The 144,179-nt window shown below is 46.2% G+C and overlaps 1 long non-coding RNA gene across 2 annotated transcripts; it reads left to right on the plus strand.

The window, feature by feature from the left end:
* The first annotated feature begins 4,176 nt into the window (after nucleotides 1-4,176).
* On the plus strand, nucleotides 4,177-115,750 carry LOC147101848 (uncharacterized). 2 transcript variants are annotated; one of them, XR_015073381.1, is made up of 3 exons: nucleotides 4,177-4,259; nucleotides 5,217-5,309; nucleotides 114,381-115,750. It is a non-coding gene; the product is annotated as an uncharacterized LOC147101848 (long non-coding RNA). The 2 variants fall into 2 exon arrangements; XR_015073380.1 differs by lacking the exon at nucleotides 114,381-115,750 and adding an exon at nucleotides 5,386-5,589.
* The last annotated feature ends 28,429 nt before the right edge of the window (nucleotides 115,751-144,179 follow it).

The raw sequence follows: 144,179 nt of genomic DNA on the forward strand, positions 1-144,179 counted from the left end.
TGTTCCATGTGAATTGTCTCGTCATTTATTTCTGGATTAAGCTCTGGAATTCTGGAGCTCTGGAATTCCTTCCCTAAATCTTTGCACCTCTCTCTCCTCCTTTAAGATACTCCTTAAAACCCACCTCGTTCTGTCTTAATATCTCTTTATGTGACTCGGTGTCAAATTTTGTCTGATAACACTCCTGTGAAGCGCCTTGGGACATTTTACTACGTTAAAGGTGCTTTATCAATGCAAGTTGTTGCTGCTGTTATAGCAAGCCAACTAATTTAAAAAACATTTTGGGGGTTAATTTGTGCTCATCAAGTGCCAAATGGTGGGTCTGAAAAAATACAGCACTTTCCATTTTAGACAGCCAGGCCCCAATATTTACGGGGCGAGTGCGGGGGAGGCCAGAAACGGCCGAAGAGCCCAGCAAAGCCGGGAACGTGGAGGTCTTGCCATGTACTGCCCGGCAGCTGACCAAATTGACAACCCTGGTAGTTGCTGGGCAGGAAAACCAACTGCAGGAGACCACAGCCGGGGACACTTGGGAACACTCCTCGTCAATCGGGAAAGGGGAAGGTCAGAGTTCACGGATTGGGGTAGGGCGGCTGAGAGGCCACCACAGGAGAGAGGGATGTTCAGCGATTGGGGCTTGTGGGGCTATTGGATTGGTCGCAGTCGGCTGGATGGAGAGAGAGAGGGGCCACTGGGGCGTGAGGAGGGGGGAGGCAATCACGGCGGGGGGGGGGAGAGAGAGGCAACGATCGGCAGGGGTTGAGGCGGGGGGCTTCCATGAGTTGCTCCTGCTCCTCCTGGCCCATGAGGAGTGTTGGAAAAGGCACTTACATTGTGGAGCCGGCAACTACCGCCTCCCTTTCACTGCCAGGTTTCCCGAGCCCTGAGAAACCGGGACAGCATCTGTAAAATTTAAAGCAGGTTCCCAATTGCACTGTGGGAACCCAATTTAAATATATTAATGAAGTGTCTCGCCTCTCCATGGCAACGAGCTCCTACATGGCAGGTTGGGTTTGCGTTCCCCGTTTTAACCCTCCCCCTACCTGACCCTCTCCCGCCTGTCATGGGGGGCTTTACTATTGAGGCCTCAGTATCAGCATTTCATGATCATATATAATGCAGTTAGATGAAGAGTAAAGCTCGCACTTCTCTGCCCTAACAATATGGTTCAGTGCCCACTACTGGGCCAGAGTAACATTCTTCCATGCACATCCACTAGAAACTGGTTTGAGAATCTGCATCAGTTTGAGCTGGAAGTGAACCCAGGTTCCAGAGATGTAAGTCAGTCTGCTAGATCACTCAGACCCTCCAGCATATCTATATTTTTAATGATAATTGAAAGCTGAATGGGACAGGAAAGTGGGGTTAGGGCTACTCCATATTCCCCAATTAAAAAATGCAACAAAACTGTTGTTTTATTAAAGACTGATTATAATTTATGTGACCTTCTCTCAAATGGCAGATCTGATGAAATAATGAGTGATTATTTTTCTCTTTTTTAAGTTGATTTGCCCTATTAGAATACTGTTGCAACATTGCTGAATTTTCCAAGAGATACATTTGTAAAAGAATATAACAGTTTAGTGCACTGTTCCTCGTCATCGGCCCGAAGCGAAGAAACATTTATCAATGTAATTTTCTTCCTACTGGTTCTTAAATTGTTGCAATAAACTTTAATCGTAGCTGCAGAGTATCTTTTCCAATCGCAGGCACGCAGATAGTTCCCCTGGGTAACATGAAATAGCAAAGGCAAGGCACTTTAATCTGTGTAACACCGTGAATGTTAACATTGCTTTGGACCAGGGTAGACTTTTCTCTAAAGCAGGCAAATTAACACAACACCAGGACCCACAGCGGTACTATTACATTTTGTTGTTTAGCTGTTGGAATCGTAATAAAGTTGCCGTGCCCCGCAGATAAAAGCCAACTAGACAAACATGCCATAATGTCAATGAGCTTCCATCCATTTCTCTTAATTATACACATTTGTTGCCTCAATAACAATGTAACCTAAAAGGAGATTGTGTTGTTCGCTGTACGTGAAACCATTCTGAGCATCACAGTCACAGCTGCCCACGAGTGCACAGAGCACCATGGAATAGAACACAATGGCAAAGGAAGGTCTGAATAGCTCAGATTTTGAATTAAGACCAACATTAAATATGGGCTTTTCCAAGTCTTCAGGCTTTCATCTTATCTTGGCAATTGGCCATGGATGCCTTTAAAAGGCATCCGAGATTGATATCAAGAAAGGGGATTGAGGGTTGGAGAGATATTAATACAACTGCTTGACCTTTTTATCAATGGTGCCAGGAAAATGACTTGCTATTCCTCAGAGTAGGGTAACATGTAGCTGTTGTGGTGGTGACAAGCTGAGGGACGGGGCAGGAGTCTTTGATAGAATAATCATGCATGGGCTGAGTGACCTTTCCTCACTCTGGACTTGCTGCTCTTCCGCGGCAGTACAATCCATAGTACTCTCAAGAACTGGCCTCTGGCAATCCTGCTCACCGTGTTGTCAGAGTTACACAGATACGGGATCTTGCAATGACCTGGAAGTCTAATCAGGTTAGAAAGTCATCAGAAAATGTTGAGATTTCCCAAGTGCAAGAGCTTAATGAGCAGGTTTGGTGTCTAGCAATTAGTAATGGGGGTTATTTATTAAACATAGAAACATAGAAGATAGGAGCAGGAGTAGGCCATTCGGCTCCATCAGCCATTCAATGCGATCATGGCTGATCATCCAAAAAGCTAGTCGTTGTGACACTACACGCATCTGTAGTTAAATCATATTCTTTTTCACTCTGTTTAGGTTTGCTACGTTTTGCCAAATCCAAAACTTAACAGAAAGCAAAATAACTATAAAGCAATGAGTGAGATCCTGGCTTCAGGGCTGATTTTTTTGTTGCTGATGAAAATTCATCGAAGATTTAAAAAACTGAAACCACATTTCCACTTATCCAGAGGGTAGGAAGCAGCACAGTGATTTCTGAAAGGCTGGTGGCTGCATTCCTTTAAGTACATTGGGGGGAAAATTGGGTGGCGCCCATTTTGGGGCGCTAACGTCGCCAGGGCGCTAATTTTAGTGCCCCGAAAAAGTTAGCGCCCCCCTGCCCAACGTAAATTGAGTAGTAGTGCCCTAAGCAGGAGGTGGAGCGCTACTGGAAAGGGTGCCATGAAAACAGCCCGACTGAGCGGTCGTAGCCGGCTACCCACATACAGAAGTGAAAGGGGGCAGGAGCTGGCAGTCAGCCAAAATAAAAATGGCTGCCTGACACTTGCCCTTTAACTTGAGCTGCCGCCGCTGCCAAACCACCCCCCGATCCTGTCGCACATATCGTGCGGCGATAGGTCAGGGGGCGCAAGGGAAGTTTGCGGCTGGGGCACAAGTGGGGCGCTGCATGTGGCGACGATGTCATCGCCGGCGGCGCAGGGTGTTACTGCCGCCGCTAACCTTGTGCTGAATTTTGCAGGAGGTGTTAGCGGTGCCGCGCCAAGGCGCTGAGGGATTTGCACCCCTATAGAGCCCCCGGGGGTGCTACCGAGAGGTGCAAACCAACCCAATTTCTCCCCCATTATCTTTCAACAGCATATACTTGATGAAATACAGTTAAGTTCTGAAGTAGTAACAGCACATATTATTGCTGACACAATAATAGACAAAAGATGGACGAGGCAGTTCAGTGGCAAGACCGTTCATGCTTAAATATTAAAATTAATAACTGGGATGTCAGTAGATCTGGTGACAGCATGATGGACACACAAGTTTGAAATAAACTCGGTGTTCACATCTCCCAAGTTCATTCCTGAGCCACCAGGTGGGACACTTCAACCAGCTGTTGGTAGCCTTTTTACCACAGTAACTTGGTAGTTTAATGGAAGTCCAACTCACCCATTGTATGGGTGTTACTGTATTTAATTAGAAAATCAAGTCCCTGATTGATATGGTGGGAAAATGGAAACCAAACTAATGGTTATATTTTTCCCACTTCAGATTTTACCACTTGATTTCAAAATGGTTGTCATAAAACTCAGAGAAGATATGGGCCCAGAAATTCCGTTCCCTACGGGTGTGTACGCGCTGTGTTCTCACCCGTAGGGCCAACGGAAGTGCCGGCTTTAGGCATGCACTGCGCATGCGCTGGAAACCGGAACTTCCGTTCTGTGAAGAAAGGGCTTCACAGGTCAGACGCCTGCGCCGGGAGAGGCAGCACGTACGGCTGAAACTTCTGTTTTTTTCCACCGTTTCTTCAATCCAAGTAAGTCAGAAACAGCTGCGTCTGGAAAAGCAGCGTACAGCCGGCAGCTCCTCGGTGCAAGGAATGCTTTCACCAGGCTAAGAGTTGAAGAAAGTAAAAAAAATGTTTCCACTGATTTATCATTTTAAAATACTTTAAAGAAAGGTAAGTTTATTTTTAGCCCTGTAAAATCTTTAATTATTTTTTTCAAAAATTTAAATTTTTGTTTAAAATAGTTAACTTATGTAATTTATAGTCATTTTAAAAATGTGATTTTTTAAAAATTTATTTGAAATTTTACTTATGTTTTGGGGCTGATCTCTATTCATAGATTTGACAGGTCTTCCTGTCAAATCTATGAATGAAGATTCCCTGCTCTGATTGGCTCCCCATGGCCCACGTGATCTCAGGGATGCTGCGAACTACCTGCGCCCCGGGGATACGCGGGCCCTGCACACCGGCAGTTTGAGGAGGTACAGCAATGGAATTCTGCGCCTACCGGGAGCCCCCCGGTCCAGGCGGAGATTTTTCCAAATCGCAGCCCTCCGCCCGTGGGAGGGCTGCGAACAGAATTTCTGGGCCATGATCTGAGAATAGCGGGAAATTACCATTTATATGGGGGTGCTGTTCAAATGAAAAATAACTGAATAGGTAGGTCTCTCGTAAACTGTTTCTTGCCTCAACTGAAGTCTATGGTATTCTTTTCATATTGGTATCGAGAACCGCTGAAAACCAAAAGGAGCAGATGTGTGGTCTAGTCAGGGAAGGTGTAGCCTAGTAACAATTCTAGATATACCGAATTCTACCAAGAAGAGCTGTAATGAAGTTACAGCCAGGCTTGTTCACTCAGCGATTCAGAAATCAGGAAATATCCCATTCTTGCTTTGAGTCATTGGTTCAAGCTTTATTGCTTTGCTTCGTGATGGTGCTGTTGAAGTATCTGGTCAGCTATGTTTACTGTTCAATCACCCTTTTCAGATCCTCAGCAGGTGCACCAACTCAAGTCTTTGAGGCATACAATCCAGAAGCTAGAAAGGGCTACCCTGAAGTGACAACTATTGGCACAGACTAGTAGGTACATTATTTCTCTCATTTTTGTGTTGGTAGGTCTCCCTGTACTTAACCAATTCTCTCTCAATCTACCCAGCACTAGATCTGTCAGCGAGGTTAAGCGCCAGTCAGGAAGCGATGGCTTGCATGGATGAGTAAAAATAAGATCGGTGATTGCTGCTCCCAATTCAGCCTGGAGTAGGACGTGTTATGTCTGCGAAAACCTAATACGAACAAGTGGGAGGATTTACTGGGTGACCATCCCTGTTAATATTTTAACCAATTTTTCTGGGATTTTACACTAGCCATATTTTGGGGAAGGGGGAATATTACCATTCCTAGCAATTTTTGTAAATATAAAATGATATTTTTTTCTGGATAGCTATAGCTCAGAAACAATGCAGTTAATCAAAAAGTCCAACAGGAAGGAAAACGTGATATTTCTCACCAAACACAATGCAACTTTTTGCCATCAGAGTGAAACACCAGCCACCCCAATAAATATAGTTGCAAACACTCTTACAAGCGTACTGGTAACGATTCACTTGGATACCAGTTGGTCTTCATCACCTAAAAATGAAGCCCCTTGTTCACAATGATCCAATTTTATGTCTTTACTAGTTAGCACATTAGTTTAATCTTCCCATGGGGGTAGAAATTCGTCTTGGGTGGAGGCGCAGAACGGGCGTTACCGGATCGGCCGCCCGTTATACTCCGCGCCCGATATTCATTCCAGTAACTGCAATGGAACTGAAGACGAGGCGCTGCGTATAACGGGCGGCCGGTCCGGTACCACCCAAGACGAATTTCTACCCCCATATCTTTCTTGAGGCATTTCCACTTGTATGGCTACACAGGAAAATTATCAATTATTAGAACAGGAGTGACAGAGTCTGATCTGTTGATTTTGTTTGAGGACAACTATATTTCCCCTCCCCCCGTTGTTAATCGGATATGGCTCATTTTCCTTGTAAACAACAACAACAACAACAACATATAGTGCCTTTAACATAGTAAAATATCCCAAGGCACTTCACAGGAATATTAAAAGGCAAAAAATTTGACACTGAGCCACATAAGGAGAAATTAGCGCAGGTGATCAAAAGCTTGGTCAAAGAGGTAGGTTTAAAGGAGCGTCTTAAAGGAGGAAAGAGAGGTAGAGAGGCAGAGAGGTTTAGGCAGGGAATTCCAGAGCTTAGGGCCTAGGCAACAGAAGGCACGGCCGCCGATGGTTGAGCGATTATAATCAGGGATGCTCAAGAGGGCAGAATTAGAGGAGCGCAGCTATCTCGGGGGTTTTGTGGGGCTGAAGGAGGTTACAGAGATAGGGAGGGGCGAGGCCATGGAGGGATTTGAAAACAAGGTTGAGAATTTTGAAATCGAGGCGCTGCTTAACCGGGAGCCAATGTAGGTCAGCGAGCACAGGGGTGATGGGCGAACGGAACTTGGTGCGAGTTAGGACACAGGCAGCTGAGTTTTGGATGACCTTAAGTTTATGTAGGGTGGAATGTGAAAGGCCAGCCAGGAGTGCATTGGGGTAGTCAAGCCTAGAGGTAACAAAGGCATGGATGAGGATTTCAGCAGCAGGTGAGCTGAGGCAAGGGTGAAGACGGGCGATGTTATGAAGGTTATAGGCGTTGTTAGTTATGCTGCGGATATGTGATCAGAGGCTCATTTCAGGGTCAAATATGTCACCAAGGTTGCGAACAGTTTGGTTCAGCCTCAGACAGATACAACTACAGTGAGTAGTAATTATTTTATTTTATTTTACCAAATTGGTCCAAACTGGGACTTTGGGTCAATCAGTATGTTGTTTTCAGTAACATACCCGGTTGAACTGGACAAAGAATTCGCAATTCCAAATCCTACCGGACAGAAAATGAAGATTTGAGCTGGAGGAAAGGAAAAGTAAGGCTGAACTGACTGTACAGTAAACTCTTGACAGAAACTCGTAAACGAAATGTGAAGCTTTTCTTACTTAAGGTAATTGAGCTGTTGTGGACTTTCTCATTCCACGTGGTGCTCACTCTTGGTATGCAGAAAAATAAATTTCAGTCCTAAATTTGTCTTGTGCTAGGTATGTACCTGTGTCTCCTTCTTCTACTCTCACAGTTCAAACTGAAGTAGTGTTCTGGATCTACCTTTTCTTTTTAGTCCTCTTACTATCACACACCTCTATGAGGTAGACTCCTTCTGAGACTGAAAAGCCCAAATATCTTCAGCCTTCAGGGGTTGGCTGTGGCTCAGTTGGTAACCCACTCACCTCTAAGTCAGAAGGTTGTGGGTTCAAAGTCCCACTCCAGAGACTTGAGCACATAAAACTAGACTGACACTCCAGTGGAGTGCTGCACTGTCGGAGGTGCCGTCTTTCGGATGAGACATTAAACCAAGGCCTGGTGGATGTAAAAGATCCCATGGCACTATTTTGAAGAAGAGCAGGGGAGTTATCCCTGGTGTCCTGGCCAATATTTATCCCTCAGCCAACAGAACAAAAACAGATTATCTGGTCATTATCACATTGCTGTTTGTGGGAGCTTGCTGTGCACAAATTGGCTGCCGTGTTTCCCACATCACAACAGTGACTACACTTCAAAAGTACTTCATTGGCTGTAAAACGCTTTGGGACATCCAGTGGATGTGAAAGGCGCTATATAAGTGCAAGCCTTCCTTTTTTTTTCCTTCATAACAACCACCTGATGCTTGGGCTCAACCTCACAGTCTTCCATGCAGCCCATCCAAGGCTTGACATGCACCCTTGTGATTTGATGACCAGAACTGGACATACTATTTAAGTGTAGTCTGACCTAAGCCTTGTGCAGTTGAAGAATGAGTTCCTTCAATTTGTACTCTACTCTACTGGTTCTATAATTCAGCATTCTGTTTGCCTTATTGTTTACTACTCTGCAGTGACTGAACATGTTCCATAGGGAGTCAACTTATATCATACCCCTAGATCGTGTTCAACTTTATCCTTGCTATTTCAACACTTCACTTGGAGTACTTATGTAGTCCACTTTTTTCTTCTTCTACATAATAATTTAATTGAAAGAAAGACTTGCATTTCTATAATGCCTTTCATGACCTCAGGGCATCCCAAAGCGCTTTAAAACCAATGAAGCACTTTAGAAATGCAGTAGGAAACGCGGCAGCCAATTTGTGCACAACAAGGTCCCACAAACAGCAATGCAATAATGACCAGATAATTTGTTTTTAGTGATATTGGTTGAGGGATAAACGAGGCCCAGGACACCGGGGAGAGCTCCCCTGCTCTTCTTCGAAATAGTGCCATGGGATCTTTTACATCCAGCTGAGAGGGCAGCCGTTATTTTAATTTGTCCATAGTAAATGCCATCTTCTAAGAAATATTTATATTGCATTATATTTTTTTCTAATCTGCTGATTCTTCTTCTTCATACTGCTGTTTATTTATAACACTCAGGTCTGATAATATGTAATGTTTGAGGAAAAGTTGGTAACATGGTGTGCGATTGTGCAGCGTACTGCAAGTGAGAGAATTCTTAGCCATCTGTTTATGAGTCTACAAGGACTGTTATAGAAAAAGCACAGCTTCCAGGTGCAAGATTCACTCACAGGGATAGCTGAATAGGGACATTTTCTGACTGCGATTATTGGGAGCACTGAGAGTACTCTGGGACTGGGCCAATGAACTGAACAGGTAAGAACAGCTCAGAAGCTTTACACTGAAGGATATGTTGAATTTGGATTCTCACAGCTAATTAGACTGCACCCAAGGAGTTTCTTGAACAGAAACTCTCACGGTGAGGAGAAGACCCATTAGTGTGAATGTCTCAAACACTGTAGTATACTGAAGAAGAATAAAACCCAAGAAAATGCTCATCTATATTGGCATTAACATTAACAGGGTGCCTGGATTTTACAGGGTCAAGATTGTTTTAAAATACAGGCATTAAAAGAGAATGTAACTCAACTGCAAGTGTATTTATTCACGGTTGTGGCATCAGATATCCAGTTATCTTTTTGTGTTCATCTACCTTGGAAAATATTCCAATTTGCTGGCATCATCATAGACTGAAAGAATCAGTCAGTTCGCAAGCAGTGTGAGAACAGACGCCGTGTTAGGAGGCAAACCAACACCAAGTACATTTGCTTCATGAACATCACTGGAGTGCCACTATTGGGCTGCTAAACACGTGTCTATATGGTGAGGAAAGGAGCCTTGTGAATTGGAGTGTTTAACTACTGGATAAAGAACTCTCAGATGGCTATGCATAAATAGCTAAGTATCTAGGCTAAGAGCGTTCACAGTACCTGCCCCTGGGGCTGCCCAATTCATGTTTGCACTCTGAATTAAGAAAAGCTGAACAATTGTGATATTTCTAAGGGCCTACAACAGGGCTATGCAACCCCTTAATGCATTGCTTAAAAAGAGACATGCCAGGTCGGTGTAATCCCATAATGAGATGTTAAACTGAGGTAGTGCCAGGTCAGTGATGGAGTAATCCTTTAATGAAATATCTTTAGACCCTCAATTAGCCCACTGTGGGAGTTTTCATATACGACAAGTTGTCGGCATCCATTGTTTGACGCACTTGATCAAATTACACAGAATTACACACTTAAACCAGAATTATGGGCCTGTGCTGAAAGTTGTACAGAGTTTATTTACTTACATGAAGCATGGACAAAATATACAATGATCCCCTTTTGTTGGTCAGCTTTTGGCATGCTGCACCTGTCATGTGTTCTGACGAAAGGTCATCGACCTGAAACGTTAACACTATTTCGCTCTCCACAGATGCTGCCTCACCTGCTGATTTCCAGCATTTTCTGATTTTTTTGTGATTTGTGCTGCTGTTGGTTAATTTTGTATTTAAAAAAATAAAGATCCTAAGATACTGATTTACGTCTAATTTACAAACTCATTACAGCAATGACGCAGCATCTGTTTGAGAATTCCCGGCTCACAGCACAATATCCAGTTCCATGATGGAAGTGCAGGTTCACGCCCCTTTATTCCTCTCCACTGCGCCTGGAGGTCACGTGTTTCCCAGGTACAGTGCAGAGGACGACACAACTGTAAGGGACGTCCCAGCTCCATGGGCTCAATACCTGGTCTGTTGATCATAGAATCATAGGGCACAGAAGGAGGCCATTTGGCCCATTGCATCTGTGCCAGCTCTTTGAAAGAGCGGCCCAATTACTCCCACTCCCCCTGCAAATTTCTCCTTTTCAAATATATATACATTTCCTTTTCGAAAGTTATTATTGAATCTGCTTCCACCGCCCTTTCAGGCAGTGCATTCCAGCTCATCATAACTCACTGAGTAAAAAAAATTATCCTCATTTCCCCCCTGGACTTTTTGCCAATTATCTTAAATTTATATCCTCTACTTACCCACCCTCCTGCCAGTGGAAACAGTTTCTCCCCCATTTACTCCATCAAAACCACTCATGATGTTTTTTAAAAATTTATTCACAGCATGTGGGCATCGCTGGCAAGGCCAACATTCATTACCCAGCCCTGAATTTTGATGTCCCATAAAGTTGAGTAAAGACCTTGAGGTTTGGAGGAAGCTGCCTTCAGTGTCAGCTGTGGCTCAGTGGGTAGCACACGCGCCTCTGAGTTAAAAGGTTGTGGGTTCAGACTTCAGCACATAAACCTGGGCTGACACTCCAGTGCAGTGCTGAGGGAATGCTGCACTGTCAGAGGTGACGTCTTTCGGATGAGACGTTAAACCGAGGCCCTGTCTTCTCTCTCAGGTGGACGTAAAAGGTCCCCCAGGCACTATTTCGAAGAAGAGTAGGGGAGTTATCCCTGGTATCGTGGACAATATTTATCCCTCAACCAACATAACAAAAACTGATTACCTGGTCGTTATCACATTGCTGTTTGTGGGAGCTTGCTGTGCACAAATTGGCTGCCGCGTGTCCCACATTACAACAACAGTGACTCCACTTCAAAAGTACGTCATTGGCTGTAAAGCGCTTTGCGACGTCCGGTGGTCGTGAAAGGCGCTATAGAAATGCAAGTTTTTCTTTCAGCGCCTTTCTAACATAATTTTTCTTACTCTTTTTGTAAAAGAAATTTGGCGAGTCACTATGTGCTGTAATTTTTTTGGTGGAGTGTGCCTTGGTCAGAAGTCTGACTGCACCTGGATATGTCTGTATCGAACAATTCAGCGTTACCATGTCTTGTAACACAGCAGAAATATTAGAGGAAATAAGATCATATTATTCCACGGAAAAACTAATGAGGACTAAAGTCCAGGTGTAGTTCAGAACATTGCATGCGGCATCATATCGATGCAGACAGCTGTTCAGAGCCACTTCCCACACATTACAGCCTGTGCAGTCAGTGGTCCTCAATGCATTACAACAGCATTTGTTGGAGAATTCCCCAACCACAATACAATATCCAGTCCACTGATGGAAGTACAAGTGCAGTCTGTCCCAATGCTCGGGACTGTACAATCGAACAGTGCATTCAAGCCAATCAAATGTTTCCACCCATCAGGCCTTATGGTAACCCGACTGATGGTCTCTGGAAAAAAAGATTCTGAACTTGGAGTCAGGTCCGCTTCCTTTCCTTTGTATATGAGCTGTACGGTGTACACTGCTGGTCAAGCGGCACCACCTTTCAAGGGTGCTTCTGCCTAAGAGTTGAAATTGGAGCCTCCGGATGCGGCAGGCTGGGTCCTAGGTCCCACGTTCTTGCAAATTCTTCATATTAACGGATCAGAAATTAGTTATGCCACTGCGTTCCGTTGCTGCATTTCGATAAAGGTGGAATTCATTCATTCTCTCCCGGGTCCAAGAAGCATTTCAAAAGCAACAATTGATGCATGTGTTTTTTAAGAAAACTGAGCTTTTATCTGCTGGACGCCCCTTTTATTGACAGTCCACTGGATCTAGGGAACATCCATTTGATGCTTATATTTGCCTACATAAGTCCCGACAAAACAATTCATTATATGGGACGCGCTTTGAGAGGTTTGGGAGACAAGATAAGGCATTACATAGAGACTATGGGCTGGATTACACCAACCTCAGCGGGTAAGTGTGGCCGGGGTCGGTGGTGGGGTGCGTCCCCGCTGTTGGCTCCAGTCCGCTCAGTAAAAATAATTTTACGCTGATTGGACTTGTTAAGCCCACCCAACGCGTTTGCCAAGCAATTGAAGGAAACTGGTCTGATGACGTCACTTGATGACGTGTCATCAGCTGGGTTCCTTAAAGGGACCATGCACAAATTTACTTTGACATTTGTGCTGTCAGTGTTCTACAGCATTGAGGTGCTGCAAACACTGACAAGCACTGCACAGAGGTGCACGGCTGCACCTAGGCTCTCCCATGGCTCCCTCCATCTGCTTACGGAGGGAGTAACACCACGCAGGGAGGCTCTCTTCCATTCCAATGGGCGGAAGAGACCTCCCCAGGAGACCAGCACAGTCTGGTTGCACATTGCACAGGAGGACACAAGCAGGGATGTCGTCAGTGAAACCAGGCTGCAGTGGCGTAAACCTTTCAATGATCTCAGTAGATCACGAAATGTTACTGCAAAACCACACTCAACCTCATCCTGCTGTGCCACTCATCACACCCCCATCACTCTGCCTTCCCTACCCTACTCCTGCACATCCTTACTCACACTAACTTACCTTGCACCTCCACCCATCCCTCTCTATCTACATTATCACATCCCCATCTCACTAGCCACCCCTCACACTCACCATCATCCTACTGCAAGCATACCAACTAACAATACACAAGGGTAGGCACTTTGGTGTTTTATGCAATGTTCATGTAAAATTTCAGTGAATGTGGTGTCAAACATTGAAATCTTTATTTTCAACACTTTGTGTTCTTGAACAGATTTGTGTATACCTTTGTAAGTGGTTTAGTGAGTTACAGTGAATGGTGAGCCATAACGCTACCCCCTGCAATGGTGATGAGTGTGAAATGAACAGCTTGGGCATTGTAGGGATGCTTTATGGTGTTGGTGTGGGGTGGTGCCAACCTGGCGCTTCATGTGGCAGCCAGGGTGTACAGCGTCAAGTGAAGTAAATCTGGCCATGGTGAGGCCATCCCTGGCCTCCCAGGCAGCAATGTGCTCGAGTGCTGATGCCCTCTGTCCTGTCATTGATTGTGGAGAAGGTTGGTGTTATTGTTGGTGATACTTGTGTGCCTGGTGCTGCTGGTGTTGGGGCTGATCGTGGTGGGATTCTGAGGACCAAGGTGAGAGAGTTTCAAGGGCACCAATGCTGATGGAATAGATGGCAGGTGAATTAGAGATGACAGAAGTGATTTGTCAGTGGTGGGAGAGGTAATGAGGTCAGACTGGATGGAGACTTGCGTAAAGACTTGCAGCATCCTGAATCTGTAGTGGAAATGCAGTTTAGAGAAGCTAGTGGCTAAGAGAAGATACCTGAATCAGCTGGGAGCTTGGACTTGACATCTGAAGCTGTCAGCTCATCAGCTGAAACAATGGCAAGTGACCTCCCGCTTCAGCTTCACTGACGAGGTGTAGGCACAGCAGGAAACCAGTGGGCGACCTGTCAAAATCAAAAAGCTGGGAAAAAAGCATTGTTAGGTGGCTGTAAACAAGCCACTAATGATTTCAGTTGCCTCCCTCGTCACTGCCTGTCAAGTCTGCTCAGCGCTGGCAGACCCGACATTTGGCAAAGGCGCGTGACCCATTGTCAAAAAAAAATTTTTCCCACCCGACTCACCACTGATCACGCACGCTGACCCCTCACATAATTCCCCCCATAGCTTAGGATTCAAAACTCACATTTCATATTTTTTATGCAGTATTCGTCATCTTTTTCATGTTAGTACCCTCCTCCCACATAATAAACAAACAATTAAAATGAATAATTTCCAATCACATTAAATGATGTATACAGAGCATTATCTGCGGAATCCATTTGGCATCTTTGTGACAATAATGGCAAATATGGATGGGTTCTTAATTTAATGGCCTCCCTCATCTGTATTTGCAATTATGACACTGAAAAGAGATGAGATGAATCAAGTAGGTGATGCTGAGCTTGGGTTTTAACAGTCGATCACTTGTAGTGGAGGGAAGGATGACTGAAGATGGTACGAAGTTTCACAGTTTTGAGGTCGTTGGAAAGAATGAGTTAGAGTAGAAGATGAAGCAATCGGTGTTAAGTGTGGGCAGCTCCAAGGAACTACTAGACTTCATCTGCCCAAGCTTGTTCCTTTTATCCCATCAATCTGGGCCAGGTTCAACCTAAAGACTCAGAGGTGAAAGGTCAGCATTCCAACATATTGGGCAATTCTTTCTCCCTCTTCTAAACATCAAAAAATACTTGCATCTCCTCGCAGCTGTTCTGAGCAACATTTGCTTAGTCCTCAAAGTAAGTAGGCTGCTCAACCGCTTGGAAGTACACAACCTAATGGGACTGGAGGGAGGAACTTGTCTTTCGAAACAGTATGTTTTTCTTTAAATAATTTACTAATCTTCCTCCTGCCTTTCTATTCCAGTAGTCTCCCCCCATACACCTTCCTCAGCATAAAGGATATGTCAGATGCCTACACCCAGACCTCTGCCAATTCCTCATTATAGTAGGTGTCAAAGAGGGCCTGTGGCGACCAGCCTCTCAATTTTCTCTCCTTCCCATTGTGGGGGCAGCATTCAAAATTGTCTTTCCAGAGCAGCCAACTCGAAAGCCTGGACTCAGAGTGCACAGAATGGTGGGTGTGAAACCATGTCAGATGACTGCACAAAGCGGCACCAACACACTGTGCTGTTGGCCGTGATTTCGCCTACCGAGGCGGGTCCGGGGCGGCCGGGGTCGGTGGCTGGGTGCGACCATGCTGCTGGCTCCATCCTGTTCTGTAAAAAGAATGTTACGCTGGTTGGGCTTGTTAAGCCCATCCAGCACATTTGCCGGCCAATTGAAGGAAGCGGGTCTGATGATGTAATTTGATGACGCTTCATCAGCCAGTTTCCTTAAAGGGACCATGCGCAAATTGATTTTGACAGTTCTGCTGTCCACGTTCTACAGCATTGAGGTGCTGCAACCAATGACAATGACTGCACAGAGGTGCACAGCTGCACCCAGGCTCTCCCATGACTCCCTCCATATGCTTATGGGTGGAGTCACAGCACACAGGGAGGTCCACTTCTCTTCCCAAGGGCGGAAGAGACCTCCCTAGGAGATCAATGCAGCCTGTTTGCAAATTGCACAGGAGGACACAAGCAGGGATGTCATCAGGAGGGCCAGGCTGCAGTGGCACAAACCTTCAAACCTTTCAATGATCTCAGTAGATCACAAAACATTACTGCAAAGCCACACTCAACCTCATCCTGCTGTGCCACTCATCACATCCCAATCACTCTACTCTACTCCTGCACATCCTTACACCAACTTACCTTGCACCTCCACCCATCCCTCTCTATCTACATTATCACTTCCCCACTTACTAGCCACCCCTCACACTCACCCTCATCCTAGTCCAATCATACCAACTAACAACACTTGGGTGTTTTAGCCATTGTTCATGTGAAATTTCTGTTAATGTGCTGTCAAACATTGAAATCTTTATTTTCAACACTTTGTGTTCTTGGACAGATTTGTGTGCACCTTTGGAAGTGGCTTAGTGAGTTGCAGTGAATGGTGAGACATAATGGTACCCCCGCATTGGCAATGAGTGTGGATGGAATGGCTTGGGCATTGTAGGGATGCTTTATGGTGCTGGTATGGGGTGGTGCCAATCTGGTGCATCATGTGGCAGCCAGGGTGTACAGCATCAAGTGAAGTAAATCTGTCTATGGTGAGGCCATCCCTGGCCTCCCGGGCAGCAATGTGGCCGAGTGCTGATGCCCTGTGTCCTGTGCAGCATCAGGTGATTGCGGAGAAGGCTGGTGTTGTTGTTGGTGCTGCTGGTGTGCCTGGTGCTGCTGGTGTTGGGGCTGATCGTGGTGGGATTCTGAGGACCAAGGTGAGAGAGTTTCAACGGCTCTGATGCTGATGGAATAGGTGGCAGGTGAACTTAAGATGACAGAAGCGATCTGTCAATGTGAGAGAGGTTGTTCCAATGAGGTGACACTGGACAGAGAGTTTGCTCCAAACACTTGCAACCTGCATAATGCTCAATGGGGGAGAAACTCGGTATCGCCCTGTTTGGTGCGCTAACTATAAAAAGTTGAAAAAATGAGCGCCGGACTGATCAATTGCTGGCGAAGACAAATGAAGAAAAAAGAGAAAGAGTATTTCAGAATGCTTTTTACTTACCTCGGCCACCTCGCCTTTAAGTATCGCCCCCGAAGCACCCAGCCTCCTAATGAACACCTCCTGCAGCTGCCGGTGTTTTTGTCCAGTGATGCTGCAGGGGGCGGAACCAAAGTTCGGGTCCGGGGCGCTACCGGGGCGATGTGCACGGTGATGACGACATGATCTCCGGGCAAAGGAGATCGGGGTGCAAGGCCATACTGCCGCCGCAAACCTCCCGCCGAATATAGCAGGAGTCAATCTTCCCGCCATGCCTGGTCGGTAAGCACCCTGTTACCACCCCCTGGAGGTAATAACGGGAGGCATTAAGGAGGCCAATGCAGTTAGCAACAGCTTCTAACCTTGGAAAGTGAACACCTATGAAATGGGAGCTTTTTTAGAGCATTTGCAGCTGTCAAGTAAAGGAATCATCCCAGGTTGACACAACTCCCGACCTCCTTACCTGACGTGATCTCCGAGCAGCGGGGAGGCCGTTGGCGAATTCTAAAAATCTAAATGTGAGCTTAAAATACTAGTTAATTGCCTGTTAACAATCTTTCTAATGATCAAAATTGCATCCCCGCCACTTGGTGTCAGGTCTGTTCAGCGATGACAAACCCGACATCTGGGAGACTAGCATGGAGGTGGGTTGACAGGGGCTCCCTACCCGCTGTCAAAAACATTTTTTTCCAGCCAACCCGCCACCAAATGCCTCCGCTAATCCCCCGGAAAAATTCCCCCCATTATGTCCCACCTCAAACCCAAGCAGAATAATATATCACAAAAGCAAAATATTGCGGATGCTGGAAATCTAAAATAAAAACAGAAAATGCTGGAAATACTCAGCAGGTAAGGCAGTATCTGTGGAGAGAGAAACAGAGTTAACGTTTCAGGTCGATGACCTTTTGTCAGAACTAGAAAAAGCTGGAGATGTAACAGGTTTTAAGCAAGTGCAGGGGCAGGGAAAGGGGGGAGGAGAGGAAAGAACAAAAGGGAAGGTCTGTGAGGGAGGGGACCTGAGTAGGACTGGAACAAATAATGTTCCGCATATCCCATGAAAAGGCAGGCATAGCTAGGACCCATGCTGGTTCCCATAGCTATACCTTTAATTTGGAGAAAGTGAGTGGAGTCAAAGAAGAAGTTGTTCAATGTGAGAACAAGTTCAGCCAGGCGGAGAAGGGAGATGGTGGATTGGGACTGATTGGGCCGCCGTTCAAGGAAGAAGTGGAGGGCCCCCAGGCCATCCTGTTGGGGGATGGAGGTGTAGAGGGATTGGACATCCATAGTGAAAAGTAGACGGTTAGGGCCAGGAAACTGGAAACATGTCAAAGTGGCGGAGGGCGTCGGAAGAGTCACATGACAGCTGTTGATGATTCTGCCATTCCCATTTGCACCTCATCTAGACTCATCTTTTGTTTCTTAACTTGTCCCATTACCATCTAGTTTAGCCTTGCACCATCATCCCTTTTGTCTCTTTATCTCTCCTGCCTTCCATCCTATCACAGACCTTCCCTTTTGTTCTTTCCTCCCCTCCCCCCTTTCCCTGCCCCTGCACTTGCTTAAAAACCTGTTCCATCTCCAGCTTTTCCCAGCTCTGATGAAGGGTCATCGACCTGAAACGTTAACTCTGTTTCTCTCTCCACAAATGCTGCCTGATCTGCTGAGTATGTCCAGCATTTTCTGTTTTTATTTCAGAATAATATACGATGCATGTGACACATGGACACCATACATGAAGAATTAGCATCTTAAGAAAGAAATGGCCACAACCAACCAGTACACCACAGCTCCCGTGAGGTCTCGACCTACCAAGCACAGGAACTCTTAGAGTGGTGGGCTCACCACAGCTCTGCCTCAACTTTCCCGCACAAAACTGATGTGAAGTTCACACAGATCGCATTTCGGCAGCTCAACCTGTCTGCTTAATTGCCATCTTCCCTGGACTCCTGCATAGTCAAGGATCAGCCAACACAAGCTGCCCAGAAGTGCTTCAGGCTATGCTCATCCGCCACCCTGCCCCGAAGTTGTAGAAATCTGGCACAATTATTTTTTTTCTCCTTCTTCAGAAAAACTGGTGCAAGGGTTCTGTCATCGTGAACATACAACAGACTGCGTAACAGCAGTGGCACAGAATGTCTCACAGGACCAGCCACATAAGGATCCTGTCACTGAATATGAATGAGTTGTTGCTAATGGTAAAGTAGCTTCCCTAGCAGTGTCTGCCAAATATTCTCATATTGTGGGCCACAGTACCTTTTCTGTTCCAACAGCCAGAGTCATTTGATGTTCTGTTCCTCTAATCTTTACACAGAATTTACAGGACAGAAACAGGCCATTCAGCCCAAATGGTCTGTGTCGGTGTTTACACACGTGCCTCCTCCCACCCTACTTCATCTCACCCTATCAGCATGTCCTTCTATTCCTTTCTCCCTCATGTGCTTATCTAGCTTCCCCTTAAATGCATCAATGCTATTCGCCTCAACTACTCCCTGTGGTAGCTGGTTCTACGTACTCACCACTCTCTGGGTAAAGAAGTTAAAGATGATGGGCTAGATTTTCAGTTGCTTGCGCCAGCAGTTAGCGCCTTAAGAGAAGTGATTTTCGGGCGCTATGCGTGTAGCGCCCGGGCGCAGCGCAGTTTGCGCCCCGCCCCAAATTAAGTTGCCCGTTAGCACCGGCGCAAAGTTTAGCGGCCGCCCGGATGCGCGCGCAGAAAATGACGTCACATCCTCGTGCAACGCCCTTTGGCCGCCCCGAATACAAACTTCAGTCGGACCGCCCCATTGTGCGGCTGGCGTCCAGAGCGTTTGTAAAATGGAACGCAACACACCCTGGGGAGCGCAAATTAAAGGGCACTCCTCCTGCACTATAAAAGGCAGTCTGCATGTGTTGTGTGGAAGGATCCAGTGTGTTGTTGTGAACGGTGTATTTATGTTTCCGGCCACCACCACCACCACCACCACCACCACCTCCTCCTCCTCCTCCTCCTCCTCCTCCTCCTCCTCCTCCTGTCTTCCCCCCCAGACTCTGCCTTTGAAAAAAACACATGCACCCTTCCCCTTTAAGAGCTCACTGGCACCAGAGTGTCTGCCGTGCGCTGCGTCCGAGCTCGGGTGTTGCGCTCTGCACCGCCAGCTTAGCGCCTAAAGATAGTAGTGGAACGCCTCTTTTAGCGCTCCACCAACCTCTTAGGGCGAAGCCACTGAATTTCCGGCAACGGGGCGCTACTTTGGGGCGGGCGCTAACTTCGGGCGGGCGCTAAGGTTAGCGCCCCAAAACTGTCTATACTGAAAATCTAGCCCGATGTGCCTTGTGTGTGTGAATATTTAATACATCAATGTATATTAATCAGGGGCGGGTTTCCCAGCTCGCGTTTTCTTCCACTAACCTAGGAGTGCGAAGTGGCCCCACTGTTGCCATTTTGGTTGAGATCAGCTCAATCAGCACAGGGCAAGAGCTGATCCATTTGCTATTTCGATCACTTCTTTTTTCTGATTCCCTTGTGTAAAGCAGGCATTGTCACTCTTGCACTTCAAACAGCCTACCCACTTCCAGGCCCCTTAGTCAGTGGTTGGTTTCTTTTTTTGGAACAGGCCACTAATGGCCACATGAGAATTCCCAGAACTCACTTCCTCTCCAATCTTCAATACTACGGCCTAGAAATTCAGTGCCCTTAGCGCCGATTTTGCGGCGCTAGAGGGCCTAGCGCTGCAATTGGCGCCGGCGCCTAAATTGCCTGGGGCCCTTCTGCCGCGGTAGACCGGTAGCGCTGCGCCGGCACCGATGACGTCATCGGTGTGCGCAGCGTCCCGGTTGCCGTGGTGACGGGCCCCAGCGCCGAAATTGACTTGCGGCCGCCTCGCCCGTGGCAGCCGCAAGCAACGTTCTGGCAGAGGTGCCTTGCACAAGTTTGCGCCGGCGCATTAAAGGCCCCGCGGCGGCCGGCCGCTTTCCCGCCGCCCGCCTGGCCGCAGCTCCCTCCCCGGACTTCCCCCCACCCCCCCCCCCGGAACAGAAGCAAGCCCGGCACTTGTCCGAGGTGCCGGGCTCATTTTTAATAAGATTATCGCGGGCCGCGGCCGGGTGCAGGCAGCTCCTCCTTAAGGGAAGGAGGAGGCCTGCACTTCCCGAACCTGCCGCACCGCAGCGGGCGCCGCAGCGCCGGAATAGCGCCGAAATTCAGCGCATAGCGCCAGTTTTCAGGCGCTAACAGCTTTCAGCAGCGCCGGCAGCCGTTTGGGCGCAGAACCAGTGAATTTTGGGCCCGACCAGCGCGACTTAGCTCCGGCACTAACTTCCGGCGCTAAAGCCCTGGCAGCGCCAAAACTCAATTTCTAGGCCTACATTTCTACCTTTGGACTGCATCAGTGCTGCCCCTGATGGCCCAACGGAGATCAGGAATTTGGAGCATTCATAGGAACTGTTGGATGAAAACCCTTGCCCGATCAATCCACTGTTCAATGTCTTACTCTGTCAACATAATTCAATACCACGCTGCCATTCTTGGGAATGTTCCTTATTGTTTCTTTACTGTATCTTTTAATTTAAATTAGTTTTAAAATATCCCACTCAGAATGAAAGTTACACATTCATGTAACAGTCAACATAGTGGCTCGATATAGTGGCCCTGCTATGAAGGAAATAACTATATTCCAAGAGATACACCATCCTATGAATGGAATTTTGATATTAATACATGACATACTGGGTTTAAAGGTCTGGAAAGCCTCGACGACACAGGCTGCAAACAAAATACAGGCTTCTGAGATAAAATGAAGTGTTAACACAAAAGTTGTAAACACCACACAAGCTTTTGAAATGGGAATTGATTGTTAATACTGAGACAAAGACTCTATTGAAGAAGCAAAGGCTTGCTTCCGAGATGTCTGCGGTTTGGAACCAACACAATAGCAATGCCCAAGTAAAGTGTTAAAAACTCACACTTCGAACAGGAACACAGAATATTAAAAAAACATGTGCCTTCGTAAAAGTAACATCAAATGAGAAACAGGAAACATGATTATATATGCAACCAATTGAAGTAGCTAAGAAATGCATGGAACACCCTGGTTGAAGTGGTTTTGAGTTACATGTTGTAAATATGATACCTACAGAAGACTTTGTAGATATGACTTCAATAGATGCACCAAGCAATCACATTGTGTTTGTGTTGAACTTGGAACACATAGGAGTCATGACACCTGATAATAACCAGTTAAGCCAATATTTAGAATTGAATGGAAGACCTTCGATAGAATGACATCAATAAATACTACTGTCATATTGTTTTTTTATGATAAGTTTTGAAATACCTAAACAACAGACAGAAGTCTACAAGCTAACAGCTAAATTGACAGTAAGAATAGAAAAGAATTCAATAGAGAATGACTAGAGATAATTAGCTTACATCAGCAGAAAACGTCAAAGGATAAACCACTAAAAAAAGGTATAAAAATAGGGCTTTTCAGATGGAAAGTCAGAAGTCGCTGGAAAGGGCAAGCGATTCTCAACTTCAGAGGCATGCTCTGTAAGTTTTTCATTCTTTGAGTCTCAGGGATAAAAAAGGTACTCTTATTTGATTTTGGTGGATATTCTGGATTAAGAATAATAGAAATGTAAAAATGTACGAAGTTAAGATTTGAGAATAAGGATTAATGAGAATAAGAAATGTAAGCTATTTGTATTTGAACTGTTAAAGTTGCAATTGACTCAACAGCTGCTAACTGTATGTCGGCTCTTAAATAAATCTATATATTTTTAGAATTGTCTCAAGTAGTATTTCTGTATCAAACTCGCAAACTCAATTTCTGTACACTCTTTTGTAAGGAGTTGCAGAATTCTGGGGGGGTTTCAGGACCCTCATAATATCCAGAAGGTTACAGTCTAGTTAAATTTATTAAAACTGCTATCTGGAGGACGGTAACATCTTCAAGTCATTCCATTCCTTTAGGGAGAGATAGTCTGAACCTTTAGACCCAATTAAGTGTCTTATAGAATTCGGCTATCTGTAACTTTAGTTGAAGGTGAACGTCTGGGGAATACGCCTGATCTGAGGTAGCCCGAAAAAGGCTAGGACTAGTAATTATCCCTTCACTGAAATCACCTACTCTGGCAGACAAGAATGGAATGGAGCTCTGTGGGTTGGCACCTACGTAAGTCCTGCAAAGACTATGTTCTGTTGGTTGACTAAGGACTGCTTTCTCTCTCAAGTATTTGTTTTATTCCAAGCTCTGCGAGGGTGTTTTCAAACCTGACTGCTTTGTCAGTTTAACCTTAAATAAACTGGCTGCAGTCTGTTGGAGCATGGGACACAGTGGAGGTCAGTGATGACCAGAGTCATGGGCATGCGGGGCTTAGGGTGGGGAGCAAAGTTTTGGGTGAGTTGGAGCTTGTGTAACATAAGCAGAGGAGCATGGATAAAGATTTCAGAAGTGGCAAGGGGCGAGATAGCGGATATTAAAGAGGTGAAAGTATGGAGCTTTAGTCATGAATAGGATGCAGGGTTTAAATTGCAACTCAGGGTTGAATTGGGTTGTAATGGACAATAACTATCAGGAATAAAAACAGAAAATGCTGGAAATACTCAGCAGGTCAGGCAGCATCTGTGGAGAGAGAACCAGAGTTAACATTTCAGGTCGATGACCCTTCGCCAGAACTGGAAAAAGCTGGAGATGGGACAGGTTTTAAGCAAGTGCAGGGGCAGGGAGAGGGGGGAGGGGAGGAAATAACAAAAGGGAAGGTCTGTGATAGGATGGAAGGCAGAAGAGATTAAGGGACATTACGAAAGATTAAGAGATGGTGCAAGACAAAAGGAGATGGTAATGGGATAAGTTAAGAAACAAAAGATAGCTCTAGATGGAGTGTAAATGGCACTGGCAGAATGAAAGACAGCTGCCATGTGGGAGAGAAGAAAATAAAATAAATGGGAAAAAAGGATAGGGGCCGAGGTTATGGTCTACATAAGCTCAAGGAACAGCACCTCATCTTTCGATTAGGCACTTTATAGCCTTCTGGACTCAACATAGAGTTTAACAATTTTAGACCATATCCTCTGCCCCTATCCTTTTTTATCCATTTGATTTCTCTCTCTCACATGGCAGCTGTCTTTCATTCTGCCAGGGCCATTAACACTTCATCTAGAGCCATCTTTTGTTTCTTTACTTGTCCCATTACCATCTTCTTTTGGAGGGGATGATGGAGTGGAGGAGTCAGGCTAAGGGATCGGAGGTGGTGGCTGGTCACTGAGGCATCTGAAATCATCCTTATCCTAGAGAATGATCCTGGAGTAGAAGGAGAATTAGCCAGGGAGAGGGAAGTGCGGTATTCTATGAGATAGTTATGGTAGTAGATCTGGCATTGAATAACCAGGCATGTCATGTGGTAAGTGTGCTTGAGTTTTTGGCCTTCAAACCTAATGTTGCAGAGGTGAGAACTATGGGGTGGGAAACTGTGAATGACTTGGAGAGAACAAGGCATTAAGTGTAGAGATAAGGAAACGGTTGGGAGGTTGACTGTTGCAGTAGTGTGCTGGTGGTTTGATAGCCAGGGAAGAAGGTGTAGAGTTAAAGTGTACTGGTGAGGGTGGTAATAGGATGTTTTTGTCCAAGACAGAGGTTGAGGGTAGTAAGAATGCAGATAGACAGAGTGGGAGATGAGATAGTGATTGCAAATAGCCTTGACAGTGCTCAAAGTCTTGGAGGTGACAAAACCTCATATGATGGCAAGGCTGAGAAGGCGACTGTGGGTCTGGATGAGGAATTTATATGCAGGATGATGTGGAATGAGGAGAGAGGGCCAGAGAAGTCACAGGAGAGGGCATGTGGAATTTAGATGAAGACTGTACACACCGAGGATGAGAAGTTACTTGGTACAAAGGCTATGGGAGGAGAACGTGGAGAAGATCTTATCAAAGAAATCACCATGAGGTTCGGGAAGGTGGTAGAGAACAAGAACTTTAAAGGTAGTGGAAGAAGGTGATGTATTGAAATGAGAAAAGGTTGTAAAGTAGGAAAGGGGAGAGGTCCAGATGGGACTTGGTGGCGATAATCACATTTTCTTGAGTGGGTGGGGGGCAAGTTGGAATATGTAATCAGTTGGCATGCCTTCAGTAAGAGGGAAAGAATGTCCATGATCCAGGCCAATCGACTCATCCATTACGAGATAGCCTTGTTTGCAACAATCTGAGGACAACGGGGAGCAGGTTGGAGGTTGGGAACCCACTAGGGAAGCCGGAGGCAATAGAGTTTAAACAGATTGAGGTAGTAAAGAGCTTGGCAGGATGTTCACCAGGAAAGGAGTGAAGAAGCAATTGGCATTGCAGCTCTGGGAGAGACAGTGATTAGTGCCATAATGGGCGTAGCAGATGATGCCCATGCTGTAAGAAGCTGTAACCCATGTCCTGAAGGGGCTTGAGTGTGGGGCCAGGGCAAGAGAAGAGATCTTTAGGGAGGTTGAATGAGGTGGAGAACTGGGAGAAGTTTATTGAAGAAGACAAAAAGAGGAAAAAAAGAATGGGATAGTATGAGTGCAGATGCGGGAGGAGATATAAATTGAGGCGAAAAGCAGAGAGGGTCAGTGTTAAATCCGTGAATCTTTAGGTAGTGCTCCTTCAAATAATTGACAGAGACTGCAGAGGAACAATCAACAGGTGTTTACTGGATGAGGGTTGCTCTAAAACTAAGCAGTACAGATCCCTACTCAGGGTTATATACAGGTGTGGTCACTGCTGGTACTACAGTATACAGGAGCTGTAAAAAGTAGTTCTCCCCTTAAAGGTACATACACTACAATTCCTCCCCTTTTAGATTAAAAGTACCATAACATTCATTTAACAATTTACACTTTTAACATGCAACATTAACTGAAAATAGTCCATTTATAAATTCAGTCTTTGGGGTGGCTTCCTGATCCTTTATGGATAGCGCCTTTCCTGAGTGTCTTGCTCTTGGTGCAGAGGCGATTCTGGCCCCCTGTCGTTGGTTGGTTCATCAGCTTCCGATACTACTGTTTCTGGGGTAGATGCTACCTGTATGTCGGGTTCATTACCAGGTACGCGAGACATAGAAACATAGAAGATAGGAGCAGGAGTAGGCCATTCGGCCCTTTGAGCCTGCGCCGCCATTCAACGAGATCATGGCTGATCATCCAAACCCTAGCACCCAGTCCCTACACCGACAACCATCCCACCTAAGCCCTATCCCCGTAACCCCGCATATTTAATCCCCCCTAACACTAAGGGACAATTTTTATCATGGCCAATCAACCTAACCCGCACATCTTTGGACTGGGGTAGACTCGTTCCTGTGAAGCTAGGATCTGGTCGACATGGCATCTCACAATGTTCTCCCCAACATCCACTGTGTACATTGGTGGCCCCTGCCGTGTGCATATCATTCCTGGTTGCCATTTCTCTGTTCAGTAGTCGCGGGCCAAGACTGGTTGCCCTACATTGAAGCTCCTTGTCGGCTTCTCATTGATGTGCTGGAATTGCTTATTCTCAACATTTCTTCGTACATTTGGTCTGAGCAAATCCAGACGAGATCTCAACCTTCGGTTAAAGAACATCATGGCCGGGGTCTGGTTGGTAACTGCATGTGTCGCATTTCTGTAGGCTAACAGGAAATTGTCCACCTTATGCTGCAGTGGAATGTCGTCATCGCACATGGCCTTTACTGTCTTTTTAAAGGTTTGTACGAACCTCTCAGCCAATCCATTTGTGGCTGGATGATACGGGGCGGATGTGTAATGCCTTACCCCATTCCTTTTCATAAATTTCCGAAACTCTTCGGACACAAACTGTGGTCTGTTATCAGAGCAAATCTGCTCTGGCAAGCCGTTCCTGGCAAATATGGTCCATAGGACTGCAATCGTTTTCTCCGTGGTGGTGGAGGACATTTTGATCACCTCAGGCCATTTCGAGTGCGCATCCACGGCTATTAAAAACATTGAGTCCATGAATGGACCAGCAAAATCAATATGCACCCGTTGCCATGGAGAGGAAGGCCACTCCCATGGGTGTAGAGGGGCATGTGGTGGTGTATTTTGGACCTTCTGGCATCCTGAGCAGCTCTTTGTTAGGTCCTCGATTTGCTGATTGATCCCCGGCCACCACACATAAGCCCTAGCAAGGCTTTTCATTTTCACCCCTCCCAGATGGCCTTCGTGAAGCTCATTGAGCACTCTCTCCTTTAACTTGGGTGGAATTATCACTCGGGATCCACACATCAAGGTCCCCTGGCATACTGACAGCTGTTCTCTTCTGGATGAGAATGCTGGCAACAGTGAGTCGCCATGTGTTGGCCATCCCTTCACCGTCAAGTCATATACGCGAGACAGTGTCGGGTCATTTCGGGTCTCCTTCTCTATATCCGCGTTAGTTACTGGCAAGCGTTCAATTATAGTCGAATAAAATATTTCGACAGGGTCCACTGCTGGTGCTTCCTCCGCAGTAGGCAGTGGCAGGCGTGATAGCCCATCAGCGTTTCCATGCTGTTTCGTGCCCTTATATTCTATTTCATATTGGTTCGCCCCTAGAAAAAGGGACCATCTTTGTAGCCGTTGCGCAGTCTTCACCGGAACGCCCTTCTTTGAATTAAAGATGGAGACAAGTGGTTGGTGGTCAGTCGGCAAGGTGAACTTCTGCCCGTGCAGATAGTGGTTGAACTTTTTCACTCCCCACACTAGGCTGAGGGCCTCCCTGCCAATCTGGGCGTAGTTACGCTCGGCTGAGTTTAGTGACCGAGACGCAAAGGCTACTGCTTCTCCGAGCCGTCCGGGAATTTGTGCGACAGCACCGCTCCAATACCATAGGGTGATGCATCACACGCCAACCGAATTGGTAGTGCTGGGTTGAAATGAGCCAACAGCTCTTTTGATGTGATCAATTCTTTGCACTTCTGGAAAGCTCGTTTACATTCGTCATTCCACTTCCATGGTACCCCTGTTTGCAGTAGGATGTTCAGTGGGTGTAGTACTGTCGACAAATTCGACAAGAACTTATGGTAGTAGTTCACCAGCCCGAGGAACGACCTCAGTTGTGACACATTTTCTGGTGCTGGAGCCTTGACTACTGCCTCAATCTTCTCTGGGGACTTATGTAGCCCCTCTTCATCAATAACATGGCCACAATACAAGATCTGCTTCTGGAAAAACTCGCATTTGTGGGGATTAGCTCGGAGCCCATATTCCTTCAATCTAGTGAGCACCTGCTCCAGGTTGGCGAGGTGATTACTGTCATTTTCGCCCGTGACCAGGATGTCGTCCAAATAACACTGGGTCCCTGGAATCCCTTGCAGGACTTGATCCATTGCCTTTTGCCAAATAGCCGGAGCTGATGCTACCCCGAACACCAGCCGGTTGTATTGGTAGAGACCTTTATGAGTGTTGATCGTGAGGTACTGTTTCGAGGCTTCTTCTACCTCCATTTGCAGGTACGCCTGGGCCAGATCAATCTTAGTGAAGCGTTTTCCTCCAGATAGCGAGGCGAAAATAACTTCAATCCTCGGAAGTGGATATTGTACCGTGTAAAGGACTGGGTTCACTGTCACCTTAAAGTCCCCACAGATGCGAATCTTCTTTGGTTCCCCAGGCGTATTACTCAACGACCTCTTCATTACAGGAACGATGGGTGTAGCCCACTCGCTCCAGTCTACTTTGGACAGTACTCCAGAACGTTCCAAACCTTCCAGCTCTGCTTCGACGGCTGGGCGGATCGCATAAGGCACCGGTCTGGCCTTAAAAACTTTGGGCTTGCATTTTCCTCTATTTTGATCGTCGCTGTTAAGCCTTTTAGTGTTGCGAGTCCCTCCTGGAACACTTCTTGTGCGTCAGTTAGCATTTTTGACAGTCGTCCAGGTGTGACGTCGTCATCCTTTTTGGCATCTACTGTCAGTGCTTGTATGGCATGCCAATCTAACTGTATCTTCCAGATCCATTCACGTCCTAGTAGTGGTGGTCCTCCATCTGGCAATACATATAAGTCCATTTTTGGTGTTTCCTTGCCGTTGTATATCACGTTCACCCTTATTTTTCCTTTGGGGTAGACTTTTTGCCCCTTGTACATCTTCAAGACAATCTCTGTATCTCTCAAGGGTATATGTGAGAATAGCCGCTTGTAGTCCCTTCGGTTTATGACTGCTAGGGCTGATCCTGTGTCCAATTCCATTTTCACTTGGACTCCATCTATCTTGAGCGTGACCCAGATAGTTTGGTGATCCTCCATTTTGGTTACATTATGTAGTTTCAGACAACCCAGCTCCTTGCTTCCGGAGTCTGTTTCACTTTTCTGTTCATCTGAACTACTCTCCGTCACCTTATGTCCCTTTTTGTACTTCTCCTGTGGAGGTTTCTTGCTGCTGGTTTTCTTTCCCAACATGCAGACTCTTATTATGTGTCCTACTTTTCCACACTGTCTGCACACTTGGTCCTTGAACCAACAATCCTTATGATCGTGTGTTGTTCTGCCGCAGCGATAACACTTCACTGCTCCATATGACATTTCATTTGTGCCATATTCTTGCGGTCTCCATTGTACCTCTGCAGCGCCCCATGCGGCTGCTTCGTGTGATACTGCCATCTTGAAAGCCTTGTCCAGCGTAAGATCCTTTTCTGATAGAAGCCGTTTCTGGGTTCCTTCACTTTGAAGCCCACACACAAACTTGTCCCTTAAAGTATCTGCTAGTCCCGTTCCAAACTGGCAGTGTTTCGATAGCTTGCGCAGTTCCGTTAAATACTCAGCATTACTTTCGTCTTTATGCTGGTTCCTTTTGTGAAATTTAAAGCTTTCTGCTATCAGCAGCGGTGTGGGGTTTAAGTGGTCATGTAGGATTGCCACTATGGTTTCAAAATCCTTTTCCACTGGCTTCTCTGGGGTGACTAGGTTTCGCAGTATGCCGTACGTTTTTGCACCCATGGAATTCAACAATACCAGTGCTTTCCTGGCATCTGGCACTTCATTCGCCTTGCAGTACACTTCTTTGCGTTCTACATATGTCGCCCAATCTTCGACTTCATTGTCGAACACTGTGACCCTGCCACTCTTCTGCATCCCTGGGTGTGGTTAGACTGGCTAAAAATGGTGTCTCCCGCGCTCTCCCTTCTTCTCTGCTGGCTCAAAATGGTGCCTCCTGCGCTTCCCTTTCTTCTCCACTGCGGCCCAAATGGCGTCTCCCGCGCTTTCTTTTCTTCCCCCGCAGACGCTGCTCAGCCCTTGAAACTGGCCGCGCTCTGCGCGTTTTCCTGCGCGCTTCTCTCGTTGACGCCGCTCGGTCTTCAACCCCGGCTGTGCCCTGTGCGCTTTACCCTCTCTCTTACTCGTCGACGCTGCTCGGCCTTTTTCTGTGCCGTCGGTCGGCTCCCGCCGCCGCTGTCCGGGAAGGGTCTGCGCCGTACCTGCTGCCAGCCTGCTGTGCTGGATCGTCGCGACTGGAGAACCAAGCCCAGCTCTCTACAGCCTCCTCTGCGATGCTCAAGTCCTCCCTGGATGGTCGACGCCCGCACTGGTGGAATCGGCCTCCTTCTTTAGAGTTGCAGGTAGGTTCGAAACGACTCGTCGCCAATGTTAAATCCGTGAATCTTTAGGTAGTGGTCCTTCAAATAATCGACAGAGACTGCAGAGGAACAATCAACAGGTGTTTACTGGATGAGGGTTGCTCTAAAACTAAGCAGTACAGATCCCTACTCAGGGTTATATACAGGTGTGGTCACTGCCAGTACTACAGTATACAGGAGCTGTAAAAAGTAGTTCTCCCTGTAATGATATCAGCAAATAGTGATGATATTTGTCTGTGTTTGATTACTTATGCCTGACCAGCAGAGGTCATGTGACCGAGAGAAGCAAGGCAGAGAGCTTTTACTTTCAGTTTCATTCTAGATGCATCACAGCATAGTGTGTTCTGTAAAAAGCTGTAGAAAGTCTTGAACAAGACTTTAGATTAAACAACATTCTCTTTCAGAAATGAGTCTTTATTGAACCCAAAAAGAAATCAAAACATGATGTCAGAAGTGGCTGAAAGAGAAAAAATCTGAAGTTAGCAACTTGATGGGACAGTGAAAGCAGTTGTGGCAAGTAAGCGAAATCAGCTCTCCACATATTAGCAAGCCAGAAGAGAATATCGTTGCTTACCATTAGAGAATAGCTAACGAAGTGAAAAAATGGAAGGTTTACTCCCACCGGCGACGCTTCAATTGACAGGTAATGTGGCTGAAAATTGGAGAAGGTTCAAACAACGTTTAGAGTTGTATTTAGCGGCAATCGGAGCTGACGAGAAAAGTGATAAACAAAAATCGTCCGTGTTCTTACATGTCGTGGGTGATGCAGCGCTGGAGGTATATAATAATTTCATATTTGCTGTTGATGGAGACAAAATGAAGCTAGATAAAATAATGGAACAGTTTGAGGCCTACTGCATACCTAAACGCAACATGACCTTTGAGAGGCACAAATTTTTCACGTGTACAGAAAATCGGCGAGACTATTGATCAGTATGTGACTGAACTGAGAAACCGGAGCAAATTGTGTGAATTTGGGGGACTCACCTACTCGCTGATAAAAGACAGACTGGTGTGTGGTATTCCAGATAATGGTCTAAGGGAAAGACTGCTACGAGAGCAAGATCTAGACCTGGGAAAAGCCATAGCATTGTGTAGGGCTACAGAGACTGTGAAGTTGCAGGCAAAGGAGCTGTTCAGTGACAGTAGCTGCAACGTGGATGCAGTGAGAAAGAACGGATACAAACAGTTTAACAAAGAGAGCGCCAATGTGAAAAAAGAGATGTGGCCAGCAAACGAAAATGAAAGAGACAATCGGAAGTCATGTAGTCGATGCGGTACACAGCATCCACCAAGAAAGTGTCCAGCATATGGTAAAACATGCAATAGATGCAACAAAAACAACCATTATGCCCGTTGCTGTAAGAACCAAGTGCAACAAAGCAAGGTCCATACAGTAGATGAAAGCGAGATAGAGGAATTCAATGTAGATGTTGTGTCTGAAAACAAAAAAGAAGAAAGAGACTGGATGTTGACACTAAAAGTGAATGACATACACATTCCATTTAAATTGGATACTGGAGCACAAGTTAATGTGATATCAGAGACCGATTTTAAGAGAATTAGACCCAGACCAAAGTAACATGGAATACAAGTGAAAGTGACCGGATACTCAGGTACTGATATACCAGTGAAAGGAAAATGCATTGTCAAAGTAACACACAAGGACAGAGAGCACACGCTAGCATTAATCGTGGTGCCAAAGGATGTGCAAGCCATACTAGGGTTAAAAGCCTGTGAGAGACTGAACCTGGTAAAGAGAGTCCTCGTTGTGGAAAGTGAAAGAGAGACAGTCTACGATGAACTGAATGTTGTGTACACACCGGGTAAGCTGATGTATACAGCAGACACGTTGTCCAGAGCTGTTGACCCAGGAGAGCCCGCAAACACAGTGAAAAGACTGAAGTACAAGGCAAAAGACAGTGGAACTGACTTCGACCAGAGCATGCTTGTATACCGCACAACGCTGCTCGAGTGTGGTATGTCACCAGCCCAACTCCTGATGGGACGTCGGCTAAGGTCAAACCTACCCATCCCGGAGAACCTCCTGAAAACAAAAGAGGGGGAGAAAGTGAGGAAGTTCAAAGAGCAACAGAAAGAAAAGCAAAAGTACTACTATGACAGAGGAACACAAAACCTACCTGAACTCCACACTGGTGACCAAGTAAGGTTGAAAGACAAAACAAACACATGGACTCAGAAGGGAACTGTCCTGAGTGAAGTTCAACCAAGATCATACACCATTCAGACAGATGAGGGTGCTGTTCTGAGAAGAAATCGTCGAGATCTTCTCATGGGACCAGCCACAGCAGGTCAAGAGACTAATACTGGTGAACAACCTGATCACACAGCTGAGAACCAATCATCTGAGGCAACAACTCAGATTCAAGGACAATCAATCAGAAAATCCTCAAGACACGTGAAGCCTCCTGAGAGACTCATTGAGCAAATTTAAGGACTATTGTTAAAGAAGGAAGTAATGTTATCTTATTCTTTCTTCAAGTTCTAGTGTATTGACATATTTCATGTGAACACACAAAGCAAGGGTAAAAAACCTTGATCATGATAATGATAATGTAAGTTCATTAAATGTTGTTAGTTAAAAGTAAAATACTTTTGTTTTAAGAAAGGGAGATGTAATGATATCAGCAAATAGTGATGATATTTGTCTGTGTTTGATTACTTATGCCTTACAGCATATTTGTCTGTGTTTTTGATTACTTGTGCCTGACCAGCAGAGGTCATGTGACCGAGAGAAGCAAGGCAGAGAGCTTTTACTTTCAGTTTCATTCTAGATGCATCACAGCATAGTGTGTTCTGTAAAAAGCTGTAGAAAGTCTTGAACAAGACTTTAGATTAAACAACATTCTCTTTCAGAAATGAGTCTTTATTGAACCCAAAAAGAAATCAAAACACTCCCCTTAAAGGTACATACACTACAGCCAGGAGGCAGATGACAGAAGTCGGAAACTCACTTCCGGAGTGGCAGGTAGAACACACACGTGAGTTGATGCTGCAATAGTAGCTTTTAAATTGTATATGTAGGATAACAAAGACTAGAACATGGCTAAACAAGTCCTTTAGAAGCTTAGGAAATGACAAGTGTCTAGATCTGCTTGCTGGTCAGAACCAGATAACCTTTATCTTCATAACCCCAACCTTATCTCCCCCTTTTAAAAAAAAGATAAAACAGTGTGATACAGACCAAGTTCAATGGCAGACAGCTCTCACCTTTGTCCCTCCCCAATGAGTTTCAATTGCGATAAGTTCCTTTTACTTTTCCATCTTTCGCAGCACTTTCAATTTTCAGCATGGCCCAATGTGCAGAGTAGAGCCGATTACTTGATCTGTAGTCATCACTGGTCCACATAATTCTGTTTTTCAAATCTCGCATCAAACCAGGATCATCCTGAATCTTCCTATATCAGGAGGCAATATTGACAAGGCATATAGTTCCAGGTGCATTTGATCCCAGTGACCTTATCTTTCTGTCCTTTGGTCTGTCCTATTAACCACCCACATCCAGAAAACAAAACTCTTAGAATGTGTCAATTGCTTTTTCTTAAAAGAAGATAAACATGTATTAAAAAAATGGCATGGACGTAATGGGCCAAATGACCTCCTTCTGTGCTGTAAGCTCCTGTGAGCATTTCACCTAATTTATCCCTTCAATTATAAAAGTAGGATTCTGCCATCTTCTGTTTACTTTATGAAGCATGCTCATTTTAATATACATTTTACTTCTTGAATGAAAAGCAATTTATTATTGCTATGGGAAATTACACAAGGGTGCAGTTTTTGAACCTTCACACTTTATTGTGATGATGGTGCAAAATACTAAAGTTCAGAATTGCTCTAAATTAGTCAACTTGACGCAATCTCAGCCATTCGGATACAATCCATACCCAGCCTTCTTTTATCATCTGAACTCACAGGCAGAACTGCCAGATGTTCGCCAGCAGCAATGAAAGAGCTGTTTACATCTCGAGTACTGCGGAGGAGGTGTCCCCTCTGTGTCTTGGCCCACTAATATTCTCATGTGCTAATTGTCCTCTTGGCAACACGGTGAGATCATCTTTAGTCACTCACCACCATTTTGCTGTAATCAATGCAGTCGGTGTAGTGGGATGGCTTGGATGAGCCGTTCAGACTTAGCCCAGTGGAAAGGATCCCTACCTGTCACATGGCAAACATGAGCTCAATTCTCCAAGTGGCCAAAGGCACAGCTGTTGCTCTTTATTGAACAGTCTCACGGGGACATTGGATTGTCGCTATGTTGATAGGCTGAGATGAAGTAAATAGATGAGATGGAGGAGGCGCGTGTGGAGCATAAACACTGACAGAAAGGCCTGTTTCTATGCTGTAAACGCTATGTAACCTACAGTGAGACAGGAAGTAAAGGAAAGTGGTCTAAGTTTGTCCTGTGCACTGACCTCAAACAGACCTAACTGCACAATCAAATCAATCAAAAGCAGGGGTGTTCAAACTGTGCACACCCCGAAACCCTAGCAATCTGGCCCTGAAGACTCAAGTAGCTCAGTCCTATTTGAACTTGTATTTCTCATTTACCGATTTGTCGCATTGGAATTGTGTGGGCCTTGAGGATTGGAAGAAGCTGTGCTTTATGCTGGTGCCTCACAGGGGGAATAAATGCTAAATCAGGACACCTGGACCTGTTAGCATCAGCAACCCGAGGTAGATGCAAAACATTGGAAACATGGATTTAAACTTTAAATGTGGCCTTCAAAGCTCTAAGTTATCCGCATATGTGGCCCTTGAAGACTATTGCCTTGGATAACCCCAATCCAAAATAAATGATGAAGCAGGCATGTTTACTAAAGTGCTTTCAGCCCAGTGGTAGTGATGATGTGATGTTCAGACTCGGAGATGCAAACTGCATTAATAATGCTTTCATGTCGAACCACCATTCACTGAGGTTCTTCAACAAATTCAACTCCGTTGAAGCAAGCTCTACCTCGTGAAGTAGATAAAATTATTTGACACAGCCCAAAATGTCTTTGTTGAAAAAGCTACAGTTTCAATCAATAGGATATTAGTGGAAGACTTTTGTTTCCAAATATGACAATATAAAAATTCAATTGGTTTGGTACAAAAACTTTGCCACAATTTGCACCAGAGCAAGAAGTCATGTTAAAATATTAAACATGAAGGCATCAAATACACGTTAAAATGTTAAAAGGAATGAAGATTTTACATCGTAGGAGCGATTGAGAAGGGATGAAGAATAATTTTGAAATGTCAGTACATTCCCACTCTAAGCTTGATTTTGCAGTGTTTTAATTCTGTATTCTTTATTTTGGTAAATAATTCAATGTTCATTCCTCATTCATAGGTTGGATATTTCCCAATCTATGAAGTCTCATTTGTTTTGCTTGCACTCACAGTTTTAAAAGCTGTATGTTCACTTCCCAACCCGGATTCCATTAAACTGGTGCATTTCCCTGCCAGTCCTGTGCTCGGTGAACCAAGTACAAAGCCCTGATGTATTCAAATGTGATTTGCTGATACAGAATATTTTCTGCTTAGTTGCTTTTCCTTGTTTATTCTGCAATCAAACAACTGTCACTCATGATGTACTGTGAAGGAATATGCTATATTCAGAAAAATACACCATCCTATGAACAGAATTTTGACTTATTAAAACATAACATACTGGGTCTGGAAGTCTGGAAGCCTTAACAATCAAAAACTGTAAACAGCATACAGGCTTTTGAGATAAGATGGGTTGTTGACACTGAAACAATAGCCCTATTGAAGCAGCAGGTTGGAAGTTCCAAGAAGTCTGCAGTTTGGAGGGAACACAATGAAATGCCCAGTTAAAAGTGTCATAAACCAACACTTTGGAAAGAAACATCAAATGAAACATGGGAGGCAAGAAACATTATATTGCTTTTTTGTTAAACTTGGAACACCTAGGTACACGAAGTCTGTAATACAACCAACTGAGGTGTTCTAAATGCAAAAGATACAAACAAGAGACTTTGATAAAAATGAAATCAAATAGAACCACTGCTGTCACATTGTTTTTATGATAAGCTTCAAAGACCTAAAGGAGGAGACATAATTCTTAATGCAACAGCTGAACTGACAGTAAGAATAGAAGGCGTCAACAGGAAAATGACTAGAGATAATTAATTTACATCAGCAGAAAACTTCAAAGGATATACCACTGCAAAAAGGGTATAAAAATTGGACTTTCAAATAGGAAGAGAGAATTCGCTGGAAGGGGCAAAGCAATTCTCGGCTTCAGAGGCTCTGTAAGCCTACAACTCTTTGAGTCTCGGGTTATCAAAGGTATTTGATTTTGGTGGATATCCTGGAATAAGATTAAGTAAGAAATGTAAAAATGTAACAACGTTAAGATTTGAGAATAAGGATATCTGAGAATAAGAATTGTAAATTTTCTGTATTTGGAACTGTTAATGTTGCGACTGAATCACCAGCTGTAAGTTACATGTCGGTTCTTTAATCTATATTTTTTTAGAATTGTCTCACATAGTACTTCTTTATCAAACTCGCGAACTCAATCTCTTTACACTCTTTGGTGAGGAGTTGCAGAATTCTGGAGGAGTTTTCCAGACCCTCATAATATCCGGAATTTTACAGTCTAGTTAAACTTAATAAAAGTGCTATCTGGACGATGGTAACATCTTCAGGTCGTTCCTTTCCTTTAGGGAGAGATAGTCTGGACCTTTAGGCCCAATTAAGCGTCTCTAGGATTCAGCTATCTCTAACTTTAGTTGAAGGTGAACATCTGGGGAATACACCTGATCCAGGGTAGCCCGAAAAGGGCTAGGACTAATAATGATCCTTTCAATTGGTGCCCAACATGTGTGTTAATGAGTTGATACAGAACCAATACTTAGATTTATATCTATATCAATCTTGTAGGTTGTTAAGTATAGTGGGAGTGTTTTACTGACAGTGGTACTAAGACCCAGATTTAAGTCTCTAGAAATGACAAGACCATGATCAGGCCTTGTAGAACATAAATCTCAACTCCCTCAATATACCATTGAGATTTAAATATTTCTTATAAAGATCATATTAAACCCTAACCGATGTTAGGTCCTGACAAAATGGCAAACCCTGTCAGAATTGGCCAAGTCTTTTTATTAGGAAATTCAAACGATTGCTTTATTCGGGGAAATAATCCTATCCCTGTACCTCCACAAAACCAAGTGATAATTTTTGAAATAGAAGGCTTTGATGCCGACGGAGATGTTAGAAGTCATGGCATGATTAATGTTGATCCCCAGAACCAGTGGATACAGAATATCCTGTGGGATAATCAAACAAATACTCCAAATCCACTAAATTCCTTAATGATAAGGTGCACACCTGCACAATTGGGAGGCCTAATGAACGGTGCCCAACAAGGTGTAGGTTCCGGAGCAACCTATGCTCCTGGGGGCCATGGATTCCGGTTAAGGTGGCAAGGTCATGATGAAATAAATGACCAAAATCTTCAAGAAAACTATAGACAGCTTAGAATCCATTATAATCAATGCCAACAGGCACTAGCTCAATCTTATCTAAATGCTGGAGGCACAATGATTAATGGTGCAGTAAGCCAACCCCAGCAACCACAAATTGCGTCCCTAGGTCAAGTAAACCTGAGCTCTATCTACACAATGTGTGGTAGACTGGGAAACACCTGCTGGATTCTAACTAACCTTGATAAATTGGAAACCTGTTGCCAAGATTGGAATGCCCAACACCTGAGGTAACTACTGCAAATGATACTAAGTTCAGACTTAATTCCCCCATTAAACCAGTGTAACAACTGGTTTCAAATATGTGCCTATGTTCTCACGGCAACTCAGGAAGGGCAAGTAATGGGTTCCATCAAGGAAATACTCACTAATACAGCCACAACTAAAGGGCTGGCAGTTGCCTACAGGTTAGGCAAAGTACTTACACAGGATAACAGGGACATTGTCCACAGTTGCCTCACCAATCAATACCAAAATACAGCCCTCAAATTTGCCTGTGAGGGTGCTCTAAACGATTATCGAGATAACTGATATACCTATCAATTCATCCAATGAAAAGCGACGAGTTAAGATAGTAACTATAGGTTTTTATTGGCTAAATAACAGAGCCCACCCTCGTGGGCGATCGGGTCCAACAAGGAGGAATACCAGCCAGTCGACCACCTTTATACTTGGGCAAGCAGGCGGGGCCATGGGCGGAGTCAGCTGTGGTCAGCCCAGGTATAACAGCGTGACAAGAGGTGACCTTGTGTAGTGACATAACAGTGTAAACAGTGATAACCATAGTGTAACGATATAAACAGTGATAACCATAGTGTAACGATAGTGAACGATAAAAGTGGTTTACCACATTCACCCCTTGTTTAGATTTGAGTCCGGCGGGGTGAAGTGTACTACCAGTTCGGGTATGTCAGTCTGTCCGGAGGCCTCGTAAGTCTTTCTGATCGGCGCAGCAGCGGCGGCGGTGATGCAGTATCCGATGTTAATGCTGGTGTCTGTGTGGTCGGCGAAGGCTCGTGGGGTTCCGGCATGCCGTCTACCTGGGCTGGATTTGGGGGGGTGGGGGGTAACGGTGGTGTCTCAGGGGTGCCCGAGGGTGCAAGGTCTCGTAAGGAGACTGTGTCCTCCCACCCGTCTGGGTATGCCACATAGGCGTACTGGGGGTTGGCGTGCAGGAGGTCCACCCTCTCGACCAGGGGGTCCGTTTTATGGGCCCTCACGTGCTTTCGCAGCAAGACGGGCCCCGGAGAAGTCAGCCATGTTGGTAGCGAGGTTCCCGTAGTCGACTTCCTGGGGAAAACAAACATTCGTTCATGGGGGGTGGCGTTAATGGCCGTGCAAAGCAGTGACCGGATGGAATGCAGCGCTGCCGGGAGGACTTCCTGCCAGCGAGAGGTTGGCAGGCCCTTAGACTTTAAGGCTAAGAGAACGGCCTTCCAGACAGTCGCGTTCTCTCTTTCCACCTGGCCGTTCCCTTGGGGGTTGTAGCTGGTGGTCCTGCTTGCAGCAATGCCTCTCGCTAGTAGGAACTGGCGAAGTTCCTCGCTCATGAAGGATGAGCCCCGGTCGCTATGTATATAGTTCGGGAACCCGAACATGGCGAAGAGGTCGTTCAGGCATTTGATGACCGTGGTACTGGTCATGTCTGGGCAGGGGAAGGCAAAGGGGAAATGGGAGTACTCATCAATGATGTTGAGGAAGTACACATTACGGTCAGAGGATGGGAGGGGCCCCTTAAAATCGATGCTCAAGCGCTCGAAGGGGCGGGTGGCCTTGATCAGGCTTGCTCTGTCCGGCCTAAAGAAATGCGGTTTGCATTCGGCACAGGTTTGGCAGTTCCTGGTCATGGTCCTGACCTCCTCGATGGAGTAGGGCAGGTTGCGGGCCTTAATGAAGTGGTAAAGTCTGGAGACCCCGGGGTGGCAGAGGTCGTTGTGGAGGGTCTGCAGTCTATCAATTTGCGCGTTGGCGCATGTACTTCGTGATAGAGCATCTGGGGGTTCGTTCAGTTTACCCGGCCGGTACAAGATATCATAATCATAGGTGGAGAGCTCGATTCTCCACCTCAAGATCTTGTCGTTCTTGATTTTGCCCCTCAGCTTGTTATTAAACATAAAAGCGACCGAACGCTGGTCGGTGAGGAGGGTAAATCGTTTGCCTGCCAGGTAATGCCTCCAGCGTCTTACTGCCTCCACGATCGCCTGGGCCTCCTTCTCGACCGAAGAGTGTCGGATCTCAGGGCCCTGGAGGGTCCTTGAGAAGAAGGCCACAGGTCTCCCCGCCTGGTTAAGGGTTGCTGCTAGGGCAAAGTCGGATGCATCGTTCTCCACTTGGAAAGGGATGGACTCATCCACCGCGTGCATTGTGGCCTTAGCAATGTCTCCCTTTATGAGGGAGAAGGCTGCGCACGCTTCTGCCGTCAGGGGGAAGGAGGTTGACTTCATGAGGGGTCTGGCTTTGTCCGCATAATTCGGCACCCATTGGGCATAGTAGGCGAAGAGCCCCAGGGTTCTCTTCAGCGCCTTTGGACAGTGGGGGAGGGGAAGCTCCATGAGGGGGCGCATTCTTTCGGGGTCGGGGCCGATGACTCCGTTCTCTACTACGCAGCCGAGGATGGCGAGACGCGAGGTGTTAAACACGCATTTCTCCTTATTGTAAGTAAGGTTCAGCCGTTCGGCCGTACGGAGGAATTCCTCCAGATTAACATCGTGGTCCTGCCGGTCGCGGCCGCAGATGGTGATGTTATCTAGATAAGGGAACGTGGCCTGCAGCCCGTTCTGGTCAACCATCCGGTCCATCTCCCTTTGGAAGACTGAAACCCCGTTGGTGACGCCGAAGGGAACCCTAAGGAAGTGGTAGAGGCGGCCATTCGCCTCGAAGGCGGTATATTGGCGGTCCTCTGGGCGGATAGGGAGTTGGTGATAGGCCGGCTTAAGGTCGATGGTGGAGAATACCCGGTACTGTGCAATCTGATTGACCATATCAGATATGCGGGGAAGGGGGTATGCGTCCAGCTGGGTGTACCGGTTTATGGTTTGGCTGTAGTCGATGACCAGGCGGTTTTTATTGCCGGTCTTAACGACTACGACCTGGGCACGCCAGGGGCTGTTGCTCCTCTCGATGATGCCCTCCTTCAGGAGACGCTGCACCTCAGAGCTAATAAAAGCTCTGTCCCCGGCGCTGTACCGCCTGCTCTTGGTGGCGACGGGTTTACAGTCGCGGGTGAGGTTAGCGAACAGGGAGGGGGGCAGGACCTTGAGGGTGGATAGGCCGCAGGTGGTACGCGGTGGGCGGTTTAAAGGCTGCTGGTTGTCGACTGTGAGTGGAGGGAGGGGTCCACCGTATGCCAAAGTAACACTTTGAAGGTGGGATTGGAAGTCCAGCCCTAGTAAAACAGCAGCGCAGAGCTGGGGTAGGACGAGGAGTTTAAAATTTTTATACTCCGTGCCCCTAACCAACAGGGTCACAGCACAGTAGCCGCTGATGTCTGTAGAATGGGACCTCGACGCCATCGAGATCCGGTTGCGCGTTGGCCGGACAGTGAGGGAGTAGTGGCTCACCGTGTCTGGATGGATGAAACTCTCCGTGCTTCCGCTGTCGAACAGGCAGGTCGTGGCGTGGCCGTTTACTTTGATGTCCATCATGGACTTGGACAGGTGATGCGGGCGAGCTTGGTCCAGTGTGACGGAGGCTAGTGTATGGCTGAGCGAGCTGCTGTAGTCTGCGGGTGAGGCGGTGGTCGGGTCTGGAGACAAGGTGGCGGTCGAGTGTGGTGGGCAAAATGGCGGCGCCCACGACGTTGAATTAATTGGCGGAGAAGATGGCCGCCCCCACAATTCACATGAGGCATTGCTGGCGTCGGTGGCCTTGATCAAAGATGGCCGCCCCCACGACTCACACGAGGGGATACTGGCATCTGTGGCCTTGATGAAAGATGGCCGCCCCCACAACTCGCATGAGGCACTGCTGGCACCTGTGGCTCTCCCCCTGCAGGCCTTCGCGAAGTGGCCTTTCTTGTGGCAATCAGAGCAAGTCGCGTTTCTTGCAGGGCAGCGCGTCCTCGGGTGTTTCACCTGGCCACAGAAGAAGCAGCCGGCGGCCCGATCGCGGGGCTCCGATGTCGCAGCCGGTACCGGGGGTGGCGGTCCCGATCGGTTCTGGGACGCCGACACTGAGGTAGGTCCCAGAGGCGGCGGTGCGAGGGGTATTGCGGCCGGGGTCGGGCCGGAGTCCCAGGGTCGCGCAGCACAGTACCTGGAATACGCCTCGAGGTCCCGATGGGCCACTTCCAGAGAGCGAGCGAGGGCTGCAGTTGTATTCAGGTCGAGGTCCTTTGATTCGAGCAGTCTTTGCCGTGAGTAGTCGGACCGAAGGCCTTTCACGAAGGCATCGCGGATATTCCCTTCAGTATTTTCTGCAGCCGTTACAGCTTTAAAGTCACAGTCCCTGCCGAGTGTTTGTAGCGCCCATAAAAATTCATCTACAGACTCTCCTGGCTGTTGCGAGCGGGATCTTAGGAGATGCCTGGCATACATAGAGTTTACCGGGCTCCGGTACTGCTCTTTCAGCAGGTTGAGGGCGTCCTCGTATGTAGTAAGGTCCTGGATGAATGCAAATACTTTAGGGCTCACTTGGGCGGTCAGAACTCTTAGTTTGGATCCCGGAGGCACGCCAGATTCTCCCAGGTAGGATTCGAAACAGCTCAGCCAGTGTTTGAAGTCAAGGGCTGAGTTCGCTGCCTGTGGGTTTAGATCCAGGTACGGCGGTCGGAGGGCTCGCAGCCAGGCCGGCTGCTGTGGCTGTTGTAGCTGGCCATTTGGCTGGTCGTTTTGCTGCTCCGATCCACTCATTTCAAAATTTAGCCAATAAAATTGATATACCTATCAATTCATCCAATGAAAAGCGACGAGTTAAGATAGTAACTATAGGTTTTTATTGGCTAAATAACAGAGCCCACCCTCGTGGGCGATCGGGTCCAACAAGGAGGAATACCAGCCAGTCGACCACCTTTATACCTGGGCAAGCAGGCGGAGCCATGGGTGGAGTCAGCTGTGGTCAGCCCAGGTATAACAGCGTGACAAGAGGTGACCTTGTGTAGTGACACAACAGTGTAAACAGTGATAACCATAGTGTAACGATATAAACAGTGATAACCATAGTGTAACGATAGTGAACGATAAAAGTGGTTTACCACAATAACCAACAAAGATGGGATAATGTCAATCACATCATCCAATTAAATCATGACCTCTTAGGTCGACCCCAAACTAAACCTATAATGAGATCAGAAACTAGGGATAAAAAAACGGGAGAAGGTACCTTTGGTACTCAGAAAGAAGGACTGTATAGACCCAAGTCTCAAGTCCACCGCGCCCAGACACAAACTCGTGGCTCGGATCCCCCAAGAGGGTATTCCAGAAGGTTTGCATTCCCAACTCGGCCACAATACGAGAAAGATTTCTCCCCAGAAAGATGGGATAGACGAGGGGCTAGACCTCGAAAGGAAAGCGAAGGACAGTGGACTCCCTATGGGGAGAGCTTTTACACTGGCCAAAACTATCAGGGAGCCATGGGAGGGTACCGAGCAAACCAAAATTGGGATCAAAAAGATTCCCGGTAGAACCAACGTCCACCCCAACAGGAGGATCGTCAAGAAAGTAAACGGTCTGACAAACCCCCTCAGGGATCTGGAAAATTTGAAATCCCCAAGAGCAAAGAACAAAAACCAGTTAAAATAATTAAAGACAAAGCAGCAAATGAAACTCAGGATCCTGAGGATGAACATGTGGTAAACCACTGTTTGTAGTCCTGTTTGTATTCCACTGTGTACATGCCTGGACATGCCTCGGCTGACTCCTCCCACAGGTCCTAGTATAAAGGTGACTGCTCCCCAGCCCTTAGTATCATGGACCGGTCGACCACGCGAGGCAGACCTCCATTCTGTTGTTAATAAAAGCCTTTAGTTACTCTTCTAACTCTCAGTCTTTTATGAGTAATTGATAGCGCATCAATTTTATTAACAACATTTTTATAATGGAGAAGATCCTCACACCAGCATGCCTGGACTTAGATCATCGGGAGGCGGACTCATCCACCAAGTTTACTCACTGGCTTAAGTGTTTCGAAAAATTCCTGACCGCCTCCGAAGCAATCAAATCGGACGAGGACAAACTGGATGTCCTGACCTCCAAAGTGAACCACCGAGTGTACTCGGTCATCCAAGACGCGACCTCGTACGCGGACGCTATCAAGCTCCTCAAGGACCAGTACACGCGCCCAGTGAACGAAGTGTACGCCAGGCACCTCCTGGGGAGTCGTAAACAACAACCTGGGGAATCGACCGTGGAATACCTTCAGGCACTGTCTGTGCTTGGCCGGGCCTGTGGTTGTAAGGATGTAAAGGCCGCCGTGTACACAGAGGAACTTATCCGGGACGCTTTTGTAGCGGGCCACAGATCCAATTACACCCGACAGCGACTGTTGGAGCAGAGTAACCTCGACCTCAACAAGGCCTCTGAACTCGCACTATCGTTGGATGCAGCCTACCAGGGCATGGATGCCTACTCCTCTGCACCGTGGACGCCGCGGGGAATGACAGCCTGGGACACGGTAGGACCGCCTCATAGCGCCGTGCCACCCCAGCCACACCCCAACAACGGCCCAACTACCGCAGCAGTGTCCCAAGGCCAGACAGCAGTGCCCCAAGGCCAGAAATGCTACTTCTGTGGCCAGGCAAAACACCCCAGAGCGCGCTGCCCGGCGAAAAACGCGATCTGCTCGGGCTGCGGGAAGAAGGGACACTACGCTAGCGTCTGCAGGGCCAAAGCCACCCCGAACCCCAGCAGCGCCGCGTGTGGGCCATGCGGGCCGCCATCTTGGACCTCCCCGGCCATGTGCGAATCACTGGTGCAGCAGCCATTTTGGACGCCTCCAGCCACATGGGGATCATGGACGCCGCCATCTTGGATGACAGCCGGGATGCAGCAGGCCCCCGACACCGCCTCATCTGATACCCGCAGCGACACACCGACCCCTACGCTGGCATCCGTTACACTGGACCAAGCGAGACCGCACCAACTGGCCAGTTCCACAATGGACATTAAGGTAAATGGTCACGATACAATCTGCCTTTTTGACTCTGGGAGCACGGAGAGCTTCATCCACCCCGACACGGTGCGGCGTTGCTCTCTCCCAGTCCTGCCTGCGCAACAGCGGATTTCTATGGCCTCCGAGTCCCAGTCGGCGGACATCGGCGGCTACTGCGTGGTGACACTCGTAGTAGACGGGACCGTGTACGATCATTTTAAACTTCTGGTCCTGCCTGACCTCTGCGCTGCCATCCTGCTGGGGTTAGATTTTCAGTGCCACCTTAAAAGTGTTACGATGGCGTACGGTGGACCCCTACCCCCACTCACAGTCCGCAGCCAGCAGCTTCCAAACTGCCCGCCGCGCACCAGGTGCAACCTCTCCACACTCAGAGTCACCCCCCCCCAACTGTTTGCTAACCTCACCCCCGACTGTAAGCCCATCGCCATAAAGAGCAGGCGATACAGTGCCGGGGACAGGGTTTTCATTAAAACCGAAGTGGAGCGGCTCCTGAAAGAAGGGATTATTGAGGGCAGCACCAGCCCCTGGCGAGCCCAGGTTGTGGTCGTTAAGACCGGCGAGAAGCAGCGCCTGGTCATCGACTACAGCCAGACAATAAATCGCTACACCCTGCTGGACGCCTACCCACTCCCCCGTATAGCTGATATGGTCAACCAGATCACGCAGTACCGCGTCTTCTCGACCATTGACCTGAAATCAGCGTACCACCAGCTCCCCATCTGCCCTGAGGACCGCCAGTACACTGCCTTTGAGGCAAACGGCCGCCTCTATCACTTCCTTAGGGTTCCCTTTGGCGTCACCAACGGGGTCTCCGTCTTCCAAAGGGAGATGGACCGGATGGTAGATCAAAATGCGTTGCAGGCCACTTTCCCATATCTGGACAATGTGACCATCTGCGGCCGTGACTTGCAGGACCATGACGCAAACCTCGAAAAATTCCTCCGCACCGCCCAACTCCTAAACCTGACATATAACAAGGAGAAGTGCATATTCCGCACAAACCGCCTCGCCATCCTTGGCTGTGTTGTGGAACACGGAGTCATCGGCCCCGACCCCGACCGGATGCGTCCCCTTATGGAACTTCCACTGCCCCACTGCCTCAAGGCCCTGAAGAGGTGCCTAGGGTTTTTCTCCTATTACGCCCAGTGGGTCCCCTACTATGCGGACAAGGCCCGTCCGCTGATCAAGTCCACCTCTTTTCCCTTGACGGCAGAGGCCCGCTTAGCCTTCCACCGTATCAAGGAGGACATTGCCAAAGCCACCATGCACGCAGTGGACGAATCCATCCCCTTCCAGGTGGAAAGCGACGCGTCTGACTTTGCCCTGGCCGCTACCCTCAATCAGGCGGGGAGACCCGTGGCCTTCTTTTCACGAACCCTCCAAGGCCCGGAGACCAGACACTCCGCTGTTGAGAAGGAGGCCCAGGCGATTGTGGAGGCTGTGCGTCATTGGAGGCACTACCTGGCCGGAAAACGATTTACCCTGCTCACTGACCAGCGTTCAGTTGCTTTTATGTTTAACAACAAGCAGAGGGGCAAAATCAAAAATGACAAGATCTTGAGGTGGAGAATCGAACTTTCCACCTACAACTACGAGATCTTGTACCGGCCCGGGAAGCTAAATGAACCCCCGGATGCGCTATCGCGTGGCACCTGCGCCAGCACGCAGATCGATAGACTGCGGGCCCTCCACAATGACTTCTGCCACCCGGGGGTCACCAGGTTCTTCCACTTCATCAAGGCCCGCAACCTGCCTTACTCTATTGAGGAGGTCAGGACCATGACCAGGAACTGCCAAGTCTGCGCTGAGTGCAAACCGCACTTTTATAGACCAGACAGGGCCCACCTGATAAAAGCCACTCGCCCCTTCGAGCGCCTGAGCGTCGATTTTAAAGGGCCTCTCCCCTCCTCCGACTGCAATGTGTACTTCCTCAATATTATTGATGAGGTTTCCCGTTCGCCTTCCCCTGCCCGGACATGACCAGTGCCACGGTCATTAAATGTCTGAACAACCTCTTCACCCTGTTCGGCTTCCCCAGCTATATCCATAGCGACCGGGGCTCATCGTTTATGAGCGACGAACTCCGTCAGTACCTGCTAACTAGGGGTATTGCCACAAGCAGGACCACCAGTTACAACCCCCGGGGGAACGGACAGGTGGAAAGAGAAAATGCGACAGTTTGGAAGGCCGTCCTGCTAGCCTTAAAGTCTAGGGGCCTTCCAACCTCCCGCTGGCAGGATGTGCTCCCCGATGCGCTCCACTCTATTCGGTCACTGCTCTGCACTGCCACTAACGCCACCCCTCATGAGAAAATGTTTGTCTTCCCAAGGAAGTCCACATCGGGGACATCGCTACCGCCATGGCTGACGTCCCCAGGGCCGGTCCTACTGAGAAGACACGTGAGGACCCATAAAACGGACCCCCTGGTCGAGAGGGTCGACCTCCTCCACGCCAACCCCCAGTATGCTTACATCGCATACCCGGACGGGCGGGAGGACACAGTCTCCATAAGAGACCTTGCACCCTCGGGGGCCGCAGTAACCCACTACCCACTACCACCCCCCCCCACGATCCGATATCCAGCCCCAGCAGACGGCAGGCCTGGGCCTCGCGACCCGCTCGACATCTACGAGGACGACACGCCTGTGCCACAGCCTACGCTGGACTCGACGCCGGAAACTTCACTACCCCTGCCGTCGCCACGCAGATCACAGCGGCAGACAAGACCTCCGGAGAGACTCCAATACACTAACTTTTAATACACTTCACCCCGCCAGACTCAATTTTAAACAAGGGGTGAATGTGGTAAACCACTGTTTGTAGTCCTGTTTGTATTCCACTGTGTACATGCCTGGACATGCCTCGGCTGACTCCTCCCACAGGTCCTAGTATAAAGGTGACTGCTCCCCAGCCCTTAGTATCATGGACCGGTCGACCACGCGAGGCAGACCTCCATTCTGTTGTTAATAAAAGCCTTTAGTTACTCTTCTAACTCTCAGTCTTTTATGAGTAATTGATAGCGCATCAGAACAATCCCAGGATTGGAAGCCTAGCACCCAGCCAGGGCCTCTTGAATTCCCCTATTGTAGTGTATGTAACCGTCCACCTTTAAGAGAACTATTTTAGGGGTTGCACTACTTTATCTTGGCTGCTGTATACTGTAATACCGGCGGCGACCACACCGGTATATAAGTGCTGTGTAATGATTTATTGGGCAGATCCGCCCTGACCTTCGAATAGTAAAGTCCTGTTAAAGTTTACTCTTGTGGTCTGTGTAGTAATTCGCAATATAACACACAGACTTTACAGTGGCGACGAGTTCGATCTTACCCTGCAGCAGAGATACATCCGAAGCAGCTAACGAGCGTCGAGAAGAGGCATCCGCCCTCGTCATTCTGCTGAGAGAAGACTCGAGTCTGCAGAGCAAGGAAGAAAGAAGAATTCTGACACGAAGCCTTCCATCAGCAACAGGCAGTGATCGTCGCTTCTATCACGGTGGTGAGTGAGCCGATCAGCGACGAGAAGCAAGTCGGCCACGTTGACTGTGAGTAGGGGAGAATTTTTTTTTAAAAACGGAGGATATAAGGGCGGAGAACTCGACCACGGCCGGGGAAAGGAGCCGGACAGAAGTCGGGGCCAGAGGCGCTGAGACTGGGGCAGCGTAGGGCACGGAAGCCGCGGTACAAGCGGGAACGCAGCCGGTGTGAGAGACCGGGCTACAAGCGGGAACGCAGCCGGTGTGAGAGACCGGGCTACAAGCGGGCTGGGAGACGCAACAGCGTCGTGAGACAGCTCGACCGCGACCGGTGAAAAAGGCCGGGCAGCGACCGAGGCCGCGAGGCGCTGCGACCGGGATCGTAAGGCGTGGGAGGTAATAAAAAAAATAATAAATAAATAAAACCGCGGAGAACTCAGCCGCAGCCGGGGGAGGAAAGGACCGGACTGCGAGAGGGCTGGGAGGCGCGATTGAAAGCCGCTGAGGGAGAGACAGAGCCCGAGCGAGCGGGAGAGACAGAGCCCGAGAGAGCGAGCGAGACCGTGCGAGCGAAGGGGACCGAGCGAGCGAGGGAGAACGGGACCGAGCGAGATTCCGCCCAGCGGCTTACAGCAGCTTTCCGTAAAGGACCAAGAGCTGGAACTGTCCGCCGCCAACTGGTTGTCCCCAGCGCCCGGTTGCCCCTGTCGAGAAAGGGAACAAGGAACGCAATCAGCTGTTCTCGCGCTTCAGAATAAACTGAAGCCGGCGCGCAGGCTGCGAACCCCGAAAGCCAGCGGTCATCGCCCGAGGGCAAAGCTTACCCCTCCCGCCAGAGGAAGAAACGCGGGAAGCCACCAGTTAGGCGGGGAAGAAGACAAGCGCGGGAAACCGCCATTCTCAGAGGCGGGGAAGAAGATAAGCGCGGGAAACCGCCATTTTTGAAAAAAAAAGTTAAACAAAAATTTCGTTGTTGTTTCGCAGAAAGATTGTGAAGATGCCTAAGCGTGGTAACATCAACGATTTCAATTCCGATGTGGAAGATTGGGCCACGTATGTAGAACGCATCGAGATATATTGTAAGGCCAATAAAATCGCAAATGATGATAAAGCTCTAAGCTTACTAAACTCAATGGGTGCGAAGACATACGGGCTATTGAAGCATCTTCTATCACCAGCTAAACCGGCGGATCAGACTTTCGCTAATATTGTTGCTGTCCTGAAGGATCATTTGAACCCCACACCGCTGATGTTAGCGGAACGATTTAAATTTTATGCGAGAACGCAACTGAAAGAGGGAAGCAACACGGAGTACTTGGTTGAACTGCGTAGACTAGCGAAATACTGTCAGTTTGGGGAAAATCTGACAGAGGCACTGAGAGACAAGTTCGTGTGCGGGTTGTCGAAGGAAGGAACACAAAAGCGACTACTCGAAGAGAACAATCTTACACTTGATAAGGCTGTCCTTATTGCAGCATCGCTTGAAGCCGCAGTGAGAGGCACTGCGGAAATGCAGCTGAAGGCAACGGTACTCAGCGTGGATCAAATGGCTTCGGGTACAATGAAATGTTATCGTTGTGGGAAGACAACACACGATCAGAACCAATGCTGGTTTAAAAACCAGGAATGTAGAAAATGTGGCAAGCTTGGTCACATAGCTAAAGTATGCTGGTCAGAAAAGAAGACCAGCAACAAAAAAAAGTCACCGCAGGAAAAGTGCAGCAAGGTACACAAGGTGGCTGAGAAGAGTTCGGATGAACAGAATTCGGATTCAGACTCCAACAGCCAGGAACTGGGTAGTCTGAGAATTCACAATGTGAGTAAGGAAGCTGACCTACAAACTATCTGGGTCACGCTCAAAATAGCCGGAGTCCAAGTGAAAATGGAATTGGACACAGGATCAGCCCTAACAGTCATAAACCGAAGGGACTACAAGCGGCTATTCTCACATATTCTCTTGAGAGATACCAAGATTGTATTGCAGACATACACGGGGCGAAGAGTATACCCCATCGGAAAGATAAAAGTCAAGGTGAGACACAAGGGCAAAGAACACCAAGGAATGAACTTATATGTACTACCTGAGGGAGGTCCACCACTTCTGGGACGGGAGTGGATCAGGAAAATAAATATGGACTGGCACTTCCTAAAAGCCATAAAGAGTGAGAACCCGGTGAAGACAATCAGCTCAGACTCTGGAACTGATGATGGTAAGACCAGCCCATGTGCAAAAGACAAGTCTAAAATGGACTTGCAGACTAATGTTGGAACAACGAAGGAGTGCATAAATGCTTATGCTTCAGAGGAGAACAAAGTTTCAGAACAGAATTCCACTGAACAACAACAACATACTTTGACAGAGAATTCTGAGTCTGTCCAGTCTACAGACATGCACATTTCTGAGGAACACCGGGCTCGAACTCAACTCCATTTCAAACTACAACAGCAATTAGAACAAATGATTCGCCGTCTTGAGCAAGAGATGAATGCAACGAAAAAGTTCTTTGACACAGAGTGGGAGAATCTGGAAAGACAACAGAAGCAGCTGATGGAGAAAATGGAGCAGGAGCACACAAACCGTCTGCGCGAGGAGGCCAAACGAATCAAAGCTGATTCGGTTTCTGAAGGTGCGTGCTCTAATCTGGTGGAGCAAGATGTTCAGCAACTGAAGGCACTTGTTAGCAGGTTGCAGGCAGAAAAGGCTGATTTGGTTGCCATGAATTCCGAGCTCCTACTGAAGTTGGGTGCAGCATCACCGGACGATTCATTTGTTGAAATTCGAATGGTGGAGGCTGCGGATGATGGAGAATTAAAAGCAGCAAAGGGGCCCCAGTGCAAGGTTACAAACAGCCCTGCAGCCTATACGTCAAAAACACATGACGACGATACTGGGAAACGTCTGATGTCAGAAGAGTTAACGGTCAGCCAACTCCTTCATATGCTGAGGGACAAGACTCTGAAATGGGAAAAACTTGAACACGAGCTTCAATCTTCAAAGGAAAGGGGTTCGGAGCTCTCAAAAGTTATTGAAATAGCTGAGGTTGCAACACAGACTGAGAAGATTACAGCAGAGTAGCCCTTGGATGCCAAAAGTACGCTGACTCACGTCAATGTAGAACAACAGAATGCTGAAACAGCTGCTCCAGTAGAGGGATTGAATAGTACGATCAATCAATCTCCGAATGAAGTTGAAGTATTGAAATCACGAATGAGGTCATTTGTAAAAGACTTGCAGGAAGCCCAGAAAAAGCGGGATGAAGCTGAACACATGAAGAAGTCTCTTCAGGAGAGATGTCTGGATTTGGAACAAAAGCTGGCTAACGTCCAGCTGGGCATGGAGGAAGTAGAAGACCCTCTCGCTGGCCTAGCTCAGGACGACACCGAATATTACCATGACCTGTTGGACGACACCGAATATAACGATGACCTGTTCTGCCCAGCTTGTGGGGAAATCTTCCAAAGTGCAAAAACCATGAAGAATCACGAAAAGTCTAAGAAACACCGGGAGATGGTGGCGTTACTACGGCAACAGGAGGAAGAGGAGGAGGAACTGTGCATGCAGCTGGGAGTGGAGCCCAGAGAGTCTCCAAGAAGCAGAAAAGGAAAAGACAAAGCAGAAGATGATGACCCATCTGAACCATTATCACCTCTACCAGGTCACGCACGTGGTCCCTCCGAACTGAGTCAAATCAGTTTGGAAGTAGGAAAACTTCCCAAGGTACTCGAGCCTTTAGAAGTCAGCAAGGCTGGTTCTGAAGTTACGGAAGTTCAAGCTGTTAAGTCCAGTGAAGGACTATTGGATGAGTCACCCCAGCAACGTGAACCTACTACACCACCGAGAACTACTACACCACCGAGGCGTTATCCCGACCGAGTCAGGAAGCGCAGGAGGCACCTCCGCAGAGACTGAATCTGTGAACTGTTTCCCGCAGAGACTACATCTGTGAACTGTTTTTACATGAAGTTGAATATATGTTATGATGTTATGTTTAATGGGGAATAGGTATATTGTAAGCTAAAAAGGGAGGATTGTAGTGTATGTAACCGTTCTACCTTTAAGAGAACTATTGTATGTAACCGTCCACCTTTAAGAGAACTATTTTAGGGGTTGCACTACTTTATCTTGGCTGCTGTATACTGTAATACCGGCGGTGACCACACCGGTATATAAGTGCTGTGTAATGATTTATTGGGCAGATCCGCCCTGACCTTCGAATAGTAAAGTCCTGTTAAAGTTTACTCTTGTGGTCTGTGTAGTAATTCGCAATATAACACACAGACTTTACACCTATGCTCTGGGAAATTTGCCCACAAACACACAAGTGAAGGCCCTGTTTGATACAAGAACTGATTACACTGTAATAGATCCTGCAATTATAAGAACTAAGTGGACAGATTTGGGTTGCCCAATTTGGAAAAAACCATTAGGGGGATTCACACAAGACAAAACCAAAATAATTAATTTTTACAAAATACCTATTACTATATATGGAATCATGGTGACCCTAGATGTAGGACTGGTACCACAATTGGCCTGTTCCCTCATTATAGGACAACCAGACATGAAACATTACCTTAAAATCTCAACCAGACCTGTAGAAGCATCCACAGACCAGGATGACAGGGAAAAACATGTTCGGGCACAGCTTGATCGAACTTGCCTAGAGGGGGGAGGGAAATACCTCCTCAAGCAACTCATAAATAGATACTACCCTTATCTACAACGCCATCCAAATCAATGTGGAAAGATAGAGCATCTCCCCATCATGGAGGATGATGATCCGGAGGAGGGAATCAGACAAATACCTATGAGACCACTTATAGAATACCATCAAGTCATTTACTGTGATGGATCATCAATGACGATTATAAAAGGGACATCCCAACAATCCTCAACTGGGATGGGGATAATAGTAGGGATTTTTGAGATTCCTATTCTTTTTATCCAGAAGAATTACTGTCTATACCCCTTGGCCATAAGACAGCGCAATATGCTGAAACCGCAGCATTACGGTATGCTTTAGAAAAGGCAGACCTTATTAAACCCACACTAATCTGCACGGATAGTGACTATTGTAAAAGAGGATATAACCAAGATCTAGTTTTCTGGGAACAAACAAATTTTACCAATCATCATAATGATAAACCCATAAAACATAAGTCATTGTGGGAAGATATTCTCCGTTCGAGAATGGAGAAACAGAATTGCAAGGTGATTCATGTAAATGGGCATACCACTGGGACAGTACACTCAAAAAGAAACAGCCTTGCAGACGAACAAGTGAAACGTTCGGTCTGCATGACATCCCCTCGAGACGGGCCTGCCAATATTAGTGTAATCACTAGGGCAGAACGAGCAGCTAATCATGATGAAGAACTGATTCAGCTATTAGACCCAACAAAAGAGAATCCACCAAGATATCCACCAAAGTGCTTTTACTCAGAAACCCCTACGGGTATTGTGTTAGTTAAGTTGCCCAAGGGAAACCGAGAAGTACCCCCGAGACACAAACGAGAACAGCATGTAAAAGAAACTCACAAGGGCATAAGTCAAGCACATTATGGTGCCAGAACAATATTCTGCAAATTGACACCCTTATATTGGTGGCCAGGCATGCTTAAGGCCTGTAAAACATAGGTGGCAAATTGTGAGCCATGCTATTTAACCAGTAAGTCATCACTAATTAAGCCACTACCATTGGCTCCTGTGAAAGCTGATGAACCAATGGGAAAACTCTTTATTAGACCACTTCCCCCATCTTTGGGATACAGACATGTTCTCGTTTGTGTAGATGGATGCACTTCCTTCTGCTGGCTGTTCCCCACAAAAACTGTTTTGGAAAACGCACTTGCCAAGGCTATTTCTGATATAATTACTGTAGCTGATGCACCCAAAATCTTACACTCCGATCAAGGCGGACCCTTTGTATCTAAGGTCTTCAAGGACTACTGCAAACAAAGGGGGATTGTGTTAGAGCACAACACGCCATGTCTTCCGCAATCAACGGGGCTGGTGGAACGTAAAAACAGGAAGTAAAAAAGCTATTGATCAAACTGTTGAGAATCAGGTGGAATAAGTGGACCACCATCATTCCGGAGGTGCAGCTATCATCATTCAATAATGTACCTGTATCTGCATCAGGGACAGTGTCCCCTAAAACTCCATATTATCTGATGTATGGGGTTGAGATGCATACACTACTTACCCATAGTTCTTTTATTACCTCTACGCACTCTGAGTCCTTGACCCGACAGCAACAGTTAGATTTGAAAAAAGAAGTAACAGAGGAGATTCATCGAATTGATCAGAGGATAAGGGAGGCAAATAGGCAGAAAAAATTGACAAACAAAGTATGGCAACCCCTAGTAGGAGAATGGGTACAGGAAAAGAAGTTCGAGGAAAAACCTGGTTTAAGACCGAAGTGGAACAAACCTGTTCAAATACACTCTGTTATTAACGAAAGAACAGTTAAAATACATATTAACTAGCCGAATGGCAAGCATATTCTTAAAACTGTCTCCATAGACAATCTCAAAAGATGTCCTGCGGGATACCGAAAAGGAGGAAAAATACAAGATGCAGTCGTACACTGTCTTTCAAGACCCAGCTTGGAGCATGACACAGAAAATGGATGCAATTACTGATGATGGTCAGTCAGAAGGTGTCGCCAGCTCTTCCACACGTTGCTTGACATCGCATCCAGAATTGAATTTGTGAAAAGCAACAACTGAAACAAGGAAAGATCAACGAGTTACTTCAACGAAGGAGGAAGACACTGCGGATGAAGAAGGAATCAACTGAGCGCCTGGTAAGGCCTTTACGAAAACAAGAATCTGTACACACGCCGGATCGAAGGAACAGCGTGTCAAGCTTCAACTAGTTTTAAATGACGTCTCCTTGACTCGTATGAATAACTCACCTCTACGGAATGTAAATCTGCCGATTGGACATTCTAAGTACAGGGAACTCTTTTTTTATTCGGCACCGACGGGACTGGCATGCTGCCGGTTGATCAAAAAGTCCGGAATACAGAGAGGTATACATACTAAGGTACGAGAGCCCCCTACACGGCCACAGATCCAGGCGTCCCTGTTGCATGGCAACAGGTGCAGGAACCCCGGTTACACGGCCACAGATCCAGGCGTCCCCGTTGCATGGCAACAGGTGCAGGAACCCCGGTTACACGGCCACAGATCCAGGCGTCCCCGTTGCATGGCAATAGGTGCAGGAACCCCGGTTACACGGCCACTAATATGAAGTAAAACTTACCTGAACCTACTCCTGAATTTTGCCGGTTAAGAGAGATTTCTGGTATTTAGGTGCCAATAAAAAGAGAGTTTCCTGTACACGTTGTTTCGCTAATTGCATAACTATTTACTTATCAACCTTTTAAATTGTGTTCAATTTAAAATAAGGCAAAACATTGTCCTAGGATGACTTAAAAGGAATTTTCATGTAGCACATGATTGTGAATCTCATGAAATTAATGTGCTATTGTAACCTTATTAGGGACATTGACCGAACTCTGTCTAGATTCTCCAGCTCATTCTTTGGTCAAGAGGGGTGTGTGAAGGAATATGACATATTCAGCAAAATACACCATCCTATGAACAGAATTTTGACTTATTAAAACATGACATACTGGGTCTGGAAGTCTGGAAGCCTTAACAATCAAAAACAACATACAGGCTTTTGAGATAAGATGGGTTGTTGACACTGAAACAATAGCTCTATTGAAGCAGCAGGTTGGAAGTTCCAAGAAGTCTGCAGTTTGGAGGAAACACAATGAAATGCCCAGTTAAAAGTGTCATAAACCAACACTTTGGAAAGAAACAGAAAGATTAAAGAAACATGTGCCTTTGTAAAAATGACATCAATAAAAGAAACACCTGACATCAAATGAAACACGGGAGGCAAGAACCATTACATTGTTTTTTTGTTAATCTTGGAACATCTAGGAGACACGAAGTCTATAATACAACCAACTGAGGTGTTCTAAATGCAAAAGATACAAACAGGAGACTTTGACAAAAATGAAATCAAATAGAACCACTGCTGTCACATTGTTTTTATGATAAACTTCAAAGACCTAAAGGAGGAGACATAATTCTTAATGCAACAGCTGAACTGACAGTAAGAATAGAAGGCATCAACAGAAAAATGACTAGAGATAATTAGCTTACATCAGCAGAAAACTTCAAAGGATATACCACTGCAAAAAGGGTATAAAAATTGGACTTTCAAATAGGAAGACAGAATTCGCTGGAGGGGGCAAAGCAATTCTCGGCTTCAGAGGCTCTGTAAGCCTACAACTCTTTGAGTCTCGGGTTATCAAAGGTATTTGATTTTGGTGGATATCCTGGAATAAGATTAAGTAAGAAATGTAAAAATGTAACAACGTTAAGATTTGAGAATAAGGATATCTGAGAATAAGAATTGTAAATTTTCTGTATTTGGAACTGTTAATGTTGCGACTGAATCACCAGCTGTAAGTTACATGTCGGTTCTTTAATAAATCTATACTTTTTTAGAATTGTCTCACATAGTACTTCTGTATCAAACTTGCAAACTCAATCTCTTTACACTCTTTGGTGAGGAGTTGCAGAATTCTGGAGGAGTTTTCCAGACCCTCATAATATCTGGAAGTTTACAGTCTAGTTTAACTTATTAAAAGTGCTATCTGGAGGACGGTAACATCTTCAGGTCATTCCTTTCCTTTAGGGAGAGATAGTCTGGACCTTTAGACCCAATTAAGAGTCTCTAGGATTCGGCTATCTCTAACTTTAGTTGAAGGTGAACTTCTGGGGAATACGCCTGATCCGGGGTAGCCTGAAAAGGGCTAGGACTAGTAACGATCCTTTCAGTACAACAACATCTTGTATTATTATAGCATCTTTAACATAGTCAAACATCCCAAGGTGCTTCACAGGAGCATTATAAAGCAAAATTTGACACCGAGCCACTTAAGGAAATATTATGGCAGATGATCAAAAGCTTGGTCAAAGAGGTAGGTTTTAAGGAACATCTTAAAGGAGGAAAGAGAGGTAGGGATGTGGCGATGTTTATGGAGGGAAATCCAAAGCTTAGAGCCTAGGCAACAGAAGGCACGGCCACCAATGGTGGAGCGATTTAAATCAGGGATGCTCAAGAGGACAGAATTAGAGGAGCGCAGATATCTCGGAGGACAATTTACCTTCTGTAACCTCAACCTCTAAGAGCAACATCAACTTGCATTTATGTAGCATCTTTAATGTAGTAAAAGGTCCCAAGGCGTGTCACAGCAACAATATCAGACAACATTTTACACTGAGCCATATGAGGAGATATTAGGACAGGTGATCAAAAGCTTGGTCAAAGAGGTAGGTTTTAAGGAGCATCTTAAAGGAGGAGGGAGAGGTAGAGGGGCGGATAGGTTTAGGAAGGGAAATCCAGAGCTTAGAGCCCAGGCAGCTGAAGGCGCTCGCCAAGGGTGCGGAGAAGGATGCACAAAAAGCTTGATCTTGCTCGCAAATTTTCCTTTTGCACAAGGAAAACTCAGCTAAAGCAGTCTAAATGGGAGTCGGACCAACCTTCTACCACTGAGCAATATCTGCACCATCTACAGTCGCTAACTGAAATCAAGACTCCGAGCAAGATTGTGACCAAACACTTTTCCATACTGCTACCATACAGGTGCAGCCCCATGTTAATATTCTGGCCTTCAAACCGGGTCTCCAGGCCCAACCAGTGTGTGCTAGCGATGGACCAATTGTCAATTGCTTGGTTTATCAATAGTGGAAGAGTCCCCACAAATATGGAAGTGGTTCTGACTGGGATAGTGCAAAAAGTTTCTGGCTCCCCACTGCAGGAATTGCTACTGGTCGTCTATCTCATTCGAGAGCTCAAGGCCCTCTCCTCTGTGACATCTTCCAGGTGAAATCATTCAAGCCCTGAATCAAACTTCATAAACCCCACTTACCCGAGAAGCACCTATATCAGCCTCAGCAGTCACCTCACCCCTTTCATATGACAGTCTCCTCAGCAGTTCACTCCTGACTGCAGTATTCTCGTTCGAAAAGTCCGACTGCCTTCCTTGGTATTTGCCCTCAAAGGTCTCATTCAGTGCCAAAAAGTCTGTCCCTCTAGAGACACCTCTGCCTGAGATGCAAGCATTTTTCCAACTATTCACCAGGAATTCTCCCTCCCTCTGCACAAACCACATACCCTAATGGATACTTCGAGAAAGGAACCATCAATTTTCATCATCTTGAACCACTTGTATCATTCACCACTAGCAGGTGTGACTCTCCACCAGCAGTGCAAAGTTGGAAAATTACCCCACAAAAGCAGTTATCTTCCTTTGCTTGTGCTGGAAATCAGTAGCAGATCCAATTGTTAACCCACTCCTCCCCGATTTTATTCCCCTTCCTGTGAAATATCAGTTCGAAAGCCTTAAATTGTTCTGGGCATTTACACACCTATATCTTTAGCGTTCCTGAACAATCGATATCCCTGCATCGTGATTGCACTCCCACCTTCTGGGACGAGTCCTGTTTCTTCATCCCAATAACCATTTTCTTCCACTACTTACGATTTCCAATTCCAGCATTTTATTCGGAAATCTTCCAGAATTGAGGTATGGGCAATCAGTGGTGTTTCTTTTGTTTTAGATGTTATGTTCTTTTACTACACGTATCTTTATTTCCTGACTTATTTTATGTCTTGTAAGGGGTTTTCTCCGATACTGGTCCCCCGTTACACACAGTTCTTGGATGTCAGGATTTATAAGAACAAAATACACACGGCACAGGGTTTTGGCTCAACCTTTGATTTGTTTGTTTATTGAACCCACATACACAATTACTTCCCCAGTATAAATCCCTACGATTTATATCAGGCTAACAACCCAAAATACAAACCCCTACGCAAGGGTCATTTGCATCGACACAATATGACACAGTTAAACCCGTCCACGATTTGACAGTTACATATAAAGTTACCCAGACTCAATCACAAAACCCTTATTGTGATCTGACTGAAACTCACAAACTTACTCAGACTCAATCATAAAACCCCCCTCCTATGATTTGGCTGAAACATACAATCACCACTCCCGATCGGCTGTCTCTTGAAGTTGATTGTAGGCCCGAATCTTTCTGTTCTCTGTTCTGCCGTCGGTTTCCCACACCACTGTCTTCAAAGTGCTCTTACTTTAAACCAAAACCAACTTGCAGTATTTCCTGGCCCCCTCCTGAGCATGCGATGGCCATATCAAAATGTGTGAATTGTCTCTAGCAGAGAACTCTTGATGGCTAATGTCCCTCGTATTGTTCATTGATTAGAGATTCCTTTCTGACAATGCAACCTTCCCAAAGTGACTGCATATGCGCAGTTGTTGGTTTCTGTTAGCATTCACATTCAAAAGGTTCAAGGCCCGGCCCATTGTCTAAGCCTGCACTAAAACTATTTATTCGGGGGCCATGGTCTAAGGTGGACAATGTAACCCCTTAAGGTACATGAATATGCGGATGTTCTTGTTCAGATTTTATATTTGTAGTTTCGGCTGCAATGTTTGAATTAACCCTTTATTGCTGAGCCCTTTTTGCGGGCTCTGCAGTTCTGGATTTTTATATTTCATAGTCCAATATTTTTACCGTTGTGGAGGGGGATTCGATCCTACAGTCTTCGATCCTCCTTGACTATGTTCTACTTTACGCTTCTCCACAGTTTAAGTCTAATTGTTCTCCCTTCCAAAACTACTTTAAAAGAGCCACAATTTTGTCTTGTATATAGTAGTACAGGTAGCTGTTCTTTCCGAACTGTTGCTCATAGCTAGTTTGGTGTCTGGAGCATGGCTAAAATATTTAGCTGCTAATGGGATCTGTTTCTTTTATTCCACTGTTCGGCTGCTCCTGTTGGGGAAGTGATTTGAATAGGTCCTCAGGTCAATTAAGGCCGAAGGATTGTTGGAAGTTTTACTGATCATCACCACTGGATATTCTACTGCTATAGCCTTCTGTTTTCTCCTCACCTCTTATTTTGATTCCACTTCTCCTCATTTCCTTCTTACATTTCCTGTCTATTATCCCCACTTCAGTCCAAACCTGAAACCTTTTTGTTACTCATTTCCTGCATTATTCTTCTTTTCCATCTGTTCCTCCTAACCTTAGTACACTCCTTCTGTTCTACCCTCCATAAACCTGAGGTAATCCAAAACTCTGCCGCCTGTGTCTTAACTCGCATCAAGTCCCATTTACCTATCACCCCTGTGCTCGCTGAACTACATTGGCTCCCGGTTAAGCAACGCCTCGATTTCAATACTCTCATCCTTGTTTTCAAATCCCCCCATGGCCTCGCCCCTCCCTACCTCTGTAATCTCCTCCAGCCCCACAATTCCATCTCACCCTCAGTAAGCTCCCCGCTGGAGTGGAGCTAACTACAAAACAAACGGGACACTGTTCAACCGCCATCGCCTCCAGCCCAGATCCAAGGTCGTCCCATCCTCTGTCGTTGTATTACCGTATGCAGACGACGCTTGCGTCTGCGCTCAATCGGAGGTTGAACTCCAAACCATTGTCAACACCTTCACCGAAGCGTACGAGCGCATAGGCCTTACACTAAAGATCCATAAGACAAAGGTCCTCTACCAGCCTGCCCCCGCCACACAGTACTGCCCCCCGATTATCAAACTCCACGACGAGGCCTTGGACAACGTGGACCACTTTCCATACCTCGGGAGCCTACTGTCAGCAAGGGCAGACGTCGATGATGAAGTTCAACACCACCTTCAGTGTGCCAGTGCAGCCTTCGGTCACCTGAGGAAGAGAGTATTTGAAGACCAGGAGCTCAAACCCGGCACTAAGCTCATGGTCTACAGAGCAGTAGTGATACCTGCCCTCCTGTATGCTTCAGAGACATGGGCCATGTACAGCAGGCACCTCAAAGCACTGGAGAGGTACCACCAATGCTGCCTCCACAAGATCTTGCAAATCCATTGGCAGGATAGGCGCACCAACGTCAGTGTTCTCGCTCAGGCTAACATCCCCAGCATCGAAGCTTTGACTACGCTCGATCAGCTCCGATGGACGGGCCACACCATCCACATGCCCGATACGAGACTCCCAAAACAAGTGCTCTACTCGGAGCTCCGACACGGCAAGAGAGCCCCAGGTGGGCAGAGGAAATGCTTCAAGGACACCCTCAAAGCCTCTTTGAAAAAGTGCAACATCTCCACTGACACCTGGGAATCCCTGGCCCAAGACCGCACAAAGTGGAGGAGAAGCATCCGGAAAGGCGACGAACACCTCGAGTCTCTTCACCGGGAGCAAGCGGAAGCCAAGTGCAGGCAGCGCAAGGAGCGCACATCAACCCAAGCACCCCACCCACCCGCCCTTTCAACCAACGTCTGCCCCACCTGTGACAGAGACTGTAGGTCCTGCATTGGACTCATCAGTCACCTGAGAACTCATTTTTAATGTGGAAGAAGTCATCCTCGGTTCTAAGGGATTGCCTAAGAAGAATCTCCTCCAGCTCCACAAACCCCACCCCCCCTGCCCGAGACATCTGCCGTCCTCTAATTCCGTCCTCTTGAGCATCCCTGATTGTAACCATTCCATCATTGGTGGCCGTGCCTTCAGCTGCCAAGGCCCTAAGCTCTGGAATTCCCTGCCTAAACCTTTCCGTCTCGCTACCTCTTTCCTCCTTTAAGCCACTCCTTAAAACCTACTTCTTTGACCAAGCTCTTGGCCATCTGTCCTCATATTTCCTTATGTGGCTCGGTGTCAAAATTTGTTTTATAACATTCCTGTGAAGCACCTTGCGACGTTTTACTATGTTAAAAGTGCTATAGAAATACAAGCTGTTGCTGTTGCTGTTGGTCAGTAATTGTATTCACTACTGCTTTCCTAACAAGGCACATACTGACCTTGTTCAGCTATTGAGCTATTTTTCCTTCTCAGTCTGACACCTGCTCTTATGATCTACAAGTCTTTCATCTATGAATCCATGACTAATACCAATTTTGATGAGCATGCTGATCTTAATCTCTAATTCTACTGACCTCTCCTTCCACTCTAACGAGACAACATCCTTCATCTCTTTAAACAACATTCACTGTAGTCCTGTCCAAATACCTCTGCAGTGATGACTTGCAAATAACCCACTGCTCTCAATTCTATTTCCTTTTTCCACTACACTTACATATAGTCCTTTCCAGTGGCGATTCAGTAATAACTTGCATTTATTTAGCACTCCCTCAGTAATGCACTGACATGTCAGCCTAGATTATGCGCTCAAGTCCACAACCAATTAACTCAGGCGATAATGTGACCAATCGAGCCAAGCTGACACTTATACTTACAGTATTTTCCATCAGAACTTAAAGCAGTTCTATCCTAGAATATACTTTAAAGTTAAGCCGTAAAATACCTTTTGAACAATTGAACCAACTTGCATTACCAGTTAACCAGGTATAAACAGCTCAATCTAAATCTGCTTAGCATCTTACTGTTAAGTCCAACAACTCCCTTCAGCACTACACTGGACTGTAAGCTTAGCTTGTGCGCTCAAGTCCTGGAATGGCTGTTGAACGAGGAATGTTCTGACTCGGAGGCGAGATTGCTACCCATGAGCAAGAATTCTGACACGTTGAAACGTGACACTTCCCAACTCGTTCCAAGAAAGAAAAATCTTCGCCTTTTACCTGCCCACTTTGGGATGCAAGGGTTTCCTGTAGGTGTCATCAGTTGTTAGATTGTCAGAAAGTTGGCATGGAAATGGGCCTTGCCAGGAATAAACATCTGGATGCATAGATACATGACAGGCGGAATATAATTGTGGGGAATGATTCCGAGTTGAGCCCTTTCCGAGAGACCTCAGTAATTGAAGTTGATTGATTTTAAAAAAATTATTTATTGATGTATCCCGTGACCATGTTGAAAGGTCTTGGTGTGATTTTTATTAAAATGTTACTATTGTTAAATTTAGCTCATGGCTGGCTAAAAGCCTAGGTTTGCACCTTTGGGACAAAGCAAGGATTGGTATGTTAATGAGCCCTTACAGTTAAGATAATGAGCCCGATACCAAACCTGCCATTCTTAACAGATGGAAGCAATAGGCGGATCATTGCCTCACCACCGACTCCATGCCCCTCCCCGACCACTACCTCGGGCTGAATCAGACTGTTTGCAATTTTGGCGCCTTATTCAACCCCAATCTCAGCTTCTGACACAACATGCTCTTCATCACAAAGACTGCCTACTTCAATCTCTGTAACATCACTTGCCTCAGCCCTTCTGCCACTGAAACACTCATCCATGACTTAGTCACCTCCAATTGCAACTATTCCACTGCTCTCATAGCTGACCTCCCATTCTTCACCCTCTGTAAACTTCAGAACATCCAAAACTGGTGGCCGTATCCTATCCTGCATAAAGTCCTGCTTACCCATTAACCTGGCCTCTCTGACCTATGTTGGCTCCTGGTTCCTCAGTGCTTCAAGTTTAACATTTTTTATTCTTGTGTTTAAATCCCTTGATGGCCTCACCTCTCCCTACCTTTGTAACCTCCTCCAATCCTATAACTCATCCCCAAACTCTCCGAATCTCTGGCTCTGGCCTCTTGTGCAGTAATCGCCTCTTTGCCCTACCATTGAAGGCCATGCCTCCAGCCGTTTAGGCCCCATGTTCTGAAATTCCCTTCCTAAACCCTTCTACCTCCCTTTGCTCCTTTAAGGCCCTCCTTAAAATCCACCTCTTGGACCAATCTTTTGGTCACCCCTCTTAATATTGCCTTCTTTGGTTTGGTGTCCATATTTTTCCCAAAAACCTCTGTGAAGCATTTTGGGATATTGTTCCACATTAAAGGCACTACATAAATTCAAGTGGCAGTTGTTGTTGTTGTCCCATTCCAAACACTTCCAGTAAACGTTTACACAAAATGTTATTTAAATGTGGAGTTTGCAGAGAATGAGGAGCTTCAGTGGCTTTTCTTTAATTGATCCGTAAAGATGATGCTGTGTAATCAACAGAGCAACATCTGTCTCATCTTCTCTCCTGCTATATTCAACCTTGCTGATGTCTCCAGCTCTGGCCCAGGCTCCTTAGTTAAAAAAATGTTTGCATAACTGCACCGACACGCATTACTGTTTAGGAAAGACTTCAGCACAATACAGCCACTTTTCTGTCCCGTACAGTAATATTGGAAAGTGTAAGCTCACCTAATTGCCTTCACTACAGAAGCTAAAATTCAGGAAACAATCCAAAGTATTTTGAAAACTTTTCAAACTTATAGCAAGCAATTTATTTTTCCTGCGGTGTCACACACAGCTGGGTTTCTTGGTGAAGAAAATAAAATCATTGGGTCAAATTTTGTTTTTTTTGTTGCCTATTTTCTCTTTACATGAAGTTATTGCCTCTTACCAGGGAACAGTTCTATAGGTTCTTGTTTCCTCTGGTACCTTACCCAAGTGACCATTCCTCATAATGCGAGCCTAGCTAATGAGACTTGGCAGGTTATTCAGTCATGGGGAGATACACCTGAGCCCAGCTCAGTGTGCATGTGTGTGTGCATACAATAACAGCAATTTGCATTTATATAGCGCCTTTCATGCAGTAAAATCATCCCAAGGTATTTCCCAGGAGCATTACCAAACAAAATGTGACACTGAGTCACATGCTGAGATATTAGGACAGGTGACCAAAAGCTTGTAAGGCCAATTCCAGCACTCCTACTACCACAGTTCCTGAAATCAGCCAGCTCATTACAGGCCAGGAATCGAACCTGGGACCTTATGGTTTGTATGGCTCAGGTGCGCAACGCCTGATCCTTTGGCGAAGCCCTGCGTCAGGTTTTGGAGCTCCTCCAAGTATTGGGAGCATCCATAAAACTCGCAATTCCCTTGTGTGGGAAAGGAATTGCGCTATTTGTCCAAGCTACTGGTGACATAATCACTTCTTCAGCCCTAGGAAAATCTTCATGAAATAGAAGTTGAACTAGGTAAGCACAAATAGCTGAAGGGCACACAGAGAGCTGCAAGGGTGGAGTGAGGAGCCCCGGCTGGTTGGCAAGTTATATAAGTCATGACTTGCCCCCATTAATAGCACACACTGAATAGGCCACTGGACCCCAAGGGAAACTTGCAGATAAAAATGTCCCAAAAATAACGGCAAAAATGACAGAAATAAAAATAGTTTTAAGCATGCAATATCCCTTACAGCAACATTCGACAGCCAAATGGGAATTGTCACGAGGCTGCAGGGGAATTGAAAAGAGTTAGTTTAGTCTCACAATCCACTGAACTATGGAAAATGTGCACAACGTTGACTGCTGCACAGGCTTTATTTTCAGAAAGAGTATTAAACTTCAAATGGCCTTGTCGAATCGCAAATGCTTTGACAATCTACTCCAAGGTCATTGCTAATTCATCGTCACAAGGCACGGTCACAGAGGACAACAGAATGTAAGACATTTAAACTGTTCCAGCTCCCTTTGTACAGATAACGAGTGCAGCCAAAAACACAGAAATGCAGTCCAATATCTAACAATGAAACACACATCTGTCATGTTACATTATCAAATAATGCACTAAAACTCCAGTCATGAAACTACAAAGTACAGTTAAAAATGTTTCACAAAATCAGACTGTTTTAGGCTGCCCCTAATTTTCATTAAGGTCTCTGGGTGCGGTACCAGTGGTAAAGGATTCTAACCTGTGCTGTGTATGTTCTAATGTTACATTAATACAATCATTTTGCACTAACAAATATAGAATTATCCAATAATCTGAATTAAGCAATGTAAATAAAGAACAGAATCGGATTGACACCCCAAAACACTTCACAGCCAATGACGTTACTTCAAGTTTAGTCGCTGTTGATAGTTAGGCAAACAGCAAATAACATAGGAAAGTGGGAATTTAATGCTACAAAATTCGAGTGATCAGGTAATTTGAATGAGGTGATTTTGGATTAAGAGTAATCCATTTACAGCCTTTAACATCAGAGAAAAGAATTAGAGCTTTCTCTTCTTGGAAAAATGCTTCCCTTCATTCCATGTCCCTCAAGATATCAGATGAAGGACCGTCCACTGGTCTTTTGCAAGGAATTGACTTGATGGTAAAACTGGCCTGTTGCAGATGGAGACTGGATTACACCACTGATCTGATCTGAAGGTGATCAGTTGTCATATAATTGGGCTGCCTGAACTACCCGAATGGCTCAGTGAGCAATGGAACTTCTCAGTGTGCAACTTATCTACACAGCCAAGGAGGGTTTGATCCCTGATCCGTGCTGAATTAAGTGTTCTCCATTGAGGTGGCAGTAGGAGCTCTGCCCTTAATCTCAGCATCCCTGGACTAGGGAACATTGAGCTATTGGTTCTGTCCCTGATCACTATCTAGAGATCCCCGCTGAGGAAATGACCAGCCACTTCTGTGCTGTTCCCCAAGTCAAATAGCCTGTCTGCACATTGTCCGGGGCTCATCCATGAAGAATGGTCACTTGCAGGAGGTAGCAGAAGAGGGATAGCTAACACAACCTACCTAAATATAAGGAAAGGAGGGAGAAAAATAAATTAAATGAACAGGTGGGAAATGTAATGCCTTCTTAGTGGAAAAGTGGAATTTTAGAATCATTAAACAAAACAGGTTCAAGTCTCACAGGAATGTTTGAGGCAGATCGACCTTTTATATCAGACGGGACTATATGCTGAGGTAAAACTTGCTTAAGTATATAATGTGCTCACTTGCTTCAATGTGAAATATGTATTTTTGCCAGCAAATATTTCTTTATTATTAATAAAGATCTCCGAGGGCCTCTGGAAAAACAGAATTATGGTGCAAATTATTCTTGTTCACCAGGGAATTAATGAGTGAGCACTCTGGAAATTTGGAGCCACCAGTTTCTCCCAGTATTGTAGATGTGATTAAGCTGATATGTAGGGCAAGTAAATATCACAAATACAGAGGATTGTACCCCAGATGTTTTATTGCTTCAGGATAAAAAAACTGTATAAACCTATTCAGCATGAAGAATTGGAGGTACATATATTCTTCTCAGTGCACTTTTTTTTGTTCTGAACTTTAATTACATTTTGAAACACCGTCGTTGGTTTTTCTTCCAGGATGTGACATGTGCCCAGATGTAGACTCTACACGTACACCATTACTGGTGTCAGCGGGGAGCCTATATCTGTGTACGTGTCACATTCTCCCCTGGCACAGTCAGTTTCGATTAAGCAGAGCTGCTTGACCCTGCCTTGAATGCTACAGCCAATTATCTCCACTGAGTTACCACTTGGGAAATACCATCAGCCCTGGTAGGTTCAGCAGCAGTTCACTCTCCTAATTTATCCATTGTTCCTTGGTTACAGCATATCGTCAAATGCCGCAGGCACCATTGATCAGTTGCATGATATGCTGCACATTATACAGTGTGGGGGAGGTAAGTCTTGTTGAGCGGCTTGGGTCGCACAAGACCCTGGAGACGCTTTGTTGTGGAGAGGCTGCATTGTTCATGAGTTGATGCCTCATAGCTATTGATTGCACTGCCACGATTTCGAGTGCTACTGTATTTGGATGGGGTGATGCAGGTCCCACGTGCATTTGTAGTATCTTTCGGATGAGACGTTAAACCGAGGCCCCGTCTGTCCTCTCAGGTGGATGTGAAAGATACCATGGCACTAGTTCATGGAAGAGCAGGAGAGTTCTCCATGGTGTCCTGGCTAATGTTTATCCCTCAACCAACATCACTAAAACAGATTACCAGTTCATTAGCACATTGCTGTTTGTGGGACCTTGTTATGCTTAAATTGGATGCTGCATTTCCTACATTACAACAGTGACTCCGCTTCAGAAATTACTTCATCGACTGGAAAGCACTTTGGGACATCCATAGGTCATGAAAGACTCTATGTAAGTGCAAGCCTTACTTCTTTTTAATTCTATTTTGTCAACATGATGTCTACTCATCTGAGGAAGCTAATATCTGAAATTGTAACTCATTGATGTCTACCCTTGCAGTGTTTTCTGTGACTCTGGTGACAGGAAGTGCCAGTGAATGATGCTTCTACAAGCTCAGGTGTGTGAAAATATTTCTTATCTAGGTATGTGAATTTTACTTACTTGCATTTAACTTCCAAATCCAAGTGAGTTATGTACATTGAAACCAATAGAAGGCTGCACTACAACAGTGACAGCACTTCGAAAGTACTTCATTGGCTGTAAAGCGCTTTAGGACGCCTTGAGTGTTGTGTTTTGAGTTTTGCTTCAATGAAGTTTGTCCCAGTTCCCGGGTGTTACCTGAAGGGGGTGCTGGGGGGCTCGGTTTTACTTTGTCTTTCACTTTCAGTTTCGGGTTCTGCCATGCAGACAATGTGCTGTAATGTCCACCCACTTACTCAGTAAATAGTAAAAGGTTCATTCCGTCTCCTCTATTCATTACTGTTCAGTCAAGATGCAATATTGAGGTCGTGAAAGGCGCTATATAAATGCAAGTCTTTCTTTCTTTGAGCAATTTAGCGAGTATCGCTTGCTTGCCGACCAGCCCCTGGCAGCAGGTCAAGCTCAATGGTCAGATTTTTAATAAGTCCTTTTGGTGCATCCTCTGCGGATACATGATTTTCTCAGATTCAATTACTTTACACCATCCCTCTACCCATGTTGCCTGTGCAGACAGTCACCACCATTGACCTTTTCATCTGGAAAACAAATATTTTTCAGAGCAGCTACACCTTTGTTCGTACAGTACTCAAGATTGGCGCAGGTGGCACATTATATCAGTGGCTCGAGAGGCCGTGGAGATTGCTCAGTATTTCTCAGGTGGTGAGTTGCCCAGGGCTGACTGAGGAAGTGTTGAGCAGAAATGAGGTGCTTCCACTGGAAAGTTACAATCCGGACTGCTGTTGAAGGTCTCCTGCCCGTCAGTTCAAAGTAACGCTGAAAGACTCGCAACAGGTCATCCACCCACTATCCCCACCAGGAGGGGCCACATGGCATAGAAGCAAGCCATGGTATTGGCCGAAAATGTGCCCATTTGATCAATAAGGACCAGGTAGCTCAATGGGTTAGCACATTCAAGAGATATGTTATGGGAGACAAATTAAACTTCAGCTTTTGATGTTAATATGTGGTGGAGGAATGACTGTGCAGAGTGGCGGAATGGATTTGTATGATACAATGGAATGATCATGATGTTGTAAATGTTTTTAATGTTGAATAAATCCATTAAAAAAAAATGGGTTAGCACACTGATTTTTCACCTTGGGGACCTGGCTTCTTAACCTGTCCAAACTGATGGGGTGAGATCCTATGAGAAATTGCCAGTCACAGCATGGTTCCTTGTGGGTATGGGCCCACAGCACAAAGCTGCTCTTAACATGGTACCAACAAACCAAAAGAAAGACTTGCATTTCTATAGCGCCTTTCATGACCTCAGGATGTCCCAAAGCACTTTACAGCCAATGAAGTACTTTATGACGTGCGGACACTGTTGTAATATAGGACCAGAGAGCTCACTGTGTTAGCACCTTGATTTTTCACCTTTGGGACCTGGGTTCTTGTCCTGTCCAAACTGATAATTGGCATTCTCAGTCAGAAAGGCCATAGCGATGGTTCCCCTGGAAAATGACGCTTAATAAGGAGCGATCAGCCTGAGGAATGTTGTTGGGGCACTGTAGAGGGAGATTTGATCTGCTATGCAGCTAACCTTACTCTATCTGGTCTAGGAATGTTTGGTGCTAATGCCTCAAATCCGAATATAAAATATTGCTGAGCGCAAAACTTTACCAAGACATTTTTTTTAATTACTTGGTGTTGGAAGTGGCGGAGGAACTTTGTAATTCAACGCCTCAGTGAGCTTATCGACTGAGTAGCTGAGCATTATAGGTCAGCAAGGCCCTGGATCAGAGGCTGACCTGTACTGAGTTAGCTGATTTCAGGCTGTGATGCTATAATTGGCTTCAGAGCGGCTGGGTTGGGTGAAAGGGCCTGCTCCTGATTGTTGTTCAGGGCCTGCTGGAAGTCAGCATGTGTGAATTTTGGTTGAGGGCAGGATTAGGCTGGGCTGCGATCTCCGCCCCCCCCGCCCCCGACCCCCCGTGGCCGAGTAGCCTGTCAACACACACTGTCCAGTTTCGCACATGGATAGTTGCCATTTGTGTGAGGTACGATGGAAGCCTCATGCCTGTGGAACCATACGGCAGGCAACAAGAAATCAATAGACTTAAGGAGCGACTTGAAGAAAATTGGCAAAGGAAACAATGATACATGTGCGTCTTGAGGGGACGGGGACTATTTCTGGGACTCGGGTTCAATTTCAACTTGGATTGCAGGAACAAACACTTCCTCTCTTTGAAGGTTCAGAAATCTAAATGAAATGAGATGACAACCGTCACATAAGTCCAAGAGACAACGGTGCCCATAGTCACCCCATCCCATGTGGAAAATGGAGATATCACTGGAGCCATGGAGCAGAAAGCTCTGAGATTGCATCAAAGTACATCTGACACTGCATCAAAGTACATCTGATGTCTTATTGACTCCCAGGCTGTCTGCTCTGTGATGCTTCCCTCTTTCATCATCGATCCAATTGAAGCGGCTTCTTCAAATGGCTGAGGATTGTAGCGTATCCACTCACCAGATAACCTGCATGTTTTCCATTGGTAACTGCAGATCAGGTGCACTGGGAATCAGAAGCTAGATGGTTTACAGTTAGTAGGGATTAACTCATTGAGAACTAAACACAGACTCTTCTATTCTCTAACAGAACTCAACCTCTATGACCAGAGAATGTGTCATTTTTTAAATGACTTATTTAATCAGTAAAACATGCCTCATATTCTCTCAACATACTGGATACTCTAACCAACCAGTTATTCTGAAATATAAATCACCAGGACAGAGGCACATATTGTAGGATTTGAAATATTTCCAACATTGCTAACTCTTAACCTGTCAAAAGAAAATTTGATTGCACAAAAGACTAGCTACACACTTATGATTCAATCATTGTATTGTTGCTAAGTCACAGTTAAAGGCTTCTGACCAATATATGTTTACAAGGTCATCAACTGTTGAAAAGGTCATTCAATTTATATTTGTATTCTTCCTAATATTGAGATGATGAGATTTGAAAACTGGCTAACATTCAGCCATTTTAAAATCTAGCGAATTGCACAGTAGAAGTCAGCACGTAGCAAGTTAAGGGCCCATGTACATGTTGTGCAATTTCTTAAAACCACATCTTAGCATACTTGCCTGGATGAGTGCAGCTCCAACAACAAGCAAGAAGCTCGACACCATCCAGGGCAAAGAAGCCCGTTTGATTGGCACCCCATCCACCACCTGAAACATTCACTCCCTCCACCACCGGCGTACCGTGGCTGCAGTGTGTACCATCTACAAGATGCACTGCTGCAACTCCCCAAAGCTTCTGCAACAGTACCTCCCAAAATCGCGACCTTTACCACCTAGAAGGACAAGGGCAGCAGGCATGTGGGAACACCATTACCTCCAAGTTCTCCTCCAAGTCACAAATTATCCTGGCTTGGAAATGTATCGCCGTTCCTTCACCATTGCTGGTTCAAAATCCTGGAACTGCCTCCCCGACAGCACTGTGGGAGCACCTTCACCACATGGACTGCAGCGGTTCAAGGCAGCTCACCACCACCTTTCTCAAGGGCAATTAGGGATGGGCAATAAATGCTGGCCTTGCCATTGACACCCACATCCCATAAATGATTAAAAGAAAATATGGAAACATCATTTATTGCAAGTTGGACTTTAGTACAGTTCTTGACAGTGCCAGTGAAATTTAGGTCCCAATATTATCTCGGACGCACGTTTGGTACAGGGTGGGGGAGGAGTTAAGGATGGGAAACCCAGAAGTACGGGTTTCCCAAACGTTCTGCAGTTCTTAACTGCACAGATAGATGTTTTTAGACATCATCAACTTAATCTTGGCGTAAAGGAAACATGTGACTGCCAGCTCTTCTTTGCAGGTTCCACAGCATCCTTGACACTGACCAATTAGCAGCTCCGTGCTTCATACCGTATCGATGACACATTCAGCTTGTCACCACATTCACAACAAGATAAACCGTCAACAACATCCTGCATTTATATAACGCCTTTAATGTCGTAAAACGTCTCAAAGCGCTTCACAGGAGCATCGAGATATTATGACAGGTCAGAGAGGTAGGTTTTAAGGAGCATCTTAAAGAAGGAAAGAGAAGTAGAGAGGCGTGAGGTTTGGGGAGGGAATTCCAGAGCTTGCCAGCTGAAGGCACGGCCACCAATGGAGCAATTAAAATTGGGAATACGCAAGAGGCCAGATTTAGAGGAGCGCAGAGATCTCGAAGGGTTCTGTGGCCAGAGGAGGTTCCAGAGATAGGGAGGGGAGCGAGGCCATGGAGGGATTTGGATGAGCTCAAGTTTACAGAGCACCAGGACCTCTTACTTCCTCATCCTTACCAATATCATTGTTGTTCATGTGTGGACCTTGACGGCGAGTATTGGCAGGCTATTCAGTGACAGGGACCATCACAGATGAGCCCTATTGTGACCTCACCTACTGTGTCATCACCAGAACATGCACTTTTGTGTGGTTGATATTGCTAATTCCCTCTTGATCAACAGAGCAGGGTAGATAAATCTTATACACAACCTTGCGCGTGCTTAAAATAGCCATTCACTGTTCGCTATTTGTACAAATTAGTTAAGTGGAATTTCATCCCTGGTCGTTTCATGGTGTCTGCATGTGTACATCCAGATTCACTTTGCACTTCAGGCAAGTTTTGGAGTGCTGTGGTTTTAAAACTATGTACAGCACTAGTTTAAATTAGTTTTCCAGTCCTCCAAGACCTCCGATTTAAAATTCTCATCCTTGTGTTTAAATCCCTTCATGGCCTTGCTCCATCCTATCTCTGTAAACTCTACAGCACTCCCGATCTCTCTATTCCTCTGACTCTGACCTCTTGTGCACCCTTCATTTGTCCCACCATTGGCGAACATGCCTTCAGCCGCCTCGGTCCTAAGCGCTGGAATTCCCTCCCTAAACCCCTCTGCTTCTCCACCTTCCTCTCCTCCTTTAAGACCCTCCTTAAAACCCACTTCTTTAACAAAGCTTTTGGTCACCTCTCCTAATATCTCTTCCTTTGGTTTACCATCCATGTTTTCCTGACTGTATCTCAGACGCAATCTGGGATGTTTTTCTATGGTAAAGGCGCTATATGAATGCAAGTTGCTGTTGCTGTTTTAAGAAATAAAGGGGGAGAAATTCAGTATCGCCCCATTTGGGGCGCAATTATCGGCCGGGCGCAAAGGTTAGCGCCTGGCGCTAATTATCGCCTCTGACTGCAAACTTGGCTTTTATCGCCCCTGGAGGTGATTGGAGCGCTAAATCAGGTGCTACACACCTGTCTTAAGGCGCAAAGGCTGAGGAGCGAGGCGCTACCTCAGAGCGCTGGCGAAGCTCATGTGATGTCAGTCAGCAATGGAACACAGGCACAATGGCGCCGGCCAGTTCTTAAAGGGGAGGGTTGATCTTGCTCTCCATCCACATCCTGCTCATTGCAGCCTTGAATCTCGGCCTGGAGCAACCGGTACATCAAATCTGCTGGAAAGAACAATGGAGAGGCCCAGGGAAAGAGCTCAGAGTGCAGCCCCCATAGTCTCTTCTAAATCGATGCAAGGAAGGGCAAATCAAAATGAACCTGCAAAGTGCTGCTCAGTACCCAAAACTCCTTCACACAGTGTTGAATCTCTCCAGAAGTCTCTCTCTCTCTCTCTCAGAATGCGTGGTGCAAAACTGTCACCAACAAAAAAAGGCAGGAAGCAGTCGTGTACTGTCCTCCCCACGTGTATGTGTCTGTATGCAGTTAGACAGCCAGCCAAACTCCTTTCAATAATGTCATGGGAGTCAGGATGTAGCGTCCAAGCTCCGGTGTTTAATAATGCCACACTTGCATGAGGTCAATGAAACAATACAAATCAGTTGCATTGGGTTGGAGTAAAACTGAGAAAGAAAAAAGAAAGAAATGCACCTTGTTACATACATGAGATATAACTAACATCTAAACATGAATATGTAATGAAACCATTCAACTCACAGGCAATGCTTTCGAAGCTGTAACAATGTAAGATTACAGCGGATTAACTTGCAGCACGCTCCATGCTGGTGTGACCTCTTTGTTTGCTATCACTATAGTACTTCCTGTTGAGTGACCCTACTGGCCATTTCCATTTACTGCCACCTACTGGCGGCAACAAAACGAAACTCCTGCAATTATAAGGCAGAACAGGTCGCATTTAAATAGCGCTCCCCCAGTCCCTTCCTGACTGCAAAACGTTCCCCTCAATCTGTCGTTGCTAGCGGCAGGCGGTAAAGCAGGGGGCGCCACTGTGTATCCGGTCCGGGGCGCTACCGGGGCATTGCACACTCGACTGACGTCATGATCTGCCGGCGCAGGAGATCGTGGCGGTCGTGTTTAGCGCCGCCGCAAAATGTCTAGTTAATTTTGTGAGCGGCGCAAACATCGCCGCGCATGGACGCTAGTTGCTTTGCGCCCCATTGGCGCCCTCTTAAGGTGCTAACGGGAGGCGCAAATCAACTGAATTTTTCCCCTAAAATCTGTTGTATGTGAAACAATGTCTAAAGACTCAGTTGTAATACGAGCAGATATTGCCCAATGTCACAGATATCAGCTGCCTGGGTACAGAGCATTTGACACAGTCCCAGCAGTGATTATTTGGCACCTTTTCTGAAACTGTAGTTTTTTCATTAGTTCCTTGTATTTCTAATATCGCTGTCCATGGTATATCCCTTCATGTTGCTGTTGTAATATGGGAAACATGGCAGCCAATTTTTGCAAAACAAGGTCCCACAAACAGCAATGTAATCATGACAAGATAATCAGTTTTAGTGGTGTTGGTTGAGGGATAAATATTGGTCAGAACACCAGGGATAACTCCCCTGCTCTTCTTCAAATAGAATCTTGTGCATCCAATTTAGAGAGCAGATGGGGCCTTGGTTTAATGTTTAACCCAAAAAACGGTACCTCCGACAGTACAGAACTCCCTCAGTACTTTACTGGAATGTCAGTCTAGATGATGTGCTTAAATCTCCGGAGTGGGACTTGAACCCACGACCTTCTGACTCTGAGGCGAGAGTGCTACCCACTGAGTCACGGCTGACACCTCACGGCTAATGTTCCATTCTCACGCTGGTCATCCCGAATGTTTGCAACTACTTTCAAATAAGCAACATAAGAAAAGTCAAGAATGAGAAGAGGCCAATCAACAAACCAAAGTTCAGTCCTCTCAGGATTCCCCACCTGAACCGTTAACTTGTCTGCTATCCTTACAGAAGCTCACTGACCTGCTGAATGTTTCCAGCAATTTATAAGAACATAAGAAATAAGAGCAGGAGTCGGCCATACGGTTCCTCGAGCCTGCTCTGCAATTCAATAAGATCATGGCTGATCTTCTACCTCAACTCCACCTTCCCGTACTATCCCCATATCCCTTGATTCCCCAAAAATCTATCAATCTCAGCCTTGAATATACTCAACAACTGAGCATCCGCAGCCCTCTGCAGGAGAGAATCCCAAATATTTACAATCCTCTGAGTGAAGAAATTTCACCTCATCTCAGTCCTAAATGGCCGACCCCTTATTCTGAGACTGTGACCCCAGTTATAGATTCCCCACCCAGGGGAAACATCCTCCCAGCATCTACCCTGTCAAGCCACTTAAGAATTTTGTATGTTTCAATGAGATCACCTCTCATTCTTCTAAACTCTAGGGAATATAGTTCCATTCTACTCAATCTCTCCTCAAAGGGCAATCCCCCCGTCGCAATTTCTAGTTTTCCTCTTGGAACCCAGCTGCATTTCAAATGACCCAAAAAACATTTTGGCTCCCGTACTCTATTACAAAACATTTAATACTCTTTGAATGGAGAAGTTCTTGCTGACTCTGTTTTATGTTTCAGCTAGGACAACTACCTCAGTTGCGAGGGGGTGGAGGAGTTGGCTTGTATTCCCTTGAGTATAGAAGATTTAGGAGTGATCTGATCAAAGTGTATAAAATGTTAAAAGGATTTTCTCTGATGGGGGAATCAAGAATGGGTGGGGCGGGGGGGGGAGAAGGGGGATAATCTTAAAATTGGATCTAGGCCATTTAGGAGGGAAATCAGGAAGCACTTTTTCACACAAATTGTGGTAAAACTCTGGAATTCTCTCCACCCAAAAGGCTGTGGATGCTAGGACAATTGGAGGTTTCAAGACTGAGATCGGAAGATTTTAGTTGGGTGAGGGTATCAAGGGATCTGAAGCAAAGGCAGGTAAATCAAGTTGAGGTACAGAACAGCCACGATCTATTAGAATGGCGGAACGGGCTCAAGGGGCTGAATGGCCTATTCCTGTTCAGGACTACAAAGATGTGGAAGTTATACCACAGTTACATAAAGTTCTGGTCAGACCCCTCCTGGAGTACTGCGTTCAGTTCTGGGCACTGCACCTCAGACAGGAGATATTGGCCTTGGAGGGGGTGCAGCGCAGATTCACCAGAATGATACCGTGGCTCCCAGGAAAGTGTTCCTCCTGTCCCCACCAGAAAACCTTGGACCTCCGAGTCCCCGGCCCTAGGCTTCCTTTCCCCCTGCCCTGCCCTGCCTGCGATCCTCTCTGAAACCCCCCACGCCACCCCCACCCATACTGACCTTTGTGCTGAGAACTGTTCCCACAGGTCGCCGACGCCATCGGCCTGGTTGTGATTCCCGCCAGGTTCAGGCCACGGTCCAACCTTGGAAATTAAAATGAGGGCCCCGGGAGTTAAAATCTTAATGGGGCTTCCCGCCTGCCCCGCCCCCCCACCCACTTCGAACACTTTCCACCGACAACATTAGCCTGCCATTCTGCTGTCACTGGACCCAGCGTGTACCCTCTACAACCATGGCACCGGGTGTACAAGAGCTGGTGCTGAAGTGCAGGCGATGGAAGAGCCGTGCCTCGACTCAGTGTCCGCCTGCTCACGCAATCAGCCAGCCAGCCCCGCTCGGTGTCGAGCCCGCAGTGTTCTCCCTCTCAGCAGCCGTGGGCTGTGCTTGGTCTGGCTCCGATGCGATTTGGACGGCAGCTGTTCATTTGCTTTTTTTTTATTGCTTCAGCAGCTGTTCCGGATTACGCAAATGCTGCCGAGTTGCTTTATGGAGCAAAAAAAAAACAAAGTCCCATCTCAAGGGTGTGGAGGTAATTTTACTGTGTGGTGCAGTAACTTTGATTTATGGCCATTTCCAAGGTTGGCACTGTTGGAATGAACTCCTCTTCCCTGCCTCCGAATGTACTGCCATATCCTTGGTTTTCAATTTTATGCTTGTGGCATTGTAGGCTGAGCCAGCAGTCGGCTTTCAAATGACTCTCCTCTATTGTCGAGACTCGACTATTCCAATGCACTCCTGGTCGGCCTCCCAGCTTGCACTCTCCATAAATTGGAGCTCAATTGGTGCCCGTATCCTAACCCACACCACGTCCCTTTCGCCCATCACCCCTGTGCTCGCTGACCTACATTGGCTCCCGTTCCCAGAACCCCCCCTTGTAAAATTCTCTTCCTCATGTTCAAATCCCTCCACAGCCTTGCCCCTCCCTATCTCTGTAACCTTCCCCAGCTCTACAACCCTCTGAGATCTCTACGTTGCTCCAACTCTGGCCTCTTGTCCGTCCACCACTTCCTTCACCCCACCATCGGTGGCCGTGCCTTCAGTTGTCTAGGCCCAAAGCTCTGGAATTCTCTCCCAAAACCTCTCTGCCTCTGTACCTCTCTCTCCTCCTTTAAGACCCTCTTTAAAAGCTACCTCTTTGACCAAATCTCCTAATAGTTCCTTCTTCAGCTTGGTGTCAATTTATGTCTGATTACACCCCTTGAAATCAGTGGAGCGCCTTGGGACATTTTATTATGTTAAAGGCACTATATAAATGCAAGTTGTTGTTACTCCAGGGATTGTTACTATAACGAAATGGTGCGATTTTGTTTTAGTTTTTTTATCCCCTTTTTCCCTCGAGAGTGATGCTAGCTGCAGATGGCAATTGCAAGGGCACGCTGTGTCCCCGCTCTGTGTGGATAGACACAGAAGGATTAATGACCAGGACATCATTATTGCCAGCTTATTGAGTGACAATGACAAGCCGAATTATAGGAGCTAACATTTTCAGTACATATTGCATAGGGAGTGCTGTTGCTATGAACATTTAACTATGCAAGTACTGCCATCAAATGGCATGTTCACACAACTGTCTCTTCGTGCTCCGGCTGCTTTCAGATCAAGGGACCTGGCATTCATCATATACACCAACTTGTGCTTAACTCAGTCGGGCTCAAAACCAGGACTCACCTTTATGTTTTCAAAATCCCAATATCAGATCTTTTGTGGAAAGGCTGGCCCCGATATTAATTCAATGGGACCATGGGAGCGAAGGTGGGGGTGGGTCCGATATCGTGTGGGAAACCCGGAAGTAAGTTCAGCGCGTCTTTCAGTGGCATTTTAACGCAGCCAGCTCATTATCATTTTACGTCCAGGTTTCCCATCCAATCAGCGGCAGTGGGCATGATGAGGACCCGCATGACGCGATCTCTACTCCACTATTTAAAGGGCCAATCCAAGGATGGAATTTGGAGGAGTTTGGAGTTGGAAGCAAGAGAAGACAAGGTGCGACAAAGGATTCAGGACAGTCAAAGGCTGCACTCTGCTTCAATGACGCTTCCCTTGATGTACTGCTGGAGGCTGTGAGGAACCGGAGAGAGGCACTCTTCCTCAGGAAGAAACCTGCCACAAAGAAGGCATGGCTGGAGGTGGCCCAGGAAGTGAGCAGCAGGAGCAATGTGCCACGCTCCTGAATTCAGTGCAGGAAGCGCTTTAATGACCTAACTAGGTCAGGAAAGGGGAATGGAGTTGCACATTCACCTACATCCTGCTGTGTGCACCACCCCACACCCTCGCTCTGCCTTGTCAAGCCTACTCCAGCACATCACTCCTTACACCTGCTAATCTTGCAAGCACACCCATCCACTTTCTGTGTACTTCCTCACATCCCCATCTATACATCCAGGTCTGCCACTCACCCTCATCCTTATACAATTTGATGCCTTTCCCTGATAGTTACTCTCACCAAATGCATTGCATCCATTGGATGAGCACATGCCTCCACAACTGCTAAAAACTGCAGAGGAGAAAACGCTGGAGATCAGTAGAGTTTCGGCCTGCCTGGCCATCAGAGATGGGGATATGGTGACTTTGTGAAGGAATAAGCCATATTTCAGAAAAATACACCATCATATGAACAGAATTCTGATTTTATTAATACCTGTACATGATATACTGGGTTTAAAAATCTAAAGTCTCAACGACACAAGCTGTGCAAACAGGCTTCTGAGATGGGATGGTTTGATAACACAAAAGTTGTAAACACCACAAGCTTTTGAAATGGGAATTGGTTAAAAACACTAAAACAATGGCCCTATTGAAATAGCAGTTTGGTGCTTCCAGAGGTCTGGAGTTTGGGAGAAACACAATGGAATGACCCAAGTAAAGTGTTAAAAACTAACACTTCGAACAGGAACACAGAATATTAAAAAATCATATGCCTTTGTAAAAGTAACATCAAATGAAACAGGAAACATGATATAATATAACCAACTAAGATGGCTAGGAAAACAAACACCCTAGTTGAAGTGTATTTAATTTACATGTTGTAAATATGATACCAACAGAACACTGAAGATATGACTTCAATAGATGACACCAAGCAATCACATGGTGTTTGTATTGAACTTGGAACACCACGGAGACAGGAGTCTGTGGTTGTAGCCAGTTAAGGTAGTTTTAGATTTGAATGGATGTCTTCGATAAGAATGGCATCAAAGAGATAAATCTGCAATAACAATTTTATATGATAAGTTTTTGGAACACCTAAAGGTAGAGACATAATTATGCATGCAGCAGCTAAATTGACAGTAAGTATAGAAAAAAGTCAACAGGAAGATGCCTAAAAATAATCAGCTTATATAAGCAGAAAACTTCAAAGGATAAACCACTAAAAAAAGATATAAAAATAGAACTTTTCAGATAGACAGTCAGAAGTTGCTGGAAAGGGGCAAAGCGATTCTCTCAACTTCAGAGGCATGCTCTGTAAGTTTTTAACTCTGAGTCTCAGGGATCAAGGTACTTTTAATTTGATTTTGGTGGATATTCTGGATTAGAATTATGAATAAGAAATGTAAAAATGTACAAAGTTAAGATTTGAGAATAAGAATCTCTGCGAATAAGAAATGTAAGCTATTTGTTTTTGAACTGTTAAAGTTGCGATTGACTCACAAGCTGTTAACTGTATGTCAGCTCTTAAATAAATCTATATATTTTTAGAATTGTCTCAATTAGTATTTCTGTATCAAACTCGTGAACTCAATTTCTGTACACGCTTTTGAGAGGGGTTGCAGAATTCTGGGGGGTATTCCGGACCCTCATAATATCTGGAAGGTTACAGTCTAGTTAAACTTATTAAAAGTGCTGTCCGGAGGACGGTAACATCTTCACATCATTCCTTTCCTTTAGGGAGAGATAGTCTGAACCTTTAGACCCAATTAAGCGTCTTATAGAATTTGGCTATCTTTAACTTTAGTTGAAGGTGAACGTCTGGGGAATATGCCTGATCTGGGGTAGCCCGAAAAGGACTAGGACAATAATTATCCCTTCAACTTCCCAGCTATCTGTTGATGCAATTAACTATCAGCGACACACATGTCATACAACATTCAGTCATGTTGACTTGATTTCAACAGCGAGTGAAATATGACCATCTTCATAATGATAAGCTGCGACATTCATATCTTGCCAGGACTAATTCATGTCTTTTCTCTCCGCCAGGGTCTTCATGCATACAGCAGTAGTCAGTGGACCTCCCAGATGACAAATCCTCAGAGGTGCCGATTCCTTCTGAGACTGCACTGTCACAGGACTCATGCTTACCATGCACCGGCTCAGATACTCGCACTTTAGTGGGATTAGTTAGAGAGATAGTTGGGTTTTCACCCAGTATCTCACACTTCACAAGTGAGCAAGATGGTGCTGGCAGGGACAGCAGTGGAGAGTCCGCGTCGGAGGGCGCATCCCTCTTCAAGCTCTGCTCAGCTGGACACAGATGCTGTAATCCGGGAACTGTCAGTAAAATGAGAATCATTGAGCAACAGCAGATAATGGGATGCACTGACAAGCCTTCAAAGCACACTGACCATGATTGCAAATAGAATGAAACAATCCACCTTAAGCGTGAGTGGGTTGACGTCGCAGGGAATTGCGATGATATCTTCTTACATGGATAGAGTGGCCAGCTCTGTGGAACATCAAACGCAGTTATCAACTAAGTCTATACATGTCTTGACCATACCCATGCAGACTCTGGATGCCAACATGCCTGCCGCCTTAAATAGGATGGCAGATACCTTAGCCTTGGCCTTACAGTGCCGCACTGATCTGCACCAAGATGCTCTCCAGCACATGAGGGGGTTGATGACGAAAAGGGACATGGAAGTGGTGACTCCACTCAAAGCACTTTCACTTCTCACCCATTGCCTTTCCCTCATTCAGTACCCGACATGCTGCCTCATCTCCCGATGGCCCCTCCACAGTTGCAGGTGGAGCAGCTTTTGGCAGGGCCCTCACGGGCTCCAAAACGCAGAGGTCATCGGCCAAGAGCATCTCAGCAGTTGGAGCAAGGGTCTGAGCATCCTGCAGGGGTTGCACCATGTAGGAGCAGTAGGAAAAGGAAGAGTAAAGCTTTGTAGTTGCTCAAGGGTATGCACATTGGTGTATGAGGAAATGCAATGTTGTAAAGTTCCCATACCTTAGTAGTATCATATACATTTATGGGGAAAAATTGGGTTGGTATGTGCCTCTCATTAGTGCCCCCGGGGCGGAACCGAATTTCTCCCCCTATTAGTTTTATCAGTTAATTGTCACTGCCTCCTTACGAGCAGCAACCCCAACTGTCCCATCCTACTCTCTCGCTGACCTTCCCACCCAGCCCGCCCACTGGAGGAAAATCTTGCCAATCTCATCCCCATCAAACTCATCCCCTCTGGCGCTGACCCTGTGGACGCTGGCAGTGGGGCAGCCATCACCGACCCTCTCCGCATATCTCTCCAGAATGTCTGTTCACTTGCGAACAAGGCCCTTGCCATCCATGAGCATATCGTGGATGATTGCATCGATATCATGGCCCTGACGAAAACTTGGTTGAGGTGTGATGACACCTTACCATTAAATGAAGCCTCCCCACCTGGCTATACCTTCCACCACTTGCCCCGCTCAGACTGCCGGGGTGGCAGTGTGGCTATCATCACCAAATCACACCTTGATCTGTCCCCCTACTCCTCTGGCACTTTCTCCTCCTTTGAGCATCTCACCTTATTCCACCCCTCTCACCTCTTATTTAAAATTCTCATTCTCTACCGTCCACCCAAGTAACATAAAAATTTTATTATGGAGATATCTTCACTGCTTTCCTCCCTCAGCCTCTGCATCTGTAGTGTATGTACCTTTAAGAGAGAACTACTTTTACAGCTCCTGTACACTGTAGTACCAGCAGTGACCACACCTGTATATAAGCCTTGAGCACGCCTCTGTACTGTTAGTCTTTAGATTACTCTCCTCCAGTAAACACCTGTTGATTGTTAAGTTACAACCTCCGTCTAGTTATTGGAAAACATCATACTTTAACAATCACGGATTCAACAGTGGCGACGAGGTCGATTCGAATCTACCTGCAACTCTGCATTTCCTTTCAAGGATTCGCTCCGGGAGGGCGTTGGAAGAAAGTCGAGGCCAAAAGCACGGGCGTCGACCAGGAACAACCGCCCAGTCATCCGGCAGAGAGTGAACATCGCAGGGGACGCTGTTGAGAGCTGGGCTTGGTTCTCCAGCCACGACGATCCAGCAACAGACTGGCAACAGGTACAGCGCAGAACCTTCCCGGACAGCGGCAGCTGGAGCCGACCGAAGGCACAGAAAAGGCTGAGCAGCGTCGACAGGGTAAGAGAGAGGGTGAAGCGCACAGGGCGCATCCGGGGGTTGAAAACCGAGCGGCGTCGACGGAAAACAAAAAGAGAGAGAGGGGGTAAAGCAGCAGCTGGGGTTCAGGACCGAGCGGCGGCAACGAGAGAGGTGCATAGGAGAACGCGCAGAGCACAGCCAGGGCTCAAGGGCTAAACAGTGTCCACGGGGGAAAGAAAGGAAGCGCGGGAGACGCCATTGAGCTGCGGAGAAGAAGGGAGAGCGCGGGAGACGCCATTTTAGAAGCCGCAGCGGAGAAGAAGGGCGAGCGCGGGAAGAAAGGAAAGCGCAGGAGATGTCATTTTGTGCCAGCGGAGAAGAAGGGAGAGCGCGGGAGATGCCATTTTAGACAGGTTAATCACACCCAAGGATGCCGAAGAGTGGCATTATCACTGTGTTCGACAATGAAGTCGAAGATTGGGCGACATATGTGCAACGCATTGAGGTGTACTGCAAGGCGAATGAAGTGCCAGATGCTAGGAAAGCACTGGTTTTGTTAAATTCCATGGCTGCAAAAACTTATGGTTTACTGCGAAACCTAATAACCCCAGAGAAGCCAGTGGATAAGAATTTCGAAAGCATAGTGGAAATCCTACAGGACCACTTAAACCCCACACCGCTGCTGATAGCAGAAAGATTTAAGTTCCACAAAAGGAAACAGCATAAAGACGAAAGTAATGCTGAGTATTTAACGGAACTGCGCAAGCTATCGAAACACTGCCAGTTTGGAATGGGACTAGCAGATACGTTAAGGGACAAGTTTGTGTGTGGGCTTCAAAGTGAAGGAACCCAGAAACGGTTTCTATCAGAAAAGGATCTTACGCTGGACAAGGCTTTCAGCATGGCAGTATCACATGAAGCAGCCGCATGGGGCGCTGCAGAGATACAACGGAGACCGCAAGAATATGGCACCAATGAAATGTCATATGGAGCAGGGAAGTGTTATCGCTGCGGCAGAACAACACACGACCAGAAGGATTGTTGGTTCAAGGACCAAGTGTGCAGACAGTGTGGAAAAGCAGGACACATAGCAAGAGTCTGCAGGTCAGGGAAGAAAACCAGCAGCAAGAAATCTCCACAGGAGAAGTACAAAAAGGTACATAAGGTGATGGGCAGTAGTTCAGACGAACAGAAAAGTGATACAGACTCCGGAAGCAAGGAGCTGGGTTGTCTGAAACTACATAAGGTAATCAAAATGGAGGATCACCAGACTATCTGGGTCACACTCAAGATAGACGGAGTCCAAGTGAAAATGGAATTGGACACAGGATCAGCCCTAACAGTCATAAACCGAAGGGACTACAAGCGGCTATTTTCACATATACCCTTGAAAGCTACAGAGATTGTCTTGAAGACGTACATGGGGCAAAAAGTCTACCCCAAAGGAAAAATAAGGGTGAACGTGATATACAAAGGCCAGGAAATACCCAAAATGGACCTATATGCATTGCCAGATGGAGGACAACCACTACTAGGACGTGAATGGATCCGGAAGATACAATTAGATTGGCATTCCATACAGGCATTGAAGGTTGAGGCCAAAAAGGATGACGACGTCACACCTGGACGACTGTCAAAAATGCTAACTGACGCACAAGAAGTGTTCCAGGAGGGACTCGGAACACTAAAAGGCATAACAGCGACGATTAAAATAGAGGAAAATGCAAGCCCAAAGTTTTTTAAGGCCAGTGAGTCGCCTTATGCGATCCGACCAGCCGTCGAAGCAGAGCTGGAAGGGTTGGAACGTTCAGGAGTACTGTCCAGAGTAGACTGGAGTGAGTGGGCTACACCCATCATTCCTGTAATGAAGAGGTCGTTGAGTAATACGCCTGCGGAACCAAAGAAGGTCGGCATCTGTGGGGATTTTAATGTGACAGTGAACCCAGTCCTTCACACGGTACAATATCCACTTCCACGGATTCAGGATATTTTTGCCTCGCTATCTGGAGGTAAACGCTTCACCAAAATTGATCTGGCCCAGGCGTACCTGCAAATGGAGGTAGAAGAAGTCTCGAAATAATACCTCACAATCAACACTCATAAAGGTCTCTACCAATACAATCGGCTGGTGTTCGGGGTAGCATTGGCTCCGGCTATTTGGCAAAGGGCAATGGATCAAGTCCTGCAAGGGATTCCAGGGACCCAGTGTTATTTGGACGATATCCTGGTCACGGGCGAAAATGACAGTGATCACCTCGCCAACCTGGAGAAGGTGCTCACTAGATTAAAGGAATATGGGCTACGAGCTAATCGCCACAAGTGCGAGTTTTTCCAGAAGCAGATCTCGTATTGTGGCCACATTATTGATGAAGAGGGGTTACATAAGTCCCCTGAAATGATTGAGGCAGTAGTCAAGGCTCCAGCACCAGAAAATGTGTCACAACTGAGGTCGTTCCTCGGGCTGGTGAACTACTACCATAAGTTCTCACCAAATTAGTCTACAGTATTACACCCACTGAACACCCTACTGCAAACGGGGGTACCATGGAAGTGGAATGACGAATGTAAACGAGCTTTCCAGAAGTGCAAAAAATTGATCACATCAAAAGTGGTGTTGGCCCATTTCAACCCAGCACTACCAATTCGGTTGGCATGTGATGCATCACCCTATGGTATTGGAGCGCTGCTGTCGCACAGATTCCCAGACGGGTTGGAGAGGCCAGTAGCCTTTGCGTCTCGGTCACTAACCTCAGCCGAGCGCAACTACACCCAGATCGACAGGGAGGCCCTCAGCCTAGTATGGGGAGTAAAAAAATTCAACCACTATCTGCATGGGCAGAAGTTCACCTTGCTGACTGACCACCAACCACTTGTCTCCATCTTTAATCCAAAGAAGCGCGTTCCGGTGATGGCTGCACAATGGCTACAAAGATGGTCACTTTTTCTAGGGGTGAACCAATATGAAATAGAGTATAAGGGCACGAAACTGCATGGAAACGCTGATGGGCTATCACGCCTGCCACTGCCTACTGTGGAGGAAGCACCAGCAGTGGACCCTATCGAAATATTTTATTCGTCGATAATTGAACGATTGCCAGTAACTAACGCGGATATAGAGAAGGAGACCCGCAATGATCCGACACTGTCTCGGGTATATGATTTGACGGTGAAGGGATGGCCAACACATGGCGACTCACTGTTGCCAGCATTCTCATCCAGAAGAGAACAGCTGTCAGTATGCCAGGGGAAAGTGATGTGTGGATCCCGAGTGGTAATTCCACCCAGGTTAAGGGAGAGAGTGCTCAATGAGCTTCACGAAGGTCATCTGGGAGGGGTAAAAATGAAAAGCCTTGCTAGGGCTTATGTGTGGTTGCCGGGGATCGATCAACAAATCGAGGACCTAACAAAGAGCTGCTCAGGATGCCAGAAGGTCCAAAATACACCACCAAATGCCCCTCTACACCCATGAGAGTGGCCCTCCTCTCCATGGCAACGGGTGCATATTGATTTTGCTGGTCCATTCATGGACTCAATGTTCTTAATAGCAGTGGATGCACACTCGAAATGGCCTGAGGTGATCAAAATGTCCTCCACCACCACGGAGAAAACGATTGCAGTCCTACGGACCATATTTGCCAGGAACGGCTTGCCAGAGCAGATTTGCTTTGATAACAGACCACAGTTTGTGTCCGAAGAGTTTCGGAAATTTATGAGAAAGAATGGGGTAAGGCATTACACATCCGCCCCGTATCATCCAGCCACAAATGGATTGGCTGAGAGGTTCGTACAAACCTTTAAAAAGGCTATAAGGGCCATGTGCAATGATAAAATTCCACTACAGCATAAGGTGGACAATTTCCTGTTAGCCTACAGAAATGCGACACATGCAGTTACCAACCAGACCCCGGCCATGATGTTCTTTAACCGAAGGTTGAGATCTCGTCTGGATTTGCTCAGACCAAATGTGCGAAGAAATGTTGAGGATAAGCAATTCCAGCACATCAATGAGAAGCCGACAAGGAACTTCAATGTAGGACAATCAGTCTTGGCCCGCAAATACCGAACAGAGAAATGGCAACCTGAAACGATATGCACACGGCAGGGGCCATTAATGTACACAGTGGATGTCGGGGAGAACATTGTGAGACGCCACGTGGACCAGATCCTAGCGTCACAGGAACGAGTCAACCCCATGTCTCGTGTACCTGGGGGATGAACCCGACATACCGGCAGCATCTACCTCAGAAACAGTAACAGCGGAAACTGATGAACTAACCGACGAAAGGGGGCCAGAATCGCCTCCACACCAAGAACAAGAACATCAGGAAAGGCGCTATCCAGAAAGGATCAGGAAGCCGCCCCAAAGACTGAATCTATAAATGGACTATTTCAGTTCAATGTGCATGTTAATGTGTTAACTGTTATTTGAATGTTATGGGTACTGTTAATCTACAAAGAGAGGAATTGTAGTGTATGTACCTTTAAGAGAGAACTACTTTTACAGCTCCTGTATACTGTAGTACTGGCAGTGACCACACCTGTATATAAGCCTTGAGCACGCCTCTGTACTGTTAGTCTTTAGACTACCCTCCTCCAGTAAACACCTGTTGATTGTTAAGTTACAGCCTCCATCTAGTTATTGGAAAACATCATACTTTAAGAATCACGGATTCAACAGCACCGAATGACTTCTTAAACTCGGTGATTTAAACCTCCATCTCAGTTCATCATGCTCTCTCGCCTCTGAGTTCACTAGCCTCCTTCCTCCCTTAATCTCTCCCTCCATGTAAACTCCCCAACCCATATTCATGGCCACCCCCTCGATCTAGCCATCGCTCGTGGCCTCGCTACTCCCATCGTGTCAATCGCAGATAAGGCCATTTCTGACCACTTCCTCGTATCGCTCTCCACCCACATCCCCCTTCCACTGCCCCCCAACCCTACTTCCTTCTGTGTCCGCCCCTGGAAAAAACTCTCTCCTAACTCTCTTACAACTGCACTTATGAAATCCCCACTGTCCAGCTTTTGGCCCTCCATTCACCGTGACATTTCTGCAGCTACCAATCTGCTCAACCACACCCTCACCACCACCTTTGTTGCTCTAGTCCCTACTAAAACAATTACTCTCTCTCACCCTGGTCGTTCCCCCTTGGTACGACCCTTAACTTCACTCCCTTAAGTCCAACGGATGCAGACTTGAACGGATATGGTGGACAACTGGTTTATCCATTCACCACCAAATCTGGCAGGACGACATAAAGCACTATCGGGTCCTGCTCTTGTCTGACAAAACGGCTCACTATTCCAGAATCATTCTGGAATGCAAAGATAAACCCCGGCTTCTATTCTCCACTGCTAACTGTCTTCTTAAACCCCTCTCCCCTGTCTCCTCCAGCCTCAGCGCCACAAGTGTGAGGAGCTCATGGACTTCTTTGTTTCTAAGATTGAGACCATCCATTCAGCTGCCTCTGCCACTTCCCTTCCTTCCCCCAGCCCACTGGTCCAAACTCCCTCCAAGGATTCCCCTTGCCCTAGCCCTGAATTCACACCTTTCTCCCGTTTCTCTTCGATCTCCCCTCATGACCTCACTGCGCTGATATTGTCCATGAGACACACTTCCTGCTCCCTCCACCCTATTTCCACCAAACTGCTGACCACCCAATTTCCTTTTCTGGCTCCCATGTTAGCTGACATTGTTAACGGTTCTCTCTCCTCGGGTACTGTCTCCCTCTCCCTCAAATCTGTCGTCACCTCCCCTCTCTTCAAAAAAACAAACCTTGACCCCTCTGTCCTTGCAAACTACCGCCTCATTTGCAAAATCACTTTCCTTTCCAAAGTCCTTGCACCTGTTGTCGTCTCCCAAATCTGTGCCCATCTTTCCCAAAATTCCATATTTGAATCCCTCCAATCAGGTTTCCGCACCTGCCACAGTAGCGAAATGGCTCTCATCAAAGTCACAAATGACATCCTTTGTGACTGTGACAAAGGTAAACTATCCCTCCTCATCCTTCTTAACTTGCACGCAGCCTTTGACATGGTTGACCACTTCATCCTTCTCCAACGCCTCTCCACCGTCGTCCAGCTGGGTGGGACTGCACTCGCCTGGTTCCATTCTTATCTATCTAAACTTAGCCAGAGAATCACCTACTACGGCTTTTCTTCCCACTCCCGCATCGTTACCTCTGGTGTCCCCCAAGGATCTATCATTCGCCCCTCCTATTTCTCATCTACATGTTGCCCCTTGGTGACATCATCTGAAAACACAGCACCAGTTTCCACATGTACGCTGACCACACCCAGCTCTACCTCACTACCACTTCTCTCGATCCCTCCACGGTCTCCAAATTGACAGAATCCTTGTCCGACATCCAGTTCTGGATGAGCAGAAATTTTCTCCAATTAAATATTGGGAAGACCGAAGCCATTGTTTTCGGTCCTCACCACAAACTCCATTCCCTAGCCACTGACACCATCCCTCACCCTAACATCTGTCTGAGGCTGAACCACACTGTCCGCAGTTTGGTGTCATATTTCACCCTGAAATGAGCTTCTGACCACATATCCGCAGCATAACAAAGACCACCTATTTCCACTTCCGTAACATCGCCTGTCTTCACCTTTGCCTCAGCTCATCCGCTGCTGAAATCCTCATCCATGCCTTTGTTACCCCTAGGCTTGACTATTCCAATGCACTCCTGGCTGACCTCCCGCATTCTACCCTACGTAAACGTGAGGTGATCCAAAACTCGGCTTCCTGTGTCCTAACTCGCACCAAGTCCCGTTCACCCATCACCCCTGTGCTCGCTGACCTACATTGGCTCCCAGTTAAGCAACGTCTCGATTTCAAGATTCCCATCTTTGTTTTCAAATCCCTCCGTGGCCTCACCCCTCCCTACCCCTGTAATCTCCTTCAGCCCCACAACCCCCGAGATATCTGCGCTCCTCCAATTCTGCCCTCTTGAGCATCCCTGATTATAATCGCTCAACCATTGGTGGCCATGCCTTCTGTTGCCTAGGCCTAAAGCTCTGGAATTCCCTGCCTAAAACTCTCTGCCTCGCTACCTCTCTTTCCTCCTTAAAGATGCTCCTTAAAACCTACCTCTTTGTCCAAGCTTTTTGTCATGTGTCCTAATATCTCCTTATGTGGCTTGGTGTCAATTTTTTTGTCTTATAATACTCCTGTGAAGCGCCTTGGGATGTTTTACTACGTTAAAGGCGCTATATAAGTACAAGTTGTTGTTGTTATTTGCACCACTTTCCCGTCTTGTTTATTCTTGATTGCTGGGTGGCTAGTTGCCTTTTAACTTGCTTGATGATGTCTGGGAAGACATTAATGGTTGGTTGTTTGCAGGACTGCTTTGCATCATCATTGGGGGTGTGGTGGGAAGAGTGGCATTGCTTGTGCTTCTGACATCGGCCCACTGGTGCAACTTAGGTGAATCTCACATTAATAAGGGCATCCCTGGCATACTGGGCAGTAATGTGAGCAGCTACAGCTGCTTTGTTCTCATCACCTTCCATCTTGTCTTCCTCCTCCTTGGAATTGTCCAAAGATGATCTGAGCTTTGCGCCTTGTTCCTCCTGCAGGTACAAACCTCGCTGCTGAGCAATGTTGTGCAGAGCACAGTACACTACGACCATTCCAGAGACCCTGGCTGGTACTTACTCATGGCGCCTCCAGATCTGTCCAGGCACCTGAAGTGCATCTTCAGCATGCTGGTGGCTTATTCGATCACATATCTGGTGGTCCTATGGCATTCATTGTAGCGCTTTTGGGCTTCATTGTTCGGGTTTCTAATGAGTTTCATCAGCCCAGTTTGAAATGGGTATCCCTTGTCTATTAGCAGCCAGCCCTTCAGTCTGCTTGCAGGACCAAAGAGGTTGGGGGCTTGGACTGGCGTAGGATGAAAGCATCATGGCAGCTCCCGGGAATCTCCTGTACACCTGCAGAAATATCTTTGTGGTTGCACACCAGCTGCACATTGATGGAATGGAAGCCCTTGTGGTTAACAAATACTTCTGGTTGTTTTGGGGGTGCCCAGATTACAAGTGTGAGCAGTTGATAACCCCCTGCACCTGTGGGAAGCCAGCCAAAGACACAAAACTGAGCATCATCTCAGCCGAAGTGCACATAATTGTGGCCCTGGCAAACAACCCACCAGTCACCTGTCTTATGCATTTGTGGGCTGCCGATTTGGAGATCCTGGATGTGTCTCTGGCAGAACTCTGGAAGGATCCAGAGGCAAATATGTTGAGGGCGGTCTTCACTTTCACAGCCACCAGAAAAGCATGGCTACCAGGTCCAGCAGGGAACAGGTCCTTTCCTCGGAGGCTGCAGGTGTCTGCCACCACCTGACGTGACAACCTGAGCCTCCGGAGACACTGCTGCTGAGACATGTCAAGGAAACTCAGCATCTGCCCGTACACCTTGTGTCGCGGGTACGGCCTCCAGCGAGCTACACCCCTCTGCTGTTCCTCTCTCTACTGTCCAGCTGCAGGTGTCTGAACAGCAGGCTGCTGCTGCTGCTGCTGAAGCTGTTGCTGATCATATTGCTCCTCGTCCGAGGTCCAAGTTCAGGCAGCCAAGGCTCCGCCTATCTTGATGTGATTCAGAAAACCTCCAATGTGTAGAAAGTAAACGCTCAGCAAAAATGAAGTGAACAAACCCTTTCCCACTAGCAGGTAAGGAAGCAGCTGTGAGCATTGAATATTTATTGCAGTATGTCCATGAGTTCTAATCGGCTCCCTCAATTGCCGTTATGTTCTCGCCTTGTTTACACAGGCGAGTTTCAGGATGCCCGGGAAAACCATGGTGTGCTGTTAAACTTAAAACAGTGTTGAAATATTGCTCCAATTAATAGGCAACCTGCCTCTCCTGAGCAGGTAGTGTGCAACCAGCCTAACATGCCCGAGTTACATGTGGAGGTCAGCGGGTTGGAGCTGGAGTTAACCCCCCCAAGCTTGCAGGGAACATAAAAACTGACTGTAAAAGCTTCTATAGATATGTGAAGAGAAAAAGATTGGTGAAGTCAAGCGTAGGTCCCTTGCAGTCAGAATCAGGAGAATTTATAATGAGGAACAAAGAAATGGCAGACCAATTAAATACATACTTTGATTCTGTCTTCACAAAGGAGGACACAAGTAACCTCCCAGAGATGTCGGGGAACATAGGGTCTAATGAGAGGAAGGAATTGAATGAAATCAGTATTTGCAGGGAAATGGTGTTAGGGAAATTGACGGGATTGAAGGCCGATAAATCCCCAGGGCCTGATAATCTACATCCTAGGGTACTTAAGGAAGTGGCCCTAGAAATAGTAGATGCATTGCTGGTCATCTTCCAAAATTCTATAGACTCTGGCATAGTTCCCATAGATTGGAGGATAGCTAATGTAACCCCACTATTTAAAAAAGGTGGTAGAGAGAAAACGGGGAATTATAGACCGGTATCTCTGACATCAGTAGTGGGGAAAATGCTAGAGTTCATTATAAAAGATGTAATAACAGAAACAGTGGCAGGATCGGACAAAGTCAAGATGGATTTACAAAAGGTAAATCATGCTTGACTGATCTACTGGAATATTTTGAGGATGTAAATGGTAGAATAGATAAGGGAGAACCAGTGGATGTGGTGTATTTGGACTTTCAGAAGGCTTTCAATAAGGTCCCGCATAAGGGATTAGCGTGCAAAGTTAAAACACACATGGGATTGGGGGTAAGGTACTATCTTGGATAGAGAACTGGTTGGCAGACAGGAAGCAAAGAATTGGAATAAACGGGTCTTTTTCCGAGTGGCAGGCAGTGACTAGTGGGGTACTGCAGGGATCGGTTCTAGGACCCCAGCTATTTACACTATATATTAATGATCTAGATGAGGAAACTAGATGTAATATCTCCAAGTTTGCAGATGACACAAAGCTGGGTGGGCGTGTGTGCTGTGAGGAGGATGCAGAGAAACTCCATTATGATTTGGACAGGTTGGGTGATCAGGCAGATGCATGGCAAATGCAGTATAATGTGGATAAATGCAAGGTTATCCACTTCGGTAGCAAAAACAGGAAGACAGATTATTATCTGAACGGCAATAGATTGGGAAAAATGGAAGTGCAAAGAAACCTGGGTGTCTTTGTGCACCAGTCGCTGAAGGAAAGCATGCAGGTGCAGCAGGCGGTTAAGAAGGCAAATGGTATGTTGGCCTTCATAGCAAGAGGATTTGAGTACAGGAACAAGGATGTCTTGCTGCAGTTGTCCAGGGCCTTGGTGAGGCCACACCTTGAGTATTGTGTGCAGTTTTGCTCACCTTATCTGAGGAAGGATGTTCTTGCCATGGAGGGAGTGCAGCGAAGATTCACCAGACTGATACCTAGGATGGCAGGAATGACATATGAGGAGAGATTGGGTCACTAGAGTTTAGAAGAATGAGAGGGGGTCTCATTGAAACTTATAAAATTCTAACAGGACTGCACAGACTAGATGCAGGAAGGATGTTCCTGATGGCGGGGGAGTCCAGAACCAGGGGTCACAGTCTAAGGATAAGGGGTAAGCCATTTAGGACAGAGATGAGGAGGAATTTCTTCACCCAGAGAGTGGTGAACCTTTGGAATTCTCTACCACACAAGGCAGTTGAGGCCAATTCATTAAGTATATTCAAGAAGGAGTTAGATATATTTCTTAAGGCTAAAGGGATCGAGGGATATGGGGAGTAAGCAGGGACAGGGTACTGAATTTGGATGATCAGCCATGACCTCATTAAATGGCGAACAGGCTCGAGGGGCCGAATGGCCTACTCCTGCTCCTATCTTCTATATCTCTATGTTAACACCCGCACCTAAGCCCGGGTTAAAAAGGCCCCCCAACATTTCTTACATCGATCTGTTCAAAGGTTTTTTTTACCAAAAATATCATTCTTATTATTGATTTTTACTTCTGCACTTACTTGTGTAGGAACTTGCTCACTTCCTTAATTTACTATCGGATACAGAATAATAGATTATTTACTGCTTTGTAGATTAGACAGTATTTGTGGATACGTAAAGTGAAAGCCCTGGACAGATGGGGAGATGCATCGCAGTCCAAATCATAAGCAAGTATCTGCATTTTTAATATCTCCATATGACGTGACTGGTTACTTTAAATTTGTTTTACTATTAGGCCAGAATCTCCAGGTTGGGGATGAAATCCATATTCCAGGTGCATAGCTACCAATGTTTGGATAACCATTCACAAAGGCATTGCATTATTCATATGTTAATACATTTCAATCATAAACTCATTAAAAATAGATATCACTCAATTCAATAACCATTTCACACAATTACCAAGTGGATTTGTGGCTGGCGTCTTTTTTGAGTCAGCTGACAACGCATTGACAGGTGATTGACAGCTTTACAAAATCGTCAAAGATGCCTTTTGATCCTCTTCAGGCGAAAGGGTTGATTGACAGCACTGTGCCCAGGCACAGATTGTATATTTTGGTAGCCTAACGTATTTCCAGATGTCAGCTGGACCCTGAGATGAGGTTACACGGCCCGGGTAGAGGTGGAGTCATGGAGATCTTGTGATCGTTTGATGAAGCCTCACGTGTAAATTTTACGCTACAGACACTGCTCCAGGTTTTGTATTACTGAGGAAGCAAGTTCAGTGTCATATCTTTGTTATTTTTGTAGCCAGTGTGATGCAAGTTACAAATTCTGTAACATTTGCTATATGGACTTTCTGCCATTTTTACTTTTACTTTTACCGATCTGTAATTTAAATCCTAAATCTCATGTTCTGATGGAGAGTTTATTGTTCCACTATTTGAAGACTGGCTCACTACCAGTGAGCTAATCACAGCAACAAGAGTTTCTATTTCGTTCCGATATAATACCAGACATTATTATTATATATAATAAACCCACATTCAGCTACTAGGGAGCAAGCGCTTGCTTATGAAAGTGGTCCTTAATGCTCAACGTGAGAGAAATACCTGGCAAAAATATAACAGGTTGTATATAGCTAAACAGTTCTTCATATTTGGGCAGGGATACTATTTGCAACGGCCAAGCTTCTTATTTGTCAGGAGACTCAAATCACACAGGAATAAGAGTGAGGGTCTCATTGGGCACAGTGGTTAGGGGAAACCTTGGTTACTATAGGAGCTTAGGGCTGTGAAAGTGGCCATCTTTCCTTTCGCAGGTCACCTAGGGTTCCTTTCCTTATGGGGTTGGGGCTGGTGGGCCTGCAGGAAGTAAGATCATACAGGAAACTCTCGTTTAAACGGCACCTAAATATCCGGAATTCTCTATTAACCGGCAAAATTCTCACTCCGAAAACAACACCTCAATAACCGACAATGTTGCCGAGTCCGAGTCTGAATCTCTCGTGGTGGCCGAGTTAGTCAGTGGGGGTAGTTCTCCAAACTGCCACTACTCGGCTTCTTGGCGCTGTCAGAAGTCGGAAGACCTCAATACCCCTGCAACAGGAGTCTGACTCTCCCACGCTGCCGGTAGTCTCTTCTGATCTGCCATTTTACAGGGGTACGGTGTGTCTCCCACGCTGCTGGTAGTCATTGCATTGCATTACCCTCAACTGGCAGTACTGTACTTAATCAAGCATCTTCCACCATCCATTTAACACAACCTTCTGTAGGTGAGTACCCAATTACTGTATACTGCACATTTCTTGATTTATTTTATTTTTCTTTGTTAAAAATAGCCTTGGTAGATAACCCTCTCCGTCATCCGGAATTTTTGATCAACCGGCAACACGCCAGTCCTGTCGGTGCCGGATACCAAAGAGTTTCCTGTACCTCCTAGTGCTGTTGACTATTCAACCCCAGGTCCGAAAGGTTAAAGTACAGAGTTCATTCTGACTCTTCCTGCACTGACTCCCAATTTATCTGACACATCTTAAGTGCTGTTACGCTAATAAAGTCACACTGATCTTACGAATCTTATCAATACGAATGTGTAACAAGTTGGAGATCATTCTCATTTTCCTTTAAGAGACTGATTAGTGCTGTAAAGTTAAGCGATAATGACCAGATAAAGGCCCTGAATTTCCAATCGGAAGCTTCCTGCGGACGGATGCCTCCGATCGGAAAAAATCTACGAACTTACCTGTCGGCTCCGTAGGTCCTGAGGATTGCGATTCTGGGCCTCTCCTGTCCGCATGCGCAGAGGCCCAGGTATCTCAGGGGCACAGGTGGTTCGCAAGCGTCCCTGGGATCACGTGGGCCATGGGGAACCAATCAAAGAAGGGAATCCCCCTTCACATTTTTGACAGGTTTCTATGCACAGATCTGTCAAAAGTATGAATGGGGATCACTTAATAAAGTTAAACATTAAAAATATATATTTTTCAAATCACGTATTTAATATTAGTTAAAATTACATTAAATTAAATATTTCAAACAAAAATGTAAGTTTTTTGAAGAAAATAATTAAAGTTTTTTACAGGGCTAAAAATAAACTTAACTTTTTTTAAAGTATTTTTTAAATTATAAATGAGTAAACATTTAAAATTTTTAAATTTTTTAAACTCTTATGCTGGTAAAGGCAGGCCTTACGCTTTTACCAGGCATTAGATTTTTAAAGGTTTTCAGCGGGCAGAGGTTGTGCAGAAAGTGGAACTCTCCACCCGCAGAGGCCCTTCTCCAGGGCAGGCGTGCGATCTGTCAAGAGAATTCTTCACAGACCACAAGTGCTGGCTTTCAGCATTTGCGCTTCGTATGCCTAAACCCGGCACTTGTGAAGCCTTTACGGGTGTATGGGGGTCAGAAAATCCGTCCCAGTGTGTTTTAGTGATGTCAGTTGACAGATAAATATTGGCCAGGACACTGGGGAGAACTCCCCTGCTCTTCTTCGAAATAGTGCCATGGGATCCTTTACGTCCACCCGAGAGGACAGACAGGGCCTCGGTTTAATGTCTCAGCCAAAAGACAGCACCTCCGACAGTGCAGCACTCCCTCGGTACTGCACTGGAGTGTCAGCCTGGATTATGTCCTCTAGTCTGTGGAGTGGGACTTGAACCCACAACCTTCTGACTCAGCTCAGAAGCGAGAGTGCTACCACAGCTAACGCTTGCCAGTCAGAGATTAAAACATCTAAATGCCAGTTGTGAATTGTTTCAAACATAATATTATTCCCCCCAGTTGCAGTTGACAATGTCCTTAAACAATGACAAGCTCTTACTGCCAATCTATCAGGAAATGCAACTTGCCACATGATGGGTGTGAATTTAATTGAGTCAATAACGGAATGATGACCTTTACTTCATGGAAAGCAGTCACAGCAGTGAAGTAGATCATATAATTATAGAATGATACAGCAAAGAAGGAGGTTATTCGGCCCGTCGTGCCTGTGCTAGCTCTTTGAAAGAGCTATCAAATTGGTCCCACCCTCCTGCTCTTTCAATGTTTTTTCCTTCAAGTATTTATCCAATCGATCTCACCTGAAAATACATCAGCTGGGTCCTTGGAGCAGTGAATTATTGAACTGTATGTTTTATTCCCAAAAGAGCTGAATAATTGGAAAATAGTCTCTTTGTTTCAGTTAATCCTTTTTTATTCGTTGCTGGGTTGTGGGTTTCGCTGGAAAGGCCAGCATTTCTTGCCCATTCCTAATTGCCCTTGAGAAGGTGGTGGTGAGCCGCCGCCTTGAACCGTTGCAGTCCGTGTGGTGAAGGTGCTCCCACAGTGCTGTTAGGTAGGGAGTTCCAGGATTTTGACTCAGCGATGATGAAGGAACGGCCGAGATACTTCCAAGTCAGGGTGGTGTGTGACTTGAAAAAAAAGAAAGAAAGATTTGCATTTATATAGCGATTTTCCCGACCACCGGACGTCTCAAAGAGCTTTACAGCCATTGAACTACTCTTTTGGTGTGTAGTCACTGTTCTAATGTAGGAAACGCGGCAGCCAATTTGCGCACAGCAAGCTCCCACAAACAGCAATGTGATAATGACCAGGTAATCTGTTTTTTGTTATGTTAATTGAGGGATAAATATTGGCCAGGACACCAGAGATATCGCATCTGCTCTTCTTCGAAATAGTGCCATGGGATCTTTTACGTCCACCTGAGAAAGCAGACAGGGCCTCAGTTTAACATCTCATCTAAAAGATGGCACCTCCAACAGTGCAACACTCCCTCAGCACTGCACTGGAGTGTCAGCCTAGCTTTATGTGCTCAAATCCCTGGAGTGGGACTTGAACCCACAACCTTCTGACTCAAAGGCAAGTGTGCTACCCACTGAGCCACAGCTGGCACAACTTGGAGGGGAAATTGGAGGTGATGGTGTTCCCATGTGCCTGCCGCCCTTGTCTTTCTAGATGGTAGAGGTCGTGGGTTTGGGAGGTGCTGACAAAGAAACCTTGGCGAGTTGCTGCAGTGCATTTTGTAGATGGTACACACTGCAGCCATGGTGTGCCAGTGATGGAGGGAGTGAATGTTTAAGGTGGTGGATGGGGTGCCAATCAAGCAGGCTGCATTGTCCTGGTTGATGTCGAGCTTCTTGAGTGTTGTTAGAGCTGCAGTCAGTCAAGTGGAGAGTATTCCTAATTTTACTAAGCTGAGAGGTGATTTAGCCAAAATGGATTGGAGACAGAAACTTGAAGGTAAATCAGTATCAGAGCAGTGGGAGGCATTCAAGGAGGAGATAGTGAGGGTTCAGAGCAAGTATGTTCCCTTAAAGAAAAAGGGTGGGACTAACAAATCTAGAGCTCCCTGGATGTCAAGGGGCATACAGGGTAGGATAAAGAAAAAAAGGGAAGCTTATGACAGATACCGAGGACTCAATGGCCCAGAAATTCGGGTTGGGGACTTCCCGCGGGTGTAAGCCCCCGACCTGCACTTACCTTGCGCGCCGGCAGTTGAGCTGTAGGGCCCTGTGGAATTCCACTCCGGGGCCTGGCCCAGCTGCTGGTGCGCTGTGCTTGCATGTCCCAGGGGCGTAGTTAGTGCGATGCGTCCCCTGGGATCACGTGAGCCATGGGCAACCAATCGGAGGAGGGAAAAGCCCATTCATAAGATTGACAGGAAGACCTGTCAAAATTTATAAATACTACGGGCCCCAAAATAGCAGTAAACCTTCAAATAATTTTTATTTTTTAATCACACTTTTTAACTAAACTATAAATTACATTAAATAACTATTTGAAACAATAATTTAAATTTTTGAAAAAAATAATTTTATATTCTAACGGGGCTAAAAATAAACTTACCTTCCTTTAAAGTATTTAAAAATAATAAACTTGTGGAAAAATGTTTTAATTTTAATTAATTGACCACTTACCTTGCAAAAAGCAGGCCTTACGCCTGCTTTTTAAATGTGTAAATCCTGCAGGCTTACTGTTGCGTTTGCAAAGATAATCCAGAGGCCGTATGCAGAGCTCAATTCATGTTGCTTTTAATGGCTGACCCAAACACACTCTTACAGGCAAAAGCAATCGAATACCTATATCCAATGTCAGACACAATCCAACAATAACAGCACTATCAAACTCCATGTGCTCAGGCCAAGGCAATCGAGTACCTATCACCAATGTCAGACATAACATTTCCTCCCCCCTCACAGAATTTCAAACATGAAATGTAGTGACAAAGTCCTGTAGGTGGCCAGGGCGAGAACGTGTACGAACAGGCCAAGGTGCGGACTGGTGAAGAGCAGGCCGTGGTGGGGACTGGTGAGGAGCAGGCTGAGGCACAATATCTGCTTGAGGGTTGGCTGGCTGAGCCACATGTGCATCCCGCCACTCTGGGGGTAAGGCTTGGGGATTAGATCCGTCTAATCCCGCATCAGGGGGTGCTGGCACCTTCCGAAGGCGGCTGGCATGCCAAGAGCCGTCAGTGAGGCAGAAAGTGGCTGGTCCAAGTTGGCGGCTGATTTGGAGAGGGGAGGACCAGAATGAGGCCATCTTATTGTTGCGGTGAGGCCTGCGGTCTCTGACCCAATCGGAGACTGAGATGTTGGGCGCCTTGGCCCTCTTCGACTGGTCGAAGCGGAGTTTCATCTTCTCCTTCTGTCTAGCGACTGTGGCTTGAGCCTGTGGAGCAGGGCTCTGAGCTAGCGAGGGGCGGAGCCTGCCAAAGGGCAGCATGAGCTCACGGCCTAGCATGAGGGATGCGGGTGAGACTCCTGTAGTGGAATGCTGGGAGGCTCTGTAGTGCAGCAGTGTGTGGAGGAGGGCCTTGTCAAACGCACACCCCTGGGATAGGTGTGCTCTGAGGCATTTTTCAGTGTCTGGTTAAAACGCTCCAACCCCCCATTTGACTCAGGGTGATAGTACGCTGTGCATATGTGATGGATGCCCTTGCTCTCAAGGTAAGAGGAGAGTTCCGAAGAGACCATTTGGGGCCCATTGTCTGTGGTGATGGCCTTTGGATGCGCCCAGCGGGAGAAGAGGGATTCAAGGATATCGATGATGACCCGAGAGGTGACGGAGCCCACGGCAGTGACCTCTGGCCATTTTGAGTGCAGGTCATAGGTCACCACTAGGAACCGTTGATGGTGGGGGACACTATGGATCTCCCCACAGACGTCCAGCTGCAGGTGCTCCCAGGGCTGAGAGGGCCAGGCAAGGGGTTGCAGGGGTGGAGGAGCTTGGTGGCCAGTCTTGCCACTTACAAGGCAGGCTGCACAGTCCTTGACCAGGGCCTAGATTTCTCTGTCGATACCCGGCCACCACACTAGGTCTCGGCATCGTTGTTTGAGCTTCGCTATGCCCAAGTGGCCCTCATGCGCCATGGATAAAACACGCGCACGAAGGGCACTTGGGACCACAGTGCAGAGTCCACGTGCAAGACAGGAGTCATTCCAGCAGGAGAGCTCCTCTTTAACTCTGGAGTAGGCAGACAGTTCCTCAGGCACCTTGCGAGGCCAGCCATCTCTGATGAAGGTGCACAGCTGGGAGAGGGCCGTATCCTGTTCAGAGGCATCTTTGAGCTCCTGGAGAGAGACTGTGGTTTGGAGGGGTGTGTGCAGCATCTGGACGATATCCTGTTCCACATGTTCAAACCCGACGAGTGGGGCTGGGGCAGAGGTAGTGCGGGAGAACAGATCTGCAACAACATTGTCACATCCTGGTGTGAACTGAAGACTGAAATTGTATTGGCGGAGGTGGTCAGACCAGCGGTGTAGACGCAGTGGTCTGTGGCCCATGCCGGATGTCGACAGCAGGGCAGTGAGAGCCTGGTGATCAGTTCGCAGGGTGAAGGCACGGCCATACGTGTACAGGTGCCACCGCTCACATGCCCAGACGCACGCCAGCGCCTCACGCTCGCCTACTGAGTACTTCTGTTCGGTGGGGCTAAGGGCTCGGGAGGCAAAGGCGATTGGTTTCTCCACTCCATTCTGTATCTGCGATAACACCGCCCCCACAGCTGCAGCGGACGCGTCACAGGTGACGAGGGTGGGGCTGGCGACGTCAAAGTGAGCCAACACTGGAGGCGACGTGAGCTGCGATTTAAGGAGGCAAACAGCTTCCGTACAGGCTTGTGACCACACCCAGGGCTCATCCTTTTGCAGGAGCTGGCGCAGTGGGGCTGTGGTGGCTGAGTACTGGGGCAAAAACTTCAGGTAGTACCCAGTCATGCCAAGGAAGGAGGCAACCTGTGCTGCAGAGCTGGGATCCGGGATGCTGTGAATGACATCCACGTTTGACTGGAGTAGGGATATACCATCAGCCAACAACCAAAACCCCACAAATTCGATCTCTGAAACAGCAAAGACACACTTTTCGCCATTCAGTGTGAGCTTGTGTTTTGCTAGAGCCGTGAAAGCTCTGTGAAGGCGTTCGTCGTGAGTGGAGGTCGAGGGCCCATGCACGGCGATGTTATCCAGGTAGATGGCCACCCCAGGAATGCCTGCGAGCACAGAGGACATCACCTTTTGGAAGCAGCTGGGTGCCGAGCTAAGTCCAAATGGCATCCTGGTGTACCGAAAGACACCAGCATGTGTCACAAAAGCAGTGAGGTCCCTGCTGCTGGGGTGGAGGGGAACCTGTAGATAGCCCTGTCGAAGGTCCAGTTTCGAGAACAGGATGGAGCCATAGAACTGCGCTGTGAGTTCCTCTGACATGGGCAGTGGATATTTGTCAGGGATTACGGCCTTATTCACTGCTCGAAGATTGACACAGACACGTAGACCACCTGACTTTTTCTTTGCGACCACCAGGTTGGAGACCCATGGGGAGGCATCAACTGGTTCGATGATGCCAGCTTCCAGTAGCTGCTTTAGTTCAGCTGTGACCCCGTCACGGAGAGCAAGCAGGATGCGGCACAGTGGCTGAATAACAGGGGTAACGGTGGAGTCAACCATGGGCTGTTGGGTGAAGGCAGTCAGGCAGCCCAGACCCTCGAAGAGTGCTGGCCATGTTTGGTGCCACGGTGGGGCGACGTGCAGAGTCGCAGACCCGCCGGTGTCCAAGAGAGAAAAACCCAGGTCAGTGAAAAGATCCAGTCCCATCAGGTTAGCTCCTTGGCGTGCCACATGAAAACAAAAATCTGGCAAAACTTTCGTTCCGTAGCGTACAGTGAGGTTGACTGAGCCCACTAGTCCAATTTTCGAATGACCATACCCGCAAAGGGCAGCGGAGGACGCAGAGAGTGGCAGGGAGCTGAAAAAACGTTTGAATGTGTCCAATTCAGCAGTGAGACGCTGGCGCCGGTATCCAACAACAGAGGGATGCACACATCATTCAGGTTAATTGTGCATGACTTGAAAGCCACTACTGGCTCAGAGCTCACGTTGTGAATTATAGTGCTTGAGGACTGAGAGTATTCATTTGTAGCAACCGGGGCAGAGCGGCAGACATTGGCAAAGTGATTTTGTTTTCCACAATTGCGACAGGTTTGGCTGCGCGCGGGGCAATTCTGCACTCTGGTAGCATGTGAACGAGATCCACAGTTTCCACACTGTTGCTGCGGTAGCACACGTTGCTGCCGTCGCGCGAGCATTACAGTGTCAGGGCTGTATAGGCTGAGGGCGCCATCACTGGGTGTGTGTGCTAGTTTTGCTGCACATTCGGCTGCAGACTCCACTTGAAAGGCAATGTTAACCGCCTGTGACAACGACAGATTGTTGGACTCGAGTAACAGTCTTTCACGCACTCTCACGTTGTTGGTGTGCTCTATTAGTTGATCACGCACCATCTCATCTTGTAGTGCACCGAACTTGCACGAGCTAGCTAACCCCCTCAAATTCGCCACGTATTGATGCACAGACTCGCCGGGAAGTTGGTGACGCTGTCTAAAAATGACTCGCCGCAAGAGGGCACTTTGTGGGGCAGAGAAGTGTCTGCTTAACAGAGCCACAGCCACATCATATGTTTGAATTGAGTCTGCTGTGCCTTATGTCCCAAGAACACGCTGGCTCTCCGCTCCCAAGCAATGGGATAACAGTGCCTTTTTCCGTGCTGTACTCACATTTTCTAGTCCGAGAGCAGTGTGGTAGGTTTCAAAGGACTGTAACCAGCGAACCCATGGGATTGGGGGCTCACCGGGTAGTGCGAGGAATGGAGGAGGTGGTGGAAGAGAGATTTCAGCCATCCTCGTCGCCAAATGTTACGTTTGCAAAGATAATCCAGAGGCCGTATGCAGAGCTCAATTCATGTTGCTTTTAACGGCTGATCCAAACACAGTCTTACAGGCAAAAGCAATCGAATACCTATATCCAATGTCAGACACAATACAACAATAACAGCACTATCAAACTCCATGTGCTCAGGCCAAGGCAATCGAGTACCTATCACCAATGTCAGACATAACACTTACCCTCCCGGGAAAACCAGCAAAAAAAACCTAAGTTCAAAGCGCACACGCAGCCTCCCCTGCGCGCGCATTCGACCTATGAACCCCTTCGTTCAGAGGATCGAAGTGCCGGTTTCCCGCGCATGCGCAGTGCATGCAGAAAATCGGCACTTCCATTCAGCCTACGGGTGAGTATCCTGTGCGTACTCACCCGTGGAGACCCGAATTTCTGGGCCAAAACTGCAGAAAGCCCAGAGGAGTATAGAAAGTGCAGGGGGGAAATCAAAAAGGAAATTAGGAAAGCAAAGAGAGGGCATAAAAAATATTGGCAAGTAAAATCAAGGAAAACCCAAAGATTTTTATAAATACATTAAGAGCAAGAGGATAACTAAAGTAAGAGTAGGTACTATTAGGGATCATAAAGGTTACCAATGTGGGTAACCAAAGTGTGAAAGCGGAAGACATGGGTATGGTTCTTAATGAATAATTTGTGTTTGTTTTCACAAAAGAGAGGGTATATGCAGACAATGCAATCAGGGAGGAGGAGTGTGAAACATTAGATGAAATACATAGCGAAAGAGGAAGTATTAAGGGGTTTAGCATCTTTGAAAGTGGATAAATCCCCAGGTCCAGATGAAATGTATCCCAGACTGTTAAGAGAAGTAAGAGAGGAAATAGCAGAGGCTCTGACCATCATTTTCCAATTCTTTCTGACTACAGGTGTGGTTCCAGAGGACTGGAGGACTGCTAACATGGTACCATTGTTTAAAAAGGGAGAAACGGACAGACCGAGTACTTACAGCCTAACCTCAGTGGTGGGAAAATTATTGGAAGAAATTCTGAGGGACAGAATAAATCTTCATTTAGAAAGTCACAGATTAATCAGGGACAGTCAGCATGGATTTAAGGGAAGTTCATATCTGACTAACTTGATTGAATTTTTTGAGGAGGTAACAAGGAGGGTCGATGAGGGTAGTGCATTTGATGTAGTCTATATGGATTTTAGCAAGGCTTTTGATAAGGCCCCACATGGCAGACTGGTCACGATAATAAGGCAAAGTGGCAAGTTGGATCCAAAATTGGCTCAGAGGCAGGAAACAAAGTGTAATGGTCAAAGGGTGTTTTTGTGACTGGAAGGCTGTTTCCAGTGGGGTTCCGCAGGGCTCAGTACTGGGTCCTTTGCTTTTAGTGGTATATATCAATGATTTGGACTTGATTGTAGGAAGTATGATTAAGAAGTTTGCAGATGATACAAAAATTGGCTGTGTGGTTGATAATGAAGAAGAAAGCTGCAGACTGCAGGAAGATATCAACGGACTGGTCAGGTGGGCAGAACAGTGGCAAATGGAATTCAATCTGGAGAAGTGTGAGGTAATGCATTTGGGGAGGGCTAACAAGGCAAAGGAATACATTATAAATGGTAGGACTGAGAAGTGCAGAAGATCAGAGGGACCTTGGAGTGCATGTCCACAGATCCCTGAAGGTAGCAGGACAGGTAGATAAGGTGTTTAAGAAGGCATACAGGATACTTGCCTTTATTAGCTGAGGTATAGAATATAAGTGCAGAGAGGTTATGATTGAACTGTATAAAACACTAGTTAGGCCGCAGCTAGAATATTGCGTGCAGTTCTGGTCACCACATTACAGGAAGGATGTGATTGCTCTAGAGGGGGTGCAGAGGAGATTTACGAGGATGTTGCCTGGGCTGGGGAATTTTAGCTATGAGAAACGATTGGATAGGCTGTGGTTGTTTTCTTTGGAACAAAGGCGGCTGAGGGGAGACCTAATCGAGGTGTATAAAATTATGAGGGGCCTAGATAGAGTGGATAGGAAAGACTTATTTCCCTTAGCAGAAGGGTCAATAACCAGGGGGCATAGATTTAAAGTAATTGGTCGGAGATTTAGAGGGGATTTGAGGAGAATGTTTTTCACCCAGTGGATGGTGGGGGGGGTCTGGAACTCCCTGCCTGAAAGGGTGGTAGAGGCAGAAACCCTCATCACATCTAAAAAGTACTTGGCTATGCACTTGACATACCGTAACCTACAGGGCTACGGACCAAGTGCTGGAAAATAGGATTAGGGTGGATAGCTCTTTGTCGGCCGGCATGGACAAGATGGGCTGAATGGCCTCCTTCTGTGCTGTAAATTTCTATGATTCTATGATTCTATTCCATCACACATTTGACTTGTGCCATGTAGATGGTAGAAAGGTTTTGGGGAGTCAGGAGGTGAGACACTCGCCGCAGAATACCCAGCATCTGACCTGCTCTTGTAGCTACAGTATTTATGTGGCTGGTCCAGTTAAGTTTCGTGTCAATGGTGACCCCCAGGATGTTGATGTTGGGAGATTCGATGATGGTAATGCCATTGAATGTCAAGGGGCAGTGGTTAGACTCTCGCTTGTTGGAGATAGTCATTGCCTGGCACTTGTGTGGCACGAATGTTACCTGCCACTTAACAGCCCAAACCTGAATGTTGTCCAGGTCACTCTGCATGAGGCCATGGACTGCTTCATTATCTGAGGAGTTGCGAATAGAACTGAACACTGTTAATTATCAGCAAACATCCCCACTTCTGACCTTATGATGGAGGGAAGGTCATTGATGAAGCAGCTGAAGATGGTTGGACAGTTCTGGACTCTCCTAGAATTTCTCTCTATCTACCAAATGGGGTCCAGCCAGACCTTTATACAACTATAATGTCTTGTAATGCTCTTTGCACTTGAATGATACAGTGATCATGACTCTAACCCTTGAGACATGAGTTCATAATCTCACTGACGTAAGAAAACTACTAGGCACTTGGTCTAAGCGTTAAACAAAGCTTTAATCAACTGCTTTACAACATGGAGGTCTAGTTGTGTCCTTCACTAGTTCCTGTTAAAAATGTCCTGTGCAAGCTGGGCCCATGCCCGAGTATTTATACTCTCCCTGGACAGTGCCACCCGCAGGCCGCTCAGTTGATTCATGTCACTCACCATGGCAAATTCTGAACTTCATCCGTTAACTTGTATGCTAGCACCAGGAAAAACTCAACTGATTCACTAATATTTTTCATGGAAGGGGTCCTAACACTCCTATCTGACTGCCCTCCACGTGACTCTAAAGAAAAAAACACTTGCATTTATATAGCGCCTTTTACGACCACCGGACATCTCAAAGCGCTTTACAGTCAATGAAGTACTTTTGAAGTGGAGTCACTGTTGTAATGTGGGAAATGCGGCAGCCAATTTGCGCACAGCAAGGTCCCACAAACTGCAACGTGATAATGACCAGATAATCTGTTTTTGTTATGTTGGTTGAGGGATAAATATTGGCCAGGACACCGGGGAGAACTCCCCTGCTCTTCTTCAAAATAGTGCTAGGGGATCTTTTACGTCCACCTGAGAGGGCAGACAGGGCCTCGGTTTAACGTCTCATCTGAAAGACTAGTCCACAATACATGGTTGATCCTTAAACTCCTCTGAAGTGGCCTAACACGCCATTCAATTGTACAAACAATTGCTACAAGAAGGGCAACTAGGGATGGGCAAAAAATGTAGCCTTGCGAGTGTAACAAATGTTTAAAAATGTGTTATGTCACGTCAACTAACACAGAAAGCAGAGATATGCACAGCAACATCTCACACAGGAAAGAGTTGAATAACTAGTTAATCTTATTTGAACTGGTAGTAGTTAAAGAGGGGATGTTGTCCAGGATGAAATAAAGGTACAAGACTATTGATTATGGTACAATAATCCTTAAGGAATCACCTTGAGTTTTATAGAATTTAAAACAGATTATTTTTTATTTATGAGATCAGTTATCTGCTTTCCAACACTCCACGCTTACATAATTTCAATGCAATCTGATAAATATTGCACCTGACATTAATTGCAGCAACTTTCATGATTATTCGTGTGAAAAATGCTATAAAATAACCATTTTTTGTATGGGTTTTATAAGATTATTGTGAAATAAGGACGTAATGATGATTAATAACCATAGTATTATAGATTAAAATGAATCAAATGCAATGAGTTTTGCATTTGGTTAAGTAAAATTGTATTTTTGTTGAATAGATTAGCCCAGTAATTCGGGTCCCAACGCGTGAGTACGCACGGGGTACTCACGCGTGGACCCGATGGAAGTGCCGGTTTCTTGCATGCACAGCGCATGCGCGGGAAAACGGCACTTCCGGTCCCCTGAAAGCAGGGGTTAAGAGGTGAAACGCGTGCGACGTATGAGGCAGCGCGTGAGCGTTGAACTTCCTTTTTTTTGACAGGTTTGTCCGTGCGTGAAGGCCTCCACTTTTTACACATTAAAAAAGCAGACGTAAGGACTTCATTTTAAAAGGTAAGTGGTCAATTAATTAAAATTAGAACATTTTTTCCACAGGTTTATTATTTTTAAATACTTTACAGTAAGGTAAGTGTATTTTTAGCTCCGATTTTTTATAAAATTATTTTTTTCAAAAATTTAAATTATTGTTTAAAATGGTTATTTAATGTTATTTATAGTTGATTTAAATAGTGTGATGTTTTTTAAAAATTTATTTTAAGGTTATGTACTGTTTTGGGCGCCCGGAGTTTTCATGAGTTTGACAAGTCTTATGTCAAACTCATGAATGGACTTTTCCTGTTGAATCCGTGTGTTAAAGGAGACACGGAATGCAGGAGTTGAGTTAACAAGTGTTTACTGAACAAAGTCTGGAGATGAACTAACTATACAAGACGCTATACAGGCTTATATATCCGAGTGGTCACTACCGGTACTACAGTACACAGGGGCTTCAAAGAAACATAGTTCCTCTTAAAGGTACATACACTACAATTCCTCCCCTTTTAGATAAATAGTACATAACATTTTAAGTAATCATTAATTAACATGTTTACAAGAACAATAATCTACACATTTGCTGAAGTTAATCAATTACAAATTCAGTCTCTCTGGAGGCTTCCTGACTCGGTCCGGATAACGCCTCGGTGGTGCAGTAGGTTTCGGTGGTGTAGTAGGTTCTTTTGGCAAGGTCGATTCGGCTTGAATGCCAGTGCCGGGTTCATCTGGTTCCAGTATCACCGGATCAGAGGTAGATATTATGGGTATCTCTGCTTCATCATTAGGCGTATAGAGTTGTGGTGTAGGTTGTCCCTTTTCGGATGACTGTATGATCTGGTCAGCATGGCGCCTTATTATGCTTTCTCCAATGTCCACGGTATACATCAGCGGTTCTAGTCATGTGCAAATAGTTCCAGGCTGCTATTTCTTGGTACAGTAGTCCCGGGCCAAAACTTGTTGACCTATCTGGAAGGTTCTAGTTGGCCTTTCATTCATGCCTTGAAATTGTCGGTTCTCTACGTGCCTTCTGATGTTTGGCTTGATCAAATCCAGCCGGCATCTTAGTCTTCTATTGAAAAACATCATGGCGGGGGTTTGGTTTGTAACCACATGTGTTGCATTCCTGTACGCAAGCAAGAAGTTATCTACCTTATGTCGTAGATTTATGTCTTCATTACCCATGGCCTTTATGGCCTTCTTGAAGGCCTGGACAAACCTTTCAGCTAATCCATTGGTGGCGGGATGTGTAGAAGTGCATTAGCGTAGAAATATATATTCACATATATTCTCTTATATTAAAATGGAGTCTGCAACTTTCAGAAGGTCAAAATGGCTTCACACGGAAACAGGCAGGTCCATATTAGGAAGCGGTGGAAGGAAAATGATATGACTGTCTTCAGCTTGCAGGCTAGGCAGTTCCACAAACAAGATAAGCATGGTAGAACAAAAGCATGATTACCGAAGGACATTTACTGTAAACATTGTATGAATGTCCAGAACCAAAATGAGAGACAAACTGTCTCCATTGTATAAGATTAGTTAACCTTATCCAAAGGTATTCCTGCATCATGACTATTGATTATCTGTTGGCTAACCATATCTTAAGACACTGAGGCTCCGCTGACCCTCTAGTCATCTTCTTGTTGACCTTAAACATTCCTTACTCATTCCTTTCTTAGATGTTTACTTTGTTATTAATTATGTCTCACTACCATGCCATGTGATAGAAGGTTTTGATCTTTGTGTATAAAAAGAGGTGTTATTGTCCATGTATTCGGAGAAGTCACGATAGCCTTTGCCTACGTGAAGCTCCCCTTGCTAGCAAGTAGATTAAATAAAGTCTGCCTTTGACGATCACTTTGTTTCACAGAGTCTTATTGAACAGTCGAAACTTCGACAGTTTCTTGGAGGTTCCACCGAGATCGCTTGCTGCCTTTCGGTAAGTCACGGACGAGGACACCATGCTCTGCTAACGACAAATCCTGAATGGCCATAAGTGAGGTTTTCTCACAGAAAAAGAAAAGGATTTCTCTTTAGATACATAGTTGGTGTAGTCTGTCACTTCCGACGGGAGCACTGCGATCTGTTAAGACTCATGTGTGTTTCGAACTTGAGTTAACTTGTGTAACCTTTTGCTTCTTTTATCTTGACATTAAAAGGAGGAGGATACTGCCGGTTCAGGTTTCAAAACTGTCGGACAAAGGGAGACAGCAGAAAGGTCGCGACCAGGTTGAGTTCCGGAATATATGTGAGTGTACTGTGAAGGGATTAGCCTGAAGGATAGACACAGAAAGAAAGAAATAAGGGTACCAGAGGGCCTGTGAAGAGACTAGCTCGAAGGATAGGCAGAGAGTGCACAGTGACGTAATCTGTGAAGGGACTACCTAGTAATCCCGAAGGACAGAAAGGCAGTTAGAGTAAGGATAAGTATAGAATAAGGATTCAGAAATAAAACACAACTGTTTTGTAAAATAACGCTTATATGCATATGTAAAATTTGTAAAGATTTAAAGGAAAACTGTTAGTGACTGAGTTGATCGACTAGGACAAGGAAGTGCCTGTCTCAAACGCGCAGCCTTAGACCGGTTGTTAAGAGGGGAAATCCCCCACGCGAAGGTCAGGACCCTGAAGTGGGCGGAGAGGCATAAAGGCACTTAGGATCGTGATACTCAGTCATTAGTTGTTAAAAGCTTGTAAAATAAAGCCTCGATCTGTAGAGCGTACCACGCAGATCGAGAAAACTGTCGGATTGTAATTTAGCTTTTGTAGAAAGCCTGCATAACTGTACTTATGTTATTTTATGTCTGAGTTCTTTTGTGTACCTGTTTGGACCTTCAAGTTGTTCCTTAGTATTTTCTTGATTGTTATTATTGTATGTTATTGTTCATCGCTGTCAGCACTTTGGTCAGCCTGTAGGGGTCGTAAGAGGGTTGAGGGTAAAACTTGCGACCCAGAACAAGTGCAGCTAGTGGAAATTGAAAACTAACTAGGATGGGAGCTGCACAAAAGAAAGGTCCCCGAAAGGGGAACCCCAGCTTTCCATATTTTTCAAAATTGTGGCCGATCATCCACAAATGATTTACCTAAATGGTCTAATTGGACCAAGAATGACAAATACCCATTCCCTATAGACGGAACCTTTAATTTAGACAGAATAACATGTCTAGAGAATTGCCTCGTAACTAGAGACCCGCAGAGAAAAAGAGAAAAAAAGGAAGTTAATTGGTCAGCCTTCTCAGATTGGAAAAAGGAAGCAGAGAGGCAACGCGAACAAAGTATAGAAGTTAGTAAACATAATAAAAAGAGGGATGAGATTAATCAGGAACAGAATAAACAACAAAAAGTTAAACAAATCAGGGTTGGCAAGGTCCACAAAATTTATCCGGAAACAGAAATACCCAAGCCCAGGTTCACACTCGCCCACAGACTAATTGGACAACTAGCAATCCCTGGGGAAAACAAAGTGGCCCAAACGAAGAGTTTGGACAAAATCCAAATTGTTCAGCATGACGTTACTTAGAGCCCACCCCAGACATTGCCCAGGAACAACAGGCTGTGGTACAATTGCCTGCAGTATCATTAAATTCTAAAGAAGAGCCATTTATAAATTTAAATATGAATGGAACACAAGTCCCATTTTTTGGTAGACACTGGAGCAACTAATTCGGTCTTGACTAAACAATATGCAGTAGGAGCACCTTGTATCAATCAGAGTGTCAAGTGTGTAGGACTTTCAGGAACAACCCAGACTATGGTATGGCCCACTCCATTGGATGTACAGATGAAAGACTTTCATGAACAGCATGCATTCTTATTATCTGAAGACGTTCCCATCAACTTATTAGGAAGAGATTTGTTGTGTAAAATGAAAGCAGTGATATCATGTATGGAAAAAGGACTGAAGGTATATGTTCCAACTGACAGATGTGGGATGTACCCATTGCAGGTCCACAATTCTCCTATTTTGTATTGTTGAACTAATCATGATGACAACCTCAGTAAACAATTACTGATGGCTGTGGGAGCATTGCAGTATGCCACAAGATCAGTATCAGAATACCAGAAGCAGTTTAATTTGGGACATTGGCATGATAAATTGCACTGTATAGCCTATTATGACAAAACGGGAGAAGATCTAGAAGTGGCAATTAATTACAAGCCCTTTCTGCATCAGAAATATTCACTTAAAATCCGAAGAATTTTAATTGGGCAAGAAGGAATAGCGTCACCAATCTTGTTGACCCAAACAGCATGGGAATTATTCAGGGTAAAAGACTCTAAGCCACACTGTACACTAGCAGTGGCGCATGAATTCAAACCTTCTGATCTAGGACAGATGGTCCTACGCCTATCAAAAGCTGCAGTTCAACAGGAGTGGAGAATAAGTCAGGGTTGGTTCAAGACCTAAGAGCAGTTAACGAGTCTGTTCTCCCTGCCTACCCGGTGGTCCCAAACCCAGCCACCATCCTGGCCAGTATACCTCCTAATGCAAGGTATTATACGGTCATTGATCTCTGCTCAGCCTTCTTCAGCATTCCTATTCACCAAGATTCCCAGTTCCTGTTTGCCTTCACGTTCAAAGGAACCCAATACACATGGACCAGGCTGCCACAAGGCTATACAGAAAGCTAAACTCTCTTTCCGCAGTGCCTCAAACATGATTTACAGAACATTGTCTTAACCGATGGGTTAACCCTCATACAGTAAGTAGACGACCTGCTAATTGCATCACCTACCCAAGAGGCATTGTGAATCAGTGACTCAGCTTATCACTAAGCCTCGTATAGACATTGTAGAAACTCCTCTGGACAATAGCGATTTTATATTTTATGTGGATGGATCAGCCCTCAGAGACGAAAAGGGCTCGCAAAAAAAGTGAATATGCCATTTCCAATGATCATTCAATTATCCAAGTATGCTGACTACCATCTTTCTTTTCAGCACAACAAGCAGAACTGTTTGCCGTTACAAGAGCATGTATTTTAGCTACAGGAAAATCAGTGAATATTTATATTGACTCTTGGTATGCATTTGGAGTCACTCATAATTATGGTCAAATTTGGAAACTTAGAGGATTCCTGACTTCATCAGGATCTACAGTTAAAAATGCTGAACAAATTGATAACCTTTTAAAGGCTCTCCAGTGTCCTAAAAAAAAAAAAATTGCTGTTATTAAATGCAAAGCACATACAAGCAATCAAGACCAGGCTTCTTTGGGCAATGATAGGGTGGATCGAGCAGCTAAGGCTGCTGCTCTTTCTGATACAGGGTCACAAGTGTCTGCATATGTTCTTAGAAATCAAGATCCAGACAATCCTCCACCCACAATTGATGACGTTTTGGCCTATCAATTACAGGCCAGTCCGGACGAAGTGTTAGCTTGGGTGAATGATTCTTGTTTTAAAACACCCGAAGGGGTATGGGTTCACCAGGATGGCCGTATGGTGGCTCCTAAATCTTTAAGTCCATGGATTGCCCGATGCGTTAACATGTTCACGCATGCGGGCAAAGGGGGGATGGCAGACTATATTAATCAAACATGGTATGCACCAGGAATTATGACAATTACAAAACAAATTAGTGAACAACGCATTACCTGCCAAACAATGAACCCAGGTAAAACGGAAAAGGTACAGGCTGCCTCCCACCCAAATCCAACAAGACCCTTTGCACATTTACAGATGGATTTTATTGAATTACTGGTATGTTTAGGATTTAAGTATGTATTAGTTATTGTAGATGTGTTTTCACGATGGATTGAAGCCTTTCCATGTAAAAAAAAATGATGCAGTTACTGTTGCAAAATGTTTGTTAAAAGAAATTGTACCACGATTTGGTATACCTGCACAACTTTCAAGTGACAATGGACTTCTACTGCAGCTATCATCCACAGTCAGCGGGACTGGTAGAAAAATATAATGGTATGCTGAAGAATAAACTTTCTAAACTTTGCAATGAAACTAGACTTAAATGGGTCGAACTATTACCCCTAGCATTGATGATAATGCGAGCAGCAACTAACAGGACAACCGGACTATCGCCACAAGAGATTGTTATGGGACGACCCCTAAGACTGCCATTTTCAGCGCCACTTACGGTTAAGCAAATGGACATCCATAAAATGGATGAGAACATGTTAAACTATTGTATTGCATTAACTAGATGTATTTCCAGCTTTCACCAGCAGGTAAAAGAGGCGCAAACGGAACCAGCGGAAGGAAGGTGCCATAACTTGGAACCAGGAGATAACGTATACGTAAAGGTCTTCAAAAGAAAGAACGGACTACAGCCACGCTTTGAAGGGCCATACCAAGTACTCCTGACAACGAACACAGCTGTTAAAAACAAGGAAAGACTGACCTGGATACATGCATCCCAATGCAAGAAAGCACCAGACGGGGGCATTTAAAAAAAAAAAGACTTGAGACGATGAAATTATTGTTCACGCTGTATGTGCTCATTGAGATGGTATACGTAAACTGTCAGAGATATATTGAAGAACCCCGAAAGAAACGAGAATTACATGTTAACACTTTTCTGTATATGGCTTACGAGCATGCTAAGGATAGTGGTAGATCTAGTTGCTGGGTCTGTGCCTATATACCCATTCACACCACAGGAGGAATCCCACTAAGATCTATTCCCTTTAATATTTCCGAAACAGCAGAATGGATCATAAGGCGAAGTAGTTCAGGCAACCCAGACAGAACCATGGATATGATTCAGTGGAGATCAGCAGGTTATAATCTGACCACCTTCCAGGGATGGTATCAACCCAATTATAACCATACAGGTATTATCCCGGGGATGGTCAAAACGGAAATGAAGTCGATATCCTTGGGCCAAAATCTAAATTTGGCACGGGGACCGACAAGAGAGACTGAAAGAATTAGTGTGAGCTATATTGTCCTAGGAAGGACAAAATGGGGGAATGTAGAAGTGCATTAGCGTAGAAATATATATTCACATATATTCTCTTATATTAAAATGGAGTCTGCAACTTTCAGAAGGTCAAAATGGCTTCACACGGAAACAGGCAGGTCCATATTAGGAAGCGGTGGAAGGAAAATGATATGACTGTCTTCAGCTTGCAGGCTAGGCAGTTCCACAAACAAGATAAGCATGGTAGAACAAAAGCATGATTACCGAAGGACATTTACTGTAAACATTGTATGAATGTCCAGAACCAAAATGAGAGACAAACTGTCTCCATTGTATAAGATTAGTTAACCTTATCCAAAGGTATTCCTGCATCATGACTATTGATTATCTGTTGGCTAACCATATCTTAAGACACTGAGGCTCCGCTGACCCTCTAGTCATCTTCTTGTTGACCTTAAACATTCCTTACTCATTCCTTTCTTAGATGTTTACTTTGTTATTAATTATGTCTCACTACCATGCCATGTGATAGAAGGTTTTGATCTTTGTGTATAAAAAGAGGTGTTATTGTCCATGTATTCGGAGAAGTCACGATAGCCTTTGCCTACGTGAAGCTCCCCTTGCTAGCAAGTAGATTAAATAAAGTCTGCCTTTGACGATCACTTTGTTTCACAGAGTCTTATTGAACAGTCGAAACTTCGACAGATGGTATGGGGCGGATGTGTAGTGCTTAACTCCATTGTTTTTTAAGAACTTCCTGAATTCTTCGGATACAAATTGCGGTCCATTATCAGAACAGATCTGTTCAGGCAGCCCATTCCTGGCAAATATGGTCCTTAATACTGTGATGGTTTTTCCCGTGGTGGTGGAGGACATCTTTATTACCTCCGGCCACTTGGAGTGTGCATCAACCGCGATTAAGAACATTGCGTCCATAAATGGACCAGCAAAGTCGATATGTATCCTTTGCCATGGAGATGAGGACCACTCCCATGGATGTAGAGGGGCTTGTGGTGGGGCGTTTTGGACCTTCTGGCATCCTAGACAGCTCTTGGTCATTTCTTCGATGTCTCCATCGATACCTGGCCACCACACAAACACTCTGGCTAAGTTCTTCATTTTCACTCCACCCAGATGCCCCTCGTGAAGTTCCTTTAGCACTTTATCCTGGAGTTTGGGTGGAATCACGACTCTGGATCCACACCTCAAGGTTCCTCGGCACACTGACAGCTGTTCTTTTCTTTGCGAGAATGCTGGCAACAGTGGTTCGCCATGTGCTGGCCATCCCTTCACCGTTAAATTGTAGACTCGTGAGAGAGTCGGGTCATTTCTCGTTTCCTTTTCAAAGATAGAATTTGTCACTGGTAAACATTCCACTATGGTGGAGTAGAACATCTCCACTGGGTCCACTGTAGGTGCCTCTTCTACCGTTGGCAACGGTAGGCATGATAAACCATCAGCATTCCCATGCTGTTTTGTTCCTTTGTATTCTATGTCATATTGGTGTGCACCGAGGAAAAGGGACCACCTCTGTAGCCTTTGCACTGTCATAATGGGAACGCCCTTTTTAGGGTTGAATATGGAGACGAGGGGTTGATGGTCAGTCAACAAGGTAAATTTTTGTCCGTGTAGGTCATGGTTGAATTTCTTCACCCCCCACACCAGGCTGAGTGCCTCCCTGTCGATTTGGGCATAGTTACGCTCAGCTGAGTTCAATGAGCGTGACGCAAAAGCTATCGGCCGCTCCGAGCCATCAGGGAATCTATGCGATAATACCGCTCCCACGCCGTAAGGGGATGCATCGCACACCAGTCTGATTGGCAGTGATGGGTTGTAATGAGCCAACACTTCCTTGGACGTGATCAAGCCTTTGCATTTATGGAAGGCACGTTTACAGTCTTCGCTCCATTTCCAAATTACTCCCGTTTATAGCAGTGCGTTAAGAGGGTGCAGAACCGTTGACAAGTTCGGTAAAAATTTATGATAGTAATTTATTAATCCCAGGAACGACCTTAATTGTGAGACATTTTCAGGCGCTGGTGCTTTTATGACTGCTTCAATTTTTTCAGGTGACTTATGTAACCCTTCTTCGTTAATGACATGGCCACAATATGATATTTGTTTCTGGAAAAATTCGCACTTGGGGCAATTTGCTCGTAGGCCCCGTTCTCTCAGCCTCATGAGCACCTGCTCCAAATTGGCAAGGTGCTCATTGTCGTTTTCTCCTGTTACAAGGATGTCGTCTAGGTAGCATTGACTCCCCGGAATCCCTTGCAGGACTTGCTCCATAGCTCTTTGCCAGATAGCTGGAGCTGATGCTACTCCGAAAACCAGTCGATTGTACTGGTACAGGCCTTTGTGTGTGTTTATCGTGAGATACTTTTTAGAGGCCTCCTCAACCTCCATCTGTAGATATGCTTGTGCCAAGTCAATTTTGGTGAAACGTTTCCCTCCGGATAGTGAGGCGAAAATATCTTCTATCCTCGGAAGAGGATACTGTACCGTGTGAAGAACCGGGTTTACAATCACCTTGAAGTCCCCACAGATGCGAATTTTCCTCTGTTCTTCAGATTTATCATTATTCAGCATTTTCTTCATGACCGGGACGATGGGTGTTGCCCACTCACTCCAATCTACCTTGGATAACACGCCGGCTTTTTCCAAATTCTCCAGCTCTGCCTCGACTGCTGCACGAATTGCGTATGGCACCGGCCTTGCCTTAAAAAACTTGGGAATTGCCGCATCTTCCACTTTTATTGAGGCGGTGGCGCCTTTCAGGGTTCCTAGTTCCTGTTGAAACACTTCTTTGGCGTTAGCCAAGATGTCTTTTAATCGTCCAGGTATGACGTCATCATCATTTTTTTTCTTACTGGTCACCGTCAGTGCCTGAATGGAGTGCCAGTCTAAATGCATCTTTCTGCTCCATTCACATCCCAACAACGGTGGACCACCATCTTGCAGAACGTATAAATACAACTCTGTATTTCCTTGCCGTTGTATACAACAGGCACCCTTATTTTCCCTCTGGGGTATACTTTCTGCCCCGTATATGTCTTCAAGATAATGGATGTGTCTTTCAAAGGTATATGCGGAAATAGCCGCTCGTAATCCTGTCGACTTATGACGGTCAGAGCTGATCCTGTATCTAGCTCCATTTTAACTGGGGACCCCGCTATCGTGAGGGTAACCCAAATGGTCTGGTAATCTTCTTTGGCAATTACATTATGTAATTTGAGACAGCTTAGTATCTTGTTTCCGGAGTCGCTATCGCTCTTCTGGTCTTCGGAGCTACTGTCCGTCATCATTTGTACCTTTCTGTACTTTTCCTTGTTGACCTTTTTACTGTCAGTGGATTTTTTTCCAGATCGGCATACACGTGCAATGTGTCCCATCTTTCCGCATTGCCTGCATGCTTTGTCCTTGAACCAGCAGTCCCTCTGGTCATGGGTGGATCTGCCGCAGCGATAACATCTCTCGAAACCCCGTGTCATTTCATGGGTGCCGAAGTCCTGTGGCTTTTGCTGTATCTCTGCAGCTCCTCTTGCTGCTGCTTCGTATGATACAGCCACACTGAAAGCCTTGTCCAGTGTCAAATCTTTCTCAGAAAGTAGTCTTTTCTGTGTTCCTTCGCTTAGGAGACCGCAGACGAATTTGTCTCGTAGAGAATCTGCCAGTCCTGCCCCGAATTGGCAGTGCTTTGACAGCTTTCGTAATTCGGTGAGGTAATCAGCGTTACTTTCATTCTTGTGCTGATTCCGCCTGAAGAATTTGAATCGTTCCGCTATCAGCAGCGGTGTTGGGTTTAAGTGCTCCTGTAGGGTATCAACAATCTCCTTAAAATTCTTGTCCATCGGTTTGGCTGGAGTGATCAAGTTTCGTAACAGCCCGTATGTCCTTGCGCCCATCAGATTTAGAAGTGCCGATGCCTTTTTATCATCCACTACTTCATTCACCTTGCAATATACCTCCACTCTTTCCACATATGTGGTCCAATCCTTTATATCACTATCGAAAGCAGTAATATTGCCAGTCTTAGGCATCCTGAAAATCAAAAATGGCGCCTCCCGCGCTTTTCCTTCTTCCCTGCCGAGTCAAGATGGCGCCTCCGGCACTTTCCCGCCGCTGCCGCTGCTGCCAACGCTGTTCTCCACGGTTCCCGTTGCGACCTGCAGCTTTTCGCGGTATTTCAATTTTTTAATTTTTTTATTTACACATATATTTTAAACAGTTTCTCCGTCACTTGGAGAATCGTTCCCGTCGGACCCTCTGGGACTTTCCCCTCCCTCTGCTCGGTCCGAACGCCGACCTGCTTTGCAGCGCCGGCCGTGTCCTGAGTCCTCCACCCTTTGTCTCTGTTTGCTTCTGCTTTCCGACTCGCTGACCGGCCCCGCTGCAGATCCACCCAATCGAGCCCCAGCCCGCCACCCAGGAAGGATCAGTGCACTACCTGCCACCAGCCTGTTTAGCTGGTGAAACCACAGTTTTTTTTTCTTTGACTTTTGTCTGAGGAATCGATCTCCTTGAGGTGCTGCCGAATTGCAGGTAAGTTCGTTTCTAACTCATTGCCACTGTTGAATCCGTGTGTTAAAGGAGACACGGAATGCAGGAGTTGAGTTAACAAGTGTTTACTGAACAAAGTCTGGAGGTGAACTAACTATACAAGACGCTATACAGGCTTATATACCTGAGTGGTCACTACCGGTACTACAGTACACAGGGGCTGCAAAAAAACATAGTTCCTCTTAAAGGTACATACACTACATTTCCCTCCTCCGATTGGTTGCCCAGTGCTCACGTGATCCCAGACACATCGCACTAAGTACGCCGCTGGATCACACAAGCACAGCGCGCCGGGAGCTGGACCGGGCCACAGACAGGAAGTCCACGCAGGCCCAGGCCTCAACTGTTGGCATGCTATGTAAGTGTAGGTCGGGGGCTTGCACCCGCGGGAAGCCCCCGACACAAATTCCTGGGCCAAGATTGGAACAAGATCATTTTGTACATATTAAACAAAACACTGCAAATAACCAGCTCTTTTATAATGATGATGAAAATAGTTTCAATTATCATTGCGTTGCAGTCGTATTTTAACAGCTTAGCTGTTTGCCATTAGTATCGTGTTTCAGCTATATTACACTATCTTTTACATTCTTGAATAGGGAATAGACCCGAGGGGCTGAAAGGCCTACTCCTGTCCCTATGGGGGTGATTTTGTGAATGGAGGCGAGACTGCTGCTTGTCGGGTTTCAGACTCGCCTCCATCGAGTTGTGGCCAACCCGTGCTATTTTCCCTTGATTGACCTTGTTAAGCCCGCCCAGCGGGCTTAGCAGGCCAATTAAGGGAAAGTCGGTTGTAGAGCACGCCAATGTATGACGTGTCACCTGTCAAAAATTTTTGCATACACGACCTCATCAAGCTTCTTTCTTTTACAGAATTGAGATGTTTGTTGCGTCTGAAAATGCAACGGACATCTCTGATCTGCAACACGGAGGTGCGAGACTCTCCGTATAGAAACCGACTGAAGCCTGCAGGAAGAAACAAAGGTAAGTACACTTTTACTAACACTTTGCACTTACCTCAGATACTCACCGTTACACTCTTGCACCCATCACTTACCTTCACACCACACATTTGCACCTGCTCCCCCCCCCCGACCCTTGCAGACCCAGTACTCGCCTCGCTGAGCTGGTGTGTTTTGGAGCCTTCGGGAAGCCCACCCTTGTGAGGGCAAAAAGGGGATAATCCTATTTTCTGCCTGTTAACTACCTGTTAACAGGCTTTAATCCCTTCCCACCTCCAAGGAGATGGGACCCGGCGTGGGACGGCAACCCACCTCCTGGGAAGATGGCAAGAGGCGGGTTGGGGGCGAGTTTGCCACCCGCCCCCAAATTCTGCCATTTTCCCAGCAGTCCCGCCTCCATGGGGCTGGGAAAAAAGAGGGAGACTTATGCAACTTGAGGCATACAATATCATCAAATCAAATCTTATTCCAAGTTTTCAAGATGGAGATGATATTTTCCATAAATGATTCATTAGATTTATCCGGATGTTTGGATTGGCATCTGGTCAACACAAGTGGGACAAAAATGGATGGGCCAGCCGTGTCACTAAGAGAATTTTCTCGTGTTAATCCTGCTGATAGCACAGACTATGACGTTGTAAAAGGTGCTATTCTTGGGGCTTATATTAAAGCAGGAAGCAACACATAGAGATTTAAGATGAAGGAAACTTAGGAGTCTTTGTGGACTTGAAGCTCAACATGTCCAACCATTGCAGAGCAACAGTCAACAAAGATTGTTGAAATACATAGCTAAAAAACAGAGGAAGTCCTGATCAAACGTTAGTCCTGTTCTGGTCAGACCACACCTTGAGCATTGTGTCCAGTTGTGGTCACCAAGACACAAGGGAGATTTTCAAACACTGGAGGGAGTGCCGAGAAGAGCCAGAAAGCTGATCCCAAGAGTAAAAGGTTTGGGTTATGAGGTCGAGGGAACATAACCTTAAAATCAGAGCCAAGCCATTCAGGAGAGAATTTAGGAAAGCAAAGGGTGGTAGAAGTGTGGAAATCCCTCCCAAGAAAAAGCAGCAGATGTTAGCTCAATTAATAATTTTAAATCTGAGATTGATGGATTTTTGTTAGGCAAGAGTATAAAAGGGTATGGAGCCAAGGCAGGTGGATGGAGTTAAGATACAGATCAGCCATGAACTCATTGAATGGCGGAACAGACTCGAGGGACTAAATCACAGAATCACAGAAACCCCACAGTGCAGATAGAGGCCATTTTGGCCCATTGAGCCTGCACCGACACATATCCCACCCGATCCCTGTAACCGCTACACCAACACATATCCCACCCTATCCCCGTAACCCCACGTATTTAATCTAAATGGTCTACTCCTGTTCCTATGCTCCTTAATCTTCTAGATTCAAGCGAATACAAGCCTAGTCTATACAACCTGGCCTCATAAGTTAACCCTTTTAGCCCTGGTATCATTCTGGTGAATCTGCACTGCACCCCATCCAAGGCCAGTATATCCTTCCTGAGGTGTGTTCCCTGAGCTGAACGCAGTACTCTAAATGGGGTCTGTACAGATATAACATAACTTCCACCCCTTTGTATTCTAGCCCTCTTGAGATAAAGGCCAACAGTCTATTAGCCTATTCAATTATAATTTGTACCTCTGCACTAGTTTTTAGTGACCTCTGTACTTGGAGCCCCAAATAGTCAGCACGGATTTGTTAAGGGAAGGTCGTGTCTGACAAACTTGCTTGAATTTTTTGAGGAGGTAACAAGGAGGGTAGATGAGTGTAAGGGGTTTACTCTCTCTCTCTCTCTCTCTCTCTCTCTCTCTCTCGAGAGAGAGAGAGAGAGAGAGAGAGAGAGATTCGCAGATCGCAGAGGTTACTCTCTCTCAGAGGCCTCTCTCTCTCTTTTGCACAGAAAAACCTTGAGTGGTTCGACCCACTCACCCCTTAGATTCTAGACACTGGACTTAGGTGCAGGAACTACAATGTAGAGAATACTCTTATAGACCAGGTTTAATGAAACGAAATGATATTTTATTGCATAAGGAAAAACAAATCAAATGCAAGCAAATAAGAGGGTACATGGGAGGGAAAAACAAATCATAACAATACAGTACTAACTAAAAAGGATACAGGCATATTATACCTTACAAAGATCATCATAAAATGGGGAAACACACGGAACATCGAGGGACAACAACTCATGTTAATTATACCCAAAATGACCACCCCCTTAAACCTATCTAGATCCGATTATGAAGGGCCAGAAACATGCTCACCAATCCAGTTGGAAAAGTATAGAGTTTTGAAACAGGTCTGTGTTTTGATCCCCTCAGGCGTCCTGTTTCCTCGTGGTCATTGGAGCCACAGCGGGCTGCGCCACACCTCACTCTCTTTCTCAAGGTGAAGGTCACGGACAGGCTGGACACTGATGGGCCTGGATGTCGGCGGAGATCATCTGTTTGACCATGGTTGGAAGCCCCTAGCAGGCTTTCATATAGGTTTCTTCAGTAGTTTTTCTACCTCCCATTTCATCAATGGCCCGGGGTTGGTCGATGATCTCCCGATGTTTTACCCCGGGGCGGGACGCCGGCTCGAACCATCTTCTTCTCCGAACTCCAGCTGCTATCGAAGGTAACAGCTATTACCGAAGATCCCACGATGATGATGAAGAAAAAGAACCTCTCTCTTCCCAATATCTAAGATGAAGCTCCTCCGTCTTTCTTTTTTTGCTACCCCCGGTGTCTCCCAATTATACTTCTCAGCAGAAGCCCTTATCTTGTGCCAAATCAGGTTAGTCTTTTGTTTTAAATTTTGGCAGGCTGGTTGCACAACGGGATAGTTATTATATTTTAAGCTGTTCTTGGATGGCCGGTAACGGGCCATCTCTGGTCTGGAATGACCTTCATTGTTTTTAATGTCTTCTTGATGTCTTTAACGGGTCCGTGATGCATTCTTTATGAATATGGAACTGTTCCCCTTTGTCTGGGTAAACATTTAGATGGCCTTTATCTACAGGCCGATCTTGACTGGATCTGCATCCAATCTTTATGTATGTGTGGGTGTCTGGTTTCGTTCTCTCAGAAACGGCTTCCAGAACCTACTGTGGGTTGAATCCACAAAGCTGTCTGGGGACTGCAGGAACCATTTTAATGTGTCCCAATAAGTTGGTCATGGAGTCTGGCAGCCATTTTGAATGCCCCTTTTTCCTGGGCTTCTTATAAAGCAGTTTTTAAAATCATGTCCTCTTCTGCCATTCGACCCTTATTAATACAATATAAATTTTGCGAATCTTACAGTCCCCCCTGATGATACTATAACTTGCTTGAAGTATCATAATTCTGGGTGAGCAAAATTTTCTGACCTTCCACAATCAAACCATCCCCTGTATTTACCTATCTGTGATCCCACGACACATGCATTTCCCATTTCAGAAAAACTACAGTGTACATAAAGCATCTATAGATGGCAATACATTGGGTTTAAAAAGTTTGAAACACATTCTCCCAGGTGTGGAGGGGGGCCTAATAACCCTACACCACCTGGTTCAAACACCTTATTATCTTTAATAATCACAACTTACTTAATATACTTCAACAATAAAGAGAAAAATACAAAAAATCACCACAAATATTATCAAATAGAGGAGGGAGGGAAACTTTAACTAAATGCTCCCTCCATTCTCCCCTGTTCTCATACCTCTGTGAATGTTTTACCTTTTTACAGTGTACAAACAGTAAATAAATCACAATAAAAATCTGACACACTACTAGGATATGAGAGGCTATCCTAATCCAAGAAGGGACTTCTATATTAGTGAACAGGTTCCACCACGGTGGGGTCACTATATCCAATATGTCTGCCCCTACTTCTAAGGTCTACTGCTCCAGTGTGTAAAAATGTTTCTGTGTAAAAATGTTTCTGTGAAACGACAATGGCCTTTAATATCTTGGTGAGGTGTTCAGGGAGAGGGGGAATGATATATCCAAAATGTGCAACAAATCGTTGTAGGTCGGTGAAATTCTCTTTGACAGTGATATGAACAGTGGAAGGTTCAGGAATGGGGACAATTCGCTCTTGGGCCACTTGAACTTCTGCCTTGGGTTTGAAGCAGAAACTGCTGTCACTCACCGGACACCAGCCGTGCTGTCCATGTTGGTAGTGGGGCGCTGCAGTGGTGACACAGTATGTCCCACCTCCTATATATGCCACCTGCGGGGGCACATGGCCTTGTGCCATTGCCTCCATGGTGCAATTTATAGGCTTCGCGCCAGCAGTTCTGAACCCGCACTGTAGTTTCAAATAGGCATTCAAGTGCTGGGGACACAGGATGATGTGTGCTCCCCGGCTCCGGCACCCCGAGAGGTCGGTACCCATCATTGCATGCTCCCATCGAATGACGTAAGGTGGGACCGCTGTGTAGCGAATGTGTGCACCCCCCTGAATGACTCCAATGTTCTCCACCCTGTATACTGGGGCAGGTTTAGCTGTCTTACCCATAACCGGCATTCTTATCACTATACCCATAATGGTGTGATTAGACCGTCCACAGTCCACTGGGACTGGGTAGCCCTCTGAAGCTAGTCTGAGCTGGCACGGACTCAATGCGTTCTCAAAAGGGTGGAGGGCTGCAAGGTGCTTGTTGCTGATCCAGGAGGGGACTAAACTTTGTTTTAAATCCTCCAGATTACTGCGGCCCTCGCCCAGTAGCCACGCCCCGTACAGCACACAAGCTTCGCTCTGCGCAGCCTGATCAGACGCATTCCGATCCTCCCTGATGAGAGCATTTACCGCTTTAGCGTGTTTCTCCAGCTCAGCTATTATTTCCTTTAAGTGTAGTGTCATGGCCTGGTCCTCATGTAACTCAGAACCCTCTACCTTATTCTCATCAGTCAGTATCTTTCCTAACTGTGTTTTTAAACCATTGATCTGGGTCTGCAGCTCCACGTCATCCAGTGTGTTAATGACGGAAGTCCCTGTGTTAAAAGCTGTGAAAATATCATTTACTACACCCCTTCTTTGTCTCCCTATCCTGTCCAAGACCTCATGTGGTGTGGTGTACAATTCGGCTCTGTCGACATCGGCAAAGTCGAATTCATAAAATTGTCTGAACATGTTTGTTAACAGGACCTGGTACAATTGCTTCGTTTCCTTGGGGCACCACTCTGGCAATCGCACCTCGGTGAGGTTTAAAATCGCCGAAGCTACCGCGTAGTGCACCCCTTGGTACAGCACCTGACCTGTGGGCACTAACACCAATCCATTCCCGGGTCCCTTGGTAGTGGTGGGGCACCCTTCCTTGCGGGTTTTGGCCACCGGAATTGTGGGCAGGGGCTTGCGTGGGCGGGTAATGAGCTCGGTGGCATTTACTGGGATCTGAGAATATGGGACTCCGCACGCCCATGTGCTGACGTCCCATCTCATCCCTTGTCCACCATCCTGCCACTGCCTTTGGAAAAAGATGGAGGCGCCTGTGGGGCAAGCGTGTTCTGAACCCCACATACAGATGTAAATCCCTTCATCTGGTTCCCACCATTTGTCCCAACAGACGCTCAATCCCCCATGAGTCCCCGTAATAGTCCGATGGGTATTGTTACCCAGTCTCTCCCACTCGACCGTGGAGTTCTTCATGGTTTTACTCAGCTTCCTGAGCCACCACCAATGGTCCAAAGGAACATGTCCGGAACACACAAGGCAAGTCCTTTTCCCAACGGTGACGCTGGCTCTGGGCGCGATGATCCTTACTCGAGGGCTCGTCAAAAAGGCTTCCTGGTAATTAAAACCGAACTGACTGGAGTATTCCGTAGAGTTCGACCCCAGCCATCCTGGCCACCTTCCTTCGTGGAAGTAGTTGGCAGTCTCCTCGACCTCCCGGGTGCCCGTCCCATCGGTTGCAGTGGGGGCTGTGTCTCCCGAGCACCCGTAGATCGTGGAGTCCTTAGTGCGGCCCCGGTAGGACACGCCATACCCGATCACCACGAACGCGATGAGAATCCTTCTCATCTTTCTGGTTCCTGTAACAAAATTAAACGATATAGCCAGGCTCCCGAGAGGTTCTGGCTTAGGTGAAGGCATGATCGGGTCTTTCGACCTCGATCCAAAACAACACACATACTGGGCAGGTTCCAAAACTACTTGCAACACTAATCACTTTAATATACACACCTTAACTTAATTAAACTTAAACTTAACTAAATTATGTACAGCGCCGCCCGTCCCCGAGCGGCTTGCCTAATCCCTGTTTGGACTGCAGCTCACCGCTCCCTGTGGCGGGGCTGTAGTCACCTGTGGCTTGGGTTCCCTGCAGCCTTTTGCTGTCGGTTGGGGACTGCGTTCTGCTGGGGATTTCCCAAGTCTGCGTTTACTGAAGTGGGAGCCCTCACAGCCCGTGGCATCTCCATGACTGCCGGCTTCGGCTCCCTTCCCTCAGGCTCCACTCCTTTGGGATTTGGGCCTGTGGCAGACGACTCCTCCTCACCTGTCCTTACAGGTGGAGGATCTCCGCCCCCAATCTCTACCTCCCCTAAGCTTGAGTCGAGGGCGGGATCTCCGTCCTCCGACTCCACCTCCTCCAGAATCGTGTCGAGGGCGGGGCCTTGCTGTTCGGGCTCCCCCTCCTGTTCGGGTTTCCCCCTCGATGGCGTTCGGATAAGGGGGAGGGCCTTGATCTTCGGCCTCCTCCTCGTCTGAGTCCCAGGCCATAGGGGAAACCTCCCAGGTGGGCGGGACAGTTTCTCCCTCCAGACAGGCTGCGGTTCCAGCCTGTGTGGTCTGTGACTTATTGCACGCCTCAGGCTGAGGATTTTCACCCTCAGACCTTGCTTCAGTTGCTGGCTCTTTTGCACCCGGCTTAAACAGTTTGCACCGCTTGATGTGAAACAATTTATTGCGTCGGGGTACCTTCGCTACGCGGTTGGTGGGGACCGGTGGATCTTGCACTGATTCCTGTCTATCCTGGTCTGTGTCTCTCTCGCCAGCGCGGAGGGTCAGGCCCAAGAATTTTACTTCCCGCCGGCCGACCAGTGCTTTCGTTGGGTGGACCTTGGCATCCTCTATCCCTTTCACACTCGTACCCGTTCCCCAGAGACAGTGATTTCTCAGGTGCACGAGGATCCCGTGGGCTACCAAGAAATCAGACCCAAGTACTCCCGTTCCACCCCCCACCTCCCACTTCATTAGTGTACACTTCCACATGGTGCGGAGTGGTCCTAAATGAATGGAGAGGGGAATGGAATGTGCGCCAGCCCGTTCTTCGCTCGTGAAGCCCGACAGAAGGTATGGAACCCCGGTGGACAGAGGTGAGGCGGTGGGGTTATCTGCGTGGATAATGGTGCACGATGCCCCTGTATCCTACAAATAGGTCCCTGTTACCTCCTCCACCTCCATCTCCACGAGGGGTCACCTCCATACATCATATCGCAGTGCACACAGGTAGACGGGCTGCGCCGGCTCTAGTCATTTGGGCACAGGGGTCGGGGTTTTGGGAACGACAAGACCAGTGGTGACGGCTATCTTCCCCTGCGCGATCATAAGGGACCGCATTGTCTCTATGATCGATTCTATCGCAGCGGGATCCATAGCGGCACCGGCTCCCATAGCTGGGACAGGAGCTGTGGCTTGTGTTTGGGCTGGTGCTGGGGCGGCGGTCTGGGCTTGGGTTTGGGCTGCGGGAGGTTTCCCTTTATTATCCTTCCATGGATTTTTACAGTCCTTGCGCCAATGTCCATCCTTCCCACACCCGTAGCAATTGAGCTTGGCTTGGGCAGGGCGATGCCCCTCCTGACGCCACTCCTTCTTACTTGGGGCTGCGGGTTTTGCCTCATGCACTTTTCCCTTAGAGGGAGGTGTCTCCTGACCTCTACAATTCTTGTATGCTACGGTGAGCTGGCGGAGCACCGTCTCCTCCGTGACGCCGGGACCTTGGGGGTCAAACCAAGATCTGGCTAGGGCCTGTATCTGTGGCAAGCTGTTGGCAACCAAGCAATGGAGCCAATGAACCCGCTGTTCGGCGCTCATTGCAGCCCGTTCAGGCACACCCGGACAACTGCGTCAATACACTGGCCACAGCCTTTCTGCGAAATCCCGTGGGGGTTCTCCATCTAGCTGCACAGTCCCTTCCACCCGTTAGAACGGATTACCATCGTCCACTCCCATAACTTCTAAGACCTTATCCCTGAGATCCGTATACCCTTTCCGCCCCCTCTTACTCTCGACTGAGAGGCACTGAAGGATTGTGCTATCCAGGGAGAAGAGCAGCATCTTCGCCCGTTCAAGATCATCGCAATCATTGATGGCGGCTGTCTCCTCTATCTCCCTGAAATGGACTGAGGGATCTCCCTTTACTGTGAGTCTTGGGAGGTGGCTCACCATGGATCTTAGTTGTGGGGCAGCGTAGGGCACCACGAGCTGGTTCATGTGGGGTCCGGGATCACCATTGTCCTCGTTGGGACCGAACATCTGGTGCCGAGCAGGACACATTGGTGCCAGCTCCGGCTTTGCTACCAGGGGCTGTTCCTCCTCCTGTACCATCTCGGCTACCTCCTGTTTTACCACCCCCGCTGGTTCCTGCCAAGCCTCGCTATAGCTCGGCGGGGCTGAGGGTTCAGTGGCTGGTGCAATAACTACCTCGCAAGGAACCGAATGTTTGGATTCCTGCAAAAAGTCAATCTGACTTGCTTTTGGGCTTACGAGGCATACCATGCCTTTTGCCTTAACCAGGGCCGTTCTCAGGTCCTCTATGGTCTTTTGGCAGGGGCCGTGGTCTGTGCTCTCAAACCCATGTTCAAGGGATAGCTTGTAAGCTGCCTTGACTTCCACTACTCTCTCCTCCTGCGCTCTTAGCTGTTGTGCGAGGCGGGCGTTTTCCTCCCGTATTCTCGCTTCATTGATCTTTGCCTCAGTAACCTGGCATTCCAGATACTCTATTTTAGCCTGATGTTGGCTGGCTACAACTTGGCGTTCCTGATTCAATGCGTGAAGCGCTGTGATGAGTTTATCCCCACCCATGGCCTTTTCCTCTATCTCTGCTGCCTGGGTTGTGATCCTGGCTGCCTGTGCTGCAACGACTCTGTCCAGAATCTGGACTTGTTTCTTGAGATTTACCTTGCCAAAGATATAATCCGCTATCCTCTCATCCATAACATTTCGCCCATTCAAACCTGGGTCAAAACCATTGCAATCCTGCTGCCAGTGTCCTGCCACGGTCGCCATTTTCTGTAAGGGGTTTACTCTCTCTCTCTCTCTCTCTCTCTCTCTCTCTCTCTCTCTCTCTCTCGAGAGAGAGAGAGAGAGAGAGATTCGCAGATCGCAGAGGTTACTCTCTCTCAAAGGCTTCTCTCTCTCTCTCTCTCTCTTTTGCACAGAAAAACCTTGAGTGGTTCGACCCACTCACCCCTTAGATTCTAGACACTGGACTTAGGTGCAGGAACTACAATGTAGAGAATACTCTTATAGACCAGGTTTAATGAAACTGCAGGAACCATTTTAAAGTGTCCCAATAAGTTGGTCATGGGGTCTGGTGGCCATTTTGAATGCCCCTTTTTCCTGGGCTTCTTATAAAACAGTTTTTAAAATCATGGCCTCTTCTGCCATTCGACCCTTATTAATACAATATCAATTTTGCGAATCTTACATGATGGTAGTGCATTTGATGTAGTGTATATGGACTTTAGCAAGGCTTTTGACAAGGTTCCACATGGCAGACTGGTCACAAAGTTAAAAGCAAATGGGATCCAGGGCAAAGTGTCAAGTTGGATTCAAAACTGGCTCGGCGACAGGAAGCAGCGTGTAATGGTTGATGGGTGTTTTTGTGACTGGAAGGCTGTTTCCAGTGGGGTTCCGCAGGGCTCAGTACTAGGTCCCTTGCTTTTTATGGTACATATCAATGATCTTGACTTGTATATAGAGGGTATGATTGCGAAGTTTGCAGATGATACTAAAATCGGCTGTGTGGTTGATACTGAAGAAGGAAGCTGTAGACTGCAGGAAGATATCAATAAATTGGTCAGGTGGGCAGAACAGTGGCAAATGGAATTCAATCAGGAGAAGTGTGAGGTAATGCATTTGGGGAGGGCTAACAAGGAAAGAGAATACATATTAAATGGTAGGACACTGAGTAGCGTAGAGGAACAAAGGGACCTTGGAGTGCATGTCCACAGATCCCTGAAGATAGCAGGCCAGGTAGATAAGGTGGTTAAGAAGGCATACGGAATGCTTTCCTTTATTAGCCGTGGTATAGAATACAAGAACAGGGAGGTTATGCTTCAACTGTATTAAACACTAGTTAGGCCTCAGCTAGAGTACTGCGTGCAGTTCTGGTCACCACATTATAGGAAAGATGTGACTGCACTAGAGAGGGTACAGAGGAGATTTACATGGATATTGCCTGGAGTAGAAAATCTTAGCTAAGAGGAACGACTGGATAGGCTGGGTCTGTTTTCCTTGGAACAGAGGAGGCTGAGGGGAGACCTAATTGAGGTGTATATAATTATGAGGGGCATAGATAAAGTGGATAGAAAGGACCTATTTCCCTTAGCAGAGGGGTCAAAAACCAGGGGGCACAGATTAAATTAATTGGGGGAAGGTTTAGAGGGGATTTGAGGGAAAATTTCTTCATCCAGAGGGTTGTGGGAGTCTGGAACTCACTGCCTGAAAGGGTGGTAGAGGCAGGAACCCTAACCACATTTTAAAAGTACTTGGATGTACACTTGGGATGCTCTAACCTGCAGGGCTATGGACCAAGAGATGGGAAGTAGGATTAAGCTGGATAACTCTTTGTTGGCCGGCGCGGACACGATGGGCCGAAATGGCCTCCTTCTGTGCTGTAACTTTCTATGATTCTATGATTCTTTGATCTCTCTGCTCATCCACAGTTCTTAGCTTTTCAATTCTCTTGTGACCTTGTTAACATTAAAGAGCTACAAGCGTACGACGATGCTCTTTCTCCTGCTGGTCTGTGTGTTCCTCAATGGCCCTGAAATTAGGATCGGGAGCTTGCCGCGCGTGCAAGCCCCCGATGTGCACTTACCCGGCGCGCTGACATTTCAATCCTGGCCCGCATTGCATTTCCTCTCACTGGCCCGCTTGAGGTCCTGCCGCGCTGTGCGTGCGTGACCCAGCGGTGTACTTAGTGCGATGAGCCGGCTGGGATCATGTGAGCACAGGGCAACCAATGGGAGGTTGCAAAAGTTCATTCATGAGTTTGATAGTGAGAGCTGTCAAACTCATGAAAACTCCTGGCCCCAAAACACTACTTAAACTAGAAAGAAAATTAAAAAAAACATTGCACTACTTAAATGAACCATAAATAACTGTAAAAAACTATTTTAAACAATAATTTTAATATTTGAAAAAAATTATTATATAAAAAACGGGGCTAAAACTAAACTTACCTTACTGTAAATTCTTTAAAAATAATAAACCTGTGGAAAAAATTGTTATAAATTGTATTAATAGACCACTTACCTGTAAAACTAAGTACTTACGTGTGGTTTTTCAATGCGTAAAAACCGGAGGCCTTTACACATGCGCAACTCTCTAAAAATAAAGGAAATCCAAGTCGCACGCGCTGCCTGTGCAGTCGCACGCGTTCAGAGGAGAGGAAATGCCAGTTTTCCCCGCATGCGCTGTGCATGCTGAAAACCGGCAATTCCTCCGGGCACACGCGTGAGTACCCCGTCCGTACTCACGCGTTGGGAGAGGAATTACTGCGCCAATATATAACAGGAGTGCAGCTGCTGTCAAAATACATCGCCAGCTACAGGACGATGTCTGTATTGAACTCCCAGCATGGCCCAAAGGAATCTACCCGCAACCTGAAGAAACCTTAGCGAGTGTGTGAACATTTTAGCCAGTTATATTCTCATTTTCGTACAAGAGAGAGACAGAGACGCACAGCCACGCATACACAGAGACACATACACACCGAGATAGACACACAGCTGCACCATCACCTCCCTGCACTACCCACCCACCCCACACATAAGAACATAAGAAATAGGAGCAGGAGCAGGCCATTCGGCCCTTCGAGCCTGCTCCGCCATTCAATGAGATCATGGCTGATCTTCTGCCTCAACTCCATTCGCCGGCCCTATCGCCATATCCCTTGATGCCCTTACTAGTCAGAAATCTATCGACTTCTGTTTTGAATATACCCAATGACTGAGCCTCCACAGCCCTCTGGGGTAGAGAATTCCAAAGATTCACCACCCTCTGTGTGAAGAAATTTCTTCTCATCTCAGTCCTGAAAGGCCTACCTTTATCCTGATGCTGTAGCCTCTGGTTCTAGACTCCCCAGCCAAGGGAAACATTCTCCAAGCATCCACCCTAAATGTACAGAGACACACACACAAAGAGGGTGAAAGAAATACACAAGGAGACACTCTCACACACTCGCAGATGTTCTCATCAGCTAAATCCAAAGGGTTATAACGGGAAGAAAACTGGCATATGGAGATTAATCAGCGTTCTTGATTGGAATTCTGTTAAGAGCGCGCTTTCAAAATCTTTACGCACTTAGTCCAATCAACTATTCAAGATGTTCAGTGAGTCATTGCCAGCAACAATGCCACATATCCTCATTTACAAGAGGAAGTTTTAAAGCCTATTTCCATCGCTCTATTTCTGTGCATCCTGCCAACAGCAGGAGATCCAGTGTGTCTCTTTAGTACTTATTCCTTTCCCTTGGCGGGCTCTATCCTTGAGACAGGTTGGCAGTGCTCAGATGCGCTGGCAACCATGTTCCAAATACATAGTTTGACATCTTCTGCCAAAAGCACTGAGCACTACCACATCCACATACAGGAAACTTTCGTTTAACCAGAGGTTAAATGTCCGGAAAGCTCTATCTACCGGCAAAATTCAGGAGCCGTTTCCTATAAGTTTTTTTACTTCTCGTTGCTTTTTTTTTCCAGTCAGGCTCTGCAAGGTCCAGCTGAAGCTGTTGCTTAGCTACAGAGACGCTTTTAAGCTGCGGCTGACTGTTTTGAAGCTGTTGCTAAGCAGCAGGGTTTGTTGATTCACATGGAGCTCAAAAGCTCCGTATGTTTTAACATTAGCGCTGGTTTCTACGGCGGTTTTGATGGTACGGCACCAGCTCGGTCCCATCAGTGCCGGATACCAGAAAGTTTCCTGTACCAGCATCCGAAGTAATGCCCACACACTCAAAGAGGCACCTTGAGCCGTAGCTTTTAAACAACACGTAATCGAACCAACCTGGAAATAGCTGGATGTATACAAACATACTGAGTTTTGATGCATTTTACAAGAACTGGTCAGATTTCAAATAATTGAGATAACTTTAATTCAGATTTTGCTGTTGCATTTGCAAAATAAAATGGATTGGAGTTCTCAACATGTGCTTTGGATATCAAACAGATGAACTTTTGATACAGGGAATGAGTCCAAATCATTACTGTCATCCCTGCTATATATATATGTACATAAACAAGCCTGTGCGATTAATTAGTTTCTCCCGCTTTCAGTTCCCACCACCATCTGTCATAGCCAGGATGCATTTTTCATTGAAAAAATATTAAGAAATGTGTCAATTTGCCAAACCAGAGACAGGTTGGAAAACTGAAGTTCAAGACCGACAATTGTTTAGCGTATTCTCGATTTATGGACAGCCACTATTGGTAATCAATGACACTGCAGTTACACAAACAAGCTACAGTTATTGTCACAAAATCAGCGATTCTCACCTTATCAATAAGATTAATAGCACCACTCAAAAAAAAAAGATACACACACGCAGTTCCAACACAAAACTCGGAAATGCAGTAAACAGGACATAGACAGACTGGTGAAATTGGCAGACACATGGCAGATGAAATTCAACACAGGTAAGTGTGAAGTGGTTTGTTTTTGTGTGAAGAATGAGAAGAGGTAATGGGGCTGAAATTCCATTGCGCTGGGTACTCACCCGTGGGGCCAACGGAGGTGCCGGTTTCACGCATGCACTGCGCATGCGCTGGAAACCGGAACTTCCGTTCGCTGAAGAAACGGGTTCGCAGGTCAAACGCCTGCGCTGGAGAGGCAGCGCGTACGCATCGAACTTCCGTTTTTTTCTCCGTTTTTTCAGTGTGGGTAAGTCTCCAGCAGCTGCGCCTGGAAAAGCAGGTGCAAGGCCTGCTTTTAACAAGGTAAGAGGTGAAGTAAGTAAAATTAAAACATTTTTTCCACAGGTTTATCATTTTAAAATACTTTAAAGAAAAGTAAGTTTATTTTTAGCCCCGTTAAAAACTTTAATTATTTTTTTCAAAAATTTAAATTTTTGTTTAAAATAGTTAATATATGTAATTTACAGTCATTTTAAAAAATGTGATTTTTAAAAAAAAAATTATTTGAAGTTTTACTTATGTTTTGAGGCTGATCTCTATTCATAGATTTGACAGGTCTTCCTGTCAAATCGATGAATGGAGATTCCCTGCTCCGATTGGCTCCCCATGGCCCACGTGATCCCAGGGACGCTGCGAACTAGCTGCGCCCCGGGGATACGCGTGTCCCGTGCACCGGCAGCTTGAGGAGGTACAGCAATGGAATTCTATGCTGGTCCAGAGCCTTATGGCCGTCGTGGTTCGTTTGTGCAGGTCGGGGGCTTACGCTCGCGGGAAGCCTCCAACCAGAATTTCTGGATTATAAGCTAAATAGTACAATTTTAAAGGGGTGCAGGAATCGAGAGACCTGGGGACCACACTTTAGGAAGGATGGCAAGGCCTTAGAGAGGGTGCAGAGGAGATTTACTAGACTGGTGCCAGAGTTGAAAGACTTCAGTTATGTGGAGAGACTAGAGAAACTGGGGCTGTTCTCCTTACAGCAGAGAAGATTGAGGGGAATTTTGATAGAGGTGTTCAAAATCACGTAGGATTTTTATAGAGTAAATAAGGAGAGACTCTTTCCAGTGGGAAAAGGATCAGTAACCAGAGGACACAGATTTAAGGTAACATGAGGATAAAAAGATTTACGCAACGAGTTGTTATGATCTGCAATGCACTGCCTAAAAGATTGGTGGAAGCAGATTCAATAGTAACTTTCAAAAGGGAATTGGATAAATACTTGAAGCAGAAGATTTTGCAGGGCTACGGGGAAAGAGCAGGGCAGTGGGACTAATTGGATAGCTCTTTCAAAGAGCTGGCACCGGCACAATGGGCCAAATGGCATCTTTCTGTGCTGTATCATTCTATAATCTATGGTATATCTAACAGGTGGTCTCCTGCGGCATTGCTTATTGGTATTCAGGGCTTCAGAGCTTGGCTGTGATGTTTAGCTGCTAACGGTGGCTTGTCCCTTTAAGGAAACTGCTTTATTAATTCCTGTGTGAATCAGGGATATTATAGTCGCTTGTAAGGTCCTGAAGTGAATTAGTGGTCAGTAAATTTCAGGTTACAGATCAATGACATACTTTTAAAGAAAACATTGCTTTGTAGTGCTAGATAAATCCCCCTAATTTTCACACAGGCAAATCCAGGGAATTGTGACTACTTACAAACTGCTAAGATGAATCAAAAGGCAGTTCTAAATTTCCATTTGAAGTTTAATATTGGCCTGAAATTTGCTGGAGAGGGGCATCTTGCGATGTGCCTGGTTAGTTAGACTTTTTCCTGCACCCTTCAGCTGAAATGTTTTAGCCCTGCAAGTTGCTGGAGGTGCGAGCTTATAATGGCGTGGCAAGGGCAACGGGGCATCTGGGACCAACTGTGTATCTCCTTAACCCACGAGATTCAAGAGTTGAGAAATAAACAGAGGAAGGACTGAGAATGAGGGAGAATTAGAGGAGGAGAATTCAATGTCCAATCAGGTACAGAAAGATAAATAAAGAGAGGGAAAGAAAAATTGGATTAAGAGAGAGAGAGAAAAGAGACAGAAAGGAAAAGTAAGATCTTTAAAAAAAATTAAGTTTGACATTTTAAAAATCTCCAACAACAATTCATTACCTGAAGGAATGAGATTCCACGCTTTTAATTGTTTGTTTTCTGGGCCAAAGAAGTTGATTGGCAGTCGTTAACAATTATCACATCATTACTCTGTTAATTGCTAGACTTAACCTTCTGTGGCCATTTTAATAGCCAATTAATGTGCAAATGCAGCAGCTCCAGGAAACTCACAAGGAGGTCAAGAGTGAGATTCGGAGCGGCACAAGTCATCCAGCAACATGACGCTTCACAATTCATGCGGTATCTCTTCCACGCCACAAGATACTGGCCAATTTGCATATAAATAACGCTGTGTGTCATTCACACGTCGTTACTTTTTCAGCAAATTTCTGGACCATTTGCTTTCTTTTGTATGCTAAAAATTATTTTGCATTGGTGTCAAAGCATGACCTGCGGAGCATCATACATGCCAGACAAACACCCAGTCCAACTCAATTTGTCACACTCAAAAGTGTGCGTTACACTTGCACGTTTGTGGCTCAAATATAATTTTCAGGAAGCAACAACAGCAACAACTTGTATGTCTATAATGCCATTAACCTAGTAAAACGTCCCAAGGAGCTTCACAGGAGTGTTATAAAACAAAATTTGGCACCAACCCACATAAGGAGAAATTAGGGCAGAAGCTTGGTCAAAGAGCTAGGTTTTAGGGAGCATTTTAAAGGAGGAAAGAGAGGCAGAGAGGTTTAGGGAAGGAATCCCAGAGCTTAGGGCCGAGGCAACAGGAGGCACGGCCGCCAATGGTTGAGCAATTAAAATCAGGGATGCTCAAGAGGGCAGAATTAGAGGAGCGCAGACATCTTAGGGGGTTGTGGGGCTGGAGGAGATTACAGAGATAAGGAGAGGCGAGGCCATGGAGCGATTTGTAAACAAGGATGAGAATTTTAAAAATCGAGGTTTTGCTATACCGGGAGTCAATGTAGGTCAGTGAGCACAGGGGTGATGGGTGAACAGGATTTGGTGCGAGTTAGGACACGGGCAGCCGAGTTTTGGATGACCTCAAGTTTACATAGGGTAGAGCGTGGGAGGCCAGCCAGGAGTGCGTTGGAATAGTCAAGTCTGGAGGTAACAAAGGCATGGATGAGGGTTTCAGCAGCAGATGAGCTGAGGTGGGGGCGGCGTTGAGCGATGTTATGCAGGTAGAAATAGGCGGTCTTAGTTATGCTGCGGATATGTGGTCAGAAGCTCATTTCAGGGTCAACTATAACACCAAGGTTGCAAACAGTCTGGTTCAGCCTCAGACAGATGCTAGAGAGAAGGATGGAGTCTGTGGTTAGGGAACGGCTTTTGTGGCGGGGACCAAAGGCAATGGGCTGCATTTTGTAGGGGATGTCAGTGGGTGCGGTCAGCGGCAGGTCAGGTGGGAAAGTGTTTTTTTCCCCAGCGGATCGGTACCCCGCTGTGAACCCGCCGTCACACGCCTTTCCCCGATGTCGGGTCTGTCAGCGCTGAGCAGATGGTCGGGTCGGCGCCGTGATGACTGACACGCCTGCGGGAAAGGCGCGTGGGAGCGAGATGTCAGTGGGTTCCCAACCCGCTCTCAAAAAGAATGACTTTCCCACCTGACCCGCCACCAATCGCGCCCACTACCACCCCGGAAAATTCCGGCCATGGTTTCTGAAATTCATAAAAACATTTACAAAATCACAGAAAAACGGTTACGCTTATCTACACAGTCACCTTTTTGTGTGTTTGAAAAGTTGCTAATAGTGCCTCCTGTCAGAAGCCTGAACCCCTCTGTAAGGAGCTTGGAGCTTGAATTCATGAATGAAGCTGTCGAATGCGATAAGGGCGACAACTCTCGGAATGCACTGTCGCTCTGTGTGAGCGTTCTGTGCCAGGTAAGGCTGCCTCTCTTCTGAGTCAAATGAACACCAAATTTTGAAACCGGGGTGCAACACAAAAATAATTTTTTTTTGACTGACAGCAAGAATGGCCATTCACAGAGTGTGCCAGGACTTGCTGTTTGTAAACCATGCCCCCTTTTCTGTATCCAGCAATGGACAAAGGGACTGTCCGTACAAGCAGCCAGAAAACTATTACAAAGACTGTAAAATCCACTGTGCATTTTGCTTCGGGATGAAAACAATGAAACAAAGTAAAGCAGGAACATTCCAATTATTATGAAGTAAGTGTTTTCGACCGGCGCTGCTGCAGGGGACGGAAGTCAATTTCGGGGCTTGGGCGTTACCGGGGCGATGCGCATGGCGATGATGTCACGATCTCCGGGCGAAGGAGATCGAGGCGCAACACCATAGCGTCGCCACAAAACTCCCGCTGAATATGGCAGGAGTCGATGTCAGTGCCGCGCCCGGTCGCCCGATGAGCGTATTTATTTAAGTTACTGGCTTGTTGTGGGAATAAATGTATTTATTTGCCTGCGGTGCAGAAAACATTATTTATGTAGCCAATGCTTTTAAATTTTTAATCTATGAGCAAAGTAATGGGAAATCCACAATTATCGATAATATACTAAACATCCTGCCTATTGCACTCACTTCCTGCACACATTCAGCTTTGTTCCTGTTCTCACACTTTTTTACTCACACTTTGGCCATCAATGTTTGTGCTTTCACACTTTTATTGACTGGCTTAAAGTAAAACAGCAGCAAATCAGAACTGAAGAGATACAAATCAAAAAGGAGGAAAGGGTTAGAAAGCTGCCAATGAGAAACTACTAAGGACTTATCAAAATAACCAATCCCAACTGATAGTTCAGTAAAACCTACCAATAATAAAAAATAGTTAAAAAGGAAAAAAATATATAAATGAACCAGCTGAATCACTTGAAATACTTTTTGGAAAAAAATTGTCAGACAAATTCTCCTCAGTAATTGAGATTTCTATTTTTCAGGTTTGAAACAAAACAAAAATGTATTTATTTCACAATAATATGATTACATTCATACACTGAATTATTTCTTGTGCTCTTTAATGTCATCCTCAAAGTTTTCACTTCTGGGCCTGAGCTGGCCTCAAAAGCCTGGGATTCAGCTGGATGCTCCATCCCCACAACAGCTGGAGAGTTACCAACAGAATCTGTGCCTTCGGAGCTTGTGCGGTTTGCAAGGTTTCCCTGCAATTAACAGGAGGCTTTGGAGTTGGAGTAGCGGGTGTCTCTTTGAGGATTTGTGAGTTTCTTTTCCTTTTCCAAAGGGCTTGAAAACAAACTAGAGATTGAATTGTCAAAGATTTATTTCAACAGATCACATATTTAAAATATGAACAACAGCTCCTTTTCCATTACAAGCTGCTCACTTAGAAACGCCCGTGATTAATAGCATCTACGGTTTGAGGTTTTCAAAACATCCAGAAAACAAAAGGATTGTTCATCAAGAGTGTATCTCGTTTTCTAAGTGGAAAGATTAAAGAGGGTTTAAGCTGATATTTCCAAATGATTTTAAACTTCCTGGTAGATTAATTACTGAATTCCTCCCATCTGGCTGCCGTTTTTGTAACACATTCATCATTTTGGTTGAAAATTCTGTTTAAAAAGATGTTCTTTTTGAACCTTGCTTGGAAGGACTTGGAAACTACGTAAGTAAAGAAAGAAAGAAGACTTGTATTTCTATAGCGCCTTCCACTTAGGGGAAGTGGAGAAGTGGAGGAATTTGTGTGGGGAGGGCGGGGGGGGGAATTGCACAGGAAGAGCCTAGGCAGCTAAAGGCACGACCGCCAACGGTGAGGTGAAGAGGTGGGGGATGCACAAGAGGCCAGGAGTCAGAGCAATGGAGAGATTTGGGGCTGGGGTGAATAATGGGTTTCGGAACACTGGAAGATGTTACAGAGATAGAGAGGGGTGAGGCCATGGAAGAAAAGAAAGAAGTATTTGAACTTATACAGCAGCGGCGGACCTGGGTGAAGTGGTGGTGGCGGCGGAGCTAATTTAAACCGAGGCGGCAGCAGCAGGTAGGCTTACCGATCTCAGAGCGGGAGAGAGAAGTAAAAAGTAATCGAAGTGTGACGTCACCAGAAAGCAGGTAAGTGATTGGTTGGTGAGTATTTCTCTCTTTCTCCTTTTTTCCAAACTTAAACTCTGTGGTTTATAGTTTATAGGGTGTCTGTGGTGTAGCGGGGACTGCTGGTAAACAAGGGCCCTTGAGTATACCATTTAATTATAGTGTAATTGGTGGGGTTGATTTGATTTACTTTCATTTAAATTAATTAAAGGGTAAGTCATGTCAGCACAGCTCGGCCCCATAATATGCTCCTCCTGCGCTATGTGGGAAATCAGGGACACTTCCTGTGTCCCTGATGATGATGTGTGCAGGAAGTGTATCCAGCTGCAGCTACTGGCAGACCACATTGCGACGCTGGAGCTGTGAATGGATACATACTGGAGCATTCGCGATGCTGAGGACATCGTGGATATCATGTTTAATCAGTTGGTCATACTGCAGGTAAAGGTTGCATAGGCAGAAATGGAAGGGGTGACCACCAGGTAGAGTAGTAGGCGCAGGCAGGTAGTGCAGGAGTCCCATGTGGTCATCCCCCTCTCAAACAGATATACCGCTTTGGATATTGTTGAGGGGGATGGCTTATCAGGGGAAGGCAGCAGCAGCCAACTTCCTGGCACCAGGGGTGGTTCTGCTACACAGGACGGGAGGAAAAAGTGGGGTTCAGCTATAGTAATAGGGTATTCTATTGTAAGGGGAATAGATAGGTGTATCTGCGGTCATAAACAAGACTCCAGGATGGTGTGTTGCCTCCCTGGTGCAAGGGTCAAGGATGTCTCGGAGCAGCTGCAGAACATTTTGAAAGGGGAGGGTGAACAGCCAGTTGTCGTGGTGCATATAGGTACCAACGATATAGGTAAAAAATGGGATGAGGTCCTAAAAGCTGAATATAGGGAGTTAGGAGGTAAATTAAAAAATAGGACCTCAAAGGTAGTAATCTCAGGATTTCTACCAGTGCCATGTGCTAGTCAGTGTAGAAATAGAAGGATATTTCAGATGAGTACATGGCTAGAGGAATGGTGCAAGGGGGAGGGATTCAAATTCCTGGGACTTTGGAACCAGTTCTGGGGGAGGTGGGACCAGTACAAACCGAACGGTTTGCACCTGGGCAGGAGCGGGACCAATGTCCTAGGGGGAGTGTTTGCTAGTGCTCTGGGGGAGGGTTTAAACTAAAATGTCAGGGGGTTGGGAACCTGAGTAGGGAGACAGAGGAAAGGGAAACAAGGATAGCAGCAAAAGACAGGAAGGAGAAAAACAAAGGTGGCAGTCAGAGAAATCAAGGGTTTAAATCAAACATGGCCACAGTAAATAATAATTCTAAAAGGTCTAAGAGCATTAAAAAAACAAGCCTGAAGGCTTTGTGTCTTAATGCGAGCAGCATTCATAATAAGGTGGATGAATTAGCTGTGCAAATAGAGGTAAACGAATATGATATTGGGATTATGGAAACATGGCTCCAGGGTGACCAAGGCTGAGAACTCAACATACAGGGGTATTCAATATTCAGGAAAGATAGGCAAAAAGGAAAAGGAGGTGGGGTAGTATTGCTGGTTAAAGAGGGGATTAACACAATTGTAAGGAAGGATATTAGCTCTGATGATGTGGAATCTGTATGGGTAGAACTGAGAAATACCAAGGGGCAGAAAACGTTAGTGGGAGTGGTATATAGACCCCCAAACAGTAATGCGGAGGTTGGGGATGGCATTAAAAGGAAAATTAGAGAAGTGTGCAATAAGGGCACAGCAGTTATCATGGGTGACTTTAATATACATATAGATTGGCCTAATCAAATTAGTAATAATACTGTGGAGGAGGAATTCCTGGAGTGTATACGGGATGGTTTCCTGGACCAATATGTCGAGGAACCAACTAGAGATCAGGCCATCTTAGACTGGGTATTATGTAATGAGAAAGGATTAATCAGCAATCTTGTGCAAGGCCCCTTGGGTCGGAGCGACCATAATATGATAGAATTCTTCATTAAGATGGAGAGTGAAGTAGTTGACTCAGAGACTAGGGTCCTGAATTTAAATAAAGGAAACTACGATGGTATGAGGCACGAGTTGGGTAGGATTGACTGGTGAATGTCACTCAAAGGGTTGACGGTGGATAGGCAATGGCAAACATTCAAAGATCGCAAGGATGAACTACAGAATTTGTTCATCCCAGTTTGGCAAAAAAAAAACAAAGAAGGTTACTCAACCATGGCTAACAAGGGAAATTAGGGATAGCATAAGATCCAAGGAGAGGACATATAAATTGGCCAGAAAAAGCAGTAAACCTGAGGATTGGGAGCAGTTTAGGATTCAGCAAAGGAGGACAAAGGGATTAATTAAGAGGGGGATGTAGTGTCCGCGTACCAATAACACACGGACTGCAGGAGAACGGTAATAACAGGTGTTTACTGAACAGAGGGTATGCTGAAACTGAAAGTACAGAAGCCTGCTACGACTTTATATACAGGTGTGGTCACTGCCGGTACTACAGTATAAAAGCAGTTCTCTCTTAAAGGTACATACACAACAATTCCTCCCCTTTTAGATAAACAGTACATAACATTCATTTAACAATTAAATAATAACTAATTACAATTACAATTTTCTCTGTACTATATACATCAGCTGAAAGTAATCATTTATAAATTCAGTCTTTGAGGAGGCTTCCTGATCCTGTCTGGATAGCGCCTTTCTCGAGTATCCTGTTCTTGCGGCGGAGACGATTCTGGCTCATTGTCATTGGTTGGTTCATCAGCTTCCAATACCACTGCTTCTGCGTTAGACGCAATCTGTACTTCGGGTTCATCAACAGGTGTGCATGCTCATGGTATGGGTTTGACTTGTTCCTGTGACTCTAGAATCTGGTCAGCATGGCGTCTCACGATGCTCTCTCCAACGTCCACTGTGTACATTAGTGGTCCCTGCTGTGTGCATATCGTTCCTGGCTGCCATTTTTCTGTTCGGTATTCGCGGGCCAAGACTGGTTGCCCTATCTTGAAGCTCCTGGTTGGCTTCTCATTGATGTGCTGGAATTGCTTATCCTCAACATCTCGTCTTATGTTTGGTTTGAGCAAATCCAGGCGACATCTTAACCTTCGGTTAAAGAACATCATGGCTGGAGCTTGGTTGGTGACTGCATGTGTTGCATTCCGGTAAGCAAACAAGAAATTATCCACCTTGTGTTGCAATGGTATGTCATCATTATACATCGCCTTTATTGCTTTTTTAAAGGTCTGAACAAACCTCTCAGCCAATCCATTTGTGGCTGGATGATATGGGGCAGATGTGTAATGCTTTACCCCATTATTCCTCAAAAACCTCCGGAAATCCTCGGACACAAATTGTGGTCCATTGTCAGAGCAAATCTGTTCTGGCAAGCCATTCCTGGCGAAGATGGTCCGTAGGACTGCAATAGTTTTCTCCGTGGTGGTGGAGGACATTTTGATGACCTCTGGCCATTTTGAATGTGCATCCACGGCGATTAAAAACATTGAGTCCATAAATGGACCAGCAAAATCAATGTGTACCCGTTGCCATGGAGATGAGGGCCACTCCCATGGGTGTAGCGGGGCCTGTGGTGGAACGTTTTGGACTTTCTGGCATCCTGTGCATCTCTTGGTCATATTCTCGATTTCTTTATCGATTCCCAGCCACCACACAAACGCCCTGGCTAGGCTCT

This window comes from Somniosus microcephalus, chromosome 23, assembly GCF_052327205.1.
Source record: "Somniosus microcephalus isolate GS21.2 chromosome 23, FLI_Smic_1.0, whole genome shotgun sequence".
Lineage (NCBI taxonomy): Eukaryota > Metazoa > Chordata > Chondrichthyes > Squaliformes > Somniosidae > Somniosus > Somniosus microcephalus.